The following is a 120,744-nucleotide window of genomic DNA, read 5'->3' as shown; positions in this document are numbered from 1 at the left end:
CTACGGGTCCTGAAGTTAACGACCATGTAAGCTTCTAGTGGTCATCATATGAGCAATCATCGGATTCGAACCTGAGACCACAAAAAGAGTAAACTTTTTAATACCAAGTTCTTACCACTAGGCCAGTACCTAGATAGTTTCTTTCCTGATACTATTCCTATTATCATGCCATGGAGGCTCCTAAAGCAATTAAGCCAATACTGGGTGAGTAATTCTACCAGTTTGATGGTTAAACAATTTACAAAGCCATATGGAGGGAGGCAAAAGAATGCTTGTATGTTGAACCAGACAACGGAGCCCCCGAAAAAATAGTGTTCTGGTACCGGAACAAGTTTTGATGCTGCTGCCCATAAAATCTAGCTAGCTTTTTTGGATAAGAAAGGGATCAGTATGTGGTGGTCCGGAGATGGGAGATGTGAGAAGAGAAAGAGAGAGAGAATATGTGAGATCGGCTAGAGTGCGGACGTCAACATAGTAAGTTGATGCACCTGAAGCTTGGGAACCACTGAATTATTTATGAACTGATCCTTCGATTGCGGTTGGCTTAATCTAAAAGTTGATCGAACAATTTTGATGGACCGATCTTTGTTGCAATGTGGTGAGATGTACCAGTAGTTTGGTACGTCGGGTTATGTGACACGACATGATCATAGAGTAGATTATTGTAAGAGCTGAGATGAATTTGAATTTTAATCTAGTGTGATAAATCCTATTAGATCCTACCAAATTAAAGATTCAAAATTAAATATTATTAGATCTAATGGTTATGATATTTTTGATATTTTCTTAAATTATTTTTAAAAAAATCAATATCTTACTTCAACGAAGAAAAACTAAAAAAACATCAATAGTAATAATTTTAGTATTTTGTTTTCCTTCTCTTTCTTTGAATTTTCTTTGGCTTTTATAGACAATGTTGAGGGTACACGAAAAAATTTATAATCAGGAGACACAGCTCTGTCACGAAGAAAAAATTTCAATCCCTCAACTACACCAACTACTGCAATAAAAATTTCTGCATTGATTCTCCCGTGTAACTCAATTATTCATATTATAGGTTGGTTTGTTTTGTATAAATTATGAATTGGAATTTTATAAATTCTAAACTCACTCTAAAAATTTATATAATTATTAATTTTAGAACCTGTAAAATTAATTAAATTGTATGCAAATTTTTTCAAATACCCATAATAATAATACTAAATCTGCATTATTGATTTTGTTTTATTATATATAACAATAAATATTTATATGGATAAAACCAAAAACTCAAATTAGTATTATAAAAAATGAGTTTCAACAGCTAAAAATTAATTTTTATTACTGAAAAATTAATTTGAAACACAAAAAAATATTTTTTGACCGGTATCAACTCAGTAAACCGGGTTTTGACAGAAAATAATAGTTTTGACCTGAAATAGCTTGAAAGATTAATTTTGACCTTGATCAACATAGTTTGACCCATATTAACCTGGCGAACTCGGGTTTGATTGAAAGTGATAATTTTGACCCGAAATAACCTAAAACTTATTTTTTATCTTGGTCGACATGGTTTGACTCGTATTGACCCACTAGACTCGGTTTTGACCGAAAATGACAGTTTTGACCTGAAATGGCCTGAAACTTATTTTTTACCCCGGTCGATATGATTTGACTTATATTGACCAAATGGGCTTGTTTTTTCTTGGAAAAAGGATATTGAGAAAAATATATTTTTGAATTTTAATTTTAATTTTTAATTTTTATAAATAAAAATAAAAATAAAATAACATTCAAGCAAATTTTAGAGAATCTAAAATTAGGTTATTACACGGCTCATTATTATCATTAAGACGTTCATTAATTTCCTTCATCCTTGAAGAATCAGCACTTGTTAATTGTAATGGACTCCTCTTAGTCAGCTTGAGAACATGGTGATAAGCCTCCAAATCCTGCAGCAAATCTTGATCGAGAAACTGGCCGCTCAGAGTTGCTTCAATCTTGTTGCCTGTTTGAAAAAGCAGGCTAATTCATGTTTTTAAAAAAATTAATTTTTTTAATTTTTAAATCATTTTAATATATATACTAGTCTTAAAAATATTTTTAAAAAAATATTTTTTTAATTTATTTAGATATGAAAACTACTTTAAAAAGTAATAGCAACCACACTTCCAAATAAACGTTCCATCAAAAGCATTTCCCTTTGAAAAAGATGGTTTGCATATAAAAACCTAGTTTATTTTACATTTTAAAAATATTTATGAAAAAAATTGAATTTTTTATATTTTTTTCTTTGCATCAAATTAATATTGTTTTGGTGTTTTTATATTATTTTAATACACTGATATCAAAAATAATTTTTTAAAAATATTATTTTAATATATTTTCAAGTAAAAATCATTTTAAAAAATAATTACAACCACATTCTTAAACACAACCAAAACCTTTGTGCCTGTCATAGGACTTTGTTGGGCTATTGGCGATAAAGACCATGAGAAGGCCATAAAAATGGCTTGACAAGGTGTTGGAATTTGTTGGGCATGTTCCAGCATACCTGAAAATTGTGTTGGTTGATATCTGGCATGAATTGTTCAACTAGAATAGGAGATAGGTGGATTCAAAGGGCCAACAAAAGGGACAATTGTTTTTTTTTAGTTACAAAAGGGACAGCCTACTGAAAAATTATCAATTAAATTCCTTCTTGTAAGGAAATCCTAGGTGCTTACTCTACCATGCAATAACAGCGAAGATAATACTTCAATTTTTTGGTGGTACTATTCTTTTCTATAAAAAAAAAGAGAGAGAGAAAGAAGATATACCTGGACAAAGAATTCTGTACAAAAGGTAATTGGTACATAACTTTGACCGAGTAATTCCCTCTTCTCTCAATATACCAAACTTTTTTGTCTTGTAATTCAACTCCTTCTTTGATGTTGATTATCATAGTTGCATGTAGCAAATTGTGTTAATGATATTTGGAGGTTTTGGAGCAAACGAAGTTGATTTCAACTATCATTATTTTTGCGTGTGTTTGTAGTTCAAGTTGCCTTTAATGTTGTAAAAGACAACGTATATGCGTGTGGATGTGCTGCAGCCACAATGGAAAATATGTTGAATTGTTGCCTATTTTTTGGAAATTTAAATGAGTTTTTGAGCTGAGAGGTTTATATCTTTGAAAAATTAAATATCTTTATGTATAGTTATGAGTAATTCACGTCAAAGAATTTAGCACCCAAGTTACCATTTCCAAATACATTTTTAATTTTATTTGTGACAGAAGAGATTGGAAAATTTAATTAAAAATGAAAGTACTAATGACCTATTTGTTTTTACTTCGATTGAATATCAAATGACAGCTTTGTTTTAATGCAATGAGAAATTAATAAAGTACATGGTGGAGTCTCTGTTTTGATTTGATGAACAAATATTTTTAAACTTTAACGAATGAGAGGATCATTCAGTATACTCCTATATTTTTGATGTCATTGATGATTTAATTTCATTTTCAGTTCTTTTTGTATACCATAGAATTAATTGTATTTGTTTTGTGATGATATATATTGAAATCTTTTACCCTTGAGATCTTTTCAAAGATACACAAAGCTTCTAATTTTTTTTTTTGTTCAAACTTTGTTATTTTACTTGCTTGCTCTTTTACAGTCAAGCTTCTAATGAACAGTGCAGAAGAAAAAAAGCAGCTAACTCTCCACAAAAAGCAGCTCTAGCGTGCTTTGTCTTGCCCTGCGTTATAAATGCAGATTTCAATGGATTTCATAAACAGTAAATAATATTTTTTGTATTACAAACATGTTGAGCATGCGTTTTACACAAAACATATAAACACATACACAACCTCCTAAATAAACGGAGTTAAGCAGCCATGGAAGGGCATGCGCTGGATATATTTTTTGCAGCTCGTGCTAAAACTCACCTCCTTTAACAGCATGCGAAAGTTCTTCCTTTCCCCACTTGTCAAGGTTTCATGAGTTTATAATTGGCAAGGCTGCCGCGGGCAATCCAGCTAGTATTAAAATCAATTTCCAACTCTAAAGTCAAAGTATGCATTAAAATTTCTGGGCACTTCCCTCAACTACGTAGCAAAGAGTAGAATAACCAGCTAATAGTCTCTGACAAGCACATCTCCATACCTATACAAGCAGCCAATATTCTTGGGCTTGTGGTTCTCAACGACTATTCCTTTATTGTACCATCTTTCAAAGCCTACAAACTAGAAAATAAACTCGAACTGAATCTGAAGCACTATAATTCGACAATAAACAATATAAAAAAGACACTAGTAGACAACAATATTATAAAATGACAGATAAAGGAGCTTCCTCAGCTTGTAATAGACAGTCCCCTGTTGCATAAACAAAATAAATTATTTTAAGTAATTAATTTACCTTCAAATATATCCATTAACAATATTAAAATCTGTTTCCAGCGTTGAAGTCAAATCATGCATTCAAATCACGTAGCCAAGAGTAGGATAACCAGCTAATAGTCTATGACAAGCACATCTCCATACCTATACAAGCAGCCAATATTCTTGGGCTTGTGGTTCTCAAAGACTATTCCTTTATTGTACCATCTTTCAAAGCCTACAAACTAGAAAATAAACTCGAACTGAATCTGAAGCACTATAATTCGACAATAAACAATATAAAAAAGACACTAGTAGACAACAATATTATAAAATGACAGATAAAGGAGCTTCCTCAGCTTGTAATAGACAGTCCCCTGTTGCATAAACAAAATAAATTATTTTAAGTAATTAATTTACCTTCAAATATATCCATTAACAATATTAAAATCTGTTTCCAGCGTTGAAGTCAAATCATGCATTCAAATCACGTAGCCAAGAGTAGGATAACCAGCTATACATATAGCTAATAGTCTATAACAACCACATCTCCACGCCTATAAAATCAGCAATTTTGGGGCTTGTAGTTCTCAACAAATTAAACTCTCGTCTATTAACTTCTTCATTCAGATCATCATCACCCTTCGTTCTTTCTTTATCTAGTTTCAATCACTTGTAGCTAATTCAGTTTTCATTAATGGAAAATCAGCCTAAGCTGCTATGGTGGATCTTCTTCACCATTCCATTGCTGATCTCATCAAACTTGCAGAGTTGTGCTTATGGAGAACCTCAAGTGCCATGTTACTTTGTTTTTGGGGACTCACTCTTTGATAATGGAAACAACAACAATCTTTCGACGTTGGCAAAAGCCAATTATACTCCTTACGGGATTGACTTTAGCAATGGTCCTACCGGGAGGTTTAGCAATGGCAACAACACAGCCGATGTCATTGGTCTCCTTTTTCCTCCCTCTCTGATTACTTAAATGAGTATATATTTTGATTTCTTTTTTATCCTAATACTAACTGTAATTATTTCTCTTTTCACTAATAATTTACCTGTTAATATTTGAAATTAATATCAAATATTCTTAGTAATTAACGCTTTTGTACATCTTTGATAATAATTTATTATTATTTTTAGTTTGTTATCCACACATACCTTAAAATTAGTTCTGAAACCTAGAATGACTTGGGAGTTCGACTCGTTAGCATGTTGACACAGGGCTCGATTAATTGTGTAGCTTACCCATATGAGAGACAACCTAGCTAGCTACTTAAAGGGTTGGCACCAATTCGGTGAATTAATTTTAGCAGTAAGCAGCAGAAGAGAGCCAATTTGTGATAGAGAGAGAGAGAGGTGAGACAATTACAAGAGAGAGAGTGAGGATATGGAATTTGTTCTCCTTTAAATTGTGGTGTCTCTCTCTCTCTCCTATCCAATAATATTGATTTATGTGTTCCGTGCACGTATGGAAGTTAGTCGTCAAACCATATTAAATTTGTTGTGATTAGTCTCCGGGCAAAAATTAATGGTCCTAAAAAGTGATATCGAAAGTTTTGGAGTTTTTAACAAAGTTTTCATTTTATTTTTTTTAATCTAAAATGATATTGTTTTAAATAAAAATAAATAATAAATTCAAATTAACTTTTTTTTTATTAGAGAAAATCTCACTTCACGGAAAGTGTACTTTGTGGGCCCAGGTGAGCGAGTAAAACCCCGGCTGTCCTAGGCTCTTATAAGAGGTGCACGCCCTGACTCGAACTCGAGATCTACTATGCAGATTTCAAGCCCTTTGCAATCACGCTATGCCTCTTGGGGACTAAATTCAAATTAACTGCTAATATGTAAATTGACCGGTTTAGATTTCAAAACTATATTTTAAATCAATAATTTAGATATTTAAACTGATCAATATCTATACTGCATAGAATAATTATCATTCTAACCCATCGATACTATTTTGTTACAGCTAAGCTTTTGGGATTTGACGACTATATTCCAACCTTCAATGAAGCGAAAGCTACGAAAAATATATTAAGAGGTGTAAATTACGCATCTGGATCAGCTGGGATTCGCAATGAAAGTGGACGATTAGCAGTGGTAACTACATTTGTTCATACTTGCCAGGCACAGAGATAATACTAATTTTCATAATTTTTGTGATGATATTTCTATATATATTTGATATTTTTTTGTGGTATTTAGGGTGATGTGATATCCCTGGATGAGCAGCTACGAAATCACCGCATCATAATTTCACTCGTCACTGAAGCACTGGGAAATAAAGATTCAGCCATGAAGCACCTAAACAAGTGCATTTATACCATTGACATGGGCAACAATGACTACACAATGAATTACTTCCTTCCCCAATTATATAACACTAGCAGGCAATTCAATGCTCACCAATACGCTACAGTGCTCATTCAACAATATTCTCAGCAATTAAAGGTAATTGTTACAATTTTATATGTAACCACTTCCGATTTCCGACATGTAAATATTTATTTCATCTGATGTATGTATGGTTTATATATATACTGCAGAGCTTATACGATCTTGGAGCAAGGAAGGTGGCTGTTGCGGGACTAATTCAAAATGGTTGCTCGCCCAATGCACTGGCAACATATGGTGCGAATGGCTCTTCATGTGTAGAGGTGATCAACAACGCAGTACAAATCTTCAATAGCAAGCTTATACCATTAGTTACAAACCTTAACGCCAATCTTCCTGGAGCTAAATTTACTTACATAAATTTTTACCAGATTGATGCCGAATCAACTCGAGGTAAACTCTCATTTTCTTTATTAACACCGTGTCATTTAGTGTAATCAAGATTTATTATCTTGTTGGTTCTATATATATATGATTTATTATAATCTTATGGATAATATTATATGCAGCTTTCAGGTTCACCAGAGTTGCTTGTTGCAACTTAACCAGTACAGGATTATGTGATCCTTCTACAATTCCATGCCCTGATAGGACTGAGTATGCATTCTATGATTCGGCACATCCTACAGAGGCTAGAGCTTTGATCTTGGGAAGGAGAGCATACAGGGCTCAGTCATCGACTGATGCATTTCCCGTTGATATCAGTCTCCTGGCTCAGCTTTAATGGAAGATAATATGCAAATATTATGTGAAAATTAATAAAACTTTTTTCCCACAATGTTGTGAGAATAAAGGGAGATGTATTGGTAATATTCTCAAGTTCATAATGTAGATTGTGATTTTAGAATAGTTCGAGGATAAGACTTGATTTCGAGTAAACTGATCTCAGAATACCCTATTGAATAAAAAATTATTTATTTTTTACCGTAATACTAAAAAAATCATCAATAAAGATATCAAGTATATTGTTGAACACATAAGATTTTTCAGAACCGATAATGGTTTCCAAGCAACCTTGGCAGGGATGAATCTGAAGGCCCAGGGGCAAAGTTAAAACAATTCAAATTACCCGTTTTTCTAATGAAATGGAGGGTGTCAAATGGTTCTTATAAGAAAAAAAATATTTTTAAAATTAAAATTTCTTTATACAAAAGATAAAAAAAATTAGGAAAGCTCTTTGAAATTTAAATGTATAATAAGAAAAAATAATTATCATTTAACAAAGTTTTTCTAAACAAAATGAAAGAGAAAATAAATATTAGTCTAAATATAAAAAATAAAAATAAAAACCAAATAAAAAATCATTAATTTTTAAAAAAATTAAACAAAAAAAAATAGTAAAATCAGGCACGTTAGTAAGCCTAGCAAGTCAGGCCAGCTTCTCTGGTCTATTTTGTTACGCAGGTCAACGTGACTGGCCTTATTGTAGCAGAGTGCCCAACTTGATTTCTTTTAAAATTTGACAGCCCAACCCAATGAACATCTTATCAAGACCCCTGTTATTATTTTGAAGATCCAAATTAATTGATCTCAAGACTTGCTCAGCCTCTCTTTCGTTCTTTTTTTTTTTTTACTGGTTCACGTGGGCATGCATTTATTCCGGGGACAAATGTGTTTGAGGGAAGAAAGGAAATCAATTACAGTGACTGGTTCTACAGCAATCACGACAGTAACAAAAGAAATTAAACGGGATTAAGCCTCCGCAATTGTCCAAATTGCAGACAAATGTGTTTCATACTTTAATAACTGAAGGAAAAACTGCAGATTCAAGCAAAATCTTTTATCAAGTATTACACGAGAAGAAAAGGCATACAAAGGTCTTTGAACCTGATTTTGCAGAGCTACTTCTCTTCGAATGAAGAAGAATTGTAAGGAACAAATTAGGTGACTGCCTCTGACGCTTGCTGTCAAGGTCACTCTGCCCTTTTTACCTTCCGTCTTGAATAAAAAAGGAAAGACTGGGTTTAGCGTCTGACAGGGTGGCTGACCGAGTGGTCACCTTTGGCTTCAAATCTGTGACTGATTCTGTAATTTAAACTTTGATTTCTTGCCCCAAGGATGTAGCTGAACTATTAGAGATCACGTTTCTCTTGTTTTGGCGCCTTCATGAGGACTGATTGGGATAAAAATTAAACCCCAATAATGCCTGAGAGTCAGCTTCCCCCGCATCCTTTCATGCCCAGAGTTTCTGCAGGTTTTAGGACAAAACGACACTGTTTCCTTTTGATCTTCATCAGCATGTTCTTCTTTCTTTCAAGTAAAATGCATCGTTTCACTTAGAGTGAAACGGCGTTGTTTTAGCTTCTCTAGCAGAAATAGATTTCTTCTTTGATCTAATTGCGCCAAACTTCATCATTGTCTCTCCATTCCGGCGCTTTTTACTTCTTGGTTTCTGGTCCTTCAATTCTTTACTTTTGGTCAATTTCCACCCTTTTTGCCCTTTAATTTCAATCAATTCACCCCCTGACTGAAATAACATCTACCCTCTAGATTCTCCACTTTACTCATTTTAGTCCTTGATCTTTCAATTCTTTATTTCTATGACAGATTAACTTCAAATTTCAACTTTTCCTCTCAATTAACCTCTTAATTAATTTTGGCTATTTGCTCCAAACTCATCCTTGAAGCCAAATTAAGCCAATTGAGCCTATTTATCTTCAATTCTAACCCCAACTATAACTTAAAAAATTCTAAACTTCTTTTCCACTTATAATTTTCAAATATTGGTTCAATTACAACCCCAACTACATATATTTTTTATATTTATTTTATTATTATTATTTCAAGATTTCCTTACACACAAAAATTAAATAAAAAATAACAAAATAGATAAATTTATTGAAAATATATATTTTTAAATTTTTCTAATTTTTTCAAGATATATAAAAAAATAAAGATAAAAAATTGAGTTAGAACAATGACAACAACTTCTATTATTATTATTATTATTATTATTATTATTATTATTATTATTATTATACGAGTGTGATATAATTTTATATTAATTTTTATATTTAGTTATTTAGATTTAAAATTTATATGTGGGTTTATGAATGAAGTGCAGTGAAGTGAGGTTAAATTTTGTTTAGAGATATAATCTCTTTGCACAAATTACACTTCACTAAAAGTTAGAAAACATATGTTGGTGCTATAGCACTTTTTTTTAATGAATTTTTTTTAAAATAAAGTTGTTTATTGTGTATTTAGCATTATATTAGTTTTTATAATTGTGATTTGAAAAGACATACTTAAAAAAATTATAAATTTTAACTTATCTCAAATCCTAGTTTTTACCATAATTTAAGATGAAATACATGTTTAAACAATGAAAATCAAATAATTTTTAAAATTATGGTTAGTCTAAAAATATTTCCAACTACACTGAGCATACCAAACGAATTCTTAATGTGTGTTTGATATTGTGGTAAACAGTGATTTTTAAAAGTGTTTTTTTTAAATTAATTAAAATATTCTTATATATATATTTTTATTTTTAATATTAATACATTAAAACTAAAAAAAACTCACTAAAAAAATATAAAATTAATGTTTTTTAAATCAAATATTCTCAAACATAGCGAAAATAAAGGTAGCGTTAGACTCAAAGAATAATTCCTATATATGTCAATTTAGTGCATTGGTTATGGATATGTATTTTGATACACATCTTGTTTCTTAGATATTTTAAAATTAATTTAAATAAAAAAATAAAAAAATAATTAATAAAAACACATCATTCAAACCCACTTTCTCTTGATGGGCTTTCTAATCCAAGTTATTTTTAATATTTCAAGGTTATAGGCCAAATACAAAAAAGGAAAAGAAGAAGAATAAACAAAACCTCTAATGAGAAAAAAATTAGGGTTTTAGCTCCTCAGTGAAGTATCCAAGACAGGAACTTGAAAATCTTTTTTTGCTTTTCCTCAAATTATTCTTCTGCATAAAATTTATCTTTTGATAACAACAGGAGCAGCTTTCCATAGTCAGTTTTCAAAATGGACATTGAATACCCAGGTTTTGCTCTCACTTATACACACTCAGTGTTATATAGTTAGCTGTTTTTAGGTTTTTACGGTGAAGTTTAGTGCTTTTAATCTTTGATTTGATATGATTTTTTCATGGTTAAGATTATTGATTTATTTATTATGTTAAAAACCCATGTTTTTATCTTCTTCATTGTAAATGGTATTTTTGAAATCGTTTTCCAGGGGATGGAGTTTCCTCGAATCTAAAATTAAAAAAAGTATTATTGGAAATGATTGAAGCTTTATGGTTTTTTTGTTCTTTTATTTGGTGGGTTGGTGGGGTTATTTTGTTTGTTTTTGCAAATTGGTTGATGTGTTTTTGAGTATTTGCTAACGGGTTTTTTGTTTATTGGTGATTGTTGATTTCAGTTAGGGATTTAGAGCCTGAGGTAAGTGATGAAGAGGGGATGGAGGAAGAGGAGGAAGGAAGTGGAAGGATGTTGAAGAAATCGCGTACAGTAGTTGCTAAAGAGCATAAAGACCAGTTGCAGAGACTTAAGGAAAAGGTTAGATATGCTTTGTTCTTGAACGTTATGTTTTTTACTCAAGTATTTTTTATCAAATGATGGATGGCTGAGCTGAAGTGTCATGCCTGGTGTGCGGATGACTTTTTTTCATGGTAGGAGCTGATTTTTTAGAGAAATAGATTTTCTTGGTTGCAGATTAGGCAGCTACACTTCTTGGTTTTGAGTAGTTGTGGTTCTCACTTTCATGTTGGGTCTTGGATTTTCTACTTGATTATTTCGAGAATAGAAATACATGAATTTGAAGGATTTGGGAGATTGTTAATGCTTATAAAGAATGAATTTGCTTCATGATTAATGAATCTTCTGTTTTCCATGCTGCTTTGTTGATTGTGAACAAGTTGCTAACAAATTCATTTTTAACAGGATCCTGATTTTTTAAGTACCTAGAAGAGCATGACAAGGAGCTTCTAGAATTTGATGATGAAGATTTTGAGGTGAGTGTTCAGAGTATGTGTACATTTTATTTTTTATTTTTTTTATGTGATGAGCACAATCAAATGGCCCAATCGTAGTGTTCAAATTTGTGCAGGAAGATGGTGATGCAGATTTGGGGGATGGAGACATGCTAGTAGATGAGGAAGGTAGGGACCATGATATTGCGAAGGAGGACGAGAAACCATCTGATAATGTTATTACTTCTGCAATGGTTGAGTCCTGGTGTAATTCTGTCCGAGAAAGCGGAAAAATAAGTGCTATTCGTTCACTTTTGAAAGCTTTCAGAATTGCATGCCACTATGGTGATGATGGAGGTGGTGATTCTTCAGCGAAGTATAGTATTATGTCTAGGTGTATTCAATAAAGTGATGTTATTTGTATTGAGTGAAATGGATGGAATCCTTCGTAATGTCTCGGGCCTTCCTGCGTATGGTGGGAAGAAAGAAACTGTAAATGATCTTCTGCACACAAAAAAATGGATGAACTATAACCACCTGGCAAAGTCTTATCTTGGAAATGCCCTATACGTTTTGAACCAAATGACTGACACGCAGATGATATCATTTACTTTACGCCGTCTCAAATTTTCATCTGTGCTTTTAGTTGCCTTTCCAGCTCTCTTACGGAAATATATTAAGGTATGAACAATTTGATGCATCATTTCCTTATTTTCAGATTTTTTTATGCAGTTAAAGTGATTGCTATTCAATCAGTTGTACTGGAATGTGATTCAGTTCTGATGAGTGGTCTTGGAGTGAGTGCACCAAACATAATACCCTAAATCAGCTAAGATCATTTTATTTTAACCATCTTCAATGCTCACTCTTTTCATTGTTTATATCTAGTTTATGGAATGCATGTTAACTCTTTTACTTTAGATGAAAGTACCTGAGGCATTCGACTGTGATTTTTTATGTTTAATGGGCATGAGTCATGTTGATTCTATGTTGATATTGGATCAGATTCACTTGGGAAGCAGGTGATAATTCCTTTTTCCTGATTTGTTTCAGGTTGCCCTTCACTTTTGGAGTACTGGAGAAGGTGTCCTCCCTTTGGTGGCCTTTTTCTTTTTAAGGGATGTATGCATTCGGATTGGATCGGATTGTTTAGACGATTGCCTCAAAGCGATATACAAAGCCTATGTTTTGAACTGTCACTTCATAAATGCAGCAAAGTTAAAGCATATTCAATTTCATGCAAATTGTGTCATAGAGCTTCTTGGGGTGGACCTGCCAACTGCATATCAACATGCCTTTGTTTTCATCCGCCAGTTGGCAATGATTTTACGAGATGCAATTACTATGAAAACTAAGGTATTTTGAAAATTTTCCTTTTAAAGTAAAAAGAGTACTTATTTAATAATTCAATTCTGCTGGTGAATTTAGTTCATCTAATTGATTTGATATGGTGGTGGATTAGTTTCCTTGAACTTTCTGCTGATATTTTTCTCTTAATATCGATGTTTGAATTCATGTAGCTGAATGGCAGTGCTGACCCAACTAGTCTGCGGTTGAGGCTTGTTGTTGCTGTTGTTGTTGTTGTATTGATGTGTGAATTCAATCTTCCTGTATTCTATTTATTGGTACTATCAAGCAGCTAGAAAGGTTTTGTCTTGTGGCTATTTTATGTGTTGAACTTATTCCTTGATCAAGCAATTTGAAAATTGCTAGTCTTTCTTCTTTTCTTTATATTTCTTATCATTGATTTAAATTATTATTATTATGCAGTTCTCAATTTTCATGGAACTGATGCTAAATCTTTGCTTGCTCATTCTGCTCCTTGCATTTCACTGTTTCTATAGGATTCATTTCGCAAGGTTTATGAATGGAAGTTCATGAATTGCCTTGAACTTTGGACTGGAGCTATCTGCACCTATAGCTCAGAAGCTGATCTCAAGCCTCTTGCTTATCCACTGACCCAAATAATTTCAGGGGTTGCCCGCCTAGTTCCTACTGCTCGATACTTTCCCCTTAGATTGAGGTGTGTTAGAATGCTTAATCGGTTGCTGCTTCAACTGGTACTTTTATAGCTGTATCTATGCTGCTTCTGGACATGTTGGAGATGAAAGAATTAAATAGCCCCCCAACTGGAGGTGTTGGTAAAGCTGTTGATTTCTGTACTGTACTAAAGGTATGTTCTGACTTTTTCCTTTTTAATGTTAAGTTAGTTTTTGTTCTCGTGTTGGATGAAAATACCTGAAAGAATACCTTTTAAATATATATTGATTTTTTAGAAATTTTATTCTAGGTGAACAAGTCTACCCTGAAGACATGAGCATTTCAGGAGGCATGTGTATCTTCTGTGGTGGAAGAACTTGCTGAACATCTAGCCCAATGGAGCTATTCTGTTCCTTTCTTTGAGTTGTCTTTCATTCCAGCTATACGATGAAGGAGTTTTTGCAAGAGTACCAAAATTGAAAGGTTCCAGAAACAAATGAGGGAGCTTATTCGTCAGGTATGTATTTTGTATGGTTCATGTGCACTCTTCTTTACATGGGTTTGTCTGGTATTAGGGTGGGAAGATTGTTGTATCAATGGTTTAATTTACTGTGATGTGTATAAATAAATACATTACTTGAGTTGAAACAGAAAAGTATTGAGCAGTACTGATTTTAGAGCTCATCTATGTCCCCATATGGAGGCTAATTCCAAGTTTACAAATGAAAAGCGCCTGTCCATCACTTTTCTGCCAAATGATCCTACAGCAGCATCTTTTCTTGAGGTATTGCTATTTCATATCGCTGTTTCTTCCTTGTCACTGTGTTGAAATTTTTCATAAACAAATAGCTGTTACTTTTGTTTTCAGGGCTGTTTTTAGTTGACCAATGATTTGTCTGGCCTTTTTCATATTGGGGCTTCCATATTTCTTTATTAGTTGCCTGAATGTATTTGGTTATATATAGGTCAAACCAGTTGGTTACAGCTTTGTTAACAAGAAAATGAACTCTTTTTTAGTGTCTAAAGGATGAGTGTTCCTGAACTGTTTCTTGCATTTTGTTTTACACATTTCTCTTACTCTATGCTGTGACGGTGGTCGAGTTTGGATTGGTTTCTGCTCTGGGGTTTCTAGTCAATGTTAAAATGATGTTTGTTGGGCCAATGGTGCATCATCAATAGAGAATGCTTTGAAACAAGTATTTCATTTAAAAACTGTTACAGGATTTCAGAGATACCTTAAAATGCTGACTACTTGTAACAGGATGAAAAGAAGTCAGGGGCCAGTCCTTTGTTGCGGTATGTTGCAACTTTGCGCCAGATAGCACAACAAAGAATTGATTCATTGACAGAATCCAGGTTACCAATTAGTGTTCTTTTCATGCTTTATGAAGCAAGCTTTCAATTGCTTAAAATAGCTAATTTGGGTAGCCTGTGTGGTGGAATTTCAGTGTTCTTGTGGTTAAGCACTCGTCTGTCTTTCGAAACAAGCTACCTGAAAGTGATGAAGACGATGATGATGCTGTGAATGAAAAAGGTGCTTCTGTTTTTAGTTCCTCCTGGTTACCAGGAGGTACACCCAAGTAAGTGCCTCTCACTTAAAATATCGATCCATATTTTTTATTTTGAAGATTCTACAGTTATTGAAATTTTCTTTGAAATCAAGGAGCCTTTGGCAATCAGTTTTAGTTGGACCCCTGCCATGGTAGGTTATTGATCTGAACCACTGTACCTTGGTTTACAGGGCTAAACCTTCCAAGGAGGAGGAGAAAAAGAAGAAGAGAAAAGCAGAGCACCAGGAAGAGGTAGCTTTGGATGAAGATGTCGTGGAGGACCTGGTACTCAGTTCTGACGAAGATGGATCAGTGGATGACTCTTCTTCCGAGATGAAGACGAGAGTCCAAAATCAATGCCTGGTAAACCAGAGTAATAAGAAGAAACCTTATTCTACAAACTCGCCAAAGAAGAAATCTCATCCGAAGGAGCCAAAGACAAAATCTTCAGCAAGTGATGCCGCTTCCAAAGGTAAGGTTTGACAGTGCAAAATCTGCACCTTCTAAACAGCATAGAAAGAAGCAAAAAGCCCCTGAGAACTTGTCAAATAAAGATGTAGCATCTCATGCAAAGAAGTTGAAGAAGAGGAAGACAAGTAATTGATGAAGCATGGGAAATTATTGACGACAGTTTTCTCATTTTTCTTTCCCCACTATAGCCAATCTTGTTGAAATTGCTCGGAAAATTTTTGTACGATGGGAAATTTTGGTTGGTAAATATAACGCGAGTAGTAATCAATGACCATGTTTCCTTTAAACTAAAACGTAAGAGTTCCTCCACAAGGTTTGTCTATGGAAGATCAAGCTGAAATGCGTAGTTGTTTATTAAGATGGTGGGGGAGCGTAGTTGTTTATTAAGATGGCGGGGGATGATTGTTTTTTGAAGTGTTTTTTTAAATTAAAAATATATTAAAATATTATTTTTTTATTTTTTAAATTTATTTTTGATACTTGTATATTAAAATGATAAGTAAAGAAAAAAATAATAAAAATTGTATTTTTTTTTAAATGTAAAAACAAATAAGGTGCAGATAGATAAGAAGCAAGTATATTTTTATACTATCCTTTGTTGGTCCCGAGGGACGGAAGAGGCTATGTTAGCTGAACTAGTTCAAGATACTATACAACAAGATTGGAGTCGCTCGCTTACATTTGTCCAAGTCCTCATTAATACAAGCAAATTATTTTCCTTTTTTTATGAAAAAAAATTAGGTTCACTATTATTTGTTGAAATAGGATGGCCACGAGGAATGAGGAAGGAAAATTCTTGCTTATGGCGTAAGATGAGACTTGAACCATAATCTTTTTTTTAAAAAATTCTAATTAAATTTAATTATAGTGTTAAATTGAAATTTAATTGATATATAAGTTAAATTTATATTTTTTTAAAAAATAAAATTTATTTTATTTTATTTTTATATTACCCTCATCGCATTCATAACATTTCTTTAAAAGTTTTTATTGCTTTTTTTTGCAAGTTCATATTTTTTAATAGTTAGTTTTTACATTAATTGTTTGTTTTAGTAATTTATTTTTGTATCATTTTTAGTGATGAATTCAATTCTTTACCCTAAGAATGATATTAGTTATAGAATTTTATTAAAACCTGTTAATTAAATTCAATCTAGAGGGTTCCAAACATGTAGATATGGTTTAAGTTTACTATATTTTTCTTCTTGATCTTGCTTTGGAATTTTATTTTTTATTTCTTAAACATCCGAGTTAATCCTACCTTATTAGTTTAAAAGGAACATTCTGTTTTAGGAAGTGAGGATATATATATTTATTGTTGTTTGCTGGATAAACATGAATTAATTAAAATCCCTAATCTAACCCTAGTGATTTAATTTCTTGGTTTATTTCCACGAATACTACTCTTATGGATCTTGGTTAATCACAATATTATTAGACCATCAAATGATTTATTAATTCGATTTTCTGAGGTTATTGATCATTCAGAAATACTGCCTTAACATTTAAAAACTAATATTTTCCTATTTTATGTCAACAAATTGAAGAGGAAATAGAAAAATCTCATTTCATTAGCCGTCCAATTTTGATAATTAAAAGGGATGTTAACTCAATAATTATCATGCATATTACGAAAGAAATTACAATAACTTAAATTTATCAAAGGATCAAGTCTCGGGTTTTAAACTTGTATAATTAATATAATATTTTTCTAGCGTATTGTAATTTTAAGAGAATTTAATTTAATTTAATTTTTTTTAAAATACTCGCTATAAGGTTAATTTTAACCCAAAAAATTAAGAAAGATAGGATACATTCTTGACTATTATTGGAGCTAATTTTAAGGGATTGTGATTACCAGCAATGCACTTTCCATTTATTCCATTCAAGGGTATTGTTGTCCTTTTCACTGGAATAATTCGATGGCAATATACGAAAAGATACAAATTTTCCAGATATAGTTTCCAAAATATGAGAAAGAATAGTGAGGTGTGTTGTCTTGTGGCCTCGTTTTTTCGCTTTTAAGGTAACATAGAAATAGAGATAATGAAGATAAAAATATATTTTATTGAAAAGATAAAGATAAAAATATAAAATAAATATATATTTTAGAATAATTTTTAATGAATTTCTATATTTTTAAAATAAAAAATCATCTTTGTTTTTTATATTCTAAAACAATAATCTAACGATTTTTCACATATCAAGATTAAGTCTATCATCTTTAATTATTAGGATACCTATTACACATGTTCTTTTTGCAATTACACATGATTGTTTCCATATATATACAAAAAATGAGCATAGAAATATTTTTAAAACCTTACATCCATTTCTTTTTTATTTTCTTGGAGAAGCTCCATTTTAAAACCATATGTTTGTACCAAACAAAAAATTTAATTCTATAGTATGTGTTAATATTTATATAAAGTTGATCATATATTCATTACATCTAGACAATTCGATATGTCTAATTTACTTTTATTATTAACAAAAATCCAATTATTATACTAAAGGTTGCAAATATGGGTGTTCAAAAAAATTAGCCAACTTATGATATTTGCATTATTTGACCCAACTCAATTCATTTAAGTTAGATAATATAGATATTATAAATAATAGTGGATTAAAAAACCTAAAAAATAGATATCACGGATTGAGTAACGAGTTGAGATTTTTAAAACTCAATGATCAACTCAACCTAACCCGACAAAACTTATATACCCTATACTTTTTTTTATCTAATTTGATAGTTTGAAAATTCAATATTTATTTTTATTTTATTTAGAAATGTTTTGGCTTTAAAGTTCTTGTTAGTGAACTTCATATTAGATTTCTTTAATGTAATAAAAAAGAGTTTGTTTCTTTGGTAGAGGGAGGGATGTAACTAAGGTTGTTTTTAAAAACAGATCCATGGAAAAATAACAATATATGCCCAAGTCATTGATATTTGTAATATTCATAAAGAATTTAGTCCAACCTGATATATTCAACTTACTTGAATAAAAAAAAAGGTTAGATTTACAATTTATAAAATATCAAAAATTAAATTATATACAATAATAGGCACAAATCTAATCTGACTATATCATGTACACCCTAACTGTAAAGGTGGAAAATATTAGCCATATGGCTCATATTTTGATAAGATGTTTATAAATTGAGTGTTGTTGATTGAATTGCTTTAATGTAATGAATATACTGTTGAATTTATAAAATTATTTACAAAAGTTTTAATTAATTTAAATACAGATTTGATACAAATATATAATCTCCAAATGAAAAAAAAAAAAAAATTTTCTTTCACATTTCTTACCTTCCATATATACCATGTCCTCGAAATCCCTATAAATTAAGGCTACCATTCTTCGTTTCACTTCACACTCTCTAGTAAGCTAATAGCCTCTTGTAAGTCTCTCTCCCCCCTTGAGCCATCTCTCCCTTGGCTTTGTTTTTGTATAGCCATGCCTTCTTCCATGTGAAGGGATAATTTTTATTGTTCTTCGTCTTTGTCAAGTGTGTTCTTGCACCTTTGTTGCTTGCAATCAAACCACTTATACAAGGGGTCAAAACCCTTTTAAAACATGCATCTAACTTCACTCGTTGACATGCATTTTACTCACTAGTATTTTTTGCTTTCTTGTAATGTAATTAAACAGTAGATTGTCACATTTTACATCTTGCCAAAAGGCATCCATTGTTAAAAAGAAAAAAAAGAAGAATAAGCTACCTCTTAATTATATGTCAAAGAAGCTATCTGATAATTTTTCATGGGCTTGTTCGTTGTTTTTGCAGATAAAAGACTTCGAACACTCATGGATTCCCAAAGGTTCCATCAAGCAACTGGATTGAATGGGTGCTCCCATGACAAAAATGATGCAAGAAATGTGGTGGACCTAACCTTGAAGCTTGGTTTAGGAAATCATGCTGGTAGAAGTCATCGAATAAACCTAATCGATTTGTTCAACACCCCAGCCCCCATGACTACTCCTGATCTTGCCAATTTGAATTTCAATGCTGGCTCCAACACCAGTGCCAATAAGGTATATCACTCTATCTTACAAACGATGCAACATTTTTGAGGTTGTATGGGTGCAAAAAACGTGATAGAATAAGCGTATGTGCAATCTATAGCAAAATTGGTATTCAAAGTTTTGATCTTTTCATTATATGGAGTGATCAACTTCATTTAAGAAAAAAATATGTAATTTATATTCTAGAAATTTGTATTTTATATCATAGATTCATATGGCCTCCAATAGATATGGCTAATGATTACATATCTCTAATAAATATGTAATCTTAACACATAATTAGTATTTAATTATTATCTCAAGACAAATGAGAAAAAAACAATGGATATAGAGACGATATTGTTTTGAAATGATAGAAATTTACTCTAAAACTATCGTAAAGACAGATTCATTTTATGTTTTTATCTCTGTATCTATCTTTGTCTTTATTTTTCTAACCAAATATATTTCTGTTTTTTCTGTATTTGTTCTTTATGTCTGAATACAAATCAAACACAACTATAAAAAAGACAGTATATGAGATCCCTATATAATTATTGGTAATGTTTCAAAATAGTTTGTGCCAGATAACGTTGCGGTCAGTTATTCTAAAATTATAAATTTCTAGTTAATCGTTTATGGAAATAATTAAATAGCCCTGAAAAAAAAATTATCCTCGCTGTTATCATATTGTAACGTCACCTACCAAGAACTAGTTCAATATTTTAAAATAGAATTTATCTAAATTCTCAACCTTAAATTAATATTGAAATCTAAAACATAGATTTTTTTATTTATTGTGTGATATTTAATTAGGGTTATTACTTATGAACTCTTCTACATTGTAAGTAATCCTTGAATCCCTCAGTTTTCCATATATTTTTGTTCATGAGTTGATGTTGTGCCAACTTCTTCGATTGTATATACTTTACAATATATTTTCACACATTCAATTTCTCATCTTTTACTTGGCTATCCTAATTCTATAGACAATACCACTTTTCACTATCCAATATCTAAAACAACAACAACAAAAACCTTAAAACAAAATACTAACAATTTTTTCCAACAGGGGATAAACTTTGGACCAACCAATGGAGCTCAAGAACATGTTGTCCTAAATCACTTTGGCAAAGTTAACAATGGGATTGCTCGTAGTGGTGGCGGAGGAAGTGTTGCTGGTCTAAATGCCAATGGGATTGCTTGTGGCGGCGGAGGAAGTGTTGCTGGTCTAAATGCCAATGGGGTTGCTTGTGGTGGCGGAGGAAGTGTTGCTGGTCTAAATGCCAATGGAAGTGTTGCTGGTCTAAATGCCAATGGGATTGCTTGTGGCGGCGGAGGAAGTGTTGCTGCTGGGATCGATTTTGGGATGATGGTCAGAGGAGACCACTCTCAAGGTGGCCAAACCTACAAGTCAGTGGCACGAGGCAAGGGGAACCAACACCCTTCAAACTTCTCAAATCGCCTCAACCCTTTTTGGACTCCATTGAGCACTTTGAACACTCACATACTGTCGAATGGCTCGTCCAGAGATGGACAGATTGGAAGCTCCTATGGCTCTCGTAGGAGAGGACCAAGACGTTCACGCCAAATTTGTTACTTCGATCCGTATAGAAGATGTACAAATTTGAACTGCAACACAAGGAATACTCCAATGTGGAGAAGCGGCCCCCTTGGACCGAAGGTAACTCCTTTAATATCCAAAAGTTGCTTGTATAACAAAGCATTATATTCAATAGTTGAATGCAATTATATGTTTCTGGGCACACAGTAAATAACTATGATAAAAAAAAGGTACTGATATTTATTTATTTTATTTTCTACTTTGTTTTTACAGTCTTTGTGTAACGCATGCGGTATCAAATACAAAAAGGCGGAGGATCGGAGGAAGGCCCGAGGAGCAACCAAGAAACGGAATAATATTTAGTCTCTTAATTAGTGCTTAATTTCCCTCAAAATTAATAAGTCTTGTTGTGCTAAAGACATTGCAGTGTTTTTTTTTATTTTTATTTTTTTATGATTGTCTTGAACTGTTGAAGAAAAATCTATCTATTAATGTGATCGGTGTTTCATTATCCTATATTAATTTAGCAATATTCTCTTATTCACCCTTATATTTATATATGTGTTTGTGTTAAGAAATTAATTATCTTGAAACAAAAATTAAGATGAGAAGATGGTGTGTCAGCAAAATGTTTTTGAGTGGTAGAAAGTAAAATGATTTATATTTTAATTAAACATCACCAAATATTTTAATATTTTGAATTAAAATGATTTTTTTATATGATTTAAAACTTTAATGATGATAAATTGAGAATGTAAATCTCACCATCTTTTTTATATATAATTTTGTTAGTTTTAAATCCAAAACATTTTACTTGAAAAGGTGGGCTAAAAATAATATAAAATTAATCATAGTTTAATTTTTTGAATTAAAGTGATTTTTTAATATAAAAATATATATTTCTCATAGAAAAAAAATACTATTTTAAATATTACAGAAAAGATATTGATTTGAAAGGATAAGAATTTACTCCAAAACTTTCGTAAAGACATATTTATTTTATGCTTTTATCTCTGTCTCTGTCTTACTAACCAATTATATTTTTATTCTTTCTGTATTTGTTCTTTATGTCCTGAATACTAACCAAACACGACTATAAAAAAACGATATATGAAATCCCTATGTAATTATTGGTATTGTTTCAACATAGCCTATGCCAGACAACGTTGCGGTTAGTTATTCTAAAAATATAAATTTCTAATTAATCGTTTATAGAAATAATTAAGTAGCCTCGGAAAAAAAAATTATCGTTGTTGTTTTTATATTGTATTGTCACCTACCAAAAACTAGTTTAATATTTCAAAATAGAAGTTATCTAAATTCTCAACCTTAAATTAATATTGAAATCTAAAACATAGATTTTTTTTTATTATATGATATTTAATTAGGTTATTAAATATATATCGCCACCTTGAACCAAAGGTAACTCCTTTAATTTCTAAAAGTTACATATATAACAAAGCATTATATTCAATAATTGAATGTAATTATATGTTTCTGGGCACTCTGTATGAAACTTAGTTATAAATTGAATGATTAACTCGAGTGAATTAAAATAATTTATATTGTAAGTAATATTTTTTAAAAATAAAAATATATTGATCAAATTATAAGTTGACCTCGTTGAATCAACTAGATAAATTTATATAAATTTTTTTATATAAAAAAAACTTAGCCATGGAATGGATCAACTAAGTCTCGAGTTGCTTGTCAAACTAGATTTAATAATTATAATTAAAAAAATACTGATTTATTTATTTTATTTCAACTAAGTCTCGAGTTAGTCCCTCATACTAGATTTAGTAATTAAGATTAAAAAAAATACTGAAATTTATTTATTTTATTTCGACAGTCTTTGCGCAAAACATGCAGTGTCAAATACAAAACGGAGGAGGATTGGAGGTGGGCCCGAGGAGCAACCACTAAACGGAATAATATTTAATTTTCTTTAAAATAAGTCTTGTTGTGCTAAAGACATTGAAGGTTTTTTTTTTTTAATGATTGTCTTGTAGTGTTGACCTAAAATCTATATATATGAGAAGATTGGTGTGTCAGCAAAATGTTTTTAAATGGAGTGTTAGAGATTAAAATGATATTATATTTTAATTAAACGTTACTTAACATTTTAATATTTTGAATTAATTTTTTTATATGATTTAAAAATTTGATGACAATCATTTGAGAATTTAAATCTCACCACCTTTTTTACATATAATTTTATAAATTTTAAGTACAAATGGTTTTATTTGAAAATGTGTACTAAAAATAATATATAAGTTAATTGATCATAGTTTAAATTTTTGAATTAAAGTAATTTTTATAAAAAAAATAGATATATTTCTCATAGAAAAAAAAATACTATTTACCCTACTTTAACCCTATTTGAATTGAACTCGTCATTCTTTCTATATCAGAAAGTAATCTTGTTATGCGAATCAATTTATAAAAGAATCTATTTGGAAATTCTTTAATTTTTCTTATAGTTTTCAAAATTAAACAATTTAAAATTTATGTTTTTTCTCAAATCTGTCCTAGTCCGTTTGAGATGGAATATAGCATTGAAATTGAGTAACTAAAAATAAATAAAACCACGAATACATATATTTTCCATGATCGAGATTATTCATTCAAATTTATTGGTTTATATATATATATTTCTTCTACAACAAATCAGCTCCTCTCTCTCTCTCTCTCTCTCTCTCTCTCTCTCTATATATATATATATATATATATATATATATATATAACTGTAAAGATTTATGTTAAATTATTTACAATTTTTTAATCGAATTTTAACTTTTTAATAATCAGATTAATTTTGATATCACAATAATCACACTGCATAAAAGTTAAAATAAGTTTTTTTTTTCTTTCTATTCATTTTCCTTTTAAACTAGTTTCAAGCGCAATTAAAAAAAATTACCCCCCCCCACTAAATAGAAGTCCCATGAATATTTCTAATCCATTTGTGATTTTTTCCCACTTTTTTGTCCAATATGTTTTTTTTTCCCTTAATTTCTAACATTTGAAAATTTTAAAAGTGTTAGAAATAAAATAAAAAAAATTCGAACTTGTCTTGCTAGTATAAATATAGGGGAATTAATACTCAGTTTTAAATTATTTTTTATTATTTAAGTGAATGATTTGACATATGATTGGATAATTGCCGAATTTAAGTTATAGTTAAGTGATGCTAACATAAGAAAAAACTTTAATAATACACGAGTCATTAGATTCATGGGATCAATCGTTAAATCTCACCTTAAGATTACAATATCATGGCTCACAATCTTTTTGAATTTTTTCATATTTATGATTTTTGTTAGAACTTGTATATACCTATACTCAATTTCAAAATTGAGGCACCAATTACTTCTCTTTTATTTTTTGTCACTCTTCATGTGTGTAATAATAATCAAGTTTACCGTATTTTTCTTGGTCTAACTTTAGAAAATTTTGTGGTTTGTTAAACTCACGAGGTACTCTTACCATATTAGTTACATGAATAGTAAACATGTTTTAGTATTGCTAAATTTCATGGTGTTTCGGAAATGACTACAAGATAGATAAACAAAGAAGAGTGTTCGGTCGTCAGAAATTTTAAAATATAATTTTGATTTAATTATTAAAAACAAAATAAATATATAGTATGATCGTGAAAATTAGGTCAAATTAACCCAAGGCAAATTTTCTTCAGTCTTCCAACAATATATTGAAATAAAAAAGAATGAGGGATTCAAATAAAAAATTAAAAAAAAATTAAAAAAATATAAATAATAAATTAATATGTTGTTAACTCAGTTTAAAGGTCCATACATCTATTTCTATAAATTTGTTGATCATTGAAGTAGAATAAATATTCTTTCATGTCAAGCAAATAAGTTTGATATTCCTTAAATCTAAGGGAAATAGATGAGATTACGAGTAAATTAATAAGACAAAGCTCTCTAATCAATTTCTTACCATCAAGCAAATTTCATATTGAAAGCAATTCTCATTCACTCAGTAGTAGTCTTAGGAGTAAAGTCTGTGAAATTATTCTAAGTAAACGTTCAAAAGTTTGATAATTTAACTTAGTTTATTCTTTCTAATAAATAAAGATGAGAGTTGCAACAATCAAATTAATTCTTTTGCTTCTTACTTTAGTCCATAACAACAATTACAGATTGAAAGAAATTAGAAAGCATACATGTCATCTCAAAACAATTCAATAAGCTTGGATAACAATCAATAGCATAATTATAAATAAGAAAAATTAAATACAGAATTACAATGATAAATTACTTTTCACAACTTGCTAATGGTGATGGTGTGTATTCCTCTTGAACTAAATTTAGAAATTAGTTTATAGTTGTTGGAAAATTGACAAAAACAAAGAAGAAAAGAATGTTGCAAAGCTCCTGTTTCAGTCGTGTTCTACTCTATTTATTCTCTCGATTGACTACCAAATTTCTTTAGGATTCTTAGGCTAATTAGAAGGTCCTTAAGGTTGGTTAAATCCCTCAAAATATATGTTGAAAATGGACTCTGCTACTCTCACTATTTTGTTGTAATTCCAACTCTGCTTCAACTTAGACTTGGTTTCTTGCAATATCCAATCATCTCAGCTGTATTTTCTCATTCATGGCATGTTAGAGGCTTGATCTGCACCTTTCTTGGATCTTAAGGCCTACCATTTCTATGTTAGACTCTCAGCTATGGTGAAATACTCAGCACCGTTAGTTTTCTCATCAAATCAAGAGACTAATCTCGTCTTTCAGATTGCGTTAGGATTTTCGCCTTTAAAATGATTTTATATGACCTGACATCCTTAAAAAATGTTGTAGTCCTGAATGTGTAGATGATTTTGGGCTTTTGAATCGTATGATTTTGATGTCTGGAGGCTTAAAATATGTTTATTTGAATCTGTAGTATGAAAACAGAAAATCCTGTTATAAGTAGGATTTTGACCCGATTTTGCAGGCTAATTAGAGATCCAAATAAACTTGAATTTCTACCTATAATACTTTCCTGAAAAGCTTGACATGTATACTTTAATTTTGATTCACCTTACGTTCACATTCTAAAATTATAACTTTATGAAAAACCTATTACAATAAGCAAGATCCGAAACATAAAATGTAGAAATTCTTATCTTTTAGCAATTAATTTATAAAGTCTCTTAAACATGTCAAATTCATAAAAATAACTTCTAATAAGCTTAAAATATATTAAAAAACATAGTATCAAAGAAATGAAAACATATATATATTTTGCACTTTTCAAAAAGAAAAACAAAAAACAAAAAATACAAAAATATTATTGTCTACATAAAAAAAATATTTTTATTGGTTGACATGTACGCTAGCTCGAGAATAACTCCCACCGTGTAAAATAAAAAATTAATTGCTAAAACAATTAATTATGCTATCCATCATCATCTTTCATAGATATAAAACAAATTATTTATTTGCATGGACCTTGGATGATCTGCTTATTCTTGCGGGAACAAGGCCACGGTGTACCGTATTATCATTAACAAACGCACGCTAACACTGGATCTGAGACAAATCATCAGAGGTTCGGATGATAAGATTCTAAACCTCAAGGAGGGACAATCAACCTTAAATCAAGTACAAATTTATACAGTAGTAAGTACTGTACTATACGTTCAAGAATTTATAGTGAGTGTGCTTGTCTGTCTTAATGATGATTTTTGTTATAACTTCACATTAAAAGTGTGTCTGTATCTAGTATCTTTGGCAGTCTTCCAGGCCATTTTGTCGGTATCCAATTATCCATTGAGTGCTTCACTTTTAACTTTCTTGCATGCCCACCTCTCCCTCTTATCTTTCATGATTCTATGAATTTTATCTCATAATATTATTGCATGGTCAATTTGTTGGCTGTTCTTGTCTGCAAAGGTTTTTGATCTGGGCAAAGAATATTCATGGAATCCCAGTGGTTTGATCAGACTACTGATAATTGGAATGGGGGTTGTGATCATCAGAATAACACAGAAAACAATGTGGATTTGACTCTGAAATTAGGATTGCCAGATGATCATGATGATCAACCACAATTTGAGCAATACTTTAGGTCTAATAGGGCCCTCAAGACCCATCAACCAGCCATCCTCAGCTTCAATGCTCCTTACTCACAGGTATAACTCTTACACTGATTTGATCAACTAGAGTGAAGTTTGTAAACAAAAGATTCTGCCCAGTTCTTATGAATTTCTGCTCAAATTCATTATCCATTGTGTCAAGTATCATAGAGGACTAATCATGAAAGTCACTTGAGGAATTATCTTACATGATTTTTTACTTAAGAAATGATACTACGCTCTAATAAGATGGTCTAAATTTGTTCATTATTGATTTGATATATACATGATAATTTTATTCCAATTCATAAATAGTTTGTTCATTTGATTTTGATAGAGAAAATAAAAAAGGGATAAGCTTCAAATAATCCATGACAATAAACAACAATACCGTGATATAGTTACTCGTTTTATATCCTTTTCAATTTGATGGACGCTTCTTTATTTTATATATATATATATATATATATATATATATATATATATATATATATATATAATCAAATTCAAAACTTTATAGAAATGAGAAATGGAAGGGTAGCTAGGTAATTTGAGTGGAATTTTTTTTCTTTTTTTTCCATAGCTTGAAATATTAATTCTAGAAAATGAATGGACAATTAATTAAGCATTTTCATATATGTTTCAAATATAAGTAATTTCATTCTCAGCAAATATTTAAACTATGATATTTATTATTAGTTTTTAGATATGGTTGCAGAGTTGAGAAAAAAAAAAGGTTTAATTTCCATGTACAAAAGAAACCAAAGGTATGTTTATCTGTATGCTATAGTTGCTAAGAGTTAATATATACGTGTGCGTTAAATCTTCAGCTATATGATGGGGATATCTTTATTTTAATATTTAATAATTAAATATAAACTACGTAAATTATAATTTAAACTTAAATGATTAAATAAAGAAATAGATTCGTATGCTAAGGATAATGAAAGCATAGCATTGAGAATCCTGCTTAAGAGCTTGTAGATCTAAATTAGAAAATGAAAAAAAGAAAAAGAAAAAACATGATCAGAACCCATTTTGTTTTAATTATGACCTAATGCTAATTAAATACAATCACATAATGTAATTAGGAATCCATGGGTTACTAATCAATTGCTCCCAGGGAAAATAGCTATTGATTGTATGAAATTTGATATCAATATGCTTAATTAATTACCATTTCATATCTTGATGGAAGTGCTTTTTCTTTAGTTGTTGTTATTGTTAAACAGTAAGTTCATTAATTAATCGATAAAAAAGTAATCTCAAACTTGGCTTATACAGGGCACAAATCATCAAGATATGGCTAATGCTGGTTTAAATCACCATGGGAGGCTTAATGGAGACAATCTTCATGGATCTTGGCCACGGGAGATGATGGGGAACCATCCCCATTACATGAATACTCAATATGCTGCTGATTCTGCAGTGGGATCTGCTGCTTACCCCAAGTCCTACAGTTGCATCAACAGCAATCCTGGTACCTTTCAAATACCAACGATGAACGGTCGAACACTCCTCAACACAGTAGCTAGGGATGGTGATCCTGGTGAGATTGGAAGTTCCTCTGGTTCACGTAGAACCTTTATTGACCATAATAAGAGGTGCAGTAACCGGAGTTGCAACACCGATGACACACCGATGTGGCGCAAAGGCCCCCTTGGTCCCAAGGTAACTTTCAAGGAAAAAGTTCTCTTTTGCTATTCAGTAACATTTGTATGCTGCGCCACAGGATTGATGATACTGTTTGCTTCATGCTTTTAGACACTCTGTAATGCATGTGGGATCAAGTACAGAAAGGAAGAGGAGAAAAGAAGGGCTAGAGAAGCCGCCCGACGGTCTAACGGCATTTAGAACGTTTAAAGAGAGCAATTGCGGCTTCATCTTGTTAAAAGTTATACTATTCAGGGATGATTTGCCCTATCATGTTTTATAATCCGAAATTTACTTCAAGACATTCATGCTGGAAGAAGTGAAAACCATGTGCCGGATGATGGCATTCATTTCACAACTTGCCGGAAAATTGGGGACGGATGTTCCCGGTCTCTAGCTTCCTCTTATGCTTGATTTCATTCAGAAACCTATTTCATTAGAACAAGTTTAAATTATTAAAGTGCCAAAACCAAATTTAAGAGACTGAACCAGTAAGCGGTAGGTAAATTGTGTCCCACAAAGAAGCCCTAAGTTCAACCTGGCAAGATTTATCCCGAGACTTCAGTAACGATGGCAGACCAACAAACAAATAAACAACAAAGAGATCATAAAAATTGCGAAAAGAAAAACCTAGAACTCTTAGAGATGGCATCTGTCTATCTTTGAATCCCAAAATACTTGGTAACCACGCCAAACACCAAAGGCTATAACAAGAGTATGTCCTAACACAGGAAGAGGAGAGACGAGGTAGTGAAAGTGAGGTCACATTCCAGACTTGCGCAATTCCTCAGCACCGTGTGCAAAGTGGCACCTATCCCCAAAAGTGCAAGATCCTTTGTTGAAGTTCTCACAGATCTTGGTCTTGAAGTTATTTGATCCGCCAGAAGAATGCATTGATGAGTTCTTCATGGGAGGTCCAGAGGCTTGACCGACATTTGAAATAAGCTGGCGAACCATGTCACTTGCTTGACTGATCTGATCAAATGAACCCTCAAGCTCTATGTTCCTCTTTTTAGGGTCTGTTTCATGCTCCCTTATGGAAAGCTTGGCTCCAGTAGCACGACAGATATGCTTGGAGTTAACACCATTTTTCCCAATGATGGCTCCAGCAAGTGAAGCATCAATACTGATCTTAGTAGTGGCGGATGACCCAAAGCTTGCTGCAGCACCATGACCTTGGTGTGGATGCTCCATGTGCCGACTCATCCTGCCCTGCATTGGCCCCATGGCACGAGGATCATCATATGGAGCAGCAGCCCTGCCCTGCATTGGCCCCATGGCACGAGGATCATCATATGAAGCAGCAGAAGCCTTCCCAAGCTCCCACTCACCATGGGCAAAATGGCATTTATCACCGAACTTGCAACCCTCAACTGTGTTGTATTTATTGCACAAACGGGACTTCACAGATGGAGGAGAAGAGCGATCTGGAAAAGAAGGGGGTGGGGCACCTTGATTTCTAGAGGCTGGTGGAAGAGCTGGAAGCATTTGGGACACAGCTTTATAGCCACCAGGAACATAATGCAAGAAGTGGCATCCCTCACCGAATGGGCAACCAGAAGTACTGCAAAACAAAAGCATAGAAAAAAGACTGGACAATGAGAACTTTTCTGCAGCACCAAATCCATTAAATTACAAGCTCACATTTCTCAAACTAAATGCTGCAAGAGAATCAAATTAAATATCAGACTAAAAATAAAAACTGATGCACAATTTTTTTTTTACTAAATAAAGACGTTCTGATGCACCAAGGTAAAAAGGTTGACTTGAATTCAGAAAAGGGTTGCCAAGGCCATTGGCTCATTGATAGTCTAATGATGCCATAACACATCTAGAACATATTCCAATTTCATTAGCATAAGGAGGAAGAAAATGAATTAACCAACAATCACATGATAAAACTATATATATATATCCATCTCATGCAATTTTTTAGAAACGCTATTAAAAGTTGAATGCAATCATCACCACCTTAATGAGAATATATTTTAACAGCCCGGTCATCCAACCTTATCTCAGACAACCAAATCAAGCAATGAAGCATTAAACACAAAGAAAGAAAACAAAGCACCAAGTAGCAAGAACAAAGATCATCGCAGCCATCTTAGGGAAGGCCTAAAAAATAGGGATTCAAAAAATTTATCTAAACCCATCGTCTAAACACAGAAGTTGACATCAATTGTCAATAAAATTACCCACATCACATAGGAGAAAAAAAAAGCTCGTTAAAACAAATTGCAACATTTGTTATTATGAGAAAATCACAAACTGATAGAACGCATAACTTATTTTAAGTTTCAAACCATTTTAGTTTTGAGAACATGGGACAGTTACTAAATTTAAGAGTTCAAGAACCAAAGACCTTTCACAAAATGAACAAAAATCTCAATTTAAAAGAACAGATTATTGTGCCTAGCAGCATCAAAACTAAAATTTAACAAATATGCGGCTCTATCAAATGCATTTACAGTAACTGAATCAATATTGCATTAAATCCTAAAACTAAAAGCACCCTAACTTGAATCCTACATATCTAGAATTTCCTACTCATTGCTAATCTAGAAGCATGTCACATTTATTTTTAAGTATGACCCCAGTTATCTCAATCCCATATCATCCCACCATCTTCCTCTCCATCATCCCAAGCATAAGATCCCATCAAATGGTAAAATTATCCGCTAATCCTTCTCTTTCATTTTCACTGTGGAGAAGCATGATTGAATGAGTTTCCATTACTTATCATGACATCCACCTTTTAATGAAACTAATATTAAGAATGTGTTTATAAGTTGCTGATCCTGCATCATCCTCTTGGAATACCCTCACCCCACCCCACCCCACCCCCCTCTGCAATACTTAAAAACCTTTCATCAATCCCAATACATTCAGTAACTGCAAGTCCACTTTCATTCCCAGCAATACCCTCAACCCCCCCTCCCCCAAATTAAAATACCATGAATAATAAAAAATGTCGAACAATTTCCACCAGCATCAATCTTTTCAATTTTTCATCTTTCCCAATTTAATTTGATCATAGTTTTTCAGAATTAACACATTGAAATCAATAGATCAGCTACTGTCAGCAAACACTTTTTAGAAAAAACAAATTCCTTCAAATATTTAACAAATGAAAAAAAAAGGTTGCTATTGAATTTCAGGCCTTTATGTCTCAGAAAACAGAATACAGGAGAGACATTTTCTACTGGCTGATAATTGAAAAGCAATGAAAACATTTTAAGAATGCAAAACAGAGCTAAGATATAACCACTTCAGTCATCCAAAGATAGTCTTTATTTTGACAGAGCATCATATAAAAGGCCAAAAAAAAACCCTAGTCCAATGATTGTTGCATTCATCAGTGATGTTATAGGATACAGAACAAAACAAACATTGCATCTACAGAAACAAAATACATCACACTGAACTACGCTTTTATTCAACTGTCACATGGAGCCTGTTCCGGGCTTTATAAGGCAGTTCTTAGCTACCCATCAATGTATCATGGCTTTTACTTGCAAAGATTATAGCAAATTATGAATAGCCATTGAGGTGGGCAAGTTTTGCATCCTGTAAAACTTCTTTCAGTTTACTATGTCCGAGCAAGTAGTTATCCAAAAGTACTCTGAAATCAACCGTTTCTGTTCAATTGTCTTGGTTATCATGATTAGAGGAAAACCTGTACCACAACTTTAACTTCCCAATCCATCAGTCCAAATCACAGTGATTTCAAATTGCAATTAAAAAAAGTTTGTAAGAAACCTTATTTTACAATTTATACAGATTACAAATAGATGTACAGCATTTTGAATATTTATTTTAGATAGGTTAAGATTTGAACCTGAAAAACTTTGTGCATGGCTTCGATTTGCTTCCTATACCAGTTGAAAAGGACTCCATTTCTGTTGCACCAAAATTAATTAATTTTCTCAGTTAAGATTTCAGTGATTTATTAACCTCCGAGCTTTAAGAAACTCTCTCATCATGTTACTCATTCTCATTACCATTGATAACATGATGATTTTATATGATATAAACAATGCAAATAGTAAAATTTTATAGAAATAGATAAACTACGTGACCCCATTAAACATTCAAGTATAGATAACAACCCAATAGTAGTTTTCTAAACAATAAAGTGCCTGCCCAAAACAGTTCCATCGCTCTTTTTTTAAAAAAAAATCCCGCACTACAAAAACAATAAAGCTAGAAGACAGTCTAAAACCCTATCTTTTTTAAGCTTTTGATTACCCACCAAAAAACCAAAATAAATAAATCATATCCTCTTTAAAAAAAAAATTCAACTTCAACATTTTCTTTTCAGCCTTTTCTTCATTTGAGCAATTCCGGACACCAAGCAGATTCATTCACATCAGGAACAAAAACAAGAGCAAGTAATTCAACCAAAACTCAGGAAAAATAAAACAAATTTATGCACCCGCCTACCGTATTCCAAAAAAAAAAACATCCATTAACCACACTAAAAACTCAACTAGAATTAAACAGATAATATATTTAACTCTTAATTAATCCTAAAACAAACTTAGCCTAATTAGTTAAAAAAAATTATATAATTAACTATCAAATAAATTCCGAGCATTTCCACAGTGACGAACTAACTAAGAAGCACAAATTATAAAATAAAATAAAATTTAAATTTAATATATATATATATATAGAAGAGAGAGAGAGAGAGAGATGGAAAAAAAAAAGAATCGTACCTTGTCTGGTCTTTTTGTGGCCACCATTGCCATTAAAAGCAGCGTCGAGTCTGCCTCTCTTGCGGTGACCACCTCCGAATTCCATTCTCTTTATAAGTAATTTCAGATCCAAGACTCAGTAACCTCTACTGCTGCTTCGGCTCCTCCTCCGCTAGCTAACTAGCTACGACGAAGAGAGAAACTTGAGAGGAGAAGAGGGGAGGAAAAAAAACCCTAGAGAGGGAGGGAGGGATAAGAGGAAAGTTAGGGTTTGAAGTGGAGGAGGAGGAGAGAGCGGGCGGGGGAGAGAGGGACTTCAAAGGGAAATAAATGAAAAATAAGAAGCGGAATCGAAAATTAGGTTTAAATGGGGTTTATTTATATTTAGAAAATTATGAGAGCGGCGCGCACGTGATATGGGCGTGCGTGAGGAGGCGGTGATGTTAGAAATTTTGTGAATGAGGTATTGTGTACTCTTCTTTTCTACCGTCATGGAGATAGAAAAGTAGATAAGATAAATTTAGTCCTTATAGTTATTAAAATTTAATAACTCATCCTTACTATATTGAAAAATAGTTATTGAGGACCTAACCAACCCAAAACTTGAACCAATCTAGATTGAAAAAAAAAATCAAAGAAAAATACTTGACTAGCCCATAAAAAACCTGCTAACTTGATCAAAATCTTATATTTAACCCGTTAATTTTTCTTTTAATTTTTTTTTTGTTAAAGCAATGCAATTTTTTTTTAAAAAAAAAAATTAGATTTCAACCCATCTTTCAAAATACATTTTTTTAAAAAAAAAAAAATTGTCAGCGGGTTGGGAGCTAGCTTTTACCCGGTCAACCCAAATTTTTTATTAAATCAGTCAATTTTTTTTAACTTGAACCGAACCTCCAAGACCACAGAGGTTTCACAGCTATGCTAAAATAGTAAAATGGGACCAAAGCCAGATGTACCGAACGAGAGATTTGGATGGGGTTAAAAAGATGTTTCCCGCAGAGGTTTAATAGTTTTTTTTGTTTTCTGAAAATATGTTCAAACAGTTGTCTTTCAGAGGTCACATTTATCCTGTGAAACTATTTATATCAAACACTCAGTAGCCATTACATCTCCTACCATTTGATTCAAATCATTTTGCATCTCAACTCAACCCTTGAGAGGTTTCCAATCATGCAACATGATTTTATAGTTGCACTTTCAGTTATCCTCCAGAGCAAAACTGAAGTTACCTGTTAAAGCTTTGTGAGTAGCTCCAGGCCAACAAACAAGCTCATCTCCTTGATGCTGTTTCCCCTAAATGACACAAGAATACTTGGATGATGCCAAGCACAAGCAACCAAGTAACTCGCTAGCTAGCTCGGAAATCCAGGAAATGATGCAGTTTCTGTACGAGCAGCTCATAGGTTCCGAAAAGGGATTTACTTTTAGTAACTCAATCCTTCTCAAGAAGACCTGCATAGGTTCCGAAAAGGGATTTACTTTTAGTAACTCAATCCTTCTCAAGAAGACCTGCTTTGGTGCTCTTGAGCATCTCATTATGGAAAGTAGACACAATGCCGTAGATTGAGTTCCTTGGCACATCAGCCATGGCACAAGTATTTGCATGTAGAGGATCACCTCGCTTTTTTGCTGTCGCAACATCTCTTCTTCCTATACCTGGAGTATTCCATTTAATAGTAACTGGCCCCATCAAATGTTGGGGTTGCGAGCTTGTCTTCTTTTCCATGAAAACTTCAATAGCAAGCAGGCTAGAGATAAGTGTTGAGAGAACAGCAGCATTGCTACCAGTGAGTTGTGCAACCCCAAATCTATCCTCCTCGTGTGACCGTGCAGTCAAGAAGGCAACTGCCTTGGCACACCATGCATACTTATGTGGGAATTGAAAAACATTATTAAATTGTCTATGGATTCATATTGGTAAAATAATTCACATAAGGTGGCAAAAACCCTTAATCATAGGATGCTTGTAGTACAAGAGATTTCTTCTATCAATAGGCTATTCGAACAGATTTCTAGAAATCAATTTTGAACACTTTTTGAAAGTAACAGATGCATTGCAACAGGTTCTGCTGCATCAGACAAGCTTGCTAACCTAGATATAAATGAATGTTAAAAATCAGAGATATCATCTGCCAAACAGCATATTGAAATACTAGAACATTGACAATGTTATCTGTAATATGATTTGTTTACGAGAAAGCAACGTAAAATAACTACAACAAACATTTTAAAAACAGAATATTTAAATAAAAAAATCAGTGTATCAGTGCCAACTTTCCATACCTGAAAGTTGTTTAGTGATTCATAATGTTTTGAATCCAGTTGAGAGTCAGTTGGCGACTGCAATTGATTGGATAATTGATGTGCCTTATCAACATAACAACCTTCCAAGACTTCACTCAAGTTAGATGTAAGCTGTTCCTGAGGCCTCAAGCACGCAGCAACTTTTTTATAAGTCTCACCAGTTTCTTCAAAAAATGCAGCTCGGCACCAAGCATCTACATTATTCTCACAAACCATACAAAGATCAAGATATGCAAGATACTGCGGAAGAGAATCCGGAATGCTCTCCTTAAGGGCTGCAAGGAGAGGCCCACTGGGATTTGTCTCTGCTGCTGCAGAACCTTTCGGCGGTGCAAATAAGTACCTTTTTGTGTGTAGCACCTTCATGGTAACAGAAAGATGTCAAAAGAAGTAGGGATTGTGAGAAGATAGACAACCATGTCTAATTATCTTCAAAAGTAAGAGGTAATGCCTGCACATAACCTATTGCAAAGTTATAAACCAGGCAACACAACATAACACAAGCATATAGCCATTTGCAAAGTAATTTTCCTTGCAAGTAATGCAGCAGTGAAACAAATAATAAGATGACAAAGTCGTTCCATATGGTACCCTATTGCAACAATAATTTGAAACTGGTCCATAGAGATTTAAAAACAAAAGGATAAAAATTCATGAAGCTTGGAGAGGATCAAAGAGTGGCAATCACTCCCGAACTAAAGGTTTGCTATTTATGTTCGTTTTAGATTTATAAGACCATTAAAGTGTTGTTCTCTCATTGAAGTAAAATATCCAGAAGATGCATTTGAAGACAGACAGACGCTTCAAAGCCTGCTCTCAAAACTCAAACCTGTACTGGCGTCATTGGAAACCCAGGACTTTTAGCACTACTATGCTCTTTTAACTTCCTCAAGAAAACATTATATATTATTAAAAAACTGAATCAAGTGAAGATCTTTTATTAAGAACATTATTCCTATAATTAATTCAAGCACGGCAACTAAAAGACAGGCATTTGGTAAATTTTATCCATGAAAGCATTGGCTAGTCCTCATTTAGAGAAAATTTTATATATGCCTTTTCTACTGTTTGAACCTTCCAGGGAAGAAAAATGTGGTTGGACATTCAGTTGACTTGCCTCCAAGCAATAAGTATTGGACATTCTCCTGTCACAAAAAAAAAATTGTTTCTTACTTCTTTTCTACTCTTTACTTGTCCAGCATAGAAAAGAAATACCAACAGACATCAGATAGTGTGTGTGTGTGTGTGTGTGTAAAGCGTGAAAGGCAAAGTTATGAAGCTTTTTGATTCGTAGACTTACTGAAGTCGCGTTCTATGTAATGGTCTTTGATAAACACAAGCTACAGCAGAATGCATAAAAAACAATAAGGACATTTATGCTAACCTGGTGTAAATGGTGACTCAATTCCCAACAGAGAAACACAGAAAAGCTCCCAATATACAGAATGATCTGCTCAGTGATTAACTGCCCCATTGTCCCTCCACTTTTAAATTGATCTGGAAGAAACACTAGCAACGCAGCTGAGCATAAGTAAGCCACATTAGAAAGCTTTAAAGCTCGTTTAATTGCCAATGGAAGTCCCATCTTGAAGCTATAGAAAAGAGGACGCTGTCCACAAAGCAACAGAAAATCAGCAATCACAAGTCCCACAACTGAGAGCAAACACCAAACAAAATCTTATCCTCTGCATTCACTAATCCTATACGAGTCCTCAATCAAATAATCAGAAAACCAGATTCCAGTCTCAATAACATACTTGGACCACAATTGGAACTTATCATCAGGAAACACAGCTTCTATCAACAAAAACTAAAACCTTATACTCACTAATCTTATATACATCTATCCCATTTCAAAAGCCCATAATTCATTTTCAATAACAATCCAATTCGAACATCAAGAACACAACTTTATCAGCAATCACTCACGTCAACAACCAACCCAACATAAGAATCTGAAAAAAAAAAAAACAGAAAGTAACAAATGCCACACTTGCATTGATCTTCCACATTATCAAGAACCCATTTTTCATTTTCAATAACAATTTGTTAGTCTGCTTTTAAAGGCATAATTTTTTTTACTTTTTAATTTAAATAAGATTTGCACTGTTTAACATATAATCATTTACTATATCGATGGAGAATTCTTTTATATTTTCAATTGAAATTGAGTTGATTAAATTAATACCAATAAAGACCATAAATATGATACACAATAAAAGGATTTTTTTTTTTTTTAGATTTAGACAGTGAGAGGGATCTTCTAGACGCATTTACAAATTCCAACCAGGATGAGAATAATAAAAATTAATTAATATACATACCATCTTGAACAACGATAAATACTCCTTATTCTTTAATAACATCGTGGTTGAGAAAGAGAGGGGGGTCACTTTTGTATTATCAATTTACTGATTTTACATGTTTTTTTTTGTTGAAGACTTTCAATTTTATCTTTATATTTTTTTTAAATGATAATAATGATTTTAATTTGATTTTTTATTCTTATTTTTCTTACTTTTTTATCAAAATTTTATATTTTTTAATTATATTCTGCCGTATCAATTATGAAGCATTTGTCTTGCCGATGAACGAAGTTCATACAACATTGTGCTCTACATTCTTTTTTATTATTATTATTTACGTGGGGTGTCCGGGCCAGCTTACGCGCACCACGACTATTCTCCACGGCCCGCTGGACATCCTGCAAGCCCAGGAGCAGGTAAGGCACCGCGAGGGTGACAGACATGCACATAGAAAGTCGAACCCGGGACGGGGACAGAACAAGTCACACGATTGACCACAGCAGCTAGACCTTCAAGTTGTGCTCTACATTCTTACATCTTCATCTTGTTGTTTTTTTGTTTTGCTAATATTTTTAAACTCAAAACTGGTAAGAAAATCAATTTGTCGACTAGTAGCTTGTTTGGTATCATATTTATTTAAAATAAAAAAAATAAAAATTTTAATTTTTTTAGGGAATTTTTTAAAATATACAAAATAATAAACTCGGAACTTTAATTTCTCGAAACCTTTTTGCTGGCTCCAAAACCATAGGATTTGGGGTGGATTGTTTCTTGATGCCGATCTGCTTCTCCTAGAATTCTCCATCGAAGCCGCATGTGGTAAAAGGATAGAATTATGATTTATCAAGTTCTAATAAGTTTACAGCTAAAACTCTGAAATATTATGAGATTTAGTAAGTCATAAAAGTTAATTCTAAAAATAAAACACAGAGTTTCAAGAGCAAACTTATTTATAATAAATATTACCAAGCTTAAAAGCTTTTCCATTACATTTCATTATCGTGATTCGTGAGTCTGTATCAGACTTAAAAGCTTCAAGAGCAAGCATAACCAAACTTGACACAGCCTAATCAAGATCTGCCAAACTTATTTATAATAAATATTACCAAATCCTAGCACCAGAAGAAGAAAGCAATCATTCCTCAGCAAGCAAAGGTCATGTTTTCTTCTTGTGGAAACGAGTCATCCTAAAGTACTCTAGAAAGGAAGGTGAAGGCTAGCAATAGCCAACAAGATGATGGTGCTGTGGCAATTGAGAGAGGGATCTTAGCCTCCTGTTTTGGTTCAAGTTAAGCTGGTCTAGCTAATTAATTAAACTCTTGCAAGCGCATCATCTTCTTGCTTTTCCATCCCAATTCCTTCGTGACTGTCATCAATGTTGATAGGCGTGTACCAATTGGCACAGAACAAGTAAATCACAAAATCAAAGGCTGTTAAGACTGCAATCAGGAAGTAGAACCTGTCCATGTGACCTGTGTTCAAGTCATCTGGGATCCATCCAGGCTTGTCACCTTTAGCTGTAATCTTCATCACCATGCTGACTAGCATGCTGCTGACATAGTTGCCAAGGGAGATTGAAGCCATGCAAAGTGAGCTTCCAAAACTCTTAATCCCGTCTGGTGCTTGCCCGTTAAAGAACTCCAACTGGCCTACATACATGAAAACCTCAGATGCACCGACAAGAACGTATTGTGGAATTTGCCAAAATATGCTTAGTGAGCTAACTTTTTTCCCTTCAGTAACATGCTTGAGCCTTTCAATCTCAGTAGCCCCTGCTGCGAACATTGCTAGCATCCCAATGATGAGTCCGATCCCCATTCTCTGAAGCTCAGTTAACCCCTTGGTATTACCACTTAACCTTCCAGCTAATGGCACGAGGATTTGGCGATAAATCCCAGTGCAAACAAGGACACTGCAGATATCAAAGGCAGACATGCTAGCTGCTGGCAGGTGAAACTTTCCAGCATAGGAGTTCATGACATCTCCTTGCTCAACAAAGAGGGAGGCCATTTGTGTGAAAACAACAGAGTAAATTATAGTGCATAGCCAAATAGGTAACATTTTCAGAACACATTTAGCTTCCTCTACTTGACTTATTGTGCAAAGCCTCCATGGATTCTTTTGGTGACTTAGATCGTCCTCTGTTACTGTTGCTGCCTTGTCCAAAAACCTGAAAATTATTATAAAAGAAACATAATCAGTAATCATAAATCAATTACCATTCCCTTTCACGGGCATGCTCAAAGCTAAAAACTATGGCTATCAACCTTACACAAACCTTATTCCAATGTGGCTTTGCCTTGACAAAATGACCACTTCGTAGTCTGATCCAGAGGAAAAGTATGGATGACTAAAGAATTGGATGAAGATTTAAGGCTTTTATTAAGCTACAAAAACACTATAAGAATCCTTAGCTTAAAGTAGGAATTCGGTACTTACTCAAAATCATCACTATGAAGAATCTTTCTGCTCCCTTTGATAGCAGATTCTGGTCCTTCCACTTCATAAAGTTCATCAGCTTTCGCCGGGATAACATCCCATTTCTTAACTGCAGCCACAAAAACCTGAGCAACTCGCGGCAAAGGGTTGCCGCAAGGTTTCACATACTGGTAACCAGGTGTCCCAAACAAGAACGATACCAAGGCTAAAACTGCAGAGCCTAATGACACCAGGAAACCTAGTGTCCATTTTCCATGATCCTCAAAATACACCAAAATAGTGTTTGAGAATAGAGATCCAAAGTTGAGTGCAAAATAGAAATAGCAAAAGTAAGCTGCCTTGTAATTTTTTTCTTTCGGTTTCGACTCGTCAAATTGGTCTGCTCCAAATGTGGCTAAAGAAGGTTGATGCCCACCATATCCAAAGGCAACTAAATATATAGCCAAGTAAAAAATAGCCACTCCCACCGACGATGTTGGCTCACAGGCTAATTCTCCATCACCACATCCATCTGGTTTGATCAAGAAATAACAAGATGATACCGATACGAGCGCCAACCCCTAATTAACATACAAAATGGTTAGCAGATCACATCAAAATTATAAAAATAGATTTAGATTTCAAATTCTACGTACCGAAACGAATATTAACTGAAAGACTGCACAGGTCAAGTATCTGCCCCAGTATGAATCACTGAGGAAAGCTCCTATGAGTGAGCACAGATAAACTGTGCCAGTCCACTTGCTGACACTATTGGCAGCATCAGCATTACTTTGATCAAGAACTCTTGTTAAGAACAGAACCAAATTCACACCAACTCCAAAGAAAGCTAGTGTAGCCAGGCATTGATTTGCTGCAGCAGAACGAAGTAGAAAACAAAAAATAAGTTTAATCACTTGCATTTTTTACAAGCCATATAAGAAGTTGCATTTTTTTTACGTTATTAATACCTAGCAAGATGCTTGCAGCTTTCCACCCTCCAGAGCTCTTCCAAGTAATGGAGCGCTTATTGCTAGCAATATCGTGTTCTTCCTCAGTTCTGATTCTGTTCACAGCTACATTTTCTCTAGAGATGACACTTTCTCCTGTCACCTGCTTACATTTAAAAAAATAAAAACAACAATGTTAATGTTTTCATGAATAAGAACATAAATTCACGTTTATATATCTTGAGTATTTACTAAATATTGAATTTGTTTTTACATAATCGGTGGAAGGGTCTGAATCCATAGCAGCAATAGAATATTTTCTCTGCAAAATAAGATCAGAAACTGGTTAGGGATGTAAGGAAGATATGGATTCATGAACAGAATTTGAAGGAAACAGGAAAGAGCACTTATATAATGTAATGGCACATGACATGGGACGTCAAGACGTCATGCATGGCCATGTTTAACAAGAAGAAAATAAGAAATAAACAAAAAAAAAATCAAAATTCTTTTCCATCTTGCAGCATGTAATTAAGATTCGAACTCGAGACGAAGAAAATGCAGTACCAGTCCAGAATAATAGCAAGAGAGGAGTCTCCAGAAGAAAACTAACAAACAAAAAGAGAGGTGGAGGTTTAATTAATGCAAAAGAGGAAGATGGCTAGGAGCATGGTGCGAGAGAGTTTAATTTATAGGAAAACAATCGTGAGAAGAAGGGTGGACGGTGCAAGTCATTTTCAGCACACTTTGTTGTTGCCATTAAAGAAGAAAATATGGGTGGAAAATGGAACAGGGAAGAGAGGTCTCCTTAGAAGAGTGTGTGCCACAACCTTGGTCATGCCTTCCATTATCAGATCATAGCCAGTGGAAGAATATTTTCATGTGAAAAAGATGGCATCTCCCTCCTCACCAAATCTTTAGTTTTCTTTGAAATTTGATAGTCTCTCCTCAATTTCACTTCTTCTCAGTGTTATCAAATCATAAATTCTAAATAACCCATCACCATGCATGAGCAACAGTGATAAACACTATACTTAATTTTTGCTATAGTGAAGCCAGATAGTGCAAATAATGTCACAACTTGGTTGTCTTTTATGAAGAAAAATCACATTTGTGAATTTATTTTAGTTTTTTGTGTCTAATATCTATCTCTTTAACATAAAGACAAACAACTTATTATTCATAGGTCAACTTTCAAGCAAAAGCAGGTAGAAAAAAATATTTTCAGCCACATTTTGAGAAAATGGACTGCAAAACAAAACTAGAATTGTCATCATCCATCAAAAGTATAGCGTATAAGAACTAGAATAAATAAGCTTTATAAGCAAGCCTATATTAGTCTTGTTGTTAAGTGTTCTTATCAATAATCCAAATAGAAAACAGCATAACAAAATTAAATCCTTTACATGCTAATCAATAATTATATATAGCATGCATGCTACTTGCATTAGATTATTAAAAAGAACTAAAACAAATAGCCAATTTTAGTAAAAAAAAAATAACGTCAAAATTAAAATTTAATAGAATGTATGATTTCTCACCTTTCTTGTGATTTTAAGATTTTCTACTTCAGTGAAAGTTCGTTTTCACATCAATTTCTTGATATAATTAGATCATATATATTGAGATTTTTTTTTTGAAGATTTATAAGAGCATTATATATATATATATATATATATATATATATATATATATATATGCGCGCATAAAAACAGAAAGTTACAAATAATTAATGAGTCGTAGCATTTTTTTTTTATTGACCAATGAATGCAGGTAGGATTACAATGTGCTAAATGCTAATCAAGTTGCTGGTGCCCTCTTTCTTACAGCAAGTGATTTGTTTTTTTTTTCCTCCAGTAATTGTGGAAACCAAATGGCATTACCCATATACTAGGTAATTAAGGCAACTGGATTATGGCAACAAAACTTAGCCATTAATGCTAAATTAAGCAAGCAATGGAGATTAGCCTATTTGGGTTTTGAAATTTAGATATATAAATAGAAACCTTTCCCTTTTTCTTGAAGTTTTTACACTCTTAACCACTTCACAATCTGGATTTAGGTAAGGATGATCTATCATTCTACATAAGCAGCCAAGTTGTCTTTTGTCAACCTTTCAGGGGTCTCAAACCTAACAAAATATATGAAACCTGAAGATATGTATGCAAGCTTGCAACTAACCTAAGTAACAAACTAAACAACAATTGACTATATTAAGGTACAAGGCCTTTTCAAACTTGTTTTTACTTGCAAGATATTGCATTTATGTTCTAAATTTTCCAATAGAATTAGTTGTTTTCATCCTAACAATATTTTTTTGTTTTGAAAAATGTGATTTGTTTGATTTGGCTGTCAAATGATACCTAACTTGTTTTGTTTCCCCACATAAAAACTCCCTTATGTTTCATGCAACATTTACTTCTCCAATCTAGATAAGTTTGTTGCCTCATTTGTTATTTTGCTCAAACAATTATATATTCTATATGCCTTCATGTTTCAAATTGGAGTCGCAATGGAAGATCAAGATGCATCATCAAGCATGATTTCAAGTGCCAAAAGTCCCACCATCAATGTGGAAACTTTGGCATTTAGCAGAAGCAACAAACTTGGAAGGCTTCATAGCAATATCGGTAAAGTAGCAAAATTCAAAGGCATTGTGCCACAAAAAAATGGACATTGGGGTGCACAAATATATTCAAATCATCAAAGGATCTGGCTAGGAACATTCAAGACTGAGAAAGAAGCAGCTATGGCCTATGATAGTGCTGCCATAAAGCTCAGAAGCACGGATTCACATCGAAATTTTCCATGGAACGACCGCAATGTTCAAGAGCCTAGCTTTCAAAACCAATACAGTACAGAAGAGATTCTGAACATGATTAGAGATGGATCTTATCAACAGATATTTGTGGATTTTATAATGAAACAATCACAAAGAGAAGAAATTGGTGGAAGTGATGATCCCAATGGAAGGAGGGTGCATGCAGATGATGAACAATTCTCATGCATACAACTTTTTCAAAAGGATCTAACACCAAGTGATGTGGGGAAGCTTAATAGACTTGTGATACCCAAAAAATTTGCTGTTAAGTACTTCCCCTACATTTTTAAAGATGTTGAAGATGATAGGGTACTAAATACTGCTGGGGTAGATGACACAGAACTCATATTTTACGACAGGTTCATGAAGTCTTGGAAATTTAGATATTGCTACTGGAGGAGTAGCCAAAGCTTTGTTTTCACAAAGGGTTGGAATAGGTTTGTTAAGGAGAAAAAATTGAAGGAAAAAGACATCATTATATTTTATACATGTGCCTGCCCAAACAAGGTACAAGAGCAACATGGTCAAGGCCACTACTTTACCATGATTGACGTAGTTTATTGCAATGGCCAAAGCGGCAAGCTTGACGGGTTTAACCAAACGGAGGATATGCAAAGAGAATTGGCTGTCGTTTTAAGGCAAAATATGAGAAAGAAGTTGCAAAAGGATGGGAAAGAATTGAAGGAAACATTGAAAAACAAGGTTAAACATAAAGGGTTTAGGCTTTTTGGGGTGCAGATTAATGAGGTTGAATTGCAGTTGCAACCTTGTTTCCAAACAGGTACTGAGTGACAAAAAATGGCTTAACTAGGATCCTCGATCTTTCCCATTTTTTCCCTCGTGGCTTCAGTTAATTAAATGTCTTAACCATGAAATATTTTAAAGTAAGTTGTAGTGTTATTTGATTTCAATATATATATATATAGTTTAGTCCCTAGCTAGTTATCTTGGTCCTGTTCTCTCTGTTTTTTTTTTCATTAATTCCTCTAAACTCTTTTTTTTTTTTAAATAAATGTTATATTTCATTGAAATATTTGTGGATACAACGTTAGACTTGCAAGGAAAATGCATAAAAACAAGAAAGTTGTCAATGTAAAGAGATAGATGTTACAGAGAGTGTCAGTATATCCCATACATAATAAAGTGAGTTACGTTCTAATTATGAGACTTTGTCAGTCTGGGTTTGGAGATAGACTTAAAAAAGCCTTAATTGCATCATTAATAAATTAATGAATTAACTTATATTAATTATTTTTATTAGAATTAATGTTTTATCAAATTCATATCTTATTTTTTTTTGTTTAACTTAAAATATAGATTTAAATTTCAAATTATAATTTTTACAAATATATAATATTTAAGAATCATGTTTTTCTTCTAACATAAGAGGACTCCTCGAATCCAAATTCTTTCAAATGATGATAATTGAACGAACGTCTAACCACGAATTTAAGCCACAACTTTTAATGCACCAATAAAAACTTATATTTTCTCAAGAATAGCATTTTCAATAAAAAAGAACATATTAACTCACACACGAGCTATGAAAACTTTATGAAAGAATTGGGAGAGAGGAACTTGATTTCAGGGAAAAAACAAAAAAAAAAACAAAGATGAAAAAGTGATAAGGACGGGACCATATATATTATACTGTGCAACCCTCATTTATCAAATCATATATTCAGGCCCGGAGACTGTCCATTTCAATTCATCTTATCATTATATATATATATATATATATATAAAAAGCTGTCTCCCACCATTTGTTATATTCATTTTCTATTTGAAGTATGGTTGTTGTTATTTTTTAAAATATTTTTTATTTAAAAATTATTAAAATTTAAAAATAATTAAATATTTTTAAAAAATAAATAATTTAAAAATATTTATATCACCGCATTAAAATAATTTAAAAATATTAATTTAAAATAAAAAAATTAAATATTTTTAAAAAATAAAAACAAACCGTCCTGACTTTTGTTTCACCCACCGTTTCTTGCCGTATGAATCTGGACATCTTCCACTTGTTGTGACTCATTTTCAAATTATTAAATTTGGCTATTGGCTCCTCCCTCGAGTAAAAAACAATAATGTTATGTTTTTTTAAGCTAATACAATATTATTTTAAAAATAATTAAATTAAATTTTAATTAAAATACATTGAATCAACTAGATCCAATTAAATTAACTCTCATCGTGTTTTTTTAAACCTAACTAGAGTCAACTATTATTATAATAATAACATAAGGTAAGTAAATAAGCATAACAAATAATTGAATCTTGGTTACATTAATGTTCTATCTTATACTCGAGTGAATTATAAATTATTTCCTTCATATAACTTTTCAAAATAAATTAAAGATAATTCCTCTAGTTTCAAAATTAATTAATTATTGAAGGTGTTGACTATGTTTAATTCAATACTTATTAATTTATTCCGAAAACATCTTCTTTTTAATTCTATTAATTATTTTTGAAACTAGAGTACAATTTAATTCATCATACAAAACTATTGCCCACCAATAGATAGTACACTGTTCATATTGCATGTAGCATCTCAATGAGTTCACTGCATATATGTTTGTAGGCTTCATTTACCCTTTTTGAAACACAATTATATATGTACAATAAAATAAGAAAAATGATCATTGTAATCCTCTAAAAGGTGTGTGCATATTAGACCCTTAAAATCTGTAAGGTAGACTACTAAACAGTTTCTTTAATGTGATACTAGAGGGCGGGTTTAATGTGATACTAGAGGGCGGGTGTTTGGAGATATGGTAGAGGTTATGATTTAAAGTATTTTTAAAAAAAAATATATCAAAATAATATTTTTTATTTTTTAAAAATTATTTTTGATATCAACACATCAAAACTATATAAAAACATAAAAAAAAATTAACTTTAAACAAAAAAAAATAAAATTTTTAGAGTTTTCAAATACCAACCAGCCTAATTAAAATGTAGGTATCAAAAGATAAGAATGCACTATACTCAAGTTGGCAAGTGACCTTTGTCCCATCTTTTCCCAAAAAAAAAAAAATTCACTTCTTGTCATATTCATCATTAGAGTTATAAAGTGCAACCTGATTGGGAATTCAGGTTATAAGATTGATAAATTGATATAAATTAGCTTGATTAATTGAAAATAATGTTATTATTTAAAAAGAATTAAAAAAATAAATTAGCTTTCGATCAAGTTATAAATTAATTATCAGATTAACTAGTTCAATTTCTATTTATTTTTAAAACTTTATATAAATCATGTTCTGAACCATCGAGTTATCTGTGAGAGCAGGCTGGAATTAATATCTATGCTCGCCATGCTTTATAATTCGTATCCTGTTAACCGTAAACTACCCTAATGCCAAATAATAATAAAAAAAGAAACATCAGGTTCATGGATGGATGGGGTATTTTATCTTTTGGGCATATTGGAAAAATTATTTTTCATTAACCAAGAACCCATCCCAACACATTTTTATTTATTTTTTGGACAGGTTTCTCAAACCTAGGCCAATTTTAGTTATTAAGGTTTCGTGTGTGGATCAATGACTAATTTTAACAATGAACCTTTTCATTTGTCAGGTAAATTTATTGTAAGAGATTAATACTATTGGTTTAAACTACACTAAAAAAATAATTGCAAATTTTAGGTAATTGGTTTTATAATTTATAGTAATTGAATAACTTTTATTTCATAGTATAAGTTTCAAACTCTTAACAAGGAACTATAGCTCTACTTATAAGATTTGGCCCCATGATTTATTTATTAATCTTAGCTTAGCCTGGATTCGAATGGGTGAAAAAAAATGGTTTTTATTTATTTATTATAAAAATATAATTTTAAATCATTGAAAAGCTTAGTGGTTATTTGGTAATGTGACTGTAGGTGAGGTTCATTCACAGCCACAAATATTATCATTTTGTTAAGGAAAAAACACAAATTTATATTGGTAGGAACTATCAAAAATTATGGTTGTGCTGCAAGTTTTCTAAAAGTACAATTTTGCTACTTCTTGCGTGGAGAAATTACTGAACAGTAGAGCCATGCTCTGGCTCCACTGTTCAAGTGAACAATGGAGCATGTGTGTCGCTGAATAGTGAAGCATGGCTCTATTATTCTGGCCGGACCAGATCCTGTTCAAAGCTAAAAATATATTGAACCGAGTCCGACCTAGTAAAATAAAAAAATATATTTTTAATTGTGAAGAGCTAGTGTCAAACATTATTCAATGACACTATATAAATTAGACGAAGATCGCTTGATGATGTAACATTTGTAGAATTTGATTGCAATCTCAATTTTGTTCTTGATTATATTTTACATGATGTTGTTATGCTCTTAAGAAACTAAGAAAACTGTAGTCTTTGTCAGATATATTTAATACGTAATGGAATTGTAAATGATTTAATAGAATAATAAAAAATATTTAATATAATGTATTATTTATTTCATGATGTAATAACAATAGTTAAATCTACAATATTTAAATTAAAAACCATTAATATTAATATATATATTTTAAATTATTTTATAATCTCAATTTCAAAAGCATTCTTAACCAAACACATTAAACTACTTTTTGTTTAATCTCAATTTCAACCACAGTTTTAACCAAACACATATTTTTCCAAACCAACCTCAACTAAAATTACTTCTTATAAAATAATTTTTTTTAAATTACAATTATAATAGCTACCGCGGTACCAAACACACTTAGTCGAATTCGAATGGGTGAAAAAAATGGTTTTTTTTTATAATAATATAATATTAAATCATTGAAAAAGGTCGACCGTTCTTGTAACCATGCCTATAGCCACCCAATAATCAAATATGTTACAAGGCCAAACGTCACACTGAGTTTACCATCTTCTAATTAAATTACAGAATCCCACCAAAATCAATACAGCATTTTATGATGTCTAAATCACTGCTAAATATCACATATAATCCCTCTACTTCATGTATTTGATCAAACCAGATTCTAAACTTTAAATTAATTCAAATCAGCCCCTCGACTTTCAATTAAATGCAATCTCAGGTCCTCTTTCCAATTACATCATTACCACATTGAATTCACCTGGATGGTAAACTAGTAACGAAATCAGATAAATAGTCTCAAAATCAAATTAAATTGAAATTAAAACCTAATCTAATCCAAAGTACAGAATTTGATCTGATCAAATGTAACAAAATATGAGGACCAACCTTGATTTTTAGCCACCAGGCTAAATAACCATAAAAGAAACAGCAACTAAACAAACAGAACAGAACAGAAGAGTCAGCTTTCAATCAATCTAGGAGCCTCGAACTTGTCGAAAAAACCCACAAAAACCCTTCTCTTCTTTTGAAAAAAGGCTCTACATTTCCTTCGTAACTCTCACCAAAAGCAAAATTTTCTTCTTTATTAGCTTTTTAGAAGAAAACCCATTTCTTTTCTAAGCTAATTTTCACATTGGCTGTCTACATTTTCCTAAGGTAGCTTACACACTGACCCTCCCTTACTTTCTCTCTGTTTGTGCGTGTTTTAATGCCTAATCTAGTTGGGGTTGATGGTTTGGTGGATTTTGAAGTTGAATTGCTTGTTTTTATGTTGGTTGGTGTTTGTGAATGGTTGAAGTTAATTAAAGATATATTCTTTTTAGATCTTGACTAAGTACACATTTTAGCTTGTAGTTTTTCTGTTTAGCTCATAATGTTAGTTTTCTTGGTGCAGTTCTTTATGTTGTGGCTCCATTAGCTTGGTTCCAGTCAAGTATTTTGATTTGCTATTCAATTTTATTGTCTTTCCTTGGATTCATTGAGGTGGTTTTTTTGTTCATCATATGAGTGAGAGTTTTTTAAGATGACAAGAAGTCACAAGAATGGAGAATAACAAGTTTATTTTTTTTAAAAAAAATTCTTATGAAGAAAATAGTGATTTTCATGAAAGCATAGCATGCAAATGCCAAATTTTCGTGACATAGAATGTTGAAAATTAGTAATTAATATGCTTCGGTTCATGACTCGTGATCCATAAATGGATTTCTACCTTTGGAGTGCTTAGTCTTGGCAGGATTTTGAGATGATATTATAGAGATGGATTTCATGTGGTGAAGCATGGTGAATGATCTTTAGATGTTCTGCAGGTCTCAATTTTCTTCTAAGAAGTTATTTTTATCAAGAATGGCGGCAACTGCGGCTTCTGGCCTTCAAATGGCAACTGCAAGGCCCTGCATTTCCTCTTCCCACAGAGTGGTCAAGGCAGGTGCTGCTATTCTTGGAGCCAGTTCTAAAGGGGCATCATGGGCTAAGCTTGCGAGTGGTTCTCATATATCGTCTATTCAGCCTTTCCAAAGGACTTTCATGTCATCTTCAGTTAAATTGAATAAGGCTGTGACAAAGGCAATGTCTGAATCTAGTGACAGTAAGCCAGTGTCTGGATTGCCAATTGATTTGAGAGGTACGTTTGCTTTTCTCTTGCTTCTCTATTTGTTGGCTAGAATGCTCAACTCTTTGCCTGCATATGCTCTTAGCATTTATGGAAGCAGAATCTAGAAAACATTTTTTTCCCTCTATAAATGATGGAATCAACATCTATTTTAAATCAGTCATCTTCTTGCCAAACCTCTTTTAGCACTGAAGTTGATTTTTGAGATTCTCCTTGAATTGCCTATATTTAGGTTTGCATGCTACTAAAAAGGCCATTTTCTGCCATCTTTTGAATACACTTAGTACTTCTGCAAATCCGTGATCCTCTAAACTAAAAGCAATGTTTAGGTAAACGGGCATTTATTGCTGGTGTAGCTGATGACAATGGGTATGGTTGGGCCATAGCAAAATCTCTTGCTGCTTCAGGTGCTGAAATTCTTGTCGGAACATGGGTGCCTGTTAGTAGATCAATTACCGTTCTTCTTTACAATATCTTTTTTCTTGTATGCTTAAATTTTCTATGCCATGTAAAAGTATTCTGTTAGTGACTTGGAAGCTTCTTTTGCAGGCTTTGAACATTTTTGAAACAAGCCTGAGAAGGGGGAAATTTGATGAATCTCGCGTGTAAGATGCTAGAGGTTATCTAATTTATGCTCTGATGTGAGACTTATAAAGGGAATCTACTAACAATTATGCGGTTCTTCAGGTTGCCAGATGGTTCTTTGATGGATATCACCAAAGTATACCCCCTTGATGCAGTGTTTGACAACCCTGAGGATGTACCTGAAGATGTAATGGTCAAGAAGAATATAGTCTATGTGCAATACATGAAATCAGTCTAACATCTTTTGACATAACAAGCTTTTATGTTATTTCTTGCAGGTGAAAGCAAATAAACGTTATGCTGGATCCAGTAAATGGACTGTTCAGGTATGGGCCCATAAATTTGTAGTTCCCCTGTTTATCATGTTGAATTCTTCCAAGAGCCCCCCGTTAACCTTGTATTGCATTTCCATGATTTAAATTGTTTACCTTGTGTTGCTTTACCCCAAAATTTCAAACTTGTAGATCAGATTTTAGTTATTCTCGGACTCAAAGATTTTGATATCTTGTTGTTTAGTTTTCTACCCTTGAATATAGGTTGTTTGGATGTTTCGTTGTCTTATAAAGGATTCCAGACAACCTTGCTTGTTTTTTAAATTTCCACACTTGACATGTTTAGCATGTGGTTTCTCCGTCATCTTAGAGATTTTCTACTTTTATAATGGGCTACAGATTTATGTATCCAGTGACCTTCTTTATGGTCATTTTTTTGCAGGAAGTTGCTGAATCTGTCAAACAGGATTTTGGCAGCATTGACATCCTTGTGCACTCGCTTGCCAATGGACCAGAGGTAAAAGAAATTCTCATATTGAACCTTGTATGGATTTTTATATTTTCTACATAACAATGAGCATCTTAATAGGTCAGCAAACCCCTTTTGGAAACATCAAGAAAAGGATATCTTGCAGCCATATCTGCATCCAGTTACTCATATGTTTCTTTACTCAAGCATTTCCTTCCAATTATGAATCCGGGTATGGCTTCTTTCTTGTATAATCTTGCAGCATTTTCAGTTACATCTCTAATTTCTTTAGACATGCAAACATGATCTAAACAGATTTATGTTGATGCAGGTGGTTCATCTATTTCTCTCACATACATTGCTTCAGAGAGGATCATACCAGGGTATGTTTGTCTTGATGTTTTCATCTTCTGGAGTCGCACAATTATGAGTTTTCATAGCTTATAATTTCAATTTTTCTTGTATGCAGATATGGTGGAGGCATGAGTTCTGCCAAAGCTGCACTTGAAAGTGACACACGTGTAAGTATTCGTTTCCTTTCTACCTCTGCTCTTGATGTATGAATATACAAAGCAACTTGGATTTTCTTGACTTATTTATTCTTATACAGGTGCTTGCATTTGAAGCAGGAAGGAAAAACAGAATCAGGGTCAACACAATATCTGCTGGTAACTCACCCATCAATTTTCTATCAATTTCTCATCTTTTTCAACAGGATTTAACAATCCTGTTGAACCCAATGTCTTTAGTTTATCTTTGATCACTAGGATGTTGTACCACTGCCCATGGCCTTACCTCCACCAACCAGTTTTAATCAAGATGTAAGCATATCCAGAGAATATAATTTGGGGTCATCTTGTTCAGTAACCCTAGTTGATTGGATTATAAATTCTGATGTATTTTTTATTTTCATTCTCAACTCAGTTCTCTAGATAGGTAGCTCTTTGTTTGTGCACAATAGCTATAACTAGATAGGCTGCTCTTTATCAGTACACAATAGCTATAACTAGATGCTTTAAAAACTTTCGAGTCTCTGCTATATGTAACACTTAAGATATTATTCATTGGCAAGTTGAGTCTCTGCTATATATAACACAATTGCTTTAGCACCGTCTTTCATTGTCCCATTTCTGGATTAGTGCAGTTTTAAGTTGGTACTAAATTACACTACATTTGTAGTCTGGATTTGTTTGATATCAGCAGATTTGAGTACTTTTACAAGTATCTCCTTTGTTGCTATCGCCTCAACTTTCTTGACCCGCAGGTCCACTAAGAAGCCGTGCTGCAAAAGCAATTGGATTTATTGATACTATGATTGAATATTCATTAGCCAATGCACCCTTGCAAAAAGAGCTATCTGCAGGTGATCTTGAGTAGTTCCCTACCACTAGATTTTATTTCTTCATTTTCTTCAACCGATGGTCATTACTAAGTTTACAAAACTGATCGAACAGATGAGGTGGGCAATGCTGCTGCCTTCTTAGCATCACCTTTGGCTTCTGCAGTCACTGGTACTGTTATGTATGTTGACAATGGCCTCAACACAATGGGTGTCGGAGTTGACAGTCCGATATTCAAAGACCTTGACATTCCAAAAGACGATCACCAGGGTTAAACTACAGGCAGGTTGATCCATCAAGTGAGACTTAGATTACATAGTGCTGCCTTCTTATTCTCATCCACCCCTTCATTGGCATCGCCAGCGGCCCCAATTTTTACATGAGAATTTGTTTTTAGAGGGACAATGATAGTTGCAGACAATGTTTGCAATGTTCAACTTTTACTTCCTGTAGTGATTGCTGCTTGCACAGATTGTAACAACTTTAAGGTTGTCCGTGTATGGGCTAATTAGATCCCTTCTCTTGTTTGCAATTCCCTTCTCTCTCTTTTTTCCCCTCGCTATCGCCATGCAAATAATCCTTTCAGCTTATGCTGCAAGCTAACATTATCTACCAATTGACTCACGGTATGTGAATCAGTTGCTTATGGACGTTCGATAACACTTTGCTAGTATTACTGTATGACTGTGGCACCGCTGTGTTAGCTAACATTATCTAGCAATTCAAGGGGCAAGGCATAATAATAACCTACCAAAAACCAGTAACTGATTTGAAAAGATTACAGTAATGCACCAAGTACAAAATGTCCCTAAGAACTTAGATTGGTCTTTCATGACGAATATGCGTAGTGACTACTGAGGTTAGTGGACTAGTTTGACAAATCATCCTTGCATAGAACCCTAAAGAAGTTGCTTGTAACTTGAAGATCAGTTTCCCAGAAGGAAAGCGAAAAGACAGCATCAGCCTGAAACTGCAGCCGGCACTGCAAATTGTTACTTGGTAGCCTAAATACGCAAGGTTTACTTGTATTTATATATACACATTATGCAACCCAAAATAGAAGCTGCTACCATAACTTGAAATCATTAAGCAAGCCTCTCATTCAAGCAAGCTTACGCCTACACCTCATGAGGCCAGTGGCTCTTGTATCTACATCATCATCAATATCGGGAGAGTCTTCCACGACAACTGAATCTTCTTGGACAACCAGGCCACGGTTCCTAGAGAATTTCCTGATGGGTGTCCTAGATCGTGTTCCTTGAGTGTTGTTAGCATCTGGCTCCACCTGAGAAGCACCAGAACTTTCCCTATGTGGCATAAGCTCCTCGCCATCCGGCACCACACCCTTCATCAGCTGCAAATCGATTATTGCCAAAACAGAAGTTAGACATCTTTGTTGGCCCAAAAAATCAAATTCCTATTCCTTACCTTCCAATCTCTAAAGTCAAATCTGAACACGAAATGTCTGTAAGCAACCTCCCCTGACATAACAGAACTGGGAGCTGGAGCATTCCTAGGTGCTGAAGAAATAAGTGACAAAAAGAGTCAGGCCAACAGTAAAAATATAAAAAGTACAAATCAAATGAAGATAAAATCTGAATTTACTCTGAAGAAACACACTTACAAACAAAATGGCATCCACTTTCATCCACAACAATTTTAACCCTGCCATCTTTCACTAAGAATGAGAGTGCAAATAAATTCTCCACAGTCTCTGCAAAAGACCTTCTGTTCAAGATCAAATTTTCAAGTCTAACACTTTTCTTCTCCTTTAAGATATCAAAGATTATTTTCATATTCTTATCAGTATCTGTCTTCTTTTCTCCTCCAGCATCATCAACCTAGTTCACATGACCACTAATTTGTATCAGTGCTCATTCTTGCAAGAAAATCATGGGAAAATCAATTGTGCACGTCATAGTTATAGTCTAGCAAATACGAGGAACTTTTAGGATCGTTAAACTTCAGAACACGCTACAAATCACAACTAGTTATGGATTATTGAACTTTGGAACACACTAACACACACCTTGCATCTATTCAAATACGAGAAACTTATAAATCACAATTGACGCTGCAAATAGAAACAGGATTTGCTTTCCCCGTTCCCACACTCTGCAACTAGCATAACAACACCCCCCCAACCAGGCCGAGCTTTTTCAGTTGGCCTTGTAATCAAAATCTTGCAATCACTCAATCTTGCAATCAAAATCAACATTAAAGATGAGAAAAAAAGGAGTATCACCTCTTCAGGCCGAGCCTTTTCAGTTGGCCTTGTACGCTTTCTATGAACCGCTGCCTTTCTTTGTTTCAACTCCGTATTCATTGGTCCCAACCTGAACAAAACATCATCAAGAAAACATAAGCACCAAAAGATAATCACCAATGACAGTTCAGATTATTACAACTGTCAATGCTCATATGTACATGCAGTGCAACATGTATATAATACACGCATGATCAAGACACCACGTTAGCTACATTTCTACGCACCAGTAGTGATCGAATTTCACTAGCGTTTCTCAGACTAATAATGGTATAAGAGGGTACGAAACGAAGACTCACATCGTACTAACCCCCGTGCACCTCCGAAAAATAGGAGAAACAAGAAGGCCAAGATCTTTCCACTTGATTGAAACCGGAGCATCCTCATCATTGTCTAGACTCCTAGTTTGCTGTCCAAACTCTTTAATCAAATGGGACACAAAATCTGCAGGTGTAATACCCTCATTTGACTGTGACTTAACAGAAGACACCAATGTGTTAGCTAACCCTAATAACGCCTCTGCATCTGCAACTTGCTCTCTTGGCTTCTGCACTGAATTCCCAATGTGGGTTCACACGAAAATCCATAAATCTTAACATTCTTTGCATAATTACAAGAATAATAAAACAAAATCACATTTTCTCTTACTTATTAATTTTAAATTAATTTCAAAAATAAAAATAAATTCTATAGAGAATAAAAAAAAATCAAATTTACCAAATTTATGCAAGTCTTCAACTTCCTTAATCATAGTATTAAACCTATCCAAATCGTGTCTCGTCAAATCATCTCTCTTATCTGCAACCAAAAAATAAATAAATAAATAAATAAATAATTACAAATAAATAAAAAAATTGAACAATTTGAAACCAAGAAATAATCAATACCCTTGATTCTATTCTGTAAGGTACGATACATGGACCGGAGGACTCGCCGGTCCATTTGCTGATTCGGTTCTTCCACTCCTGACTTGCCTCGGCTCCGAGTCACTCGTTCGCGCTTCATTTCCCTGGGTTCTTGGTTCAAGTCACCTGGGTTTCCATTGCTAGTACTCTCTGCCTCTCTCTTCACAGTTCTACTCATAATCTTAAAAAAAAAAAAAAACAGCTTCCAAGAATTCTGATTCAAGAGTCTTAAGGAAAAAAAAAAACAAAGAAATCCCAGAGCAAGATTCTTGAGAGTGTTTTTGTTAGTTGCAGAAGTAATAGCTGTGTTTTATCCGTGAGAGGAATTTTCGAGATGGAGGTTTCCTTTCCCGCTCTAGTGAAATTTGGCAAACTTGAAAAAATACTTGCTTTTTTTTTTTGTTGAGGTAACACATAAGGGTAACATGATAACATCATGAAATTTAAAAAACCAGTCATTAAACCTGATCTTCCGGTCATGGGTTTGGGCCATTATGATGTTGTTATTTTTTTTAAGTTAATATTAAATTGTTTTGAAAAAATTTAAAAATTAAACTAAGTTTTTTTAGGTTAACATAAAAAATTAATTATTATTTAGATTAATAATTAATTCTTATTTAGATTAATTTAAAACTGATTTAGTCTAATGAGCAAGCCATTAATTTTACTAGCCTAATTGAGTTTAATAATACTATTTATTTAAATCATACTTATTAAATTAAATTGACTCATAACTTAGATCAAGAATTCGGTAGTTTAAGTTAAATTAACTTGAATAAATATAAAATGATATTATTTAAAAAAAATTAAAAAGACATGTTTTTTTTTATTTTTAAATAAACTAATTTTGATTAGCTTCAAGGTCGACAAGGTCTATCCAATCAACCACTACCGGGTTGAATATAAAACCTAGTCTAAGCCTAATCCTAGATTAAGGGGTCGCATGATTGACCTGTCGGGCAAGATCAGGCTAATAACACATTAGTATAAACTACGACCGTACAAGGATAACCTATAGGATCCAAAGTGTAACATTATTGTATCTACAGGGACTAAACTCTCATTTCACCAACCCCAAAATCCAATTCCATCGCAAGCTTTCGTATCATCAATCACTCGAAACTTTTTTTAAAAAGCCCATGAAAAATAGCCAAACCCAAAACCGCGAAAACAAGAGCAAAATCGAAACAGAGAAGAAAAATTCATCGTCGTCGTCCATTAACAATCAGACTGTATATATATGACAGATCAAATCAATCAGAGCACAAAAACCCTAATTTCAAATAAATCTTAAACACCATGAAATGAAACGTTTTTCTTCATCTTGTTCGTCGACATTTCTCGTCCTTCATGGCTAAACAACAGCCGCTTCAGCAACCGTCAACGCCATGGGGCACGTTAGAGGAGTTACTGCTAGCGTGCGCCGTGAACCGGCATGGGACAGATAGTTGGGACTCCATAGCTATGGAAGTATCTAACAGAACCTCCACTCTGTCCTCCCTCACTTCACAAAACTGTATTGACAAGTTCGATGATCTCAAACGACGTTTCGGTTTCCCTACGGAGCTACAAAACGACACCGCTTCTTTGTTAGTTGATGAGCTCCGTAAACTTCGCGTCGATGAGCTTCGTCGTGAAGTCCATCAGCGCGACGTATCTATCGTGTAACTAACAGTAAACGACACCGGTTTGGTCTTTGAAAGATGCGGTTGCAGCTTTGTTTTGAGATCTAACGAGTTTTGTGTTCGGTGTTGATTGACAGGTCGCTTGAAATGAAGGTGAAGAGATTGGAAGAGGATAGAGAGAAGAGCTTGAAGGAGAAGGAGAAGCCACCAGATCTGCCGAAGCCTTCTCCGGAGACTGTCGCCGAGAAATCTGCGACCGGTGAGGAGTGTGGTGATGGTGATGAGCGATCGTTCAATGAATCCAATTCGACGAGTCAACAGCCGCAGAAAGCCGAGGCGGAAGCGAAGAAAGAACGGGACGAGGATACAGAGGTAAAACCTGAACCGGATTCGATTAAGGATGATCCAGATCCGGCTCGGTTAGGATCTGAACCGGAAGCTGAGCGGGAATGGTCATATAACGGTAAGTTAGAAGATGACGACGATAAAAAACCGAAAAAGGAAATGAAAATTGAGAGTGTGAGTCGGGTGGGTGTACTCGGTCCTGACTCGAACGAGTTAGGTGAGTCAGTAGGGGAGTCCAAGCGGGAAGAGAAAGAGAAGGATATTAAACAGATTAATAATAGTAATAATAATAATAATAATAATAGTGACGTGCAAAGTTCAGTGAGTTTGTCGCTGAAAAAGAAGAAACGACGTCGTGGTAGTGGAGAAGGGAGTAGCAGTGGAGAGGAGGAGAGAGAGGGTGGTGATGATGAGGTTTCTCCCGCCACGAAAAAGTTGCCTGCCGTCAAATCTGAACCATGGCTCAAACTTCTTGAGATTATTCGCTCTCATCAGCTCGGCTCAATCTTTGAAAAGCGGCTTCGAAGCCAGGTAATATTCTTATAATCTTTATAAATTACTCCTTTTAAAATATAAAATATATAAAAAGTAAAATTAAAAAACACATAATCATGTGATATAACATTTAAAATTAAAATCATGCTACTTATGTCATACCTTGTACTAACATATGATATAAGAATTTGATTGACGCAGTATGAAAATTTAATTAAATTTAAGTTAATGAGAGTTTACATGATCATATGATATAAAAAATTAAATTTAAAATCATGCTACTTATGTTATATCTTGTATCAATTTATTCCACAACGATAATTATAATAACTGGATAAATAATTTTATCGATGTGATTCAAGAGTATAATTCACACGATGTGAAAATTTAATTAAAATGTAATTAAATTTAAGTTAATAAAAGTTTAATTTAATTGGAATCCAGCTTAATTTTTTTATTTTAGTTGGTATGACGGTTCACGTTAACACTATTAGGTAAAACATTAATTACGTTTTAATAAAAAAATTGCAATTACAGCTTGGCAGTGGACTATATGTTGAGGTTATATAATAGTAGGCAGACCATGTTCATGTGAGGGTGTTTTGGTAATTTAAATCGTGGGGAGAATACGATGGAGGAGGATGTCGAGGTTAATATTGCAATGCATGGGCATCCTAGTTTCTAAAAATTCTTTTTTGCGGTGCGGTACATTAGATATTTAGATCTTGGGTGGACGGTGAGGATGCAATGCATCTTGGTCTAGGTGGGGTCCAAAGTAAGAGTTTTGAAAATAACGTTAATGATTTTTGGAGTACAGTTAAAGATAATTGCAGTTGTTGCTGGCTTGTCTGTTTTAAGGTGTGTTGTTTAGCAAGGCTGTGTAATTATTATTTTGTAAAATTTTAAAAACAATAAATTATTATTATTATTTTTCAAAAATGATTTTTTAAAAATAAAATAAAATAAAAATATTATTTGAATATATTCTTAAATAAAAATTATTTTAAAAAATAATCATTATTATGCTTCTAAATATCTTTTGAGTGATAGATTAAGTTTTTGAAAAGCATTTTGTAACCGCAACGCAAAACACCTTTATTATACACAGCTGGCTTGGTCAACAGCTGGCTCAAGTGAATTGAAAGCCATGTGTTTTATAATGTTTTGCCCTTTGCCTTGTTCATAAATGGAAAGAAAACAATAGTAATATAACGTCTGCGTGTTGACTCACCGTCACTGATCCATTTGGCTTTTTAAGCTTTATACCTAACTTATTAAGCCCGAATTGAATTGTATCATGACCATGTTCAAGGTTTGAATTATAGATTGATGTAATATTAGTAAATTAAATGATATTATTTTAAGATTTTTTTAAAAAAATTAAATAATATTATTTAGAATAATTTTTAAATCAAATTAGATTTTAATCAAGGTGATTGGATAATACCGAGTGAACTCTTATCCAATTTATTTTGAGACTTGGTCAAAATTAAAAGTTGGGTCGCCAAGTTAATATTCCTGTCAAGTTAAATTGAGTTTAATATTATTGTTTTAGACTAACAAAATATTTTATTCAAACATGATTGATTCTCGTGGCTGAGGATTGGATATGATTGCACGCTAATGTTTTAATTCATAATTAAAAGTACTATGTACAGAAGGAGTTTTTTTTTTTTTTTGCCAATAGGGAATTTTTCCTGAAAAGCAAGATTTAGGAGCTAGATATTGGGAAATAGGCTGCATATATTCAGTTTTCTTTTAATAGGATAATTTTCTAGAAAATCACAACAAGTTTTGAAATGCTATTTTCTAATGTCTTGCTCATCTGGTCTCTCTTTCGTCCAAAACTTGTGTGAATCTAGTTCTAGTCTTGCAAGTTAGAAACCACAAAAGGGGTTTCAAATCGGTCTACCACCTAATTTAATCTATCAACAAGAAATTAAAGATGCTTCAACGTTAAGATTTTACGTTAAACAATTACATGGTTTGAAGTATTTTGATGCCTTTTTCCTCTTATCTTCGGTTTTGTAATTTTGTTTGTTGTCGTCTTTCTATGCCTTTTGACTAACTAGGAGCCAGCTAGCCCATCACCTTCTTCTTTGCTAGGACAAACAACTTTTCACGTATGGAACTCGTTCCCTTCGCAAACTTTATGGATGCCATGATATTTCTCAATCAATCTACTTTTATCATTTTTTTTATTTTTAATTCTCTCTTCTTCTTCTTCTTATTCCGACCCGTAGTAAAGATTTAGGCGACTCTTGGTGTGAGGTTAGAAAATGAAAGTGAATTATTGAAAAATAATCTTTATATATGTACAAAGTTTTTTTAAAGTATATTTGGTGTGATAATAAATTCGAAGATGGATTTTTAGTGAAAATAGGTATAGAATAATTAGAAAAATTAAAAAATATTTTGTGTATTTTGATTTGAGACAGCCATTTCTGGGATTTGTGGGCAAGATTTACCCTGCAAAGACCCCAACTATCTTCCTTGATACCTAACCTCGCAAAAAAAAGTGGTACCATCGATGGTACAAAAGTAATTTCCAGCCCCATAAGTCTTGTATCAAACGTAATCTTAATCTTAAACATTTTCAAGAGGTGAAATAACTAGTTGTGGGGATAGAATATGCTATAGTCAGTACCTAGAAAATATATTCCGAGATGAGAAATATTCTTAAGAGTAGGGGGTAATTTCAGGTCGTCCATGGTCCAAAAGTATGTCAAAAAATTTTAGTCGAAAGTCGTGTGATTGGAGTTGATTTTGAAAGTGTTTTTTAAAATGTATTAAAATAATATTTTTTTATTTTTTAAAAATTATATTTTATATTAAAGAATTAAAATAATTTTAAAATACTAAAAAAAATATTAATTTAAGAAAAAGTAAGTTTTTTGAAAATATAAAAATAAACAGTATCTATAAATAAGAGCTGACCACCACCACTGCCAATCTGTTGGTGGACACAAAAGCCTGCTTTGTACGGTCAGGAATATTCACTTTTTGACGGCTATTTGGTTTATGACCTCATCGCACGTGTTCTCAGTTGCTTGGAAAATAAAAGGGACAGGGTGGGTTTTGGGCCCTCTGCTCAGTATAGCATTTGGGCTTGTTTTTCAAAAAAGCAATCCCCAGCCACGTATTTTAGGTTTTTTAGAGGAAGGAAACATGGATGACAATGATATCGATGGAATGGATTTTGTATTATTTATTCCCGCACTCAAGCTCAAAATAGTTATTTAAACTTGACCCAAGCCCGAATGGCTATAGATTTTTTATACCCAAACCAATGTAATTGGGTTTTTTTGGGCATTCATAACTCAAATCCAACATAATTAGCTGAATTTTTAAGGTTATTTATTTATTTATTTTAGATCGGGTAGGATGTGGATTGCCACTTTTGACATGCCACACGAATTTTCTTTCCTCGTCGAAGACAACTTATGTTTACATTCTAAGCTTATTAGTCAAACTCAATTTGATTGTGGCCGAGGAATTAAACAACTTGTGCTTACAATCTAAGCTTATTAGTCAAACTCAATGTGATTTTGGCCGAGGAATTAAAAATAAGGGTTAAAAATAAAGTAGAGAATAATCTGAATTATTAATTGAATTCCCATAATTCTGATATAAAAGTTACAATATTCCTGCAAAATTGATTCCATGTCTTCTTTGGAATAGCCAACATCTTTTGTTTGGTGTCAAATGGCTCAACAGTGATTGCTAGTGACCCTGCGTGTTCAGGAGGGAATTTTGAAAAAAAAAGTAGTTTTTTTATTCATTATGGTACTTCTGATCAGTATCTGATGTTATTTACAACAATAATAATATTGTTTTGCAGGAATCTGAAAGGTACAAAAAGTTGATTCGGCAGCACATGGATCTCCAAATGATTCAATCTAGGCTTGATAAAGGGGTCTACTCCAAATGCTTAAAAAAATTGTTCAAGGATCTCCTGATTTTATTGAACAATGCAATCGTTTTCTTCAGAAAAAACTCACCAGAAAATCTTGCTGCGAATGAACTTCGAGCTGTAGTTTTGAAGGAAATGAAGGAGAAGCTTCAGAAACCGAAACCGAAGCCTGTGGCTATCAAACCTGCAACTGAGCAATATTCTGCTTCATTTTCAAAGCCGAACAAATCTACTTCTACTATGGTGGCCTGCAGCAAACACAGTTCCATAAAAGCAATATCTGAAGGTGCTGGTAAAAAAGATGATAAAAAAGATGCAGAGATTGAAGAAAAACCTAAGGCAAATGAAAAGAAGCTTGAAGTCTCGATTGTGAGGATCGAGGAGAAGGGTTTAAAGAAGAAAACAACAAAAGAGAGGTCAGTCTCGGGGCGTAGAAACTCAAGAGCAAGCAATAAGAATGGAGAGATAAAGCATCAATATGGTGGTAATGAATTAAGTTCACATGACGCGTTGGAGATTACGGTAGATAGGAAAGAAAGCACAGGCAGGAAGAAGCTAGGAGCAGCAAGCTTCTTGAAAAGAATGAAGCAAAATTCTCCAGGTCAAGTGATGGAGAATGACGATGACAACGACTCTTCCTCATCGGAGGATGAGAGTAAAGATAGTAAAACGGTGGATAAAAAGAGGAGAAGAAGGGAAGCAGATAGGATAACAAAGAGGGTAACAAGGAGTTCGAAAGGAAGAGGTTTGGGAGAAGATAGTCGAAACATAAAAAGAGGAAGGCCACCGAAAAAACAAATGGATTCGGGTGGTGGGACGGGGAAGAGAGGGAGAGAGGACGATGATTCTGAGGTCGGAGTTGGGGGTGCTGGAAGAGCGAAGAAGAGATCAAGGAGGTGATGGTGGTGGTTGTATAATGTAAATTATTTTGGAGAGATTTTTGGATTTTTGTTTGGGCAGTGTAGAGTGAGGTTCGCATAGACAGTAGAGAAAAGGGGTGAGATTGTGTGGAGAAGATCAGACAGAAGGGAGGAAGTGGGATTGTATTTTGAAGTTACAGAATGTTTGTAGTATAGCCAGCCAGTGAATATACACAGCATGTCTAGGGAAAACATGAATGATAGGTTTTTAATTTTTTTTTTGCTTGTCTTTGAAGTATGATCTTCAAATTCTAAAATTATTAATTATTATTATTATTATTATTATTATAACTACTATCATTGTGTCTACCATTATTAAAATTATTGTTATTATTATTACCATCACCACAATTATTACTAATATTATCATTATTAATAATAATAGCAACATTTTTATTAATACTATTATTATTTTAATAATTAATACCATAATTATTATTATTAAAAGACTAAAATACCCCTAACAATAATGAATTAAATGTCTTGCATCCAAAGAGACAAGTGTAATTTTATTGTGTATAAAAAACAAAACTACCCATATTTTTTGCTTCTGATAGTATTTTGGGTATTTTACTATTTATAAAATATTAAATGAATAAAAATACCTTCAAACAAATTCATTTTTTTTTTATGAGAATGAAAAAATAATCAACAGGCTATAGCGGTAGAGAAAAAAAATATAAAAGGGGCTACAATAAATCTCCAAATATCTTTTAGTATATTTGTTATTTCAAGCTTTTAGGTTGTTCAAAGTCACAATTTTGGTTGAGAGGGAGACAATGATTTAGATACTTTCTTCATTTATCTAATCACCAAAGACTTCAATTGAGTACGCTCCTCACTCCCAATTTCACCCTCTAGATTTTTCCAATTTGTAAAATGTTTTCAATCATGTGAATTATGTTTTCAAATTTGTACCTCTTTTATTTTAAGCATGTTGAAAGTTTTGATATCTTCATCTTGATATTATATTAAAATATTTTGGATTTAATGATTATAATTTCAACTTGTATAAAATATTCTCATTCATTTCAGTTTTTTTTACTAAGTTAAATGAAAATAATTTCATTTTTAGATTATTTTTATGGATTTTGATATGAAATTTATCCAATTTATATATCAAAATTCTGATTTACTTGTATCTTTATCCAGAGGATTAGCCAAAGCCAAATGATCCTAATACCTTTATTATCTGATAATTGTTTTTTACTACTTTCAGGTGTGCTAATGTTTTTTTTTTTTCTCAACTAAAACAATTAATGTGTTGTTAAACACACATGACAGTCTCTCAAAATCTACAAATTTCACTCTCTGGACAACTTAGTTAAATCCTTAAGATTGGTCTAATGATGGAAAACACTCAAAATAATTTAATTTGCTTGTTTAATTAGTGTCTTAAGATAAAAGTGTAGATAAAAAAACAGAAAAATATTTAATTGAACAGAAAAAAACAAAGATGTAAAATAAACATTTTCTTAAAAAAAATTTGAAATGAGTTTTTATCTTTTTTATAACAAGAAATATAAGAAAATTTGTTCTTTTATTTTTATATTTTTTAATTTTGAAACACTAATTTATCGAAAAAGTTTTATTCATGTCAATTGATTTAAAATGGCCGTAAAAAAAATAATTATATAAAAAATTTACAAAAAGTCTTATTCATTTCATTTGATTTAAAATGACCTATTGTGGTTAAAAATAGTTATAAAAACAATTTCCCACGTGCAATCACTTCACTCAAATTCTAGCTAGTTTTTCTTCTCCCACTCCCAAAAAACTGCCTGACAAACAACTTCCATTTCACAAGTCATAACCCCCTGATCTCATCACTCCTCTTTCTTAACTCTTGTCTTGTCCAACCAGGTTACAAAAAGCCTCGATCTTTCGCTCTTTCTCGTTCGTCAAAGCCACCCCATTTCTGATTTCCTCTCTTTGTGCCTCAGATGTCAAACTATACAGTTGAGTCCACCAAAGTAGAGACAAGTGATGGAGCCAAGCTTCATACAAGGCTGTTCAAGCCAATGGAAGAAGGGAAGATAACAGACAACTTGGTGGTTGTTCTTGTACATCCATTTTCGATCTTGGGTGGTTGTCAAGCTTTTTTAAAAGGAATTGCTGCTGGGTTGGCTGGAAAAGGTTATAAAACCGTGACCTTTGATATGAGAGGTGCCGGTAAGTCTACTGGGAGGCCTTCTCTTACTGGTTTTGCTGAAATCAAGGATGTCATTGCTGTTTGCAAATGGGTTTGTGAGAATCTGTCTTCTGATAGGATTTTGTTGGTGGGTTCTTCTGCGGGTATGTGTTTTTTGCTTCTTTTTTTTTTGTCTGTGATTTGTGATTTTTGGTGAGGAAAGTTTTATGCTTCGTGGGTTTTACTTAGAATGCTTATTTGATTGGTCTTCACGGGGATGGTGAGTCATTGGATCTGTGAACTGAGTGTTGGTTCCTGAATGTCAATCTGTGATAGTTGTTAGTTAGATTCTACTGATTTGGTGTTATTCATAATTTCATATCACAAAGAAAAATGAACGAAAGAGAAAACAGTTTATTATCATCAGCATATCTGAGAAGGTGCATCATGATCTTGATGTCCAAGGAATGCCTGATTTGGACATATAGTGTCAAGGTTTGATGTTTCAAATCAATTTTTACATGTAATTTGCAGCATGGTTGAATATGCTAATTTGGAAGTTTTATGGGATTGAGGACTTAGTTTGAGATTATTGATGGTAATCAGTTTGTATTTTGGTGATGATTTTGCTTCTTGATAGAACTAGTCTAGCTCTAGCATATGCTTTGTTCAATTTGTCCATAAATTGGGATTTGAAGATCTGCTTTCTGTGACTTTATCTCAACTACTTTTCTGGTTCTTGTATTCTGTTTGTTTTGATGGATTTTAGTTGGTAGGATGAGTTAATATTATAAAGATGAACAGTTTTGTAAGAAAAGCACTGACATTTCTAGGTGTCACATTTCTGAATATCAGATTGTTTTTCTTACTGAAGCTTTTGGCTTAAACGTTTCGCCTCTATGTTCAGATTAACCCTTTTTGCCATAATTTAGGCTGCCACAGGCCACCATCACATGTAATTTCCATGTGATGGGAAAAAAGAAAGAGTTGGATATCTAGAAATATTGGTGTGTCCATATAATGGGAAAGCTTTAGGTAATGGAAAATTCCTTCCTAATCTGTGTTGCTGATGAAGTTGATCCTTCTGAACATTGCTTTCTTTTCTGTTGCTTTTGATTGAATTTTGATCAACCCATTATATACTCCATGCAGTTCTGTTTTGATCTCCCTGCCAGTAGAGCTTTACAACTTGTCTTGCGCTGTCAATTATAGCAAATCTTCGCTAAAATATTGTTGGTTAGGGTGTCGCTGCACTCTAGTCATTGTTTAGCATGATGGTGATGAATTCATGCTGCTGCTTTACTATGATTCCAATAATTCTAAATTCTCGACATTTAACTGCTATGGCAACATGAAATTCCACTAACTGCTGTTGCAACATGAAATTGCACCGACTTCGTTGTGTGAAACTAACTAATCTTCGGATTATGTTTTCTCCTGGTACAGGCGCACCGATTGCAGGTTCTGCGGTAGATGAGATTAAAGAAGTCATCGGCTATGTAAGTATAGGGTACCCTTTTGGCATGTTCGCCTCTATCCTTTTTGGAAGACACCACAAGGGAATCCTGAAGTCTCCAAAGCCAAAACTTTTCGTTATGGGAACTCGGGATGGGTTTACCAGTGTTAAACAGCTGCAGAACAAGCTGAGTTCTGCTGCAGGACGTGTTGAAACACATCTAATTGAAGGAGCAAGCCACTTCCAAATGGAAGGTGCTGAATTTGATAACCAGATGGTGAACCTAATCCTTACATTTACCTCATCTTTATAGGAATATAAGATGCCATGGTGGCTTGTGAGGTGTGCTGGGTTAGATTGCCTGAACTGTATTTCTTGTGCATGCCGATTATCTTTGTTTAATTTGCAGGTTTTGAATGATGGATTGCACAGTCAACTAATGAGTGAGAGTTGCCTCTAACCTCATTGCTATTGCAATATTGACGAGAGAGATTTTTTCTGCCATTTTTACATATTCAGAAGTTTCTGTTAAAATAATTTACATCAATATTTCATAATTCAATGAAACAAAACATACACTGGAATCAAACCTACTGCTTCCACTAGCCAATAGACAATTAGCCAAGGAATTGTCATGCTCTTTGCTGGTCATAAAATTAGAGAAAGCTATAATACAAGTCAGGGCCACTAGTTGCTAATAAGCCTAATAGTCACATGTCATAATTCTCATCATGATGATCACTAGGAACAATTCTACCATTTCTTGCCATTTTGTTGCCACCTGAGCCTTTGATTCCTCTACCTTCACCAACAATCTCATCATACGGCCGTTTTCTCCATCCCCGATTCTGGTCCCTTGATTGAATATGGGGAAGCGGATGTTCTCCCTCATCTGCTTTGATTCCAAGAAAAAGAAACATTTTATTCTTTTTATCATCAATGATGGATTGTTTTCAAGAATCCACTACAATTAAGGAATGGGACCGGTGCTGCATGTGTATGATTTGGCTGTTCAACAATCAAAAACTCACTGATGCTTAACACGAAAATGAAGTCATAGCTGATCATGCTTGAGAATTCAAGACAAGCAATAAAATGTTTACTTGCATCCCACTAGATTAATGAAAAAAAATACTAGCAATTGTAGGAATAACAGTATAAAACTATTACAGGCTGATATGAACACCCAAAACTATAATTAGATTATACAACAGATAGCAGGGAATCTTTATTGATTATGATAGAAACATGTTATGTGCAATTAGTTATTACCGCTTTGACCATCCAATGCATCTTCAAGCCTCGCAATTGCTTTGACCAGGGCTTGTTCTTGTTCCTGCATGAAAGGGAAGATATAAATGCAGCAACTGAAGATAGTAGAAGTAGAACAATTCGAGGTGTGTGGTACTTACTCTTAGAACTTTCTTTGCTTTCTCAATTTCCAAAGGATCAGGATGGCTAGCACCAAAAACTTTTTCTACCTGTTCAAATTCATTAAATTAGGGAAGAGAAGTTCCTTTCATTTAATGTATGTGAAACAAGTTCCAACATCCATCTTACCTCCTTTATTAGAGTATCTGTGTGAAGTATCTCAATATCACCCATAGCTTTCTTCGCAACGCCATTCTTGGTTAAAGAGAAATCTTTTTTGGATTGACCCTTTATGGTTCCTCTACCTCTTCCTGCAGCAGCAACAGCGCCACCACGTGCAATTGATTTCTTATTCCCACGGCCTGGTCCAGGCCGGCCACCTCTACGGAAAAGTCCAGTTTCCTCATCCTCCCACCTAATATCTCCAGGAGATATCTGCCATGAACACATATAGATCAGTAGCAACAATAAACTAGAAATTCATTTGACTCTGTAAACGACAGATTCCAAGAGAAAGAGTGATGGGAACACAAGAAGACAATTGATGGCAACTACACAAGGGAAGACGGTGGTAAAAAAACCAAGCACTATCAGTAATATTCCATGTCACGTTGAATGCATCACTAAGTGACCGCTTGACACTACTACTAGCCTAGAATGAGGTCAAAGGAGTGAAGGGCTTGTTTAGCTTTACATTATCCACTACCACGCAACACACACACACAAAAGGGAAAAAAAAGAAAGAAGGTTAGCTTGATCTTATCAATACTGCAGAATAAAATCATATCCAATGGAAAAATTCCGTTTCAAATCAATTCTTCATATTCCAGTGGTTGAACCAGTTGGGATGAGAAATCTTTGGATATACTACAAAAAGAGAACATGCAAGCAGGATCAACGTTCAAATCTTTCAGAAGACCAAGCATCAATCTCACTTTAACCCAAACTATTATGCAATACAGAACAGAGAATTCTCACACCCTCACAACCAGAAAAAAAGGGAGATAAATTCTATCGATATTTTACAACCACAAACAATTTGCTGGTCAGCATTAAGACAACTAAATGTAAATAAAACACATCAAGTTATCAGCTCCCAGGAACACAGCAAAACCTTACCTCTTTGAGATTGACCCATTCCCACGTTTCATCCCCTGTATTAATATCATAAACCAAAGCATGCCTCCCCTGTGAATTGTGGAAAATGAAAACGTTAAAAGGCCAATGATAGGCATATTATTACATAATCAAGTGTAGAATGTACCTCAACTGCATTGTAGTCAGTTATAACAGCTTCATAGTAGTGGTTATCCTCTGGCCATAGAGTCCAAACTTTCTTTCCAATTAAATCATTGGCTGCAAAGGCACCTGAAGAGCCATGGTTAGCAACTTGTGCCCTGCCAGACAAACCTGTAGAACATTGCTGCATGGACTTGTTGAGGATGCAGCAGACAGCCTCATTAACCAAAAGTAGAGGATAAAAAAGTGATTCAACTTACTGTACAAATCCTCATCATTTTGCTCACTTATTCAACTTACTGATTTGGGCTTCTTGTTCCCAGATCCAGGAGGAGGGCCATGTCTCAGGGCTGATGTAGATTGTTGCATAGATGGATGCAATACAGGAGAAGGTGCACCCATGGACAATGAGGCGACTGACTGCGATGTTTTCTGTTTCTTGCGTGATCCTGAAGCAGAAGGACTAGCTATAGGGTTGTGAGAAGGCTGGGTGGTGCTTGGCATGCTAGGTTGGATCCCATTTGCCTTTCTCCATTCCCTGAAATCATAGGATCTTTTAAGAATCAGCTCAACAGATATTAGAAAAACTGACTGGAAGACATTATATCATTTAAGAATCTGCTCAACAGATATTTAATGAAAAAACTAAACCTTATCCTCCGGATAATATCATCAGCATTAACCCTAGCTAGGAGCTCCCTGTGCTCCTCATCTGAAACTCTTAGTTCTTTTCTGAGTTCTGTAATTAGGCTTTCCTTTTCCTGGAGAAGAACAATCAGAGGAAGAGAGTCTAAAATTTGTTTAACATCCAATAATAGAACATAAATCTAATGTACATGAAATGGACAAAGATAATACCCAAGTAATGGCATCTGACTGGGCTTTAAAGGCTCGCAAGACTGAAGTATATGCTTCTTGTTCAATATTGTGGATTTGAGTTTCCATGTCACTATGCAAACTTGGCTGTGAAGCACCACCACCAACTGCAGATCTTCCATTTCCAGCAGTTCGCACCCCACTTTGGAATCTATTTCGATGTGTTGGTGGAAGGTCATCATCAGTTCCTGCAATTTTAGAGATAAAAAACACAATGCATTAACTCTTTACAGTAAAGAAAAATGAAAAAATTTCTATCATCTAAAAACCGATGTACAGAACAAAATCTAAAAGATGCAATGACCAAACAGAAAAACATTTACAAAGATCCAATCAAGTAACCAGGCGAAACTGAAAGTAGCTCTTCAACATTGATATACTCAAAGCCAGAAAAGAATGATTCCATTTGTCTAGATCCAGCCTGCATGAGTGCATGCGCTTCAGTAAAATGTAACAGCACATCTTTCATCACAGTTGCACACATGAAAGCTTCTAGCAAGAAATATCAGACAGCTCTCAGGTTTTGTTTCTTCTATCTGGAAATGTTAATACCACCAACCATCCTCTTATACTCTTCTTTCAAGTTATTTCTACCTGGTTTATGGTTTGGTTTACAGAGATTCCTTCCAAGAAATACAGACAGCTGCCCCTTTCTGTTGTTGGCATTGTTTTAGACTCGAACCCACCTCAACCTCACCCATCCATGCCTGGAGTAGTAAGTTTCCATGAAAAAACCCTTGACATCCTGGGTCAAGAAAAGTTTTTCAGCAAGTATATGCCTGCCATCTCTTACTGAAGTAAGTCCGTTTCCTGTATATCCCAAGACACTGACATACTAACAAATGAGCAAACCATTCCTAGTGATTTCTTACACTTTCAATTCAAACATCAGTTCAAAACCAGACATTTTCCTCTTAACCTTAAAGTGCAAACACCTGATTATCATCAACCATGAACAACCTCATGCATTTCTAACCATATTGAACCTTAAACCTTGTTTTAGAAGCTCAAACACAAACAAATCTCATATCAACAGTAAGCTTACAAATTATGAAATGAGCTAAAGAGAAAAAAAAATACACTACGAATAACAATAAACACTTTAAACCAACTCACCACTACTATCGGAAAGCTCATAATCCATTTCAACAACTAAAAAATCAAGCCTCTTGCTTTCAACCTTCTAACCACAGGAAACAAACTCAACCACCTTAACAAACCAAACGAACTCTTCACAAATGCAAGTTACAAACGACCTGACAAACAATTAAAACAATAAATTTCTAAATCAACAAATTATGGAGCACACTTCAAAGATCATAAAAGCTTACTCCTGCTTCAGAATACAACACATTTAAGCCAAATTCACCAAAATAAAAAATAGCCCTAATTCACATAATTACCTCCTGTAAACATATAAAACAATTAAAAATAATAATTAAACGCACAATCCTTAGTTACTTTTTTGCTTCAAGCACCATCTAAATAACTTCATAAACAATTTCAGAGATCATAAATGCTCACTCCTGCTTCAAAAAAACAACAGATTTAAGCCAAATCCACACATATGAAGCCCTAATTCGCAGATTTAGCTCCTGCAACCCTATAAAACATTAAAAATAAAACTTAATTCCACACACAATCTCCTTAATTACCTTTTTGCTTCAAGCACCAACTAAATAACTTCATAAACAAGGAACTACAGCTAAATTTAAAAAAAAAACGGTACTTCACAAAAAAAAACGCTACCTATAACTTGATAAACAAGAAATTAAAGAAAAATTCAACAAAACCAAACCAAAACAGAAAAAGATCAAAACTTTCATAGGCTAATCACTACTATCCAAATCCCTAATGTGCATCGAAATTCAACTAAACCCTAAAAAAACTCAAATTCGATCAAGTTACCGAATTTTGCGGTTTTAAATAAAAACCCTTTAAAAAGTCTCGAGCTTTAGCCTCCTCTTATGGCGAACAACAAAACCCTAATAATTCACTGTCCAATTCCTCGAAATTGAACCAGAAAACAACGTTGAGAGCTTCAAAACAAGGAAATTCGACAGCGTTTTGTGGGAAACGCGTAGAATTGTGTGAGTTTTGAGTGGTAATTGTTGGTGGGGTGGTTTTGGAGGGGAAAATTAGGGTTTTGAGAGTGTGAATATTGTGGAACTTGATTGATTGAAAGAATAAGAAGAGGGAATGTGTCTCTCTTTTTTTTTTTTTTTTAAAAAAATAGAGTTTTAGCAAGATTTAAGAGTATATCTATATCTATCTTCAATCTAACATGTGTTTGATAATTTAGTATATGTATTTTTTTTAGTTGTTTAGTTTTTTTATATATTTTAATAATTATAGTTGTAAAATTGGGTTTGGATGAAGGCTCTTAATTCCATTTTGTTTACCAGGGAAAAAATATTATATCTTTTTCTAGTTTAAAAAATAAATAAATCAGAATATATTTTATTTAAGTTGAAATCTCAACTTGTTTTGAAAATTTTATTCAAAACGTTTCAGTTTTTTTCTATCTGTTTTTTTATTAGGTTAAATATTATTTTTTTGTTTCTTAAAAAAAATTATATTTTTTTTCTAATTTCATCTTAAAACACTTGATTTATTAAATATTAAACTTCATAATTTATTATGATTTGTTTTTTTAATTGATTTTTTTTCCAGTTTTATAATTCAACTTCTTCAACATTTGATTGTTTATTAATTAAGCCTTGCCATTTATTTTGGTTTGTTTTCTATGAAATTATCGTAATATCATGACTCGAGCCACAAGTTTCGCAAATTAACCATAATAGACTTAGGTCATTTTATTGTGTTTTTTTTTGGATTGAAATTTTCTCAATTTCATCATTCAACAATAGATTTATTGAGAATTGAGTTTTATAATTTATTTAATTTGTTTTATTTGTGGTTATCATGATTTCATAACTTGAGTTAAGAATTCAAAAGGTTAATTCAGATCAATCTAATGTTGTTATTTCAATTTTTTTTTTAAAGTATCGTCTTAAATTTTTACGAGTCAAACTATATTTTTACCAATCATTCAAATTATCTTTGAATCCCTTGAGTCAATTAGGTCATATCAGTTTAACTCTCAATTTTTTTATCTGTATATAAAATTTGAATTGAATAATTTCAAGTTAATATATATTTAAATTTGAATTGAAATCTTGCTTATTGAATTAATGTTGAAAATGACACATCAAAACATTCTAGATGCAAAAGAAGAAAAACTTGATTGTCTTTGTGAAAAATCCAGGTTAATCAAATAGCCTAGTCAATCTGACTTTCAGTCAAAACTAAATTCTTAACTTGATTTTTTTTTAAAATTCTCTTTTATATCATTTTAATACATTAAAAAAATTTAAAAGTTAATTTTGATTTAGGTTTAGTATTAATAATGATTAAAATCATCTAAAATCATAAATTTCAATAAATGAAATACTTTTAAACTTACTTTCATCTCCACATAAACTTGTATAATCAAACAAGGACTTATAAATTATAGTGATTTGAATAAAGAAGAAAAAAAATTAATTGAAAACTTTTTTTTATTAATGTATTCCTTTTTTATTTCTGTGAAAAAAATTTTTTAAGTAAAAAATTATTATAATCATAAAAAAGTTTCAATTTAAAAATAAAAAAAATACAAATTGATCTTTTTTTATATATCTCTATGAAAATATAAAAAGAATAAATTTAAGAAAATTATATAAAAATTCACACTAAAAAATATAAGAACTTATTTTATTTTTTATTGAATTTTAATAATTAAATTATTTTAAAAATCATACATATAAGATTAATACATAAATATTTATAAAATAATTACTAATACTATCATAAACAATGACATAATTTAAAAAACACTTCTTCAAGACCAACTGTTTTTTCAACGACATGTCAGTACAGACTACAGACTACAGACTACGTTATGCGTTTTCTTTATAAACTCAAAACGGTGCGAGTTGTATATTTTGCTTTCTCTCTCTCTGAAAATCTTTTTTTCCTTCCATTTGACTTTTAGCAGAAGCTGTTTTTCTCTTACATTAGAGCCTTTATTGAATCTTGGTTCATCTGCGTTATTCACAATTACTGTGTATTTCTTATTTTTTTAACTCCCCAGTGATTAATAACGTGAATTTAGGCTTATGATCCTTGAAATGGATGATGGAAGCATTTTGCTTGCAGAATTTATGAGACTTTTTAGGCGCTATTTGATGAAATGCCTCAATGAAACGGCTCACATTTTGCTAAATTAAATAAATCTCACGAAGAAATTTGGTTTCTTTAGCTATTTTAGTGAAAAGAATCAACCACAATAATGTCTGGTGGGGGTTGCAGAGAAGGGAAATGTCACAGGGTTGGGATTACTTGAAGGCCATGCAATACATAGGTTTTTTTAAAGAGATATATTGACTAAAGGTCACTTTTTTTATTAGAAATTTAGTAAGAGATGATAACCCTTTTTCTAGTGGATTGTTTCTATTAGAGCCCATGTTTTTGTTCTTAATTTTGGGTTTCATTCTTTGAGGAATCGGTGCATTTTTTCCCAAATAAGCTCTTTATTTTTTGGTGGTTTAGTTACAGTATAAGACGGAGAGGAGAAAGTGTTTTTTTATGAAGATATTTTTATTTTTATTTTTGCTATTCATTATTTTGGCATTCATATCTGTTCCTTCTGATGTCCTAGATTTTGCAAGTTAATCATGCACTCATTCGTTAGCAAAAAAAAGATTGGTTCTGTCTTCTTTGATTTTCTTTTCCTTTCTTGTAGTTTTTGTGTGTCATTGACAGTTAAAATTCTTACTACTTCACATTATAATGAAAGAGTGTATCTGTCAATTCAGAATTACAAATGTTAGCTGAAGTTGCATGTGCGTGGAAATTTTTGGTTTTTTAATGTTTAGATCTGATTCTATTATTTGGTGTGCAATGGTATCATGTGATTATAACACAATGATGCCATGTGAGAATAAGATAGGAATAAGGATTAACTATTTCTTGGTTTGCAGAGAATGTGATTTCCATTAAATCTTGAGGTTTGGAAATTAGGAACGGTCAACTACTTGGAAGCACTTAAGCTTCAGGAAAAGCTATTCTCTAATAGAAAAGCTCATAAGATTCTGGATACGCTGTTGTCCCTGCAACACTCTCCTACATATACTCTTGGAAAACGGTGAACTGATCATAATTTATTGATCCCTGTGATGAACTTGAAAAGATAGGAACTGAACTTCACTATACACAAAGAGGAGGTGACATTACATATCATGGTCCTCATCAAGCCATCTTATACCCTGTCATTTCTCTTCGTGACGTTGGACTTGGTGCTCGGAATTATGTGGAGAGACTTGATTTAACAATGATTGAGATGGCATCACTACATGGTGTGAAAGCTAGCGCACGAAAAAAGTGTGAGACTGGGGTTTGGGTTGGAGATAGAAAGATTGGTGCAATTGGAGCTTGCATATCATCCAGAATCACTTCTCATGGATTGACATTCAAGTTTCAACATTGATCATGATTTAGACTATTTTAAGCATATTGTGCCTTGTGGGATTGCTGATAAAGAGGTCACATCTTCGGGAAGGGAGACAGGTTCTGTGCTTCCTTCTGATGAAGTAATTATGAGCAGTTGATATCTTGTTTTGCAAGAATGTTTGGTTTCAAAAATCTTATTTGGAAGGAAAATAAGTCAATATTGCTAGATAATGGGAAACCTGAAAGGCATGTGGACTGATAATGCTTCAATAGTTATGTAATGAGAAAACTAAATGACATGTGGCTATTATATGCCTGAAAGATAAATTATGGAAACCTTTTTCTGTATGATTGATGATTCATTGAAATGAATCAATGGAATTTTGTGTATGTGAAAGTTGAATCCATTTATTTAGCTATCTAAAGTTATGTATTATGTCTATATCAGAAAAGAGACAGAGTAGTTTAGATCATGCAATACCTGAGGATAGTGTATTGTTTTTTTTTCAAAATGCGTTAAAAGCTGTAGACTAGGTGAATTATTTTCAGGAATTTGGGGAATAGGGAAATAGGATGATCGATAGAAATTTTTTTTTATGGTTTGAGATTGTCAGTGTGATTGTAGGCAATATAGGTACAAGGCATTTGAGAATCCTTAGGTCCTGTTGTGATGATGTTGAGAGAGTTATCTAGAAGCAACTTTGATGCTGTTAGATCCATGATCAGCATCTTTAATCAGTGAGATCTTGTTGGTACATTGATTTTATGCAAAAACAATGCATGTTCCAGGTAATTCTGATGCCATATTTTCCAGTATTATATGAGATCAGAATGCCTATGATCATGGCAGCAATATCTTTCATTCAAGGAGTTGGAAATGAGTAATGTCTCTATTTTGTTCCTGTTGGCATAAATGCATTTTCCCTTGCTTGTAGAATTACTGTTCACATGTACTCAGGATTCCCAGCCCAGGAAACCACCAAGTGACTTCACCAAAAACTATATTCTAAATACCTCTCTCAAAGTTCCTTGACTAGACCTCCCAAATTCTCATGTAAAGGATCTTAAACCTCCAGATCATTTTTCTTCTACCCTAGGAGATGATATTGCAATTTATAAACATAAAAAAACTTCCACCATCTGCTGAATAATGTGAAGTGACGGAGGAGTGATACACCATCACATGGCTAAATGGAAGAGAATTTACTAAATTTAGAGGATTATCCTTATAATAATGCTTCAAAGATTGCTGCTCAGGATTGGGCAGGCGGATACCTTTTTAGCATGTTCTCAGGTTTTAAAATCTAGACTCTATTATTCAATCCACCTTTGAATCTCCAAAAACCATTGTCGATGAGGTGAATTATGAAATAAAAACACATATACATATCAAAAAAATTGGGCAAGGCTGTCAAGCTGGCCAAATTTGGTTGGGGAGAAATATTAACTATATTAGACATGCAAAAGCAATCCTGAAGGCTCACTCTAACTACACCAACTTGAGGTTTATATGAATGCTGCATTAGGATCAGGTTGGAGAAGAATAAGATGGAATCCAATTGACATTAGTCTATGTTCTGAATGGTAAAAGAGGAGCATTGCATTTTCTTGGAAGAAGATGATTGCTTTTTGCTGTGGAAATTAGTCTTTCCCAGCTAAGTTTAGCTGTATCTGTTACTCTTAACAGAAGTACAAAACTATTGAGTGATTTAATAAAAAAGGACAGAAGAAGGAGGGGCTGATTTGGTCTCATGTGATAAGTCACATGAGGTTTTAAGTTAAATATTTGAAGGACTGCACAGAAGTCAGAAGTATAATATTCAATTCAGAATCACATGGTCAGCTGCTTCCGAGTTCCAACCTATTCAAGAATAAAAGTTCTATCATTAAACTTCTGATAAAAATAAAGAAGCAGATCACCAAAAATAGAGTTCATATGGAAATGTTACTGGGATAGTGGCCAGTCAAATTATGCTTCTACAAGATTCTAACATGCATTATAATCGATCCTGTCTTGCCTTCTGCTGACGTGGATCAATGAGCTGCTCTGTCATCTTTATAGTCCTCCAACTGAAATTTTTTTCCCATATGCAGATATTTCATTTATATATGATTTTAGGAAATCTTTTGTCCAATTATTGCCTACCCTGTTAGGAAATGGTCTAGATCTACCCCTTTTAACCGTGAAAGCTGAAACATAGTCTGGTTATTCTGAATGGTCTGTCCATTAGCTTCTTGTTTATCTGCAGTTCCAAGGGGAAAGAGAACACATCTTCTACCTGGTTAAGACATTGGGGTTTAACCACCAAACAGGCCTAGGTTTTCTTTTTGTATATATATTTACACCTAGCCAGAGTTGAGCACAAACTATTTGTAACAGTATGCAATGCCTCCTTGAGAAGACATCATAGACACCACCATTTCTTTAGCTCCAAAAACACCAGCAATCTCACTGTCTCTACAGCACTACATAATGGGAAATATTCACAGAGCTTTTCTCATTCTATTTTCCTTGATTGTTATTCATGTTCTCATGTCCTCTCTTCTGCGTCTTCACCATGAGAGAAAGGTCCAATTATTAGACAGAAATCAAGGAAGGAGATTGCTAGTTCCTTTCGCTTCTCTTTCAGCAAATGTTAACAAGTCAACTGGAGCCAATAAAGACCCTCGGAAAGCTGCGGAGACAAGTCTCAGGAAGGCTCCACCAAGTTTTTCAAACCCTACTCAGAACAAGTAGCCTTTACAGTCTTTGTATAGAGATCTTTAAAAGGAAGAGAATTTCATTCTCTTTCTGCATTTTTGCAGTTTTTCCCCTTTTAGTTTTACTGTTGGATAGGTATCACAATTGGACCTCTATACAGTTCTTAGTCTTTCTTTCAGGGTTTCCTTTTCTTTAAAGCTTATGGATCTGTAATTCCTTCTTTTTTTTTAAGTATCTGCTTTTCAGTAAATTTAGAAAGACACAAGGTGAACTTCGTTTACAGGAACTTTTTGTAAGATTATATTAGCAGCTTTTTTCTGGTAGATTGCCAATTTGTAGTTGGTTATAATGTACTCTATTCCCAAGATTGATTATCTTTCCTATGATAGTTATATTTATATTTATGTTGCATTTTCTGGTTACTACTGCATATTCTTTTTTTGTCCTATTTAATTTTAATTTTTCAGCTGATGCAACTTGATGAAATATCCACATCAGCTATCATCCCTCACGTTCTTATTTGGTTTTCTAACGTCACCCCGTGTGATGGGAAGTGTAGGGATGCGTGCTTTAAATTCTACGGGAACAAGGCTTATGAAAAGGAGCTGCACTTGTTAACCTTTCAAATAATAATAAGGCTATTAGAGTTCTCACCTCCTCTTAAAGAGGAGCTTTACAGCCTTGTGAGGGTATGCTGAATCTCTCTCTCTCTCTCTCTAATTCTTGATACATTCTTGTTTAATGAAGCTGAACCAAACATAGCACGGTTGTCATCTTGCATCTTAAATATGCTAGTGTCTAAGAGGGTACTGGACTGTTTGATTTTACTGTTTTTGTTCCCATCCATATTAAATATGTTTGTGTTTCTAGATATGGGATCATTAATGATAACTAAGAAATAATTGCCCGTTCATTTGTGGTATAATTCATATATATATATCAGTAATTTCCTAACTCCATTAATAGTTAAATTTGAGGTCATTATTTTCTTCCATTTCCACGTTTATCCAAATAATATTGTTGCACTTTGTTTCCAAGTGCGTATAATTTCCAAGTTCCAATCCAATTGTCAATACATTGAAAGAAATTTCTGTAAAGAATCAAGGGGCATGTGAAAAACAGCAACATTATTTGTTCAGTCTCCAAAATGTTTCTTAGCATAATTTGATTTCTCCAATTATTTGGAGAAACAGCTTCCCTTCTTAGTCAAGGCACCAAGTAAATACAAGCTGAATTCTGGAATGACCATATTCCATGGCTTTCTAATTGTTTCTTAGCATAATTATTTGTCCAGTCTCCAAAATGTTCTGTTTTTGTGCCTATGTATGCGGATGCGTGACAGCGTGAGTTTGAACGGACACATGCTTTTTAGTTTTTCCCCTTCCAAGCCAGCAGTGGAGAACAGTAGCTTTGATTGTGAAGGCACGACGAAAAGCCAAAGAGAAAAGGAGCAAGGCCGAAGAAGGATTTAGTGCATCAGTCAACGGCAACTATAGGTACTTCTCCCTTGCATGTGCTTTTTCACATGCACGCTTGTGTATTTTTACCACTCTCCATAGAGACTGTGTTCAGTAAGGAACAATTTGTAACAAATTTTTCTTCCCCCTCTCAGTGCAGTATAATTCCTGTTATGTATTGCTGGAAACTGAGACGATAACTTTGTAGTTGGAATGCTTAGTTCAAATCATTGGGATATTTTCTCCCTTTCAGAATGGTTACTGTTTGTGTTGTGGTTTGAAGTTACAGTTGCTATTTACTGTCTGGAACATACACTCAGCATAGATACAGTATATAATGCTGCGGGATTCTACCGTACATCTACTAGTTACAGCACTTTCACTACTCCTGGGAGCAAGAATCTGTCTCACATGCATACTTGAAGAATTTACTCAGTCTTAGGGTAATAGTTAATGCTTCCATTTGCTTTTCTCATGGTAAAAAACCTAGACCATCCTTTTATTTTCATGTTGAGCTGAAACATTAATCATATTTTCAAATTGGAGGAGGACTGGACTGCACAAGTTGCCAACTTTGTGTTTAGAGTTTGGCCATAACACTGTTTAGCCTTACCCATGAGGTCTTTTTTCGAAGTTCAAATAACGAATTATAAGTTGCGGATCCTGATAATATCATGGTAGGGTTTTTATTGATTGCATTGAGGAAAGAAAACAAGTACAATTCTCAGGCAAAACTGGAGAAAAGAGATTTTTTTTTCTTGTTTTGATATAGGTTACGAACTTATTAAAGCATAGTTGTTAACTATTAACTAACTTGAAAACTTATATTTTGAAGTCAACTTGGATCGGATTTTAAATTAAACTAGAAAGATATTTACCTGTTTGAGTCAACTTTAAAGATTTTTTTTTAAAACAAAACAATTTATTTTAATAAAAATGATTGATTTGAATTTATTGATAATTTGGTATGATCAGCCGGTATGACAAATATGACTAAAAGCTTGGATTTAGATTTAGCTGGCCATGGTCGTGGTATTTTTTCTAATGCAAGGAAAGTGCAAGAAGTACAAGCGTAGCAAAGTTGTTTGATAAGGGAATGCATCTTGAAAATGGCATCTGGCCAAGTCTTTGCAAAAGAAAGGTTACACAGGTAATTCGTTGACAATGGTGCCTCTTGGTCCTTTTTTCTTAGATTAGAACTTCCATGACGCGGTAACTTCCATGACGCGGTACATTTTTTAAATATATCTGCCCGCTGGAGGACAAGGACTATTGGAAAAATGCAGTTGGCAATTGAGAAGTCTTCGTATTGGAAGGTTTCAACGAGCTTTTTTCTTGCTGATATTGATTGATTAGTCAATAAATTTAGGTTCATTTAGCATGAGTTTTTACGTCGACTGAAAACTCTGGACTTTTCCCTTGTCATGGACCATTTGTGTGCTTAAATATGTTACTTTTTTGGTACCAGTGAGTTAAAAAATTTCCAGGAATGGCTTCTTCTAGTTTTGATTTGATATTCCTAGTAGTAATGTTACTGTTACCATTCATGGCTGTTGCTCAAACTAACGGAAGAGTACCTGTGGGAGCATCCATCACTGCAACTGATGATTCTCCTTCATGGCTTTCTGCTTCTGGTGAATTTGCATTTGGGTTTCGCCAGCTGGAGAACAAGGATTAATTCTTGTTGTCCATTTGGTATGAAAAGATTCCTGAGAAGACCGTAGTTTGGTATGCAATTGGAGAGGATCCTACAGATGATCCTGCTGTACCAAGGGGATCGAAGGTGGAGTTGACTGATGATCGTGGGCTGTTGCTTGCTGATCCTCAAGGCAATCTAATATGGACATCTCGTATCCTTCTAGGTGCAGTTTCGTCAGGTGTTATGAATGACACTGGCAACTTCGTGCTTCAAAACAGAAATTCTGAAAGGTTGTGGGAGAGTTTCAACAATCCCACTGATACATTGTTGCCTACTCAGATTATGGAGGCTGGAGGGGTGGTTTCTTCTCGAAGGGCGGAGACCAACTTTTCGCTGGGGAGATTCCAGCTCCGTTTGCTTGATAATGGAAATCTTGTGCTGAATTCTATGAATTTGCCAACCAAATTTGCTTACGACGACTACTATGGAAGTGGAACTTCTGATGCTTCAAATTCATCAAATTCTGGTTATCAATTGATCTTCAATGAGTCAGGCTACATGTACATATTGAGAAGAAATGGGCTGAGAGAGGATCTCACAAAAACAGCACTTCCTACTACAGACTTCTACCGTAGGGCAACTCTCAATTTTGATGGTGTTTTCACTCAATATTCATACCCGAAAACATCCTCTTCTATTAGAAGCTGGTCACCTGTCAGGTCTGAACCAGAAAATATATGCAAGTTCAATTCAATTTGGGGTAGTGGAGCGTGTGGATACAACAGCATCTGCAGCCTTAGTGTTGATCGAAGGCCCAATTGTACTTGTCCACAAGAATTTTCTTTGCTTGATCAGAATGACAAGCATGGAGGCTGCATACCAAATTTCGAAATAAGCTGCAAAGATAATGGAAAAAATTCCTCAGAAGATCTGTATGATTTTGTTGAGCTAAGATATGTTGATTATCCATCAGGTGATGCAGAACATTTACAACCTCAAAATGAAGAACAGTGCAGAAAAGCTTGCTTGAATGACTGTCTCTGTGGGGCTGTCATCTTTTTAGGCAACAACTGCTGGAAGAAGAAGTTACCACTTTCGAATGGAAAAGTTGACAGTGGTTTTAACGGGAAGACTTTCATCAAATTTAAGAAAGGTCATATCCCTCCCGGGAATCCTGGTCTTCAGATTCCTGAAACGAAGACGGAAAGGGACGACATTAAGGTCATCACAGGAATAGTGCTCTTGGTTAGCTCTGTATTTGTCAACTTTATATTGATCAGTACATTATGTTTCTGTTCTTCCTTCATTTACCGCAACAAAGTAGCAAATGTTCGAGAAGAAAACAATGTGGAGTCAAACTTGCGTTCATTTACATACAAAGAGCTCACAGAAGCTACAGAAGGCTTCAAGGATGAACTGGGGAGAGGAGCTTTTGGTGGTGTTTACAAGGGTGCGATAAAAACAGGTTTTACTAATTTTATTGCTGTGAAGAAGTTAGATGGCGTGGTTGAACATGGCGAGAAGGAATTCAAAACCGAAGTGACTGTGATCGGTCAGACGCATCACAAGAATTTGGTCCGATTGTTAGGATTTTGTGACGAGGGGCAGCATCGTTTGTTGGTGTATGAGTTCTTGAGTAATGGCACTCTAGCCGATTTTCTTTTTGGAAGCTTAAGGCCTAGTTGGAAGCAAAGAACTCAGATTGCCTTCGGCATTGCAAGAGGACTCTTGTACCTACACGAAGAATGTAGCACCCAAATCATTCACTGTGACATAAAGCCGCAGAACATTCTTATTGATGACTACTACAATGCTCGGATATCAGATTTTGGATTGGCAAAACTTTTGGCGATTAATCAGAGCCAAACCAAAACTGCCATTCGAGGAACAAAAGGATATGTTGCTCCTGAATGGTTTAGGAACACACCAGTCACTGTGAAGGTTGATGTATTAAGAAATACCTATGTAAATATTAATAATATCTTTACTTGCCCAAAATTAGCAGAGGTCATATCCCGCTAATTTTGGATCACGGCTTCAAAGCCTTAATAGTAGGATTGATAGCAAATTGTGCTTGTATATATACTATACTGTTTGATCTATGAAATACAACAAAACCATTTAGTCACTTATTTTTATGATGGTATCAGAACAGTATCTAGGTATTTGTCGCTTTCTACATCTCATCCGCCTTTAATAACCGTGTCCAACCAAATACCACCAGAAACCAAAAATAACAATTCCAAAAATCTCAATATGGATTCATCACATCCATACTTTGTTCATCAATCAGATCACTCCGGTCTCATGCTCGTTCCAATAAAGCTGAACGGCACCAATTACCCATCTTGGAGTAAATCAATGATTCATGCTCTCACAGCCAAGAACAAAGTTGGCTTTATAAATGGAACCATTCAACCTCCTTCAGAAATTGAACAACCAACAGAGTATGCTCTCTGGAATCGATGCAACAATATGATTTTATCATGGCTTGCTCACTCGGTGGAACATGATCTGTCCAAAGCAGTTGTCCATGCCAAAACTGTTCATCAAGTGTGGCAGGATTTTAAAGATCAGTTCTCACAAAAGAATGCTCCAACCATATATCAGATACAAAAATCCATCGCTTCTCTTTCACAAGTCACCATGACAGTTTCAGACTATTACAAGAAACTCAAAGATGTATGGGATGAATTAGAAACACATCAAACCCCTGTCACATGTAACGAGATGAACGCACACAGTGCACAAAAGGAAGAAGATCGAATGATACAATTCCTTATGGGTCTTAATGACAGTTACAATGGTGTTTGTAGCAACATCCTTATGATGTCTCCATTACCCAATGTTCGTCAAGCCTATTCACTGGTCATTCAAGATGAGACTCAGCGACAGGTAACATCAGCATCAACAGGATCAACAAAGAATTTTTCTATTGCAGCTGCAATTCATAGCAGATCTAACAGTATGTCGAATAATTCTACAAACAAACACTGTGAGCATTGTGATAGAAACGGTCACACAATTGAAGAATGTCGGACCCTTAAATTTCATTGCAACTATTGTGACAGGAGAGGACACACTGAGGATCGCTGTAAATTTAAAAATGGGGCATGGGTACCCAATAACACAGGAACTCAAGCCAGTAGACACAACCAATCCAAGCAACAACGTCAACGATCGAAAGGGAACACTAATCCGCGTGGGTCGTTTCCTGCTGCTCATGCAGTAGACATAGCTCCAGTGCATAGGGGCCAGTCACATGGCTTCAGTGCGCCATCCCAGCTAGCCTCTCAATCTAATCTCCTAAATGAGATCTCTGCAGAGCAACTCCAGCAACTAGCACAAGCTGTTTCTATGATAAGTTCAACTCATTCCTCTGATAATAGCAATGCTTATGCTAATGCTGCAGGTTTGGCTTCCTTTTTCAACCCTTCCATAAATTCTGTGTTCACCAAACCTTGGATTTTAGATAGTAGAGCTACTGATCACATCACTTATGACTCCACAATTTTCACTAAAATTGAATCATCACAAATTCCGATTGTTAATTTACCCACGGGTTCTTGTGCCCCAATCACTTCCACTGGCACCATACCATTTAATTCAAATATCACATTAGACAAAGTTTTATGTGTTCCATCTTTTCGCCTAAATCTCATGTCTGTCAGCAAACTCACTCATTCTCTAAATTGTTGTGCCATTTTATTCCCCACCTTTTGTGTCTTGCAGGACTTGGCTACGGGGAAGATGATTGGCTCGGGTAAACAGCGTGGTGGTCTCTATTACATGTCTCCATTACAACATACACCTGCTTCATATCAAGTTTCCCTCTCCTCTCATTTATGGCACATGCGACTTGGACACCCATCTCCCTCTCGTCTTAGACTAGCTTCTCCATTATTGCCTTCCAAAACTACTTCCTTTGATAATAATTGTAGTGTTTGTCCCATGGCCAAACAAACAAGACTGTTATTCCAACTCAGTTTAATCTCCACTAAAGCTGCATTTGATTTGTTACATTGTGATATTTGGGGTCCACATAAAATTTCCACACATTCAGGAGCACGTTTCTTTCTTACCATTGTGGATGATTTCACTAGGTGCACATGGATATTTTTGATGCAACATAAATCTGAAACCCAAAACCTCCTCAAATCTTTTGTCATTTTTGCTCAAACTCAATTTCATGCCAACATTAAAACCATTCGGGTAGACAATGGATCAAAGTTTTTTTCCATGAGGGAATTTTTTCAGAATCATGGTATTGCATATCAGCGCACTTGTGTTTACACTCCTCAATAAAATGGAGTCGTAGAACGCAAGCATCGTCACATTCTAACCGTCGCACGTGCATTACTTTTTCAGTCTCATCTACCCCTTATTTTCTGGGGTGATTGTGTCTTGACCGCTGTCTATCTCATTAACCGATTACCCTCCCCGTTACTCTCCAATAAATCACCTTTCGAGCTCTTATACAACCGCCCCCCCTCATTCGATCACTTGAGAGTATTTGGTTACCTCTGTTATGCAACTGTTGTCCATCCTATTCAAAAATTTGACCCCCGCGCCACACGTTGTGTCTTTGTTGGATATCCTATTGGCCAAAAGGGTTATAGACTCTACAATTTAGAGACAAACAAATTCTTTGTTAGCCGCGATGTTCGATTCTGTGAACATTCCTTCCCTTTCTCTCAGTTTCCTGCCTCATCTACCTCTCAAACTCCTCCACTTTCCTCTGTTTTTTTAGACAACCGGACATCCATGCCCGATATACCTAACCCACCAGTCCATCCACCACACCCAAATGGCAACCCACCATATGCACCTGATATACCCCCCTCTCCTATCCCACCTTCGTCCCCCACACACATCCCCTCACATGAGTTGTCACCACCCATTACATCCACCCCTACTCCTCCAGGTCAGCCCATCATTCCCCTTACTCCTCCCCGACAGTCCACTCGTACTAAACATCCTCCGGCATGGCATGCAGACTACCACATGTCCAACCAAGTCAATCACTCAACCTTAATGCCTCGTTCTGCATCAGGTACTCGATATCCTCTTTCTCATTTCCTTACCTACTCACGTTTATCTTTTGCCCATTGTGCCTTTCTTGCTAAGATTACAGGTCACACAGAACCTACATCCTATGCCCAGGCCATTCTTGACCCAAATTGGCGTCATGCTATGACTGCAGAATTAGAAGCTCTGCAACACAATAACACTTGGAGTTTGGTTCCACTGCCCGCTGGTCATAAACCAATCGGCTGCAAATGGGTCTACAAAATCAAACACCGGTCTGATGGCACTATTGAACCTTATAAGGCTCGGCTTGTTGCCAAAGGCTACACTCAAGTTGAGGGCATTGATTATCAAGAGACTTTCTCCCCTACCGCCAAACTCACTACACTACGTTGTCTTCTTGCTGTTGCTGCTGCTCGTCATTGGTTCATCCACCAATTGGACGTGCAGAATGCTTTTCTGCATGGCGCTTTACATGAGGTTGTATACATGGAGCCTCCTCTTGGTCTTCTCCGACAGGGGGAGAATGTTGTGTGTCGACTTAATAAGTCACTCTATGACCTCAAACAAGCTTCTAGAAACTGGTTTTCCACCTTCTCAGATACCATTCAACAGGCCGGCTACCAACAGTCTAAAGCTGATTATTCTCTTTTTACCAAGGCTCAAGACACTTCATTTACTGCAGTTCTGATCTACGTTGACGACATACTTCTCACAGGAAATAGTCTTCAAGAAATGGAACGTCTCAAAAAATTCCTTCTCAAATGCTTCCGCATCAAAGATCTCGGAGATTTGAAATATTTTTTGGGCATCGAATTCTCTCGGTCTAAGAAAGGCATCTTCATGTCTCAAAGAAAGTATGCACTCGATATTTTACAAGATTCAGGACTTCTAGCTGCACGTCCAGACAAATTCCCAATGGAACAAAACTTGAAACTCACTCCCACAGATGGAAAATTACTGGATGATCCATCAAAATACAGGAGACTAGTTGGTCGATTGATCTACCTTACTGTCACAAGGCCTGATATTGTCTATCCTGTTTGAACGTTAAGTGAATTCATACATCAGCCCCGCAAAACTCATTGGGATGCCGCCATACGGGTCCTTAAATACATCAAAGGGACTCCAGGTCAGGGTTTGTTATTTTCTGCCACTAACAATCTTACATTAAAGGCTTTTTGTGATTCAGATTGGGGAGGTTGTCGTGCAACAAGGAGATCAGTTACAGGATACTGTATTTTTCTTGGAAATTCACTCATCTAATGGAAATCCAAGAAACAAGCCAATGTTTCAAGGTCATCAGCAGAAGCTGAATATCGAGCCATGGCCAACACATGTTTGGAGCTGACTTGGTTACTCTTTATACTACAGGATTTAAAAATCCCACAAACAGCTCCTGCATCTTTATTCTGTGATAATCAGGCAGCTTTACATATTGCAGCAAATCCTGTTTTTCATGAACGTACAAAGCATATCGAAATTGATTTTCACATAGTTCGAGAAAAACTACAAGCTGGAGTGGTTAGTCCTTCATATGTACCTACACGCTTCCAATTGGCAGATATTTTTACAAAGGCATTGGGGAAGGATCAGTTTGTGACATTGCACAACAAGTTGGGACTTCATAATATTCACTCTCCAACTTGAGGGGGAGTATTAAGAAATACCTATGTAAATATTAATAATATATTTACTTGCCCAAAATTAGCAGAGATCATATCCCGCTAATTTTGGATCACGGCTTCAAAGCCTGAATAGTAGGATTGATAGCAAATTGTGCTTGTATATATAATGTACTGTTTGATCTATGAAATACAACAAAACCATTCAGTCACTTATTTTTATGATGATGTCTATAGCTTTGGTGTCTTGCTGCTAGAGATCATCTGTTGTCGGAGAAGTGTAGATCTGGAGATCAGTGGAACTGGAGCTATATTGATCGACTGGGCTTATGACTGCTATAAGCACAGAACGCTTGACGCTTTGATTGAAGATGACATGGAGGCCATGAATGACGTATCAACACTAGAGAGGGCTATGAAGGTTCCAATTTGGTGCATTCAAGAGGTGCCATCTCTTAGACCCACCATGAGGAAGGTGACACAGATGCTTGAAGGAGTTGTTGAAGTGCCTGCTCCACCGAATCCGTTCCCGTTCAGTGAAATTAGCTGCTCCTGAAAACAACAGTAACTGCCTTAATTTCAACTAGTTATGATTTTTCTGACTCTGGTTGTATCCATACTCATCTAATGATTCATCTGTTGCCAGTATATTCATTTCTCATCCAATTCTACGTGATAGAAGTGCAAAACATTATAGTTTTCTTCAAGGAGCTTTTCATCTTGTCCACAGCTGAGTGTTTATTACAGTTATATGGATTTCGTCAAGATTATTTCTCAAATTTTGCTGCTCTCTGATTGTAAGTTTAAAATGACTTCTCATTTTTTCAGAAGAACATCATCATGGATTAATAGAATTTACAATCATTAGTATGGTTTTCCTCAAGATTAGTGCTCGATTTTTACCACTTCCTGATTGTAAATCGAGGGCCATTCCCCTCATGTTTTCGGAAGAACACAAAGCATTTTGAAGAAAATTATTATGAAAATCGTGGGCTGGTGGTTGCTGATCCTCGAGGCAAAGAGTTTCAGCAAACCTACTGATACATTGTTGCCTACTCACACTACGGAGACAACAAAGAAAGAAATTCGACAGCTAGACGCATAGTTATCACTTAGGTGTTAAATCTTCAAGGTCGCAGATTTTCAAAATATAAAATCTGTCACCATGTGCACCTCCCTCTAGTTATACCTTATGTTGCTGTTTTTCGTTGGCCAGTAAGGATGCTCTCATGCAAGTGAGTTGGAGGTAAGATTGTCAAGATTCTGTTGAATGTTTTGTTGACAGAGAGGGCAGTCTTGCTCGTTGCAAAATATCGTATTTGCCTGCATGCGAATACACACACACACACAAGAGAACCCACCTTTTTTTTTTTATATTTTGAAAAATATAAGGATTAAAATTTAAAATAACATCATCTAATTAAGTTTAAGAGTTTGAAACATACAAGCTTTTTTCTAAGGATTGATCATGTCTATCAAATCTATAAGCATAATAGCAATATATTCACTACAAAAAAAATGGGGTATTAGCATCTGAATTTAGCAACGGATAATTCCGTTGCTAAATTCAGTAACGGATTTGCAACGGATTACATATATATTATTTTTTTAATATCAGCAACGGACTTTAGCAACGGATAATCCGTTGCAAAATTTACGTTGAATTTAGCAACGGATTTTCCGTTGCTAATTAAAAAAATAATTATTTAAATTTTAATATAAAACCAAAATTACGAACACCGTTGATTACATTTACAAGGATTAAATCCCAACCGTTTATTTTTCGCTGGCTTTGGTAAATCGACCCCAGTGCTCTTCCCCCACACCGAAATGCAAACAGATCTAGACGAAATGAACAAAACCAACAGATCAAAATTAATGATCTTCCACTCTTCCAGTCTCCTTCGTCCCTAACAAAATCGAACCAGAACTGTAGAAAAATCACCCTCTCTTCATCGATTTGATTTTCCTTTATCCCAAACATTTCATCTTCTTCGTGTCTTCAGCATCCCTAATTTCTTTTCTTCATCTTCTTCTCCTTCATCTGAACAAAATCGAACCAGACCCATCATTATCACCATCGAACGTGCTGATTTAAGGTATCTCCTTGTAAACGGGTTGGGTGTTTCACGGTTTTCTTCAATAGTTCAGGTAAGTAATTAAGGGTTTTTTGTTTTTGTTTGTTGCAATTTAACTTGCACTAAAAATTTTTCACCTAACTTTCCCAATCCAGGTTTCTTTCTGTCCTGTAGAACGATCTCGGTCACCTGTAACTCAAGAACACAGGTAACTTTTTTTTTTTCAATACTTTGAATAATGGTTTTAGGCTATTAATTCGGTAATATAGGGGTTTATAAATGTTTTTACCATGATCTATAACCTAATTATGCATGTGTAATTGAAAATTTATCAAAACCCCCAATTTAATTTTTAGGGTTACGGTTCATAAATTTTTTGATGTCCCAGCAGTTGAGCTATAATCATTTTTGCTTCCCTTTGGTTTATTTTTGCCAGTAGATAGTTGTTTTCCCCCGTGAGATACCTCCTGTGATGCATTTTCTTCTTCTGTAGCAGTCCAAGTGATTTGATTGAGCATGCCTGCAGAGTTTTAGTGCTGCCTTTTAGTCACAACCAATCCAACTTACTAGGATGTGGTGGTTGCTGATTCGTGTAGATATTATTTCAAAATATGCAATTATTAGTTTTAGTTGCAAAACTTATACACATTTACCACATCAAAATTGCTGTCACTGGATATAAAGGGAACATAATGATAAGTTAAGGTACAGGAATTAATTTTTGATTAGAGGTTGTTTATGTTTATGTTCATGATGTTGAGTTTAATTTCCACACATACCTTATCATTACTATCACAGTTGTAAAGAGGACATAAATGCTTTTGATATCATATACTATGAATCTTTTTAGGTTAAACAAATTGATGTAGTACTGAACAAAAAGCCTAGGGTGATTATTCTGTTTTTTTTAAGCAATTTTTGTAATACCTGTGTTTGATCTCCAACTGTGACAATCAACGCATCTTTATCTGGGCAGAAAGACACCCAGCTTTTCTTGGAGTAAACATGAAATTGCGATGACCCATCACATATATGCAAACAAAAGGCATGGGAGTAGTCAGTTCCCCTTATTAGCATGCTGAACACATCATATCCCAAGGAGCTAGCCAGTCGATCAGCTGGAATGTCACGTCTATGCCTGTGAAGGCATGGGACTGTTTTTTTTCTTTCCTTATTCAATTCAGAAAAAAAATTGTTATGAGAAGACAATTGCCATGAAAATATGAAAACTAAACAGTACTTTAACTTGGATATTCTTTCTGTTTTTCATAGTTTAACTTAGATTTGTTTTGAAGACTAGCAATTGATAAAGCTGGATGGGTTTAACATACTGTTTATGTTTTTTATTTTTCCAGCAATATGAATGGCTTATTGGATCACAATATAAATCAATAGAGTTGGCTAAGTCTGATTGGGTTGCAACAAGGAAATCTCCACTTTGGGCCATTGATTATTGGGGCTTTGGTAAGTCAATTTTGCTCCATTTTTTGATGGTTGCTTAATTAGATTATGCTTAATTTGTCTGCTGGGCATGCCTATTGTAATCTTTTCAATTAATTGGAACTCTGTTTTTCATTGGGATAAGATTATTCATATTTAAATTTATTGTCCTTGTAGATCCTAGTATGTGAACATGATGCTGGGATTATATTCAATTAACTTTTCTGGGCATAGTATTGTCTTTTTTATTTCTGCTTTTACATATTGCTTCCTGAAGTTCATGTTTTTGGTGTTTTTCCTCTTAAGAAGAATAATTAATGCTTTTTACAATAAGCTGTGGGGGGGGGGAACATTACAAGAGGAAAAAGAATGGGGTAAGAGGTGATAAGGACATATTTAAGGGCGGAATCTTATGGGGAAACTTTATTTTTGCTAGTGGAGGGTGTGGTGACTGTTTAAAGATTCCTTAATTTGTCTGTAAAGTCGTGGTGTTTTGTAGCTTTGAGGTAAAATTGGATTTATAATTACGAGGAAAGAAAATAAAATTATTGGTTGACAGCAAGCTGTTGCGCTGTGAATGGATGGTGGAGGAATGAGGAGATGTTTTGGACTGTCATAATGCTACATTGATTTATTTATTTATTCTCCACTGTAAAGATATTTATTTTCAAATTAAGTTGTATATCAACTGGAAAGTAAATCTCTTATGTTACAGGGGCCTCATATGACATCATCATAAATGAAAGTATTTCTGTAAATTAAAGCACAGACGTCAATTGTTTTTCCTTCCATTTCATGTAGTAACAAATAAGAATTGGATTGAATAATTCCAAGATAAAAGAGACCTAAAGCAACGCTTTTTCCTGATGTACACATTCTTTTCTATGTTAAAAATATGTCTCGTCAGACCTGTAACCAAAAGAATGTCTCGGCCATTTCTTCTGTTGACAGACTAAAGCATACAGAAGTTGTTTGGGCATTAGACCTGTAACCACTCAAGTCTAACAATATAGAAATATAAAAGAACAAAATTAGCTAACAAAAATGTGAACAGCAACCAGATTGATAACAGGGTCAGACTCTATAATTAGCAATCCCAAATGGTAGAATAATCAATGAACACTCCTGTGCGAAATTAATTGGTCAAATGGATATCAGACATCCACATCAGACCTAGTATAGGACTGCTTCAAATAAAAAGTAAAACTGAACTTGAGTACTCCACATAAAATCAAAAGGGTAAACTGAAGAAAAAGGAAAAAAAAAGTTCCCCATTCAGGAGTTACTAACTAGTGAAGTTTTATTGCAAGTAATGATTTCCCATTTGAAAAGGAGATGTCTGCTTTTTTCTCCTGCTAAATTCCAACTGATTCCAATTAGCTAGCACATATCCAGAAGACCTTGTCTTCTGGATCATTTCAAGCTTTTTACACAAAGCAAGCATTCGATTCCTCTGTGCATTTTATTTCCTTTCATGTCTTTCCACCCTCTCAGACGCATCCTTGGAATCAATTTCACTCGGATTTGTTTTAAAGACTAGCAATTGTTATAACTTGATGGGTGTAACATACTGTTTATGTTTTTTATTTTTCCAGCAATATGAATGGCTTATTGGATCACAATATAATCCAATAGAGTTGGCTAAATCTGATTGGGTTGCAATAAGAAAACCTCCACCTTGTGCCATTGATTCTTGGGGCTTAGGTAAGTCTATTTTGCTCCATTTTTACATGGTTGCTTAATTATATCATGCATAATTTTTTTGTTAGGCATGCCTATTGTAATCTTTTCAAGTAGTTGGAACTCTGCCTTTCATTGGGACAATATTGATAGTTTGTATAAGAAAACTAATTGAATGATTTTCTTTTATTAAATCTGATATTGAGTTTATTTTTTATGGAAATTATGAGACCAAAATGAAACCTAGAGGTGGCTGAATAATATATCAATTAATTGCAAATTTAAATGTCGTGCTATTTGTCAAGTCTTGAAACATATTGTGACGTTGAGATTGAGAAGACAACATTTCTCTTACGGTCTGCTCATGTCAATTAATTAATAATAATATTATGCTCCATACGTATTAAGAGAAGAAAGAAGGCAATAAATCTACTAGTATATGAAATTAACTAATTTGGATTGTGCTTAAAGAATTTATAAAACAAATGTATTTATATTTTCATCCACCAGTAATATAATTATTAACTAATTATTATTTCACTACGACATAAAAGATAGATACAATGTATATGATAAGAGACAAAGATACAAATTTGAGTAACTGTTATGATAAGAGACAACTTAAACTATAAAATACTAACCGAACATAATCTAAAAAGTATATTTTTGTCATTAGTTAGAAAATATAAATGACAATATGAGTGTGTGGGAATTCCTCACACATTCATATTGTCCCACTAAACAACCCATATATTTAAAAACTCAATAAGAAAAAGTAGAAGAAAAACAGTTATCCATTTTTTAGCTTCATATATGTTTGAGCTGGACAAATAATTAAAGTTTATTCATGTGGTACATATTTTATTTTAAAGGATTGTTTAAGTACTAGTAGTTAAAGAAGTATGCGTATTTCAAAAAATGCTTATTGGTGTTGTCATGTTAATTAGATTAACATGGATGATCGATCGTGGATGTATCGTCGTCTTATGGATGGTCGCCTTCGTCCTGAATACATTACTGGTGTTAGAAGATTTATCAATTTTGCATTTTCAATTGATAAAAATATATCTGGGGGAAAAATTAGATGTCCTTGTGTGAGGTGCAAAAATCAAAAGTTTTTAAAGGAAGATGATGTTTGTAAACATCTATTGACAAAAGGTTTTTTACCTTGTTATGAAAATTGGACTGTACATGGGGAGCCTTATGTCGCAGAACCAATATTGGCTGGACCTTCATCGATTATAATGAGTCATGATGTGAATGATGTTTGTCTAGAGAATCCATATAGGAATCTGGTTATGGATGCAATGGGGGTTGGTGATGCATTCTATAATGATAATGTGTCTAGTCCTATGGTAGCAGGGGAAATTCCAAATCCGGAGGCAACTAAATTTTTTAAGCTTTTGAAAGCCGCGGAGGAGCCGTTGTGGGATGGGTGTACCAAGCAATCCAAATTATCTGCTTGTGTACAATTGCTTAATATGAAGTCAACTTTAAATTTGACTCAGAATGCCTTCAACAATTTTATTGACTTTACAAAAAGTTGCATGCCTAATGATGAAAATTTGGTTTCAAATTTTTATGATGCCAAGAAATTTATGCGGCCACTTGGACTTGGTTATGAGAAATATGATGTGTGTTCTAATTACTGTATGTTGTACTATGGGGCAGATGCAATGAAAATAAATTGTGATTTTTGTGGAAGTTCACGATACAAACCTAGAAATCCAACTAGTAAAGGTTCCAATAAGGCGGAGAAGCAACTCCGATACTTTCCTCTAACACCAAGGCTTCAGAGACTATTCATGTCTCCATATCATGCCAAAGATATGACATGGCATCATTTTCATAAGTCTGATAATGGGGTTATGGTGCACCCATCTGATGGGGAGGCATGGAAGGAGTTTAATCGTGTCCACTTAAGCTTTGCATCAGATCCGAGAAATATTCGGTTAGGGTTGTGCACTGATGGGTTTTGTCCATTTGACATGTCTTCAAATACATACTCTTGTTGGCCAGTAATTGTGACTGTTTATAATTTGCCTCCGTGGAAGTGCATGACTAGACCATTCATGTTTTTGACAATGATGATTCCTGGGCCAAAGAATCCGGGTAAAAAGCTTGATGTTTTTCTAAGACCTTTGATTGATGAGTTAAAGAATTTGTGGTTTTTTGGTGTTGAAACATATGATGTATACAGAAAGGAAAATTTTCAATTAAGGGCAGCTTTGATGTGGACCATTAGTGACTTTCCAGCATATGGCATGTTATCGGGGTGAAGTACTCATGGAAAATTGTCTTGTCCTTATTGTATGGAGCATAGCAAGGCTTTTAGATTAAAAAATGGGGGGAAAACTACATTTTTTGATTGTCATCGACGATTCCTACCCATGAACCACCCATATAGATTTCAATCTGATAAGTTTTTGAAAGGAGTAATTGAAAGGCTTCCTCCTTTACCTCGTCCATCTGGTTTGGAAATGTTAAACGAAGTGTCCAAGTATACTGAGGGACATAATGGAGGTTCATCATATAATGATAAAATTCCTGGCTTTGGTGTTAAGCACAATTGGGTGAAGAAGAGCATTTTCTGGGAGCTTCCATATTGGCATACAAATTTGATTCGTCATAATCTTGATGTCATGCATATTGAGAAAAATGTCTTTGACAATATTTTTTATACAGTAATGGATTGTCCAAATAGAAGCAAGGACAATTTAAAGGCTAGGTTGGATATTCAATTGTATTGTCAGAAGCCAAATTTACATTTGCAACAAGATATGAGTGGTCGGGTTTACAAACCTAAAGGCACTTATTGTCTACACAAGAAACAACAACAAGAAGTTTTGTCATGGATGAAGGAATTATCATTTCCTGATGGTTATGCTTCAAGCATTTCACGATGTGTGAAAGAGGCACAATGTAAGGTTTCGGGGATGAAGAGCCATGATTGTCATGTCTTCATTCAAAGACTTCTTCCAACCGCTTTCCGACCTTACTTACCTAGGCCACTGTGGGAGGCATTAACTGAACTGTCCGTATTTTTTCGAGATATTTGTTCAACAAATTTAAATGCCCAGCACATGGAGTTAATGCAGATGAATATAATTGAAATAATTTGCAAACTTGAAAGGATTTTTCCTCCATCCTTCTTTGACTCCATGGAACACTTGACGATACATCTACCTTACGAGGCAAAAGTTGGTGGACCAGTTCAATATCGATGGATGTATCCATTTGAACGGTATGTTTTCATACTATGTTAATTTTATTCACTTTTTATTTTTAAAAAATAAACTAATTGACAGAAATGATATAGGTATATGTTTTATTTGAAGAAGAAAGTGACCAATAAAGCTAAAGTTGAGGGTTCCATATGTGAAGCATACTTGATTGATGAAATTATCAATTTCGCATCTCATTATTATGTGAATGGTTTTAAATTTCATACTCAACGTTATGGTCGTTTTAAAAAGACAATGAATAGTGGAGTTTGTGTGAAAGGAAGTTGCTATGATGATAATGAATGTGATTATTATGGAATGCTTAAAGAAGTTGTTCGGCTAAAATACTTGGGGAGTAAGTGCAAGTTATTTATGTTTAAATGTAATTGGTATGATACAAAACGAGGGATTAGAGTGCATCCTTCGAATGGTTTGGTTGAAATCAAGCATACATCTCGACTACACGGAAATGAAGATTTTGTGTTAGCACAACAATGTCAACAAGTCTACTATACATATCCACCTGGTAATAAATCATCTGAATGGTGGACGGTTATTAAGACAACTGCTAGAAGTCGTTACAATGTTGATATGGGTGAATTTATCGAAGATGCCAACAATGTGAGATCATTTGATGTTGATCAATCAGATGAGATTTCTCAATCATGTCGTGTCCTTCCTACTCAAACACTTGATGATCCAAATATACTTGTTGAACCATCTTATTATGAAGAAATCGGGCAACATGAATTGATTCAACTTGACATGAATTGGGGAAACAAAGAAGATGAAGATGAAGATGAAGATGAAGATGAAGAAGCTGATGGTGATGGTGATGGTGATGGTGATGGTGAAGAAGAAGAAGATGATGATGATCAGGATGATTGTTATGGTGGTGATGGTTAAGAATGATGATAATAATGAGTAGCACAAGTTAATTATATTTTGTAGTATATGTAATGAATTATCTTTATTATATGTATGAATGATTTCATATTATTTGACAATATTTAGGCTGTCAATGTTTTTTTTTATTATTTTATTCAAGTGTGGGTTATGCATCACATTACATAAATCATTTTCATTCACCTTTGAAACCATTTATAACCTTTCAAGTATCAATCTTTAAATTGTGATTCTGATGTTATATTTTATTTTGTGATTCGTTTTCTTGCTTACAGATGCTGAAGCGTGAAAGAAAGGGTTCTTCCTACTCAATGTTTTGATTTATAGGACCAAACATCAAGGTAAGCATACTCATAAATTTTGATTTCTGCTTAATTAATTATTTAGATTATTATTTTTATTACTGTTTGTGGTAATTGGCTTTTGAAAATTTAAACTTCATGGCTGAGTTTTGTCAATAAGATTTAACAGTTTATTTTCATTCTAGTTATGGCAGTCTTGGGAAAATATCTGTGAATTTTTTGTTCCTGATAGTTTAACTATGGGCTAATTTATTGTTATGTTGTATATATTGCCATATTCTAAATGTTAGTTATTTTTTCCGGTTTTTAGCATGCCTCGACGAGGATCCATATTAGATTCTAGGAGTGACAGGTCCACTTCAAGGAGTGACAAGTCCACTTCATCCAAGTCATTTCAAACTACATCAAGGCATAATAACAAAGGATCCACATTTCATCAACCTGTGTATCAGAACGCAAATGAGTATTATATACCTACTTTGGGGAGTACACATCCTCCTCAACATGATTATGGGAGGGTTGATGCATATCAATATTGTGAGGGCTTTCGTTTTCAAGATTTGCTTCAAACTCAAGGAGGTTTCTCTCGAGATAACCAACTTGTTTATGGAGGACATAATTTATATGGGAGTTATAGGAGAGTTGAAGGTAATGATAATGATGTGAACATTAGAAATGAAGATGAGGGAGACGGTAGTAATGAGAGAGGTGTATGTGATGAGAGAGATGTATGTGATGAGGATCAAGATGGTGTTCCATCATATCACGGTTCAACATCTTCTCCATACAATTATGATCAAAGTGTTAAAAGGAAGGGTTTTGACACGTCAATAGATCCAATAACAAGAAAAAAAGAGCTTTGTTTGTATGGAACAACAGAGTAAGTTCAAACTTTCAATAACTAACTTATTAAGGTTATATTTTCAAGTATGAAAAAAATTACTTATTATTGTGTAATTATTTGTTTAATATAAGTTTGTTATTATATATTTTCAGGTTCAATAATGCATCGTGTGGTCGTGCAATCGGAGATATTTTGAGGTCCAATTTTAAGGGAGCATGGCACTCTTGAGAAAAAGTAGATCCAATGTGCAGGGATGAACTCTTTAAAGAGTTTAAGGTAAGAACCAACACTAATTGCCATCATATTCTTTTTAATTTTGATCACTTTAATGTAGAATTATGAAAATTATCAACTGAATAGCTATGATTGATTTGTGTTATAATTTGTTCTTATTTCTTGTTTACTCTTTAATATCATTTAATTTCTTTAGTTATTACATCATCTTGCAAATTCTGAACAAGATAACACAATATGATTAATTATTTATATAATTTGAAATTTTGTGCACCCTTTTTACTTGGTATATATATTATTTGGTAGAAAAAATATTCCTTTCCTGAGGAAGATGAGTCGATTGTTCGTAATATTTGGGAAGATAAGGCTAGGATAGCTTTGAATCAACAATTGACCCGAGCTCGCAAGAATGCCATGTCAAAAGAAAACACTACAAATATTATAGATTGTCTTGATAAGGGTCCTGCCTGGATAAACAATGATGACTGGAATCAAATGATCAAAGATGTTTGGTCCACCCCTGAATTTCAAAGGAGATCTGAATCTGCTAGGAGAAATCGATTAACCAAAACAGATGGCAAAATAAGCACTCATTCTGGAGGAACAGTGTCATTTGCATCATATCGAGCTAACATGGTAAGGATTTTTTTTTAATGCTTAAGATAATAAATTAAAATTTGTATATTTCTCTTTTATAATATTTATTAATCTTGAAAGCAAGAGGAAGCTGGTGGAAAAGAACCTCCATGGGATGATGTCTTTACAGCTTTGCATCAAAGTACTAAGCAATCTGGTAGCTTTGTCGACAACAAGTCTAAAAAAGTGGTTGTATGTATTTTTATTTGATTATTTCTTAATATAACTTAAGTATTATTCAACATTCAAATTAATTTATTGTTGCATGTATTTTATTTGTAGGAAAATTATAAAATGGAGATGATTTCAAAGTATGGAACTGATCGGGAAAATCATCCTTCATTTGATGGAGCAGCTTGGTGTGTGGCTTCAGGAGGAGTTACAAAGGGTAGGGTATATGGTGCACCTCGTATGCCAAAATCAAAAGTTAGTACAAGCTCTTCGTCACATTCTTACTCGGTGGAGTCATCATATCCCAGTTCATCGTATCGAGCATTGTAAAAGGAGATAAAGGATAAAGAAGAGGAGATAAAGAAAAAAGATGATTTTATTCTTGAAATGAAACGGCAGATGGATTCCATGAAAGAATATCTTGTGAACAATCTTGGATACCATGGTGGGACATCAAATATTGATCAAGGTATGCCACCACCTTTGACTCCATCAATACCGCCACCTATGGCTCCTCAGATAATGACACCTATGGGTCCTGCATTTCAACCAATTTTTCGACCTACACCTCGACCTTTATATCCTGCTCAATCTTCTGTTGATCCACAATATCATGGTTCGTCTTCGCAACCTGCACCATGATTGTATCTTTTGTTGTTTTTTTTATTGTATTTGAACTTAATTGTATTAATGCAAGTTTAACTAAATTTTTATAATATGAATATTATTTTTATTTTGTTTTTTATTAATGATATAATTATTTTTAATATTAATTAATTTATGTTGGTTATATTTTTAATTTATCCATAAATAATTAAAGAAATAAATTAAAAGTGATTTTAATAAATAAATAAAAATTAATTTAATAAAAAAACAAATGCAATCACCAACGGATTCTCCGTTTTTGATTGCAACTTATGCATGAATCAGCAACGGAGAATCCGTTGCTGATTCACAAAATGAGCAACGGATTTGTCCGTTGCTGATTTGGCAGCAACGGATAATCCGTTGCTAGTTTTGCAACGGATTATCTGTTGCTAAATTTCAGCAACGTATTTTTCATTGCTGCCAAATCAGCAACGGACAAATCCGTTGCAAAAAAATCAGCAACGACAAATCTGCATCTGATTTTTGCCGTTGCTGATTCCGTTGCTAAATTGTTTTAGCAACGGATGTTAGCTTTATTTGCAACGGAATCGTCCATTGCTAATTACTCCATTTTTTAGTAGTGGGTGTTGTTGCCTACGGTGCCATGACTGACACAGGCAACTTCGTGCTTCGAGATCGTGTTTCTGTTAAGCTGTGGGAGAATTTCAAGAATCCTGCTGACACTTTACTGCCTTCACAGGTCTTGGACAGGGGGATGACCCTTTCTTCTCGCCAATCAGAAACCAACTTTTCTAACGGAAGGTTCCAGCTTAAACTTAGAGATGACGGGAATCTTGTGCTAGCAACAATAAACCTGCCTAGAGATTATACTAATGAACCTTATTATAAAAGTGATACCGATGGTGAGTTGGATTCATCGAGTCCTGGCTATCAAGTGGTCTTTAATGAGTCAGGATACCTGTATATATTGAGGGAGAATGACCAAATATTCTCTCTAACACGGATAGTAACTGCCTCCACTGGAGACTTCTATCGCAGAGCAACTCTCAACTTCGATGGAGTTTTCACCCCGTATTATCTGTTGAAGTCTGCAGTATATTAGATATTTTGAAATCTGCAGTATAAGTAGATAACAATTTGCAGAGAATTCTAATAAAGAGAAAGGTGAAGCTAAAAAATAAATAGAGATATAAATTAAGACTGCCTATTTAAAGGCTTACAACCAAATTCAAAATGCTATAAATTCTCAACAAACATGAGAGATTATTGAACTACTACTAATAGCAGAATAATAGCAAAATTCATAACAGAATCTGTTATGAAGATAAAACCAAATACCAAGTCTAACAGCTATCAAATAAAGGCAAATTCTCATAGATTCTAACACTCCTCCTTGAGATTTGCCTTGGATAAACCAAGTTTCATCCTTAGAAATTCCAGCCTTGCTTTAGGAAGTGCTTTAGTCATTATATCAGCAAGTTGTATTTCGGTTGGACAGTAATGAAGCTTTACAAGTAAATTCTTCTCAGCTTCTCTTATGGAGTGAAATTTCACATTGATGTGCTTGGTCCTTCCATGTTGAACCGGATTTTGAGCAATAGCAATGGCAGACTTGTTATCACAATAAAGCTCAGTTGGTGAGCTTTTTCCTTGGCCTAGATCAGCAAGCAATTTGTTCGACCATATTGCTTGATTTGCAGCAGTTGCTAGGGAAATATACTCTGCTTCAGCTGTTGATTGTGCCACCACTTCTTGCTTTTTTGCATTCCAACATATTGCACCTGAACCAATTGTAAAAACATATCCAGAAGTGCTTTTCATATCATCAACACTCCCTACCAGTCACTATCTGCATATCCACTTAATTTTACTCCTCCTGACTTTGAGTACAAGATTCCAAGATCGGCTGTCCCTCTAATATACTTCAGGACCCTCTTGGCAACTCCCATGTGAACATTGCTAGGTGAGCTCATGAATCTTGACAGTAAACCAGCTGGGAACATCAAGTCAGGTCTGGTTGCTGTCAAGTATAGTAGGCTACCTACTAAACTTCTATATGCAGAAGGTTCTTCAAGTTGCTCACCATCATTCTTTGAAATCTTCTCATTTTGTGCCAATGGAGTTGCTACTTCTTTGCACGATTCAAGCTTAAATCTCTTGAGTATATCAACAGCATATTTCTTTTGTGAAACAAAGATACCCGAGCTGCATTGATGTATTTCCATTCCAAGAAAGTAGTTCATAATGCCAAGATCAGACATTTCAAAAACATCATGCATTTCTCTTTTGAATTCTGCCAGCAATTTGACATTGCTACCAGTCACTAGCATGTCATCCACATAGAGTGAAATTACTAGTTGCAGACCATCTTCATCTTGTTTCAAATACAAGGTAGCTTTATTTTCACTTCTCTTGAATCCTAGTTGAATCAGATGAGTATCAATTCTGCTGTACCAAGCCCTTGGTGTTTGCTTCAAGCCATAAAGAGCCTTGTATAGCTTATATACTTTGTGTTCATGGCCAGTAACTATAAAGCCTTCCAGTTGCTGAATATAGATTTCTTCAAGGAGTATCCCATTTAGAAAAGCAGACTTGACATCTAAATGATACACTTTCCATTCCTTTTGACCCGCAAGTGCAAGTAGAAGTCTAATGGTATCATGCCTAGCAATTGGTGCAAAAGTATCACCATAATCCACTCCAGCAATTTGAGCAAAGCCTTTAACAACCAGTCTAGCCTTGTGTCTAAAAATTGAACCATCTGGATTGAATTTGGTTCTGAAAACCCACTTCACACCAATTTCCCTTTTGTTCTGAGGAAGTTCTGTCAATTTCTAGGTTCCATTTCTTTCAATGGAATCAATTTCTGACTTCATAGCATCAATCCAAGCTGGAAATCTAGCAGCTTCAGTGTAGCTTGTAGGCTCAGCATGTACCAGATTACATCTCTCATATACATCAGACAAAGGTCTCACCTTTAGTATTGCTGTATCTGAAGTTCCTTCAATGTCTGGTTGATCTCCAGTTCCTTCTACTGCTGGTTCAAGAGCAGCTGTGGTTGTGCAATCAACTTCCTTTAAGCCCCACTTCCAGTAAGAATTTTCATCAAAATGAACATCTCTGCTAATCTGGACTTTAGCTGCACTCAGATTGTATATTTTGTAACCTTTAGATTCTGTTGCATATCCCACAAAAATTCCTTTTTCAGCTCTTTCATCAAGTTTCCCTCTTCTAGCAGATGGCACATGAAAATAGCACAATGATCCAAACACTTTGAGATGTTTGACAGTAGGCTTAACACCAGACCATGCCTCCAATGGTGTTCTGTCTTGAACAGACTTTGTTGGTAGTCTGTTGAGCAAGTAAACTGACGTGTTTACAGCTTCAGCCCATAGAAACTTTGGTAGCTTCTTTTCAAACAGAATGCACTTTGTCATCTCCATCACAATCCTGTTCTTCCTCTCTGAAACTCCATTCTGTTGTGGTGAGTATGGAACTGTCAGCTGATGCACAATTCCAGCTTCTTGACAAAAACACTGAACTCTTTTGAAGTATACTCTCCTCCATTATCAGTTCTGAGCTTCTTAATTTTCTGACCACATTGAGTTTCCACCATTTTCTTGAAGTTGCTGAACATAGAAAGTGCTTGTGACTTGGTTTTCAGAAAATAAACCCAAGTCATTCTGCTGAAATCATCAATGAAGAGAATAAAATACAGATTATTGCTTAATGAAGCTGTGCTCATTGGTCCACAGATGTCTGAATGGACTAATTCTAGCTTGTGAGTGGCTCCTTTTGATATACTTTGAGGAAATGGTTGTCGATGTTGCTTCCCAAGTTCACAGCTATCACAAGTTTGGTCACTAACATGGATTTCAGGCATATCATCTACCATACCAGCATCATGCATAAACTTTAAAGACTTGAAGTTGAAATGACCATATCTTTTGTGCCACATAATACTCTCATCAACCTTAGCATAAAAGACATGCCCTTCAACTGCATCAAGCTTCAAATAGAAGCTATTACCATCCATTTTGAGTTTTGCTATCTCTAATCCATGTGTATCAGTGATAAAACAAAACCTTTCTTTAAAGGAGACTGCATAACCATTCCTTAGCATTTGTGCAACACTAAGCAGATTTTGATCTAGTTCAGGAATATAAAGAACATTATTGATAATCTTTGTACCTCTTTTGGTGCTGACAGCAATCGTTCCTCTTCCTTTAGCCTGCACAACATCACCATTTCCCAGCTTGACTTTTGGTTGAATTGATTTATCAATGGAAGAAAAAATTGCGAGATGTTTGGTCATGTGACTAGTGCAGCCACTATCAATGAGCCAAATATTCTGTTCATGAGAACTAATAACTTGTGATGCCATAAACAAGTGCTTAGTGTCCTCTTTTTCTTCTTCTGAAACATTTGCTTGCTGGTGAATATGTTGTTGAGATTGTTTCTTCTTTGCTCTGCAATATTTCTCATTGTGACCGAGATTATTGCAGAATGTGCATTTGAAAGAAGGTTTGTCTTTATACCAACAATCCTTCTCAGCATGGTTGGTTCTCTTACAATGAGAGCAAGGTGAGTAATTTTACTTTCTTGAAGACATTTCAGTTTTTCCCTTGGTAAACTTGAAAGGCTTCTTTCGTTGCAAGTTTCTAGAACCCCTTTCCTTGGTGTTTGCTTGGAAAGCTCCTTCAATAGCCTCTTCATCTCTCATTTGGACTCTTTGCTCTTGTACATGAAGTTTGCTGGTTAATTCTGCAATAGTGAGATTGTTCAGATCACAAGACTTTTCTATTGCAGAAATTTTGGCTTCAAACTTCTGTGGTACTGAAACCATGATTTTCTCTACCACCTTATGGTCTGTAAAAGCCTTGCCAAGAAGCCTCATTTGGTTTACAACATCCATTAATCTGCCAGAATAATCTTTGACAGATTCATTATCTTTCATTTTCATCAACTCAAACTCCCTTTTCAATGCAAGAAGTCTAACAGTTTTAACTCTGCTACTTCCCTCAAATTCACCGTGAAGCTTGTCCCATACCTGTTTTGGTGTTTCCAAGTCCATAATTTTGGTAAAGATGTGATCTGCAAGACCAGAATGTAGGCAGGTGATGGCTTTGTCCTTCTTGAGTTTTTCTTTTTCATGTGCCTTCATTTGAGCAATTGTGGGGTTTGCTGTCAATGGTGTTGGATCAGATTCAGACACTACTACATTCCACAAGCCTTGAGATCTTAAATAAAATCTCATCTTGACAGCCCAAATGTGATAGTGTTCACCATTGAACACTGGAATTACAGATGCAGAGTTGCTTGAAGTAGACATAGAATCAGTAGACAAAGTAAATCACTAGTGTTTACACTCACCCTCTCTGTGTTTAGCACTCAACCTTACCGTGTTTAGCACTCAAAAACTTGCCCCGCTTGTAAAAAAAGAGAATTTATCTGACTAAAAAATTGATAAAAAATCCTATAAGTGATTAAAAGGGAAGCTAAAGAAATAGGACATTAAATCGAAAGAGAAGGAAAGAATAAAATCCAAACTAGTTTTAAATGGAAAGGGAGCTAATATTGAAGGGATCCGCCATATAACTAATCATAACCAATAAACAATCAAAGTGTCCGCACTAATGATTCAATTTAATGGTAGCTTTAAGAACTAGATAATTTCATCAAGATTAACATACAATGTCCATTTTGGGCATAAGCCCTCATGGATTTGCTCTTGGGCTATACCCAAAAGGCCTCATACCAATGGAGATATTTATCCATCCTTATATACCCATGATCCTCCCCACTTCTAGCCAATGTGGGACTTTGGTTGTATACCCAACAATCCTCCCCTCGAACAAAGGACCACCGAGCCTCCCCTCAAACCGATCATTCATCCGTCCACTCTCTACCAACCAGGATTCTTCATTCTCTACTTCACCGTGTTGGGGTCAGGACACGTCCATGAAGCATCCGGAGAGCACTACCTGACTTGAGAGTTTTTGCTCTTTCTAGGTCAACTCCTCTTCATCGTGTTGGGATCAGGACACGTCCATGAAGGGAGCACATCGCCTATCCAATAGAGCTGATCCATAGATTACATCGTGATTGGGGGCCCACCACTTTTTGTTCGGCATTCCGAGGATTCATCCATCATGGCTAACTCTGGGGCCTGGCTCTGATACCACTTGTAAGGACTATGGACACCACTTATCTCCACATTGGTATGATATTGTCCATTTTGAGCCTAAGCCCTCATGGATTTGCTCTTGGGCTATACCCAAAAGGCCTCATACCAATGGAGATATTTGTCCATCCTTATATACCCATGATCCTCCCCACTTCTAGCCAATGTGGGACTTTGGTCGTATACCCAACATTATCACCCAAAAGCATCTACAGGTAATGAAAGGTGGACACCAATTTGGTCTCAACCAGATAATATTTGCCAAGCAAGTTTTGTTAGTGCTGGCAGTGGAACCTATGGGTTCAACAACGTCTGCAGGCTGAATTCAGATCGAAGACCAATCTGCGAATGCCCTGGAGGATACTCGTTACTCGATCCAAATGATCAGTATGGAAGTTGCAGACCAAACTACATGCAAAGCTGTGAAGAAGATGAGGTGGCTCCCGTGGAAGATTTGTATGATTTTGAAGAACTTACAAATACAGATTGGCCAACATCTAACTACGCTCTCTTGCAGCCTTTCACTGAAGAAAAGTGCAGACAGTCTTGCTTGAATGATTGTATGTGTGCTGTCGCTATTTTCAGATCTGGTGATATGTGTTGGAAGAAGAAGCTACCACTCTCGAATGGAAGAGTACACACTAATCTTAATGGGAAGGCTCTTCTCAAAGTCAAGAGAAGTAATGTCAATCCACGAAGTCCTTATTCCCCTAAAAACAAAAAAGACAGAGACGGTTTGATCCTGTAGGGATCTGTGTTTTTGGGTTGCTCTGTGTTTGTGAACTTTTTGTTGGTTTGTGCAATTTGAATGGGTTTTTTTTTCATCTACCGCAGGAGAACAAAGAGAATTCCTCAGAAAGACGGTGCTGTCGAAACAAATTTGAGGTGTTTTACTTACCAAGAGCTTGCAGAAGCAACAGAGGGGTTCAAGGAAGAGTTGGGAATGTAAAGCCATTTTAATTAGTTGGCATAATTGATGGGATTTGAGTGGGAGATGAGTTGTAATTGGTGGAGTGTGAGTGGAGGATGAGTTGTTAGGCATATATTCCTCCTAAATTTATGACCATTATACCCTCACTCTTGCCTATAAATAGGCAATGCATTCAAGCCTATATGCACACCAAGATAGAGAAGAGAAGAGGAGAGTGAAGAGAGAGTAATCCCACAAGTGTTTGAGGACTGACAATGGAGGAGAATATACCAGTGATGAATTTGATAACTTCTGTCAACATGAAGGTATCAAAAGGCAGTTCACAACGACATACACTCCACAACAAAATGGAGTGGCAGAGCGGATGAATAGAACTCTATTGGAAAGAACAAGAGCAATGTTGAAGGCTGCAGGTCTAGAAAAGTCATTCTGGGCAGAAGCAGTCAATACCGCCTGTTATGTGATAAATTGATCTCCATCAACTGCAATTGAGCTGAAGACACCGATGGAGATGTGGACTGGAAAACCAGCGGATTATTCTTAATTGCATATATTTGGAAGTCCTGTGTACGTGATGTACAATACACAAGAAGTTAGCAAACTGAATTCAAAATCCAGAAAATGTGTATTCTTGGGATATGCTGATGGAGTGAAGGGGTATCGCTTGTGGGATCCCACTGCCCACAAGGTAGTCATCAGCAGAGATGTCATATTTGCAGAAGGTAAAATGCAAATGGAAGAACATAATAGCATTCTAAAGGAGACTACAGCAGTTCATGTGGAAAATACTCAGAATCATGCTTCTTCTGAAGTTGTACCAGAGCATGAAGAGCAAGAACAAATAGAGACTGAAACTCCTGAAGTTCGGCGGTCGACTCGTGAAAGAAGGCCACCGGCTTGGCACTCAGAATATGTTACTGAGAGTAACATTGCATACTGTCTTCTAACAGAGGATGGAGAGCCTTCAACTTTCCACGAGGCTATCAAAAACACAGATGTATCTATTGGATGACAGCAATGCAAGAGGAGATTGAAGCTTTACACAAGAATAACACTTGGGATCTTGTTCCGCTACCACAAGGAAGAAAGGCCATTGGCAACAAATGGGTTTACAAGATAAAGCGTGATGGCAATGATCAAGTGGAGCGGTATCGTGCAAGATTGATGGTGAAAGGATATGCTCAGAAAGAAAGAATAGACTTCAATGAGATATTTTCTCCGGTGGTACGACTTACTACCATCAGAGTAGTCTTGGCAATGTGTGCTATATTTGATCTTCACTTAGAGCAGTTAGATGTGAAAACTGCATTTCTTCATGGAGAACTTGAAGAAGAAATTTATATGCTCCAACCAGAGGGTTTTGCTGAAACAGGCAAGGAGAACTTGGTTTGCAGGTTGAACAAATCTCTATATGGTCTCAAACAGGCGCCGAGGTGTTGGTACAAGAGATTTGATTCCTTCATAATTAGCCTTGGGTACAACAGACTCAGTTCAGACCATTGTACGTATTACAAGAGGTTTGAAGAAGATTTCATCATTTTGTTGTTGTACGTGGATGACATGTTGGTGATAGGCCCCAACAAAGATCGAGTCCAAGAATTGAAGGCACAATTGGCTAGGGAGTTTGATATGAAGGACTTGGGACCAGCAAACAAGATTCTAGGGATGCAAATTCACCGAGACAGAAGTAAGAGGAAGATTTGGCTTTCTCAGAAGAATTATTTGAAGAAGATCTTGCGATGCTTCAACATGCAAGATTGTAAGCCAATTTCCACCCCACTTCCTGTTAACTTCAAATTATCCTCAAGTATGTCTCCTAGCAATGAAGTAGAGAGGATGGAGATGTCTCGAGTACCGTATGCATCAGCAGTGGGAAGTTTAATGTTTGCCATGATATGTACAAGACCAGACATTGCACAAGCAGTGGGAGCAGCTAGTCGATACATGGCAAATCCTGGTAGAAAGCATTGGAATACTATTAAGAGGATCTTGAGATACATCAAGGGTACCTCAAATGTTGCATTATGTTATGGAGGATCAGAATTTACTGTCAGAGGTTATGTTGACTCAGATTTTACTGGTGACCTTGAGAAAAGAAAATCCACTACATGCTATGTGTTCATAATTGCAGGAGGAGCTGTGAGCTGGGTCTCTAAACTTCAGACTGTTGTAGCATTGTCCACAATAGAAGCTGAGTACATGGCAGCTACACAAGCTTGTAAAGAAGCAATATGGATGAAGAAACTTATGGAGGAGCTCGGGCACAAACAAGAGAAGATTCTTTTGTATTGTGATAGTCAAAGTGCCTTACATATTGCAAGGAATCCAACATTTCATTCAAGAACAAAACACATAGATGTTTAATATCACTTTGTTCGCGAATTGGTGGAAGATGGAAGTGTGGATTTTCAGAAGGTTCATACAAAGGAAAACCCAGCAGATGCTTTGACTAAACCGGTCAACACTGATAAGTATATATGGTGTAGATCCTCTTATGGCCTAGCAGAAACGTAAGCAGCATGAAGATGGCAAGTATAGAAAAGATAGAAGAAGAATCACAGATAATCAAATGTGAAGACTTGATTAAAGCATCAAAGTCTTCAAGTGGGAGAATGTAAAGCCATTTTAATTAGTTGGCATAATTGATGGGATTTGAGTGGGAGATGAGTTGTAATTGGTGGAGTGTGAGTGGAGGATGAGTTGGTATAATCGGTGGAGTATGAGTGGAGGATGAGTTGTTAGGCATATATTCCTCCTAAATTTATGACCATTATACCCTCACTCTTGCCTATAAATAGGCAATGCATTCAAGCCTATATGCACACCAAGATAGAGAAGAGAAGAGGAGAGTGAAGAGAGAGTAATCCCACAAAATTATGAGGTATTTGTGAGAGAGTAAGTGAGGTGTTTTCTCCTAATAATAGAGAGATTCTTAGTTGTTCTCCTATTATTTGAGAGAGGTTGTAATTCCCACATTACTTAGTAAAATCCTTCTATACTTACCTGTGGACGTAACCCAATTGGGCGAACCACGGAAATTCTTGTGTGTCATTTCTCATTTTATCTTATTCCTTGCCTTTTGTCTTGTCGGGTTTGCATGCCAGTATCCTAACAGGGAAGAGGAGCATTTGGAGTAGTTTACAAAGGGGTAGTGCATATAGGGTCTAGCATTGTTGTGGCTGTGAAGAAGCTAAAAAATGTGGCGGAAGATAGTGTGAGGGAATTCAAGACGGAAGTAAATGTGATCGGCCAGACCCATCACAAGAACCTGGTTTGGTTGCTGGGATTCTGTGAAGCAGGAGATCAACGGTTGTTGGTGTATGAGTTCATGAGCAATGGAAGTCTATCGAGTTTTATTTTTCAAGATGCAAAACCTGGTTGGAAGAAAAGAATCCAAATTGCCTTTGGAGTTGCAAGAGGACTTTTGTACTTGCATGAAGAGTGCAGCAATCAGATTATCCATTGTGATATCAAGCCCCAGAATATACTTTTGGATGAATATTACTACGCAAGGATATCTGACTTTGGTTTGGCAAAGCTCTTGTTGCTGGATCAGAGCCAAACCCATACTGCCATCAGAGGGACAAAAGGGTATGTTGCACCTGAATGGTTCAGGAACTTTCCCGTCACTGTGAAGGTGGATGTGTATAGCTATGGTGTACTTCTGCTAGAGATCATTTGTTGCAGAAGAAATGTGGAGAGCAAAGCAACCATAGAAGAACAGGCAATTTTGACAGACTGGGCATATGACTGTTATCGTGAAGGGACATTGGATGCCCTCGTTGGATCTGATACCGGAGCCTTAGATGACATGGAAAAGCTAGAGAGGTTTCTGATGATTGCTTTCTGGTGTATTCAGGAAGATCCATCTCTCCGACCCACCATGAGGAAAGTTACACAGATGCTTGAAGGAGTAGTTGAAGTGCCTGTTCCCCCATGTCAAATTGTAATTTTTCCAAATTTTAGGGACTAAACCGAAATTTTCATAAATCAAGGACCAAAATAAAATTTGGTCATCTTCAACCTCAAGACCAATCTGTCCAGATTTTCCAGCAAGGTAAAAATGAATTTCTTAACCCATAAAAATTAATTTAAACAAATCAACTCACAAATCCTTATTTCTAACAACATACTAATTAATCACCTAACATTAAACCCTTAATAATCATAAATCAATCTTAACAACATAAACTTCTAATCCTTGTAAACCCTAATCTATCTATCTATCTATCTATCTATCTATCTATCTCTCTCTCTCTCTCTCTCTCTCTCTCTAATCCTTCCATAAACAAATCATAATTAAAAGTAACATGAGAGAGAATCACTTACTTGCTACTTCCACTTTTCTTAAACCCAAAACTCAAGATCAAAAACTGAAATCCTTGGTTTGATGAGGAGAGGGTCAAGGCGGCCACAAGACTTAAAAGAGAGAACAATAATTCTCTTGCAACTTTTCCTTATATACCTAGGTTAACTTATGTTGGGTTTGAGCTAACTTGGGCTTGGTTTTGGCCCAAAAGTTTGGGTCTTACAATTATCCATTGTGATATCAAGCCCAGAATATACTTCTGGATGAATATTACTATGCAAGGATATCTGACTTTGGTTTGGCAAAGCTCTTGTTGCTGGATCATAGCCAAACCCATACTGCCATCAGAGGGACAAAAGGGTATGTTGCACCTGAATGGTTCAGGAACTTTCCCGTCACTGTGAAGGTGGATGTGTATAGCTATGGTGTACTTCTGCTAGAGATCATTTGTTGCAGAAGAAATGTGGAGAGCAAAGCAACCATAGAAGAACATGCAATTTTAACAGACTGGGCATATGACTGTTATCGTGAAGGGACATTGGATGCCCTCGTTGGATCTGATACCGGAGCCTTAGATGACATGGAAAAGCTAGAGAGGTTTCTGATGATTGCTTTCTGGTGTATTCAGGAAGATCCATCTCTCCGACCCACCATGAGGAAAGTTACACAGATGCTTGAAGGAGTAGTTGAAGTGCCCCCCCTAAATGTTCCGCCCCTGTAATATATATATAAATCACACTTAATTATATAATTACAGTAATAATATATATATATATATATATTATTAGGTATATATATATATTATTAGGTAATTAAGTGTGGATGAGGTTTTTTATTCTACAAATGTGAGTTTTTTTTACTGTAATTAAGTGTGATTTTTCAATTTGATTTTTTTTAAAATTAATTTACATAGCCCTAATATAAATCCTGTAAATATATAATCATTATTTTGCGCAATAAATTCTGCAGCCGGTCAAAAACAAAAATAAAAATAAAAATCATAAATAAAAATTTTCAACGGAAAGATTGAAGCAGAGCCATCAATTAATTTATTTTTCATCAAACAAAACAAAGTAACTTAAATTTAAAATCTATTTTTATTTTATTTTGAGATGTTTGTTAATAATTTGATGAGGTTTTTTTATATAATTCTATCATTTTTGCTTCATTTTTTTCTTAGATCTGCTAATTTTACCAATTGTTTTTTGAATTCTTGTTATAGTGTTTTTTTAATTAATTAGATATATTTTATTAGTTTGTTTTGATTATACTTTGATTTTTTTATGTTTTGTTTTTAGCAGAATCACCAAAATTATCAATTTTTTCTCACGATATATGTTTTGATTTTAGGTTGAACCATGAACAAAATAAGAAGAATTTGATTTTTTTTTTAAAAAAATATTGATAACTCGCAGCCTAGTGAACCAACTCCAATGTGTAATGTTAAAGTTATGATTGAGCAACTCCAATGCGCCTCAGTTTACAAAGAACCCGCGTTGATTAGTGAGAATAGTTCTTTATTATTTTTTGCTTTATTTCAAAGTTTATTGAAAAAAAATAATGCTTCGTTTTAGCTAATGTTTCTTATATACTTTGTATGTTTATATTTGATAGATATAAAGACCAACAACATTAAATTAATGAATATATTATGAAGATGAAATTAACTTTGTTGCTTTGATTCAATTTGGTATTTCTTCGAACCTTTTACCTTATACAAAATCATTATATGTTTATAGTAAGTTATTTGAATAAAACTAAATTATACATGTTTTTTTATAACGCATGTATAATAAAATAAAATAAATATTATATTTTATTATATTAATTATGGCCCCTCCTAACAAATAATTCTAGCTCCGCCCCTGATTACACAGATGCTTGAAGGAGTAGTTGAAGTGCCTGTTCCCCCATGTCCATGCCTTCTTTACGCAGCAAGTTGAATCAGCTTTGTAGCGTTGCCAGCCCTATTATCTTTCACTAGTAACCTTTTCTTGATTATTGGCTTCTTCACCGGTGTCTTGTCCACCATAAGTTCTTCACTTCAAGATTATTAGTGCTTGTCATTTCTGTTTTTCCTGCTACTACAAAAGGCTGCTCTGTACATAAGTAACGCTGTATTCGATGCATGTCCTAGTTTCCAAGAACTGTGGTTTGATAGTTATAGCTGTTATAGTTTTGCTTTACACTGCTCCTTGCAAGATCATATAAATCTGGTGTGTCATTCTCTTGCATTCTATAAGATCATATTCTTCATACATGCCATAAGTACCTTCCTTAATTATTCATCAGACTTACAAAAAAAGAACGAAGGCAACGTTGTGGTGTGCTTGAGGCTGGTTATAAGATCTTTCGCAGCAGGTTGGATACATATTGTTGTGATGAAGCAATTACTGGGCTCTAATTCTTGCTATTAAGTTCATTGTAGGAGGTTAATTCACTTTAAAGAAACTTAATAATGAATATGTCCAACAATTAGTTACTGCAGACCATGTGAAGCAAGCACTGACTTTTAAGCTGGATGCTGTTGCTGCTGTTTTCAGCATTGTTCAGCATAGAAAGACAGGAAAGTAGCATGCCTAATTGGCCATTAATCTTTCTTCTTTTCAGTGGCCACAACTTCAAAAGCAACATGTCAACATAAATGAAGTGGTTGGCAGAGATAGCAAGTATGATTTTATAATTAGGTTAGTAAGATTCAAATTACCACTTAGTTATTAAAGTTTTTATACCATACTAATTAAATTTCTGGCTGTTTAGTTATTAAGTTCTGATATCGAACCAATTAAATTAAAAATTTAAATTATTAAGTTACATTTTAAAAATAATTTTATATTATTTTCTAGCATCAAATCAATGGTGTCTTTAGATTCTGCAGAATTTATTTTTTCTGCAGTTGTAAGGGGAGGTCACTTTCTTGACGTATGAACTCATTCTAGGCTGGTCTGGTGATCCTCGAACTTGGCAGAATATAAGGTGCTCTCTGTTGAATCAAACACCACTGTATGGATCAAAGTAAGAGATGAACAAAAAACCAGTCTTACGTCCTACTTGGACAATTAAGTTTCCAAAATTATTCCAATATTTTTTTCCAGTAGCTTAAAAGTAAAATGATTCAACATTTCTGCGTATCAACACGCTATACTTTTCATAGACGCTATTCAGATTTTGATAGAAAGTTCTATAGCCATAGATTTATAAGAATAGGCTAGCTCCTTGTAACACGGCAAGATCAGAAATGCCTAGTTTTATGCGATCATACCGAGTCAAGTAATTTCTTTTTTATTTTTGTTGAAACCTGGCCTGTTCTAAGTCAAATCAAATTTTAAAATAGTGCTTTAGCCATCTCAAGTGCATTCCACCTTCTCTTACTATTCTAATCACTACTGTGCATTTAATGCTGACCGACCTGCTTCTGCTGCATGAAAAGTAAGCTTGACAAATTCCAAGTTCTATCAAGCAGGTCCCATTGCAGGTCTATTTTGCCTCTGTGGGTGGCAATGTAGATATGATTTCTGAATTTTGAATCACTGATTTTGTATGTATCAAGGTCACAATCTTTTCATACCGTTCGTAGCACGAGTAATTGCCTTTACTGTCAAAAAATTTCCAAAAATATTTAATCATCGTAAATCAGTTATCATGCAAGAAAAATTAATAATATATTATGAGAGTAAATCTCATCAAATCATTTAGCGGCCAGGAGTTGTAATCATTCTTAATACAACCTAATGATTTAAGTTTCTGACCTTAAATGGTTTTTAAAATATAAAAAATGAGACAAGAAAAGCACAAGCCTTAACAGCTGTAGAAAGGAAGAATCTTCATGGCTAGCTAGCCCAATCAGAATCACAAAAAACTCTTGATTGAAAATCTGAACATTGAAGACCATGTAGACTGTTAGGATCAGTGTTAATTGAGGATTGTGATGAACTTGAAGAATCCATTATATCTTGTTTTTTTTTAAAAAAAAAAACAGAGGAATCATTCTATGGATTGAATACTAGTTAAAACGGTAAATTTTGTATATAACTTGTTAGGATTTTAGAGATTTTTAATTAAAAAAAAAGTTAAAACTATGTAATTGGAGTGGTGAAGAGAAAACGAAGCTTCTAATTAATTTCATTAGTAATATTTATTATAAAATAATATAAATTATATCTTAAATTATTATTAATATCTTAAATTCTTTGGTCAAATTAATTATTTGATGTGATATCAAAATTTTATTAACTAAATTATTATTTTAAATTTTTATTAATTTGCTTTAGCTTTTGAATTTATTCTTTAACAACTGTTACTATGAAATAAGTTATTTTTCTTGAGTTCTACTTTCTCTGAAATTTATTAGAATTTCATGAAAAGGACCGCAATATATAACTTTTTAGGAACCAGTTATTTAACGATATTGAGTACGAAAACACTTCATTTTTGCATTTCTTTCCCCAAGTTCTAGTTGGATTTTCTCCAGAAGACCAGGATTTTAGAGATTTTCAATGAAGAAAATTTGTAGCACACGCAATCCTAAATCAAGAGAAACAGTGAAGCCTTTATAGTTGAAGTGGTCAGAAGAAAAGGGAAGCTCCTGACTAATTCCATTAGTAATGGTGACCATTGAAACAAGCCACTCCGTTTAATATTCCAATGGCGGGCATTAGTAATTGCTCTAAGACTTATTGCTAATAATTGCCCTTTTTTGAATGCTTTACTTTGACTTCATTAATTTATTCATTTGATACGTACGCGGATAGTTGGAGACTCGTATTTTATTCGAACGGCAATTACCCAGCATAAATAGAGAAGAGGGCTTGTGCCCTAAATCATGCAAACAGTATCTTCACATCATGGATTTTCAACTACCATGTTGTTTTATCTTCCTTCTTCTTCTGCTGCTGCCATTTTCTAGCAATGGTCAGGCTCACAGCAACATATCTTTGGGCTTATCTCTCACTGCTGCAAGTGATAACCTTCCTTGGACTTCACCATCTGGGGAATTTGCTTTTGGATTCCAACAAGTTGGTGATGCTGGCTACCTACTTGCCATATGGTTCAACAAAATACCCGAAAGAACCATAGTCTGGTCAGCTAATAGAAATGATCCAGTTCAGGGGGGATCAAGAGTACAACTTACGGAAGATGGTGAGTTGGTTCTAAATGATCAATCAGGCAGACAAATATGGAGTCCAGATTTTGGTGGAAGTGGAGCCGCCTATGCAGCCATGCTTGACACGGGAAACTTCGTGGTAGCAAGCCAAGCTGGTGCCAATTTGTGGCAGAGTTTTGATGACCCAACAGACACACTGTTGCCCACACAAAATCTGAATTTAGGTGCTCAACTAATTGCTCCCTACCTGGAAAAGAATTATTCACATGGAAGATTCATGTTCATTCTACAAAATGACGGGAATCTCTTATTGTACACAACACGTTATCCAACAACTACCTCAAATGTTCCTTATTGGTCTACCCAAAGTTCTATTGGAAGCGGTACTTATAGGGTAGTCTTTAACCAGTCTGGTTATATGTACCTCGCAGCCCAAAATGGCACTATGCTTAATTCGGTATTCTCTAATTCAGTATCAATGCAAGATTTCTACTTGAGGGCTACCATAGACTATGATGGAGTTTTTAGGCAATATGCTTATCCAAAGACTGCTTCCAGTAGCACAAGGTGGCCTATGGCCTGGACGACTTTGCCAAACTTCATACCCTCAAATATCTGCGTGGTAATTAGGGGACCAGTAGGCAGCGGAGCTTGCGGTTTCAACAGTTATTGCATATTAGGAGATGACCAAAGACCGACATGCAAGTGTCCTCCTGGTTACACTTTCTTTGATCCAAATGATGAGAGGAAGGGATGCAAGAAAGACTTTATTTCACAGGATTGTGACCATCCATCGCAAGAAATAGATAACTTTATGATCAGGGATATGCTTAACACAAACTTTCCGTATACTGATTATGATGATTTTCTTTCAGTGGACGAGGATTGGTGCAGACAAGCTTGCTTGAGTGACTGCTATTGTGCTGTTGCCACTTATAACAGTGGACACTGTTGGAAGAAGACAGGCCCTCTCTCGAATGGGGTAACAGATCCAAGTATTGGTGATAAAGCCCTGCTGAAAGTAAGGAAAGGCAACTGGACTGCAGGTTCAAGTGCAAAGAAGAGTGATCGATCAACTTTGATCACAACAGGATCGGTGCTCTTAGGTAGCTCCATCTTTCTAATTGTTCTCTCTCTGCTAGGAATCTACGTGTTCTTTACTCGATGGAACCACCAAAAACAAAAGGTGGTACAGCAACTCCATGTCATGCCAGAAATGAATCTGCAGAATTTTACTTACAATGAGCTGGAAACAGCTACAGGAGGATTCAAGGAAGAACTTGGTAGGGGTGCTTTTGGAATTGTTTACAGAGGGGCACTAGCCAACGAAGACAAACCGCTCATCGCAGTAAAGAAATTAGAAAAGATGGCCGGGGAGGGCGACACAGAATTCAATACAGAAGTGAAAGTTATTGGAAGAACAAATCACAAGAATCTGGTTCAACTTGTTGGATTCTGTAACGAAGGGGAAAATCGCCTTCTGGTCTACGAGTACATGAGCAGTGGCTCCTTGTCGAACTACATATTTGGATATTCAAGGCCTAGTTGGCACCGAAGAATGCAAATTGCTTTCGGTGTAGCCAGAGGGCTCCTTTACCTCCATGAAGAATGCAGCTCCCAGATAATCCATTGTGATATCAAGCCTCAAAATATCCTGCTCGACGAATCTCTTAACGCCAGGATTTCAGATTTCGGACTAGCCAAGCTGTTGAAGACGGACCAAACCAAAACAACGACAGCAATCAGGGGGACGAAAGGGTATGTAGCTCCTGAATGGTTCAAGAACCTGCCTGTCACAACCAAAGTAGATACCTACAGCTTTGGCATTCTCTTGCTGGAGCTAGTTTGCTGCAGAAAGAACTTTGAGATTAATGCGATGCAAGAACATCAGATAGTTCTTGCAGACTGGGCATGTGATTGCCTTAAAGAAGGAAAGTTGAACCTTTTAGTAGAAGAAGATGAAGAGGCAATGGAAGACATGAAAAGGGTAGAGAGGTTTGTGATGGTTGCAATTTGGTGCATCCAGGAAGATCCATCTTTAAGACCTGGAATGAAGAAAGTTGTGCAGATGTTAGAAGGAGGTGTTCAAGTCTCTGTTCCTCCTGATCCTTCTTCATTTATCAGCACAATCTAAATCGTTTTAATATATCCTGTTGCTAAGGCCAATGAATGTTACCTATCTACCTTGAATTGAATAATCTGTAATTCCTATCATTTCAGGCTTCATGTGTTAGACTTCGCACAATAAGGCTTAAAACGCATGCTTTCAATTATTTATTTTTTCTTTTCCATGTTCACGACAAATAAGTAAAATAAAAGATTTAAAATGAATATAAAGGCAAGCCTGTATATAATTATTAGATATTTTTTTCTTAATTTTCTTTTAGGATTTTATATATTAATGCATGTATAAAATTCAGGATGTTAAATATAATTTAATCTTAAAAGGTTTATTTTAATTATTTCCTTTAGATAAATTCAGTAAAAAAAACCTGAAGCACAATCCTAAATCCAACAAGTGAAAACATGATATTATGTGATATCATCTAATATTTTCAAAGAATGATATAAATAAAAAATTTAAAATCTTAACTAATAATTCTTGTTTTTAAATTGAACAATAAATCCTTTTTACGGGTTATTTCTTTCTCAAAGATTTAGTGGAATTTTCTCAAAGAATACCATATATATATAGCAAGCCACTTTTGAAAGGCTTTTTTTCCTCTCCAAGATTTGGTGGAATTTTCTCAAAACAAAATCTAGAATATATAAATTGTTAGGATTTCAGAGGCTTTCGAATTGAATTTATTCTTTAACAACTGTTATCATAAAATAAGTTATTTTTCTCGAGTCCTTTTTTTGTCCTAGATTTATTAGAATTTCGTGAAAAGGACCAGAATATATGACTTTTTAGGAACCAGTTATTTAACGATATTGAGTATGAAAACACTTCATTTTTGCATTTCTTTCTCCAAGTTCTAGTTGGATTTTCTCCGAAAGAACAGAGAT

The 120,744-nt window shown here is 34.4% G+C and overlaps 14 protein-coding genes, 1 long non-coding RNA gene and 4 pseudogenes across 18 annotated transcripts; 14 read left to right on the top strand and 5 right to left on the bottom strand.

The window, feature by feature from the left end:
• Window positions 1–4,912: 4,912 nt before the first annotated feature.
• LOC133700546 (GDSL esterase/lipase At1g29670-like) lies at window positions 4,913–7,565 on the top strand. The gene is made up of 5 exons (XM_062124109.1): window positions 4,913–5,295; window positions 6,315–6,445; window positions 6,551–6,796; window positions 6,892–7,132; window positions 7,249–7,565. Exons 1-5 carry the CDS (start codon window positions 5,040–5,042, stop codon window positions 7,461–7,463), a joined length of 1,089 nt encoding a protein of 362 aa, XP_061980093.1. The 5' UTR covers window positions 4,913–5,039; the 3' UTR covers window positions 7,464–7,565.
• A 2,973-nt stretch (window positions 7,566–10,538) lies between these two features.
• Window positions 10,539–15,952, top strand: LOC133702127 (nucleolar complex-associated protein 2-like; annotated as a pseudogene).
• Window positions 15,953–27,190: 11,238 nt separating this feature from the next.
• On the top strand, window positions 27,191–29,329 carry LOC133702239 (GATA transcription factor 29). Its single transcript, XM_062126532.1, has 3 exons — window positions 27,191–27,403; window positions 28,631–29,017; window positions 29,111–29,329. Exons 1-3 carry the CDS (start codon window positions 27,191–27,193, stop codon window positions 29,198–29,200), a joined length of 690 nt encoding a protein of 229 aa, XP_061982516.1. The 3' UTR covers window positions 29,201–29,329.
• Window positions 29,330–29,413: 84 nt separating this feature from the next.
• LOC133702238 (zinc finger CCCH domain-containing protein 14-like) lies at window positions 29,414–34,040 on the bottom strand. Its single transcript, XM_062126531.1, has 3 exons — window positions 33,718–34,040; window positions 32,838–32,898; window positions 29,414–30,563 (listed from the first exon to the last, which is right to left on the bottom strand). Exons 1-3 carry the CDS (start codon window positions 33,800–33,802, stop codon window positions 29,762–29,764), a joined length of 948 nt encoding a protein of 315 aa, XP_061982515.1. The 5' UTR covers window positions 33,803–34,040; the 3' UTR covers window positions 29,414–29,761.
• A 632-nt stretch (window positions 34,041–34,672) lies between these two features.
• Window positions 34,673–38,443, bottom strand: LOC133701298 (uncharacterized). The gene is made up of 5 exons (XM_062125167.1): window positions 38,328–38,443; window positions 37,388–37,612; window positions 35,983–36,363; window positions 35,209–35,566; window positions 34,673–35,151 (listed from the first exon to the last, which is right to left on the bottom strand). The coding sequence occupies exons 1-5, from the start codon at window positions 38,367–38,369 to the stop codon at window positions 35,132–35,134; spliced, it is 1,026 nt and encodes a 341-aa protein (XP_061981151.1). The 5' UTR covers window positions 38,370–38,443; the 3' UTR covers window positions 34,673–35,131.
• A 974-nt stretch (window positions 38,444–39,417) lies between these two features.
• On the bottom strand, window positions 39,418–42,525 carry LOC133702036 (protein NRT1/ PTR FAMILY 7.1-like). The gene is made up of 6 exons (XM_062126212.1): window positions 42,424–42,525; window positions 41,952–41,999; window positions 41,699–41,840; window positions 41,384–41,601; window positions 40,749–41,308; window positions 39,418–40,479 (listed from the first exon to the last, which is right to left on the bottom strand). The coding sequence occupies exons 1-6, from the start codon at window positions 42,523–42,525 to the stop codon at window positions 39,621–39,623; spliced, it is 1,929 nt and encodes a 642-aa protein (XP_061982196.1). The 3' UTR covers window positions 39,418–39,620.
• Window positions 42,526–44,189: 1,664 nt separating this feature from the next.
• On the top strand, window positions 44,190–45,290 carry LOC133701060 (AP2/ERF and B3 domain-containing transcription factor At1g50680-like). Its single transcript, XM_062124839.1, has one exon. It carries the CDS (start codon window positions 44,190–44,192, stop codon window positions 45,288–45,290), a length of 1,101 nt encoding a protein of 366 aa, XP_061980823.1.
• Window positions 45,291–49,768: 4,478 nt separating this feature from the next.
• On the top strand, window positions 49,769–54,130 carry LOC133702372 (enoyl-[acyl-carrier-protein] reductase [NADH], chloroplastic-like). Its single transcript, XM_062126708.1, has 13 exons — window positions 49,769–49,980; window positions 50,631–50,944; window positions 51,262–51,371; window positions 51,482–51,537; window positions 51,620–51,704; window positions 51,796–51,843; window positions 52,232–52,306; window positions 52,379–52,490; window positions 52,590–52,641; window positions 52,728–52,779; window positions 52,869–52,926; window positions 53,523–53,621; window positions 53,713–54,130. Exons 2-13 carry the CDS (start codon window positions 50,668–50,670, stop codon window positions 53,871–53,873), a joined length of 1,185 nt encoding a protein of 394 aa, XP_061982692.1. The 5' UTR covers window positions 49,769–49,980; window positions 50,631–50,667; the 3' UTR covers window positions 53,874–54,130.
• A 205-nt stretch (window positions 54,131–54,335) lies between these two features.
• Window positions 54,336–57,213, bottom strand: LOC133702373 (non-structural maintenance of chromosomes element 4 homolog A-like). Its single transcript, XM_062126709.1, has 7 exons — window positions 56,752–57,213; window positions 56,582–56,662; window positions 56,164–56,416; window positions 55,844–55,934; window positions 55,223–55,439; window positions 55,027–55,118; window positions 54,336–54,952 (listed from the first exon to the last, which is right to left on the bottom strand). Exons 1-7 carry the CDS (start codon window positions 56,945–56,947, stop codon window positions 54,701–54,703), a joined length of 1,182 nt encoding a protein of 393 aa, XP_061982693.1. The 5' UTR covers window positions 56,948–57,213; the 3' UTR covers window positions 54,336–54,700.
• A 658-nt stretch (window positions 57,214–57,871) lies between these two features.
• LOC133702374 (uncharacterized) lies at window positions 57,872–64,289 on the top strand. The gene is made up of 3 exons (XM_062126710.1): window positions 57,872–58,433; window positions 58,532–59,270; window positions 63,076–64,289. Exons 1-3 carry the CDS (start codon window positions 58,120–58,122, stop codon window positions 64,045–64,047), a joined length of 2,025 nt encoding a protein of 674 aa, XP_061982694.1. The 5' UTR covers window positions 57,872–58,119; the 3' UTR covers window positions 64,048–64,289.
• Window positions 64,290–65,807: 1,518 nt separating this feature from the next.
• Window positions 65,808–68,158, top strand: LOC133701715 (uncharacterized). 2 transcript variants are annotated; one of them, XM_062125757.1, is made up of 2 exons: window positions 65,808–66,239; window positions 67,645–68,158. In XM_062125757.1, the coding sequence occupies exons 1-2, from the start codon at window positions 66,011–66,013 to the stop codon at window positions 67,965–67,967; spliced, it is 552 nt and encodes a 183-aa protein (XP_061981741.1). In that variant the 5' UTR covers window positions 65,808–66,010; the 3' UTR covers window positions 67,968–68,158. The 2 variants fall into 2 exon arrangements, with proteins under 2 accessions (XP_061981741.1, XP_061981740.1); XM_062125756.1 differs by having other exon boundaries at window positions 65,811–66,362.
• LOC133701714 (protein EMSY-LIKE 3-like) lies at window positions 68,134–73,391 on the bottom strand. 3 transcript variants are annotated; one of them, XM_062125754.1, is made up of 11 exons: window positions 73,049–73,391; window positions 72,257–72,396; window positions 71,123–71,328; window positions 70,916–71,025; window positions 70,565–70,802; window positions 70,290–70,448; window positions 70,145–70,213; window positions 69,215–69,460; window positions 69,067–69,135; window positions 68,927–68,990; window positions 68,134–68,546 (listed from the first exon to the last, which is right to left on the bottom strand). In XM_062125754.1, exons 2-11 carry the CDS (start codon window positions 72,282–72,284, stop codon window positions 68,365–68,367), a joined length of 1,371 nt encoding a protein of 456 aa, XP_061981738.1. In that variant the 5' UTR covers window positions 72,285–72,396; window positions 73,049–73,391; the 3' UTR covers window positions 68,134–68,364. The 3 variants fall into 3 exon arrangements, with proteins under 3 accessions (XP_061981738.1, XP_061981737.1, XP_061981739.1); XM_062125753.1 differs by having other exon boundaries at window positions 70,290–70,457; window positions 73,049–73,390; XM_062125755.1 differs by lacking the exon at window positions 73,049–73,391 and adding an exon at window positions 71,735–71,885 and having other exon boundaries at window positions 70,290–70,457; window positions 72,257–73,036.
• Window positions 73,392–76,167: 2,776 nt separating this feature from the next.
• LOC133701054 (octanoyltransferase LIP2, mitochondrial-like) lies at window positions 76,168–76,892 on the top strand (annotated as a pseudogene).
• A 5,445-nt stretch (window positions 76,893–82,337) lies between these two features.
• Window positions 82,338–89,639, top strand: LOC133702035 (G-type lectin S-receptor-like serine/threonine-protein kinase RLK1; annotated as a pseudogene).
• A 961-nt stretch (window positions 89,640–90,600) lies between these two features.
• Window positions 90,601–92,832, top strand: LOC133700540 (uncharacterized). The gene is made up of 3 exons (XR_009843429.1): window positions 90,601–91,234; window positions 91,317–91,369; window positions 92,517–92,832. It is a non-coding gene; the product is annotated as an uncharacterized LOC133700540 (long non-coding RNA).
• Window positions 92,833–94,207: 1,375 nt separating this feature from the next.
• Window positions 94,208–102,309, top strand: LOC133702033 (uncharacterized). The gene is made up of 10 exons (XM_062126210.1): window positions 94,208–94,305; window positions 98,687–98,752; window positions 99,024–99,593; window positions 99,710–99,775; window positions 99,809–99,833; window positions 100,098–100,427; window positions 100,509–100,619; window positions 100,710–100,886; window positions 100,998–101,214; window positions 101,828–102,309. Exons 3-10 carry the CDS (start codon window positions 99,025–99,027, stop codon window positions 102,307–102,309), a joined length of 1,977 nt encoding a protein of 658 aa, XP_061982194.1. The 5' UTR covers window positions 94,208–94,305; window positions 98,687–98,752; window position 99,024.
• On the top strand, window positions 95,235–96,560 carry LOC133702034 (uncharacterized). Its single transcript, XM_062126211.1, has one exon. The coding sequence runs from the start codon at window positions 95,235–95,237 to the stop codon at window positions 96,558–96,560; it is 1,326 nt and encodes a 441-aa protein (XP_061982195.1).
• A 4,711-nt stretch (window positions 102,310–107,020) lies between the features above and the next one.
• Window positions 107,021–113,352, top strand: LOC133702032 (G-type lectin S-receptor-like serine/threonine-protein kinase LECRK2; annotated as a pseudogene).
• Window positions 113,353–117,463: 4,111 nt separating this feature from the next.
• LOC133700325 (G-type lectin S-receptor-like serine/threonine-protein kinase LECRK3) lies at window positions 117,464–119,949 on the top strand. Its single transcript, XM_062123819.1, has one exon. It carries the CDS (start codon window positions 117,476–117,478, stop codon window positions 119,867–119,869), a length of 2,394 nt encoding a protein of 797 aa, XP_061979803.1. The 5' UTR covers window positions 117,464–117,475; the 3' UTR covers window positions 119,870–119,949.
• The last annotated feature ends 795 nt before the right edge of the window (window positions 119,950–120,744 follow it).

This window comes from Populus nigra, chromosome 8 (assembly GCF_951802175.1).
Source record: "Populus nigra chromosome 8, ddPopNigr1.1, whole genome shotgun sequence".
In the NCBI taxonomy this organism is placed as follows: Eukaryota; Viridiplantae; Streptophyta; class Magnoliopsida; order Malpighiales; family Salicaceae; genus Populus; species Populus nigra.
The sequence above is the reverse complement of the archived record's forward strand: the minus strand, read 5'-3'. Positions and strand labels throughout refer to the sequence as shown.

Bases quoted from the DNA above. Each gene is read 5' to 3' on its own strand.
- LOC133702033 (XM_062126210.1), top strand. From the start codon at position 99,025: ATGCCTCGACGAGGATCCATATTAGATTCTAGGAGTGACAGGTCCACT. The intron at 99,776-99,808 runs GCACTCTTGAGA...TCCAATGTGCAG, and splicing joins TCCAATTTTAAGGGAGCATG to GGATGAACTCTTTAAAGAGT. The intron at 99,834-100,097 runs GTAAGAACCAAC...ATTATTTGGTAG, and splicing joins AACTCTTTAAAGAGTTTAAG to AAAAAATATTCCTTTCCTGA.
- LOC133700325 (XM_062123819.1), top strand. From the start codon at position 117,476: ATGGATTTTCAACTACCATGTTGTTTTATCTTCCTTCTTCTTCTGCTG.
- LOC133702036 (XM_062126212.1), bottom strand. From the start codon at position 42,525: ATGGAAGGCATGACCAAGGTTGTGGCACACACTCTTCTAAGGAGACCT. The intron at 42,000-42,423 runs GTGTGCTGAAAA...CTTATTTTGCAG, and splicing joins TCTTTAATGGCAACAACAAA to AGAAAATATTCTATTGCTGC. The intron at 41,309-41,383 runs GTACGTAGAATT...TATGTTAATTAG, and splicing joins TTCAGTTAATATTCGTTTCG to GGGTTGGCGCTCGTATCGGT.
- LOC133702238 (XM_062126531.1), bottom strand. From the start codon at position 33,802: ATGGAATTCGGAGGTGGTCACCGCAAGAGAGGCAGACTCGACGCTGCT. The intron at 32,899-33,717 runs GTACGATTCTTT...TTGGTGCAACAG, and splicing joins CCACAAAAAGACCAGACAAG to AAATGGAGTCCTTTTCAACT. The intron at 30,564-32,837 runs GTTCAAATCTTA...TTTGTTTTGCAG, and splicing joins CCATGCACAAAGTTTTTCAG to TACTTCTGGTTGCCCATTCG.
- LOC133701298 (XM_062125167.1), bottom strand. From the start codon at position 38,369: ATGTTATTAAAGAATAAGGAGTATTTATCGTTGTTCAAGATG. The intron at 36,364-37,387 runs GTTAGCATAAAT...GTTACCATGAAG, and splicing joins TGAGTCACCATTTACACCAG to GTGCTACACACAAAAAGGTA. The intron at 35,567-35,982 runs GTATGGAAAGTT...TTCCCACATAAG, and splicing joins AATCACTAAACAACTTTCAG to TATGCATGGTGTGCCAAGGC.
- LOC133701060 (XM_062124839.1), top strand. From the start codon at position 44,190: ATGGAAGATCAAGATGCATCATCAAGCATGATTTCAAGTGCCAAAAGT.
- LOC133701715 (XM_062125756.1), top strand. From the start codon at position 66,011: ATGTCAAACTATACAGTTGAGTCCACCAAAGTAGAGACAAGTGATGGA. The intron at 66,363-67,644 runs GTATGTGTTTTT...CTCCTGGTACAG, and splicing joins GTTGGTGGGTTCTTCTGCGG to GCGCACCGATTGCAGGTTCT.
- LOC133702034 (XM_062126211.1), top strand. From the start codon at position 95,235: ATGGATGATCGATCGTGGATGTATCGTCGTCTTATGGATGGTCGCCTT.
- LOC133702372 (XM_062126708.1), top strand. From the start codon at position 50,668: ATGGCGGCAACTGCGGCTTCTGGCCTTCAAATGGCAACTGCAAGGCCC. The intron at 51,844-52,231 runs GTATGGGCCCAT...ATTTTTTTGCAG, and splicing joins CCAGTAAATGGACTGTTCAG to GAAGTTGCTGAATCTGTCAA. The intron at 52,780-52,868 runs GTAAGTATTCGT...ATTCTTATACAG, and splicing joins CACTTGAAAGTGACACACGT to GTGCTTGCATTTGAAGCAGG.
- LOC133702239 (XM_062126532.1), top strand. From the start codon at position 27,191: ATGGAATCCCAGTGGTTTGATCAGACTACTGATAATTGGAATGGGGGT. The intron at 27,404-28,630 runs GTATAACTCTTA...TGGCTTATACAG, and splicing joins TCAATGCTCCTTACTCACAG to GGCACAAATCATCAAGATAT. The intron at 29,018-29,110 runs GTAACTTTCAAG...TCATGCTTTTAG, and splicing joins AAGGCCCCCTTGGTCCCAAG to ACACTCTGTAATGCATGTGG.
- LOC133700546 (XM_062124109.1), top strand. From the start codon at position 5,040: ATGGAAAATCAGCCTAAGCTGCTATGGTGGATCTTCTTCACCATTCCA. The intron at 6,797-6,891 runs GTAATTGTTACA...TATATACTGCAG, and splicing joins AATATTCTCAGCAATTAAAG to AGCTTATACGATCTTGGAGC. The intron at 7,133-7,248 runs GTAAACTCTCAT...TATTATATGCAG, and splicing joins TGATGCCGAATCAACTCGAG to CTTTCAGGTTCACCAGAGTT.
- LOC133701714 (XM_062125753.1), bottom strand. From the start codon at position 72,284: ATGGATTATGAGCTTTCCGATAGTAGTG. The intron at 70,803-70,915 runs GTTTAGTTTTTT...CTATGATTTCAG, and splicing joins GATATTATCCGGAGGATAAG to GGAATGGAGAAAGGCAAATG. The intron at 68,547-68,926 runs GTAATAACTAAT...GAATCAAAGCAG, and splicing joins TGCATTGGATGGTCAAAGCG to ATGAGGGAGAACATCCGCTT.
- LOC133702373 (XM_062126709.1), bottom strand. From the start codon at position 56,947: ATGAGTAGAACTGTGAAGAGAGAGGCAGAGAGTACTAGCAATGGAAAC. The intron at 55,935-56,163 runs GTGAGTCTTCGT...TGTTTTGTTCAG, and splicing joins TGCACGGGGGTTAGTACGAT to GTTGGGACCAATGAATACGG. The intron at 54,953-55,026 runs GTAAGGAATAGG...ATCGATTTGCAG, and splicing joins TTGACTTTAGAGATTGGAAG to CTGATGAAGGGTGTGGTGCC.
- LOC133702374 (XM_062126710.1), top strand. From the start codon at position 58,120: ATGGCTAAACAACAGCCGCTTCAGCAACCGTCAACGCCATGGGGCACG. The intron at 58,434-58,531 runs GTAACTAACAGT...GTTGATTGACAG, and splicing joins CAGCGCGACGTATCTATCGT to GTCGCTTGAAATGAAGGTGA. The intron at 59,271-63,075 runs GTAATATTCTTA...ATTGTTTTGCAG, and splicing joins AAAAGCGGCTTCGAAGCCAG to GAATCTGAAAGGTACAAAAA.